This window comes from Protomyctophum parallelum (assembly GCF_964188405.1).
Source record: "Protomyctophum parallelum genome assembly, chromosome: 19".
Lineage (NCBI taxonomy): Eukaryota > Metazoa > Chordata > Actinopteri > Myctophiformes > Myctophidae > Protomyctophum > Protomyctophum parallelum.
Window position 1 is genome coordinate 23,300,461 of NC_139717.1, and position 144,179 is coordinate 23,444,639.

Sequence of the window (144,179 nt, forward strand, 5' to 3'; positions counted from 1 at the left end):
AATCTGTCGCACAAACAGTTTAGAAGATAGAGCTATATTTGAAGTAGCTGTCTGGTGCTGTCATTTCCGGGTATTTCGCCAAGAACAGTTGAGATATTCTCTGCTAAATGAAGTGCATACATATCTTAGCCAGGTCCTGGAGTAAGTGGAGTGAAGCCAGTACTGCATGGGGTTATGTGTTTACTACCAAGGTTTTTTAACAGATGCACGGATGTTGGAGTTAAGTGTACTCAGGGGTGGAGCCAAATGTTGATCAAAAATGATAATTTTTTCGTTTAAAAATTGTGTCCATCCATGATTTTATGTCCAGTAGGCAGTCAAGTAGTGGTTGGAATGAATTATTGGAATTTGGTATGAGGGGTAGATATAATTGGATATCATCAGCATAGCAGTGAAAAGATATGTTGTGGTTAGACAGGATAGGACCAAGGGGCAGCATATATAGTAGGAAAAGGAGGGGGACCAGTATAGAGCCTTGGAGCACCCCACATGTGATAGGGGCAGGGGGAGAGGAAAATTTACCTAATTGAACTGAGAAACTCAGGTAGGATTTGAACCATGTTAAGGCCATACCATTGATGCCGACAAGGTGCTCAAGTCTTAACAAGTGGATCTACAGTGTCGAAAGCAGCTGATAAGTCTAAGAGCACCAGGACTGCAGGTTTCCCCGAAGCCGATGTGTCACTGTATGGAAATACAGTTCCAGGCAGCTGTTAGCCCTGTGGCGTGGAGTGTTATGAGGATGTTAAGTTCAGTGATGGCTCTGGGGTAAAAGCTTATTTTGAGCCTGAGAGTACGGGTCTTTAACCCATTATGACCCAAGGCCAATTCTACACAAATGTCTTCTAAACAGTTGAACTGAACAACTGAAAAACCTATGTTGTATATACCAGTGGTGCTCAAATCATGTCAGACAAGGACCACCGAAATGATATACTTGGACCCCCATCTCAAAATATTTTGTTCCAAGGATCCCCAGAAACAATGATTTGAGTTAAAAAATGTTCGCTTTAAAAATATATTCAAAGATTTGCACACATCTTTACGATTTAAAACTATAGCAGATCTCCATGCCCATAACGCGGCACAAAGACTACCGTATATGAGCTTGTATGTCTGCTATATTTGAATAGCCATGATTAAAGACTACTTTATGTGAAGTGATCACAATCTAAAATATCACATCAGACAGCTTTTCCTGGTTCTTTTACGGGTTACGGCCCAGGAGCGTCTTTCAGATGGCAAGAGAAAAGAGCTGATGACAGGGGTCAGACGCAGGGTGAGACGCTAGGTGAGACGCAGGGGTGAGACGCATGCTTCAGAACGCTGCTGGGTGTGTGGAGGCAGTGTGATCTGAAGTGTCTTCCACTGGGGACGGACGGCCAGAGTCTAATTATTTTCTTGGCTGTGTTCATGACTTTCTGAGAGCTCTTCTGTCTGCTGCGGAATATAGTTTAACCCATTTTGGGCAGAACCCCTTTTGGTGTTATGTTATACTTTAGCTATTGAAAAATAGCAGATCTACAATGAGCTTGTAGGTCGACTGACGACTGACATTGAGAGTCATTTTCAAACAGACATTTCTTTAATCTGATCTCAGGTCAAAATGGGTTAATACAGTAAGCTTATGTCAGTACACACTTTATCAGAATCAGAATTTGTCTTTATTGTCACATCACAGTTTTACAAGTAAAACAAAGTGTGTGAAATTTGTTTTTGTGCATAGTTCCCATCGTGTTATTTTTCCAAGGAAATAAACGCACGCACACGCGCACACACGCGCGCACACACACGCACACACACACACACACACGCACATGCACACGCACACACACACGGCAACCCCCCCCCCCCCCCCCCCCGTCACGTTGCCATATGTTAGCTTTTGCTGAACTGACGCCACTGTTAACCGTTAAATTACAAATCTCAAATATGTCTGGGAAGATCATGGGGATCATGTCCACCCCCCGATCACTCCCCAGGCCATCTTTGAACAAGCAGTAATAAGACAAGCTCAGAATATCCTATCTGACCCCTTGCATTGAACCAAATGGTATGACGAGCTGCTGCCATCTGGCAGGAGATATATTGAACTCCACGGTCGCTGTGAGTATAATAGACTTAACCCATTTTTGGCAGGAATAACCCCTTTTGGTGTTAGCATTATGTTATGCTTTAGCTATTGAAAAATAGCAGATCTACAAGCTCATAGCGCGCCACCGAGCATACTACGAGCTTGTAGGTCTGCTATTTAAAAAAAATCGAAGAACGACTGACATAGAAACATAGATGTAATTTTTTGAATCTGATCTCAGGTCAAAATGGGTTAATCACTAATTTGTTCCACTGTCAAAATGCTTAATCAGAGATTGCTAAATGACAGCAACCATAACTGACTAACTTTTATTTTATTTGTGTGTATATATATACAGCTATGACTCTGTCTCCAAGACACATTCATCCTAAGGGAGACAAATAGAGACAACCTTGAACCTAGAACAACAGACTAACAGACGGGTAGACATGTCGAACAACAGTCTAACAGACAGGTAGACAGGTAGAACAACAGACAGGTAGACAGGTAGAACAACAGACAGGTAGACATGTAGAACAACAGACTAACAGACAGGTAGACAGGTAGAACAACAGACAGGTAGACATGTAGAACAACAGACTAACAGACAGGTAGACATGTCGAACAACAGTCTAACAGACAGGTAGACAGGTAGAACAACAGACAGGTAGACAGGTAGAACAACAGACAGGTAGACATGTAGAACAGCAGTCTAACAGACAGGTAGACAGGTAGAACAACAGACTAACAGACAGGTAGACATGTAGAACAACAGACTAACAGACAGGTAGACATGTAGAACAACAGACTAACAGACAGGTAGACATGTAGAACAACAGACTAACAGACCGGTAGACATGTAGAACAACAGACTAACAGACAGGTAGACATGTAGAACAACAGACTAACAGACAGGTAGACATGTAGAACAACAGACTAACAGACGAGTAGACAGGTAGAACAACAGACAGGTAGACATGTAGAACAACAGACTAACATACAGGTAGACATGTAGAACAACAGACTAACAGACAGGTAGACAGGTAGAACAACAGACTAACAGACGGGTAGACATGTAGAACAACAGACTAACAGACAGGTAGAACAACAGACTAACAGACAGGTAGACAGGTAGAACAACAGACTAACAGACAGGTAGACATGTAGAACAACAGACTAACAGACGGGTAGACATGTAGAACAGACTAACAGACAGGTAGACATGTAGAACAACAGACTAACAGACAGGTAGACATGTAGAACAGACTAACAGACAGGTAGACAGGTAGAACAACAGACTAACAGACGGGTAGACATGTAGAACAACAGACTAACAGACAGGTAGACATGTAGAACAACAGACAGGTAGACAGCTAGAACAACAACAACAATTGCATGCCCTACTTCGTCATACTACACACAAAAGTATAGCAATAGTCTATTTTTGGTATTTTTCAATTTTTACAGTTAACAGGAAGAGTAACAGTTTTGGATAGGGTTTCCACCCGTCAGCCAAAGATGCTCAACAATGCTCGAAAATGACAAAGACATAACAACGGTCATGGAAGGTGTCCGGGAAACCAGTCAAATTACGATTTGACATATCTGGCATATCTGGACCACCCAAGAGACTCTGCTGGTAGAATCCAATAGAATAACAAGAACAAAACCGAATGAAAGAGGTGAGTTCAAGATGATCAACAGAGTGGCTGATGAGATCAGAAGAGGTGCATGATTCACACAGCGTGACACTTGGCCTGACTCTCTCAGAACTCTGATATATGTCCATGGTAATAAAACTACCGTCCACATACAGAACTGTACATTGACACGAGCAACGCACAAGTGCAGGCATGTACAAAAGAACATTTACGAACACACACGACACAACACAACACAACACAACACAACACAACACAACACAACACAACACAACACAACACAACGCAACACAACACAACGCAACGCAACACAGAGCCACCGAGAGTGTGCCAAAGTACATCTATAATAAATTCATGTTTAACTTTGAATGCAATTTCTATGAAACAAAAAACTAACTGACACAAATATAATCATACTTCGACCACAACCCACCCACCCTCCGTCTGTCTCTCTCTCTCTGTCTTTCATCCATATACCCTTTTAGAGCGAAGGTCATGCGGTGAACTTCTGTCTGATATCCAGGCTTGGTTCTCCCACATGCTATTTTAGTTTCCACTGTGTGTGTGCGTGCATGCGTGTGTGTGCGTGCATGCGTGTGTGTGCGTGAGCGCGCACTTTCCTGAGGCTGTACATGACACGCGGCAACTTCGACAAACGAGCAAACACACACATATGTGCACACACTCATATCCCACATGCACTCTGCACACTCATGGACATCTTCATACACGTGCATTCACGCACGCACGCACGCACGCACACACGTACAAAGCCAACCACTCGGCTATTTGAGGAACCAGGAGTGACTCACTCTCTCCACTAGAGTAGAAAAACAAGCAAAACCCAACAAATAGTCTGTGTAAACAGTAAACACACTATTTGAGCAGACACTTAAATAAATTAAATATTTCAGTATGGTCACAATTTCACAAATAGTGTATAATGTATAATGCATGTATAAGATTTGCTTGCTAGACAGTTATCACATAATCATGCAACTATACTTCCTATACATCTACTGTTCATTATTAACACTACAGCACAAAGGAGGATGGTGTAAAAGTGTGTGTGTGTGTGTGTGTGTGTGTGTGTGTGTGTGTGTGTGTGTGTACACATAAGTGCGCATGCGTGTGTACACATAAGTGCGCATGCGTGCGTGTGCGACTGTGCGTGCGTGCTCCTAACTAAGAGTCCGTATCCATTTGAGGAACAAAAACGCAATGGCGCTGAATGAATCCGGACCCACCTTACACCTCATATACTGTACAAGCATGCCCACACGCACTGTGGTTAATGAGAAGCTCAGGTCTATTTTAGGAGTCTCTGTGTCTGATCTGGCCTCAGGATTCTCCTATTAACAAGTAAACAACCTCCCTATAACACATCCGCACTGTACTCAACACAGATACAGACTGGTGGAGAGAGAGAGAGAGAGAGAGAGAGGGAGAGAGAGAGAGAGAGAGAGAGAGAGAGAGAGAGAGAGAGAGAGAGAGAGAGGAGAGAGAGAGAGGACGGGGGGGGGGGTGGTGAATAAACTGAGAGTGGGGATACAATATAAGAAGAATATGTCATTATAATAATATCAATATCAAAATGTTAATGTCACCTTTTTAAAGGTAAATGCTCAGTTAATTACTGCCTGTGGTCGGATGATAAACTATATATAAGCTACGCGTAAAAAAAGGGTTGATGCGGGCTGAAGATTAATATTCAGATTATAATATTCAGTGCCTTCATGCGCGTCTTTAGCGCTGAGCCCTGCAGGGGATGTTGTTGTGTGTGAACGGGGTGTGACAGACAGACAGACGGGGACAACTTCATCTGTAAAGGACTGTTTGTGAAGCAAAGGTCAAGGACAACCTGATAGTCTAGGGAGATAAGAAAAGAAAAGAAAGAAAGCGAGATAGAAAGGGAGGGGGATAGAGAGAGAGGGAGATACATCGACGAGTGGTGGTCTATAGGAAAAGGTGCTGAGCTGAGAAAGGGTTGAGACATGAGATCGTCCCTCAGAACAACAGATTACAACTCAAATCTGTAATCATGAGTAACTAACTATCAGCACTATTTAGTATTTATCACCGGTGTCATTTCTCACTTCACTTGCTGTTGTTCTGTCCCCTGTACCATGTCTTTCTTTTATCTGTATTGTATTGTGTTTTTGTATGGACGTAGTGTTGGGTGCTTGCACATTATGCGTACTGTACATGGCATCAACGCATGGTGTTGTGTGCAGGCACACTACACTTTGTCTTTCTTTTATCTGTATTGTATTGTGTTTTTGTATGGACGTAGTGTTGTGTGCAGGCACACTACACTTTGTCTTTCTTTTATCTGTATTGTATTGTGTTTTTGTATGGACGTAGTGTTGTGTGCAGGCACAGTACACTTTGTCTTTCTTTTATCTGTATTGTATTGTGTTTTTGTATGGACGTAGTGTTGTGTGCAGGCACACTACACTTTGTCTTTCTTTTATCTGTATTGTATTGTGTTTTTGTATGGACGTAGTGTTGTGTGCAGGCACACTACACTTTGTCTTTCTTTTATCTGTATTGTATTGTGTTTTTGTATGGACGTAGTGTTGTGTGCAGGCACACTACACTTTGTCCTTTTTATCATTCATTTTTTTAAGAGCCTGCCCAGGGACTACAGATGAAATTTAGCTTCGGCTAACTCTGGCCCATTTACATTGATGTGAAAACTGACATGTTGATTAATGAGCTTTGTCCCTGTCAAATAAATGAATAGAAAGGATCGGAGGTAAATTAAGAGAACGGTATAGGAGAGGGGAGGACGACGAGGCAGAAGGGACAGCATAAGGTGCAGTGAGAGGGGACAATGACAGAGCAAGGAGAGAGAGAGAGAGGGTCAAAGAAGGCATTGGAGGGCGCCCGCCCGCTGGCCAAGTGGTCCAGGCGCATCATGCCACATATATAGGCTCTGGCCTGACAGCGCGTTGCGTGTTCGAGTCCCGTTCATGACGACCTTTTGCTGCATGTCTCTCCCCCTCTTTCCTGTTCATCTTCACTTGATACTATATCAATAAAGGCAGAAAATAAATAAGAATAAAGGCATTGGAAAAGAGGAAGAACGAGGAGAGCAACATAAGCAGAGAAATTAAGGACGGACAGAGAGAATAATAGAGAAAGAGTAGCGTGCATCCCGCCCTGCAGGTTAATGCAGTATTGTTGAAGGTCAACACAGCATCAAGGAGGGCAATCTCCAGTATAATTAGCACTCCGACTGAGTGCACAGCATCCATGCCATACCCATCCACAGCATGCAACACACACACACACACACACACACACACACACACACACACACACACACACACACACACACACACACACACACACACACACACACACGAGATCTCAACTTCCGTGTCTAACAAATCCACATGATTTATTTTAGATGCACTTGATGCAGACCACATACTGTACCGTACACACATGCAAACACGACTAATTAACATACTTTGTGGTCAAGCAACATTAACATAATTATGTGAACAAGTTACCAACATAAAATAAACTAGGTTCTACAGTATATAAAAAAAAGAATCACACCTGTGTGAAGTGAGGGGTACGTGCTCTTATCACCGTACATCATCATGACCTAAAATAGACACTCTGGGCCCTATCTTGCGCCTCCCCTCACCCCTTATCCCTAAACTTATTTGCCTTTTTTTCTTTTTTTTGCTATTTGAAAACATTTTAAAATAGTTAAAACTAGCCAATGCTCTCCTAACTGGGGGGAGATGTTCATTCCACAGCTTGGGATCGAGGAGGGAGAAGAAACTATAGGATCCAATAGTTGGTACATTGCCAGAGTGTTAGAGGGGGAGGGGCTGAAATCCCCTTAAGAGGGCACTTTTGGCAGATATAGCAGATCTACGATGCGGCGCGTTGAGAGCTTGTAGACCGGCTATTTTCGGGGCGCGCTCTTTAGCTAGTGGAGATGCGGTGTAACAACATAGATTTCTAAACAAATTACTTCAACGCAAAAATGCTGAATGTGTTCAGGAGACTTTCTCCTGAATGCTGCCTTCCGGAATGGCATGGAAAGGAGTGGCATTTTCATTTCTTTCACCACTGTAAATGCTGCATTCGTGGTCTGGAGAGGGCAGTTGTTTTACAGACGGGTAAAAGGGCAGGGGCTGAAGCCCCCTTTGATGTCTATGTGTGCACGTCCCTGCCTTGGAGCATTGCCAGGGTACGATATAGTTTATTATTAAAATGCACTTTTTGGAACGATTTGGAAATCAGGCAGCGACAAACACTACAGGATAATCTTGTAGGATTATCTTAAACGTGCATACACTACAAGCTTCTTAAACAATGAGGCATCACACGCTATATAGGATTCCATTAAAGGTATAGCCTGATGTAGCCAAAACACTCTTGGTGCGATCGACAACAACAACAGGAGGTATGATTCATTCTAACGCGACTACTGCATAGCGATGGGCCGCATAATCTTTTCTTAGAATTGGACGGAATGATTTAGATCAAGAGTTATTCACGTTTTAAGATTTTCGATCTCGTCGGCTAAAATGGGGGGTGAACATTTTCGATGAAGTCCCACCGGAAAATAACATTGAATGTTGCGCAACAGACGCTCCCAGCCTGTGGAGCGATGCGAGCGGTTTTGATATCAATAATGTCCGTCCTTTTGATCAATCTCAATGGCTATAGAACAAATGGCTATAGAACAAATGGCTATAGCACAAATGGCTATAGCACAAATGGCTATAGAACAAATGGCTATAGAACAAATGGCTATAGAACAAATGGCTATAGCACAAATGGCTATAGAACAAATGGCTATGGCACAAATGGCTATGGCACAAATGGCTATTGCACAAATGGCTATAGCACAAATGGCTATTGCACAAATGGCTATAGCACAAATGGCTATTGCACAAATGGCTATTGCACAAATGGCTATAGCACAAATGGCTATTGCACAAATGGCTATTGCACAAATGGCTATTGCACAAATGGCTATAGCACAAATGGCTATAGAACAAATGGCTATAGCACAAATGGCTATAGAACAAATGGCTATAGCACAAATGGCTATTGCACAAATGGCTATAGCACAAATGGCTATAGAACAAATGGCTATAGCACAAATGGCTATTGCACAAATGGCTATTGCACAAATGGCTATTGCACAAATGGCTATTGCACAAATGGCTATTGCACAAATGGCTATAGCACAAATGGCTATAGAACAAATGGCTATAGCACAAATGGCTATAGAACAAATGGCTATAGCACAAATGGCTATTGCACAAATGGCTATAGCACAAATGGCTATAGAACAAATGGCTATAGCACAAATGGCTATTGCACAAATGGCTATAGCACAAATGGCTATTGCACAAATGGCTATTGCACAAATGGCTATTGCACAAATGGCTATTGCACAAATGGCTATAGCACAAATGGCTATAGCACAAATGGCTATAGAACAAATGTCTATAGAACAAATGGCTATAGAACAAATGGCTATATAGAACAAATGGCTATAGAACAAATGGCTATAGCACAAATGGCTATAGAACAAATGGCTATTGCACAAATGGCTATAGCACAAATGGCTATTGCACAAATGGCTATTGCACAAATGGCTATAGCACAAATGGCTATTGCACAAATGGCTATAGCACAAATGGCTATAGAACAAATGGCTATAGCACAAATGGCTATAGAACAAATGGCTATTGCACAAATGGCTATTGCACAAATGGCTATAGAACAAATGGCTATAGCACAAATGGCTATAGAACAAATGGCTATTGCACAAATGGCTATTGCACAAATGGCTATAGCACAAATGGCTATAGCACAAATGGCTATTGCACAAATGGCTATAGCACAAATGGCTATTGCACAAATGGCTATTGCACAAATGGCTATAGAACAAATGGCTATAGAACAAATGGCTATAGAACAAATGGCTATAGAACAAATGGCTATAGAACAAATGGCTATAGAACAAATGGCTATAGAACAAATGGCTATAGAACAAATGGCTATAGCACAAATGGCTATTGCACAAATGGCTATAGCACAAATGGCTATAGAACAAATGGCTATAGCACAAATGGCTATTGCACAAATGGCTATAGCACAAATGGCTATAGAACAAATGGCTATAGCACAGCACTTTTATATAGCACTTTTATATAGCACATTTATATAGCACATTTATATAGCGTACTGCACTTATCGCACTTGTATATACTTCTAGCACTTCTAGCACATTTATATAGCACTTTTATACTTTTATATAGCACTTTTATACTTTTATATAGCACTTTTATATAGCACTGGTGAGGTAAGAACCTTCGTGGAGGACTCTCTTAAACTGGACAATCTGGTCGAGTCATTTAAGGCTCTACTCGAGGATGCAACACTGTTTTTTTTAGCCCCAATGTATTAGCATTATGATGTTCTTTTATTATTGCTCATCTATATTTTACCTCATGTAAAATTGTGTTATTTGTTGTTGTTCTTTGTTATGTGTGTGATAGTACTCCTGGCAAAAGAGAGTTTGCTCTCCATGGTCTTCCCTGATTAAATAAAGGTCAAAGTGGTTCATTCAGAATATATTTTGTATGTTTTGGTCCCAAGAGTCCTTACATTTCCTAATGTATAGTCAAACATGTTTATGATATGAAGAAAAGTGAAAGTCATGCAAAAAAAGAAAAGAAGTACAGTACTCAAGTAAATGTACTTATAGTTAGTATATCTACCAGTGGAAGGGGGGGGGGTACATCATGAGCACTGCTCTCCAGCTAGCGACATGCGTTGTGTCACCACATATCCTCGTTAACATAGAAACACCTTCCCAGGCATGTGTCCCCTTGCTTCATGTCATGGGAGCCACTATGAGTAACGCTTCTTTTTCTTTATGCCAATTGTTGTCCTTATGCCGTTGTCCTTATTAAGTTGTACTGCAATTGCAGTAACCATTCTGACCTGAGATCAGATTCTAAAAAAAGCAGACCTACAAGCTCGTAGCGTGCCACTTGGTGGCGCGCTATGAGCTTGTAGATCTGCTATTTTTCAATAGCTAAAGCATAACATAATGCTAACACCAAAAGGGGTTCCCGCCCAAAATGGGTTAAGTTGTACTGCAATTGCAGTATCTTATACTATTTCAATTAGGGATGTCCCGATACACTTTTTTTGTTTCCGATCCGATCCCGATACCACCATTTCTTAGCCGATACCAAATACTGATACCAAAGAATAATATTTATAATAATACAAAAAGAAAACATATCTTATTTTGAAGTCCACTGACCGCGAATGATGTTTATAGCTGTATATCTCGTGTTGTGTTCATAGCAGACTCCTCACTCAACTGTGCACTTGCAGTTTGGGAAACTCCAAAGCAAACTCCACATGCCTCAACATTATATTTACCTGCCATAGTGTCAACCCCTTACCCCTGTGTCGGATCTGTGGTTAGACTAGCATGTTTGCCGATACCGATATGACAAATATGGGCCGATCCGATACTTTTACGATACCGATACAGTATCGGGACATCTCTAATTTCAATGTTATTATAATATTTTGGTCTCCTCCTAGGCAGTGTTTTGATTACATTTTCTGGTGTGCAGCTTATTATTAATTTTGTCTGCACTACTCCTCATCGTCCCTATTCTAAATGGGTTCTAAAGAGTTGGCCTTAGTGCCAGTATATATAATTAATTGAGTCCTCTGCTTGATAGCCCTGCCTGCTAATACAGCCCTATCCTTTCAGATGCAGTGGGTGTGTCAAGCTTAATTTATTTCATTGCAAAATGGCTTGTTCCTTGTTGACCTGCAGCCCATATGCTGTTGTATATAACACTATATAACACGCCGTGATGATTTGTACTCATACCTGACGAAGACCCGGAAGGGTTGAAACGTGGTTATCCAAATAAAAGTTTCCTGGGAGCTGATATACGGTGTGCGTTCAACCCTTCTTTATCGTCGTTCGCTTATGTCTTGCCCTGATACATACATACATACATACATATAATAATATAGGTCGAGATATACAGTACTAGTGTGCACTGTGACATATGAGATTACGTTTGTGTTATGTGCATATCGATAGTGGAAAGCTTTGAACAATTTGGAATCTTTTGGGGATCAAATTGTATGACGCTAAATAATTCCTTGCGGAGATCTGCACTGCACCTTTCTGCCTGCTTGTGCGGTTCAAAAATCATAAAAAAAGGATGTGGAACGAGATTATCTTGTTGAACAAAACATGTTAATACCATAAGCCTTTGTTCGCTACAGGGCTTATTTTCTTACAGTAATTTATACAAAACGCAATGCAAACCCTCTGTTGAAATCCAGTTGGTAGGAGCCCATGGGGACCCTCCACATGGGAGACCCTCCACAGACACACGAGGAAATCACTTGACTTTATTTAAACTTTGCGTTATATTTAATTTTAATCATGTTATGATAGACATGGCTACCCCTTCTGGCATCAGTCCCATGTGTTCAGCTTCAGGAAGAACCAGAGAGAGAGAGAGCGAGAGCGAGAGAGAGAGAGAGAGAGCGAGAGCGAGAGCGAGAGCGAGAGTGAGAGCGAGAGCGAGAGAGAGAGAGAGAGAGAGAGAGAGAGAGAGAGAGAGAGAGAGAGAGACTCCAGGAAGTGAGAGAGAGTGGGTAGAAAAAGGGTAAATTATGGAAATAACAATGTGGTCAGACAGAGACAGATAGCTGGAAACCCGAGAAAGACAAGGTGGGTGGTGGTGGAGACAGAGACAGACAGAGACAGACAGAAAGACAAGGTGGGTGGTGGTGGAGACACAGGGAGACAGAGACAGACAGAGACAGACAGAAAGACAAGGTGGGTGGTGGTGGAGACACAGGGAGACAGACAGACAGAAAGACAAGGTGGGTGGTGGTGGAGACAGAGACAGACAGAGACAGACAGAAAGACAAGGTGGGTGGTGGTGGAGACACAGGGAGACAGAGACAGACAGAGACAGACAGAAAGACAAGGTGGGTGGTGGTGGAGACACAGGGAGACAGAGACAGACAGAAATACAAGGTGGGTGGTGGTGGAGACACAGGGAGACAGAGACAGACAGCGACAGACAGACAGAAAGACAAGGTGGGTGGTGGTGACACAGGGAGACAGAGACAGACAGACAGATACAGACAGAGACAGACAGACAGAGACAGACAGAAAGACAAGGTGGGTGGTGGTGGAGACAGAGACAGACAGAAAGACAAGGTGGGTGGTGGTGGAGACAGAGAGACAGAAAGACAAGGTGGGTGGTGGTGGAGACAGAGACAGACAGAGACAGACAGAAAGACAAGGTGGGTGGTGGTGGAGACAGAGAGAGACAGAGACAGACAGAAAGACAAGGTGGGTGGTGGTGGAGACAGAGACAGACAGAAAGACAAGGTGGGTGGTGATGGAGACAGAGACAGACAGAAAGACAAGGTGGGTGGTGGTGGAGACAGAGACAGAGACAGACAGAAAGACAAGGTGGGTGGTGGTGGAGACAGAGACAGAGACAGACAGAAAGACAAGGTGGGTGGTGGTGGAGACAGAGACAGAGACAGACAGAAAGACAAGGTGGGTGGTGGTGGAGACAGAGACAGACAAGGTGGGTGGTGGTGGAGACAGAGACAGACAGAGACAGACAGAAAGACAAGGTGGGTGGTGGTGGAGACAGAGACAGACAAGGTGGGTGGTGGTGGAGACAGAGACAGAGACAGACAGAAAGACAAGGTGGGTGGTGGTGGAGACAGAGACAGACAGAAAGACAAGGTGGGAGGTGATGGAGACAGAGACAGAGACAGACAGAAAGACAAGGTGGGTGGTGGTGGAGACAGAGACAGAGACAGACAAGGTGGGTGGTGGTGGAGACAGAGACAGAGACAGACAAGGTGGGTGGTGGTGGAGACAGAGACAGAGACAGACAGAAAGACAAGGTGGGTGGTGATGGAGACAGAGACAGAGACAGACAGAAAGACAAGGTGGGTGGTGGTGGAGATTACAGTGAGATGGAGGACGACCAAATAAGGGGGAACAGAAGGGCAAAGGGTGAAGATCTCTCTCTCTCTTTCTGGCAGTCTGCTGGGTAATGTGGTCTGACAGGATGGCCATCTGAAGCACCCAGGATGCTGACAGGCTGCCCATCCACCCTGGCAGGAGGCTACACACACACTTGTCAGGCCCCATAATGCTTAGCTGCTTCTTTATTCTCACTCCCCCACTCCCCCCCCCCCTCCTTAAGTCTGTCCTCGTCTCCGTCTCTCTGCTCCTCCCTCTCGATATCTCTCTGTATCTCTCTCTCGCTCACTCGCACACGCATGCACGCACGCGGCACACACACACACACACACACACACACACACACACACACACACACACACACACACACACACACACACACACACACACACACACACACACACACACACACACACACACACACACACACACACACACACACACACACACACACACAATCTCTCTCTCTCTCTCTCCTTTTTGTGCCTGTCTGCAGAGGGGATGAAGGGATCACAAGTTGTGTGTGTGTGTGCGTGTGTGCGTGTGGGCGGGGGCGAAAGTCACAGTGAAAGCAAAAAAAAAGAAGAAAATAGGGGATGAAAAGAAGCGTGACGATAAGGGAACAAGGGATGGACCCGCGTTCCCGGGAAAGCTCTCTGATTGCATTAGACTTGAGAGGCGTTCCGTTCGGGGGACAAAGTATAGCTGAGTCAGTGGGAGAAAAAGAGAAGACTCGGAGGAAGATAAGAAGAAGACTCTGCGCGTTATTAACTCTGGGGTCTTGTGCGGAGCCTCGTGTTGGATTGGAGTTTGTCTTCGGGTGCCAAACGCCAGAAGAAAGGGCTGGCTCCGAGCCATTGTTTGTTTGGGAGAACTACAGTATATGGCACGGAAACAAGCATCCAGAGAGCTATAGTGTTACTTTCTTTCCGTCAATCACATTAACCAATTTAGACCCGAGGACGATTCTATACAAATGCCTTCTAAATCCTTGACAGTTGCATGGGGAAAAACCCATGTTTCTATGTCAGTCGTTCTCAAAAATGTTCATGTCAAGGACCAGAAGCAAAGATGAGTTAAAAATGTTCGCTGTGAAAGAATATATATTCCAAATTTGCGCCCATATTTTCACGATTTTTCCAAAATAGCAGACCTACAAGCAGCAAGCTTGTAGAATGCTTAAAACACCAAAAGGGGTTCCCGTTCAGAATTGGTTAAATCCATCCATGGCTGTGGTGTTCAGTGTTCACCATTCGGGGGGTTAGTAGGCTGCTGTTGTTGATGTGTGGGCTCATTATAGTTGGAAGAGTGTTCACGGTTGCAGCCACTAGGGACGGGCAGACCAGATAGCAGCCTAGATCCAATAAGCAATCTAGGCCTATAGGGTAGTTAAAAATAAGTTTAGGTTTGTTAGTTAGTTAGTTAGTTGGTTGGTTAACCACATGGAATAGATGGCCTATACCCTATAGCATAGACTACTGTACAAGCTCACAATGTGGCACTACCCCATACCCCACAGTAGTTGCTCCCTTCAATGAAGTCAACAATCAATTATCGATCAACAAATAATATAATAAATAATAACAAACAAATAAATAATGTCAAACTAAACTCATTCTCTGCTAATTTAAACTATGTTTGTTAACTTCAGTCTCAGTGGCAGGGTGAACTGACACACACACACACACACACACACACACACACACACACACACACACACACACACACACACACACACACACACACACACACACACACACACACACACACACACCAAAGTGTTCGGCCTGGCAGAGATAAAATATACTATACTGTAGATAGAAACATGCGTGATTGGTGTCACGTACGTTGCAAAATAAACATCCAAGTTGTCTGTTTTTAAAATAGTTCAACTTTATTTCATAAACAATGAGCTCTAAATTCACTTCGGGTGGTCACGTACACAGTAAGGGTATAAAACGGGTTCATTTGAATAAGATAGATCAGAAAAGTGTTGGGCATTCATGTCTGGTCCTTGAGTAACTCTTACTGTCTGCAGCTGATGAGAAATACTGGAAAGATGAGTAACTCTTACTGTCTGCAGCGGATGAGAAATACTGGAAAGATGAGTAACTCTTACTGTCTGCAGCGGATGAGAAATACTGAAAAGATGAGTAACTCTTACTGTCTGCAGCGGATGAGAAATACTGGAAAGATGGCGACAACACTGTAGTCACAATAACAAGCCTAGATTAAAAAAAATCAATAACAATGTGCAAAGCCCAACACACACCGGGTGCGCAGCGACGCGGCACAGGCGTTGCCGCGCGGCAACGCCTGGAAAATAGAACAGTGGCGTATCGGAGCGTCAGGCGAGGTGTGAACGCGCGTCGAACGCCGCCGGTGTGGGATAGGTTCATTGAAAATAACGGAGGCGGCTGTTTTTGACGTGCGGCGTTCGCAGACGGTGTGTGTTGGGCTTAAGAAGGTTTACACGCACATGCGTGAGCGCGAGCGTGCACACTCACGCGCGCTCTCTCACCCACACCCACACACACAGAGAGAGAGAGAGAGAGAGAGAGAATGGGGGTGCTCAGACACTCAGCATTAATCATACGATTTTGTAATAATTTCTTCACTGTCGGGTAGAAACCTTGTAGGCCTATATCCAAAAACATTACTTTTCAGGAAATGTAAAGAAAACACCTTGTGACCTTTTGTAGATCTGCATATTTCACCATGTTAAAACAACTTGTGACCTTGTAGATCTGCATATTTCACTATGTTAAAACACCTGGTGACCTTGTAGATCTGCATATTTCACTATGTTAAAACACCTTGTGACCTTGTAGATCTGCATATTTCACTATGTTAAAACACCTTGTGACCTTGTAGATCTGCATATTTCACTATGTTAAAACAAATAAATACAAATGGAATAAAAACAAATAATTATGGAGATACAAGGTTTATGTCCGACAGCAATAATTTGTTGCTGGTAATGCATGTTGAAAAAATATATTAAAATAAATAATAACAATAATAATAATAATAATAATAATAGCCTAATTAATAATAAGCCTAATAATAAAATAACAATGAGGTTAGAACAGAGAAAAGCTTTGCAATAACTCATGTCTTTCAATAGTGAATACATTATATTTTTAATACCAAAGTTAATGACACATTTTGGTCCGCTGCAGAAACAGAATTTGAAAGCAAGAGCCTTGATACGTATACATTGGAAGACCATCACCCGTTTTGGCTAACACTAACGGTAGAGAAGAACATCACCCGTTTTGGCTAACACTAACGGTAGAGAAGTATCTTTAACATAGCCGGGATATTGCAAATATGTGTGCAAGATCATAGATACTATTTGTGCAAATAATTTGTGCTCTGTTCTACTATAAAAAGCCTCGACAAGTTTTCAGGTTTTTTTTCTCTTTTTTACGTACTATAATTTTGTATCATTAGAAAAAGTTATTTTCACTATAGAACAACACCAGGACAAACACGAGTATGTTCAAAGTCATCTGATGTTTAGAATGCTGCTTCCATATTAGAACATGGTTGTTAAAAATGCCTGTTCCGTTATTAAGAATACACCAAAAAGCACACGTCACAAAAGCCATTCACATACATGTTTTATGTAAAGAAAACACAGAGGGCCGTGGGTTCGTCCGTGTCCGTCCAAATTTAAAAATACAGAAAACATTCACTGACCCCCCCCCCCCCCCCCCGCCTGTTTTCTGTACAATGTGATCTGGTCATCCATCCACCCATCATCCATCCATCCATGCATCCATCCACCAGTGGTGGAAGATGTACTCAATTGTTTTACTTGAGTGAAAGTACCAACACTGCAATTTAGAACTACTTCGTTACAAGTACAAGTACGGAATTGAAAATGTACTTGAAAATGTCCCAATTTCACAAGTTGTACTGTGTACAAAATCTTTTGAAAATAGCAAGCTACAAGCTCACAATGCGTCGCGATGCGAAGCATTATCGCCAAAATGTATAGGGTTGAAATGGTTAATGTATGTTTTCTAATCAAAATCTAGTAACTATAGTAACTAAAGTTTTCAAATAATTGTAGTGGAGTAAAGTAGAAATTTTGTCTCTGAGATGTAGTGGAGTAGAAGTAAAAGTACTGGAAATTGGAAATACTCAAGTAAAGTACAAATTAGCTAAAAATATTGTACTTAAGTACAGTACTTAAGTAAAAGTACTTAGTTACTTTCCACCACTGCCATCCATTCATCCATCCAACATGTCCCTGTTTTCTGGCTCACCAGTGAAGCTACGTTTGGTGAGACCTCCATGGAGGAATGGCTGAGAAACTGGTCCTGTCCGCATTGGGGCTGTGTCGGGTCGGGCCGGGCCGGGCTTGGCCGGGCCAGGCCGGGGCTGGACTGTGCTGTGCTTTGTTACCATGCTTTTTTCTGTGCCTGAGACGAACGCTGTGCAAATGCTACTGGTGCTAGCCACACCCATATAGGGCTAATCCATACTTCAGCGGAAAATAAACTAAGTGTCGCGCACTGACTGCACCGCTCGTCACATGCGACACATTTTTTTGGTGTTTTAACTAACCATTATGTTATACTTTAGCTATTGAAAAATAGCAGATCTACAAGCTCATAGTGCGCCACCGAGTGGCGCGCTGCGAGCTTGTAGGTCTGCTATTTTTGAATCGTAAAATTGCGGCACAAATCTTTGAATATATATTCTTTCAGAGCAAACGTTTTTCTTATATCGATGTCAGGCCTAAATGTGTCACTATGGTTGAGTGGTGCACCGTGCCGCGCCTTTTCACTGAAGCATACATTAGGCTTTAGGTGAGGCGTATACAGTACCAGCATCACTACTGTACAACTGTTACTGTATGCACTGCCGTGAATCCAGAAAACGGATGGAGGCTGTCAGATATACAGTATGTGTGCGCATGTGGGTGTGTGTGTGTGTGTGTGTGTGTGTGTGTGTGTGTGTGTGTGTGATACAAACATTGGCCAGGCAGTGATTGACTTGATTCTGTGGTCATACGACCATGTTGCAGTCGGACTGTAAACAGCGGTAGTTTTAGTGTTTAGTCTTTATGTACATTTTTTGGGGGACAGTGAAAAAATGGGTCATACCGGCTGGGGTGAGAGGTTCATGTTTTGAAACACACGTCCATGAAATGGGGAGCGGGCGCGGGGGAAGGGGGGGGGGGGGGGGGGGGGGTGTCACAGAACAGACGCTGTGCCCGTCAAAGGGTCCGAAACAATGCTCGGTTTGGTTTGGCTTCACAGCAAAAAATAATTGTTCTTGATGACTGTTTGTGTTGCGCAACACCCAACCTCCAAACGTCCAGAACACAGGCGACGACAGTCTGTGGTACAGTGTGTGTCCAGAGGTTTAATTGTCTCTCTGGTTTTGGCTGACAGTTCAGCTGTTATGAGGTAACCAAGGAGAAGGAGTAGATCATACTGGAAGAAGGAGAAGGAGAAGAAAAAGACAGAAACAGGAACTCAGTCAACAGTTGAAAAACAGATAGTGACAGAGACAACACATTTGAACGTACGTAGCATCTAGAGTTTTCCATTTGTGTGTGCGTGCGTGCTGCGTGAGTGCGTGCGTGCGTGCGAGAGACAGACAGAGAGAGAGACAGAGAGAGAGAGGATTGGGTGGCATTAGCATAGTGTTCAAATATTTGATTGGTCCATGGTTAGTTTGTCGTTGTTTCTGTCTGACTTCATGGAATCTCTTGAATTGACAGTTTGAACTTCAACAGAGAACTTTGTTCATAACTTCATAAACAGGCCTTTTCATTTGCAAAAGGAGAACGATATTTGCTTTGTGAAGAGCTACCTATTAAATAAACAGTGTGGGGGGAATTAGTAACAACATTGACTCTATTGAGTCCAGTCATTTTAACTATTTATTTTTCTTTCTTACTGAGACCTGTTAAATGCAAATGGATGTAAAATTGCATTTATGGTTGCTAAAGGAAAATCTAAAATACATTTTCTTCAATGTTTTTCTAATTAAAATGAATTAAAAAATGAAGGTTTGCTTGGCTTTTCATATAATTGTGGGTTTTTACTATATGACAATAAATACAGAATAAAATAAATAAGAAATCATGCCTGGCATGTGTATGTTGTTTTTCAGAAAAGTCATTAACAGCCAGCATACAGGCCTGCAGAGGCCATTGTCCCTACTGTGGGAAAGCAGTGATCGAATGCAAAATAATTATCGTAAAGCCACCATGTAATGCAATGGATGCGCGTGGAAAAAGCCATGCAACACGTCTCTGTAGATTCCTGCAAGAAAACCCATTAACGGTAAAATACCATAATAGCCTATTCCACAAATTCAGAAAATAAAGCTAGCAATCGAGAGTGAGAGTGAGAGTGAGAGTGAGAGTGAGAGAGAGAGAGAGAGAGAGAGAGAGAGAGAGAGAGAGAGAGAAAAATAAAGCTAGCAATCGAGAGTGAGAGTGAGAGTGAGAGTGAGAGAGAGAGAGAGAGAGAGAGAGATTCGAATTAGAATTGCGATTCCCGTTATGAACGATTCAAAATCGATTTATAATTTCCAAAAATCAATATTTTCACTGCATGGTGTCTGTGATATGAAATCTAAGCTCATCCTAATCTCAGTAAACATCATGTCTTCAGTCATTTTCAAGTTACTGTAGTATAGTCACTTCAGTTGGCCGGAGCAGATTGTGATGAAATCCTATGTATTGAATCGAGAATCATTTTGAATAGAGGATAGTTTTAAATCTGGAAAAAAAAAGACTTTTGAATTTTCAAAAAATCGTTTTTGGATTGAAAATCGAGTTGAATCGAAAAAAATCTATTCTGAAACGAATCGTGACCCCAAGAATCGGAATCGAATCGAATTGTGGGACACCCAAAGATTCACAGCCCTAATAGATAGATAGATAGAACATACTGTAAAATAAGAAAGAGAAGAGAGTGTATTAACAAAGTGATGATCCTCCCTCGGGGACTAATCTCCCTAACATCCATCCAGCGTCCTCAGGGTTAGATGCATCATTATTGCATCTTTCAGTAACCCTTTAAATAACAGCACGTTCATTTCACACTACATAAAAAGACATTAGTTAAGTATATGCAAAATTATGAGCTTATTACGGGAACTGTAAGAACAGCGAAGAGGGAAGAAGACGAGCCAATGTTTTCACATTATTATTGCAACGTTGGATCGCCGTAATAAGCAGTCAAGGTCAGTTGAACGATAACGCTGCAGCAGCATAAAGAACGTATACAGCATGGCTGCCATAAAGTGATGCTATGCTATACAGTTCAGAGCAGTGGCCCCAAGGCACACCAATGGGCAAATCAAAATGTCAAGGCACGCCTGTATTCATAGCAAAAAAAAACGGCCAATCTACAAGCTGTCTCTCATGGTTTAGGAACTCTGTTTAAGATAATTCTGTTCTGACGTGTCACATGCCAACCATGCAGGGCATGTGAAAGGTGCTGGGTATATTTGACTCTGTTGACAATACATTTCACACATTTTACGTCTTAAGTGGCAGTGTGTCGAATTTGAAGTTGGCGCAGCTAGGGCGAACGGTTCTCGAGTTACATGACTTACAGATTACAGAATACAGATGTATACCGAGATGTGGCGCATTTATAGGTAGAGATAGATGAGACAGATGTCATACTTTTGCTTGATTGGTCTGTACTGTCCCTCATGGTTCCATTTACCTGGTTTTCAAATAGGGACGAGGTTTCCAATGAGCTAATAAGTGAGATATGTTATTCAGCAGCTCCGACTTAAGTTGTCACATTTACTGAAAGTTGTTTTCGAAATAAATCCTGCCATGTTCAGGAAAACAAATACCGTCTCTAAAGTCCCTCCAAGTTAGTGGTTTACATGTAATAATGTCTGATAACTGGGGTGGAGCTGTCATTTCTCAGCCACTTTAAATTGCACCCTGCATGCCCGGCCATAAATGTTCCGCGCTGATCCCGGTTGTTGTGTGACAGACGCTGCTCGTTTCCTGATCCATTAAGCTTTAAGTGTCTGGCTAATGAGCCGAGGCTAACCTTGCCCGCCATTGTTAATTGGGAGGGCGAGGCTGCAGGACCCAGGTCTTTGATTTCCCATCAGCTGAAAGGTTTTAGTACTTAATTGGTGCTAAACGACCGAGTGGGATATTGTGTGTGTGTGTGTGTGTGTGTGTGTGTGTGTGTGTGTGTGTGTGTGTGTGTGTGTGTGTGTGTGTGCGTGTGCGCGTGTACCTTGTGGGGGATATGGGACAGGTTTTTCATGCCACGGAAGAACATGATACGACGAAAGGTGAGAATAATAACGAGAGCAATAGATTATAGCGTCATCCATTACAGTTCACTGTAAGGCTGCTTGCTGAGAAAAGGTGCAGTGCTATCTTTAACCTGAAGCGTTAACCCATTTAGGCCCTGAAAAAACGTTAGCTCTGAAAGAATATATATTTGAAGATTTGTGCCGCATTTTTAGGTCTTTTCAAAAATAGCAGACCTACAAGCTCGTAGCGCGCCACTCGGTGGCGTGCTATGAGCTTGTAGATCTGCTATTTTTCAATAGCTAAATTATAACATAATGTTTAAAACACCAAAAGGGGTTCCCGTGTAGAATGTGTTAATTGGACCGTCTGAGTCAGTGTGGTCGTGTGGTGTCACTGTCACACTGTGTCACAGTCAAGAAATGGAGGCAGAACATGGTTCAGAGCAATTAGCATCACTTTAGGTCAATCACTTCAGCTTCACCTAATTTCTTTCAGTCTGTGCGATAAGGTATAGATCACAAATATAAAAAAAGCTGAGAGGGACAGAAGGGAAAAAAAGTTCACGTCAAAATACATCACAATGACACATGAGGGTTCAGGGGGAAAAGGGGAAAAGGGAAATAGAGAAGAGGTCAGAGGATTCGAGGTCACGTGCTGAGGGAAACTTCTCAGGCAGGGCTTCACGATCCTCATCGTCTATAGCTGTGAAAGGAGAGAAACCCCTAAAGCCTGATTTATAAGTATGTGAGCATTGTGTCTCCCACTGAGCAAGGCTACAATCTCCTTGTATATCGGCTATTTTCAGTGAGCAACGTTGGTGCACGACTATACGTTTAAATGACATGCAAGAGCAGTGGTGGGAAAAAGTACTCAAATGTTGTACTTAAGTATAGGAGTAGCAATACTGCCATGTAGAAATACTCAAGTAAAAGTCCTGTAATCAAAATTTACTTTAGTAAAAGTACAAACGTATTGCCATCAAAATATATTATGTACAAGAGTAAAAGTACTCATTATACAGAATGTCCCTTTTCAAGTTTTCAAATGTATAAAAACCTTTTGGAAATAGCAGATCTACATCTACAAGCGATGTGACGCATTGTGAGCTGTCCGAAATGTAAATATAGGACTGAAATGGTTAATGCAAGTGACTATTAACTAAAGTTTACAAATAATTGTAGTGAAGTAAAAGTACAATAAGTGCATGCCTCTGAGATGTAGATGTCAAAATTGTATTTAGTACAGCAATTGAGTACATGTACTTAAGTTACTTTCCAACACTGTATAAGATTAAGAGCTCACCTGGGGTTTAGGGTCATTATAAATCTCTGTATTTATCAGACCTGGGCAAGATATTTTAATCTAAAGCAGTGTTGAACATGGTAGAATGTTGTGTTGTGCAGTTTATGTAGGGAAGATTTAAATCCAAATATTGTCCATCATCTTTATCTGTTGCTTCTGTGGTCTGAGATCAAACAACAAGTAGGGATTCCATTCACTCATATTGTACATTTAAACAGGCCTCACAATTACAGGCCTCACTAGCAATTATTGCTAGATTATTATTATTTTGCCTATTAAACTGTAATGTGTATAGTGGTGGTATAAGCACATTATGAGCAGTATTATTTATGCACTATAACATTACCATCCCATAGGCTAATATGCAACTTAATGGACCGTGATATAGCAATCGTAAAGCAAATTGTCAGCAAACACAAATGCAGAAGATCAAGAGGGGGACGGGCAACCTCGACGAGTGAAAATATTTGAACCCATATTTAAATTGATCTTTCTGCCCAGGTCTGTTGGCAGCCTCCTTGGTTTCCCTGCCATGGGCAGATGGACTAAATGAAGAGTTATAGAGCAATTCCACCAGATCATCTGCGCAAGATGAGCTCGGCTGAGCAGCCAAAGGGATTCTAAATTGCCCATCAACCCAAGTGTGAAGGAGACACAGAAAATCACTGGCGTGGAGTTTTGTGTGTTTTCTCGCACACATACAGTATGTGACATAGCATAGCTGTGTGTGTGTGTACAGTATATGCAGCCATGTGTGTGCAAGCCATATTATACACTAATCTAGACGTGCAATGGTGTTTCTGATACAGGCACAACATGTCTTAGGGTTAAGAGTCGAGGTGCTTGCTTGATGCTGGGGAAGCATTTGGTTTGGGGAAATAGTGCCAAGTGGGAGACATAACACATTAGGAAAGTCCATGGGTCAGGCTTTTAGACAGTTCATTTCCAACTCAACAATTCAAATAAGTAAATATAAATTAATTTCAGCATGTTATTTATTATTAATTTGATATATGATATAATTTAACCCATTTTGGGCGGGAACCCCTTTTGGTGTTAGCATTATGTTGTGCTTTAGCTACAGTATTGAAAAATAGCAGACCTACAAGCTCATAGAGCTTGTAGGTCTGCTATTTTTGACATGACATAGAAACATAGCTTTTTTTTGTAGACATTTTTTTAATCTGATCTCAGGTCAAAATGGGTTAAGTCACAATAGCTTGTATTATACAGTTGTGCTGTTACAAGATACAGTATATGTCTTATCATATGGTTAACGTTTTGAGGTTCTTCTGAAGAAACTACAACCGCTGAATTGATGCATGTGAAAATGAACCGACTGTCCACCCTGCAGTACTACAGACATGTATAACTCACTGCTGCTGCTGTTGCTGGCGTATGAAACAACACATCCACTCCCAAATATACCTGCTGCAGCACAGGAATGAGATGGGATGGAGAAGCAAGATGATCAAGATAAAAAATAAAACTTAAGCAGCAACACTGAACAAAGCCATTGTTTGCTTCTTTAAAATGGTAAATGATGGTAAACGTGAGGTTGGTAACTCCATTATGACAAGAGAGTAATCATGTTTACGAGTGTTGTATTAACATACTGACAAATTGAGCACAAACAGTATTACCTATACTGTACTATATTACCTATACCTATACTATAATACGTTATCTATTAATAGCCTACTCATCCATTTAACAAAATGTAAACTTCTCTGTGCTTTGAGCTAGCCTTGGTTTCCCTTAAAGGACAACTTTAGTTTTTTTCAACCAAGGTTCATGTTTTAGGTTGTTATTAGAGAAACTAAAAGGTGAGTGTTAATTTTCTTTCATTTGCTGCTTTCTTTTGTTTTGGGTATTTTAGCAGTTTTTGACAGGGGGGCGAGGGCATTCGAGCATGGGGCTAAATATGTATTTCTTTACAAAATATTATGGCGATTATTTTTTTATTATTTACTATATTCCTAATAAACCCCAAGACATTACATCTGACAACATTAGATAACAGGATCTATTGAATGTGACAAACATATTGAGCCTATATATACACACAGTATAAGCCTTCCCCCAGTAGGTAGATCACATTCAGTAGATCCTGTGATCTTCTGTGGCCAGATGTAATTTCCTGGGGTTTATTAGGACTATAGTAAATAATACAAAAATAAATCACCATAAATTGTTGTAAAAAAATACATATTTAGCCCCATGCTCGAATGCCCCCGCCCCCCTGTCAAAAACAGCTAAAATCCCTAAAACGAAAGAAAGCAACAAATGAAAGAAAACTAGAAAAAGTGCCCTTCTGGGCACAGGTCTCCACCAGGATAGGAATGTAGGACATTGCAGCTTGCCTTCATCTGGTGGTTGGATAAAAGGGCAACAAAAGTAAATAATATAACATCTCTCCCCCCATGCCTTCGGCCTGGTGGAGACAAAAATCCCAGGCAAAGGTTCTTCCTTGGCCTCTAGGGAGTTGGCATACAAAGTTATCCACAGATCCGTGCAGTTAGAGGTAAAAATACTTTTCGGCCAGTTATAGCGCCACCTTGAGGCTGAGTTGAAATTGTTCATGTGGCATTTCTTCCTCGGCCTAGTGGGAATGTGCGTGCACAATTTCACGGAAATCACGCGATGTGTTCATGATTTGCAGCATTTTGTTTGAAACTGAGCACTCCTGTGAACTTTGGAAGCCAATCTTAACCAATCAGGATGGAGTCTGAGAAATCTGAAAGACCCGTTTCGTTGAATGGCTCTAGAGAGACTGTGTACCAATTTGTGCAATGTTTGGACAAAATCTGTAGGTGTACTGTGCAAAAAACGTGTTTTGCACAAAGCGGCCTCCTGGTTTCCGTTCTGGAAAATTTGGGGCAGAGGTTCATCGTTGGCATCCAGGGAGTGTGTGTGCAAAATTTGGCATCGACCGGGTTAACGGTGCACAAAGCGGCCTCCTGGTGGCGCTATAACAGGCCGTTCTGGAAATTTTGGGGCAGAGGTTCATCGTTGGCATCCAGGGAGTGTGTGTGCAAAATTTGGCATCGACCGGGTTAACGGTGCCGGAGATTAGCTGCTCACGGACACACACACGGACGGACGGACGGAGTGCAAAACATACTCTCCCCCCATGCCTTCGGCCTGGTGGAGACAATTAACACTCACCTTTTAGTTTCTCTAATAACAACCTAAAACATGAACCTTGGTTGAAAAAAACTAAAGTTGTCCTTTAAGGCAGAAGCAAGATGTGTAGCATGACGGCAGTCAAATTTTAGCTTGTGTCCTCGCGACTCACGTGGTATCCATATACAGTATGGTTATAGGGCTCTAACTGGCTGTGCTACACCAACCGTGCTCCTGTCACTCCACTATTAACACTTTTGAAATGTACGCTGTTATAATAAAAGTATAGAGTTTAAAAACAACACTAGATCAAATTATTTGGATGGATATACCTTTGACAGTGAACATTCGGAACAGAATAATGACACCATAATTCATGATGTTGTTTTTCTACCTGTGTGGTATTGCTGTGATAAACATATTAACCAGACACATCAGAAGTTGGACAACACATGGAGCTACCCACAACTAGAGAAGGATCCTACAGATACTTATGTGCTAATATTATGTTATATCACAGCATTATCACACACATACAATGTGCTAATATTATGTTATATCACAGCATTATCACACACATACAAGCACAACTCCATGTTAAAGTTCCAATCCTTTTGGGTTGTTGGGATTCATTAACTATATATATAAAGAAAAGAAAACTACAAGATGAAAAAAGTCTATTCAATAAAGAAACATCATTTGAACTATCAGTGCCAGATTTTGCCATTTCGGAATGCTACATTTTACTCGCAAAGTAAGTAATCAAAAAGACAAAGAATCACGTGAAAATGTGCTTTCTGAAAGTGTAGCCTACACATATTTTTAGTTCAGTTCAATGCCAATGGCCAACTAGCCACAACAGTCCCTATATTGGCACAACATCATATGCAGCATAACGGGCCAAAGACTGTTGGGGCCATGTGGGCGGCCATTATGGCTCACGGCAGATTTCCGTGAAGAACAACGCTATAGACTCTCTCGATTTCATATAGCTCAAAAGGGCAAAAATATAAGGATTGTACCTTTAAGGTGTTTCCACTGATTAGACCTATTAGAGGGATATGTCCAGGTTCCACACACTGTAGCATTCATACAACACACATGGGACAAGAATCCATAATGATTAATAACATGGTTATTACACTTCAGTCTGTTCTCACGCCTCACTGCATTTGTTTTGCTGCTTTGGCCAGTGACTTTGTCATCCACACGCTGACACCATTATGGCAACATTTGGGTTCTATAAACTGACACCAAAAGAATGAGGACCATTCACCGATGGAATGAGGACCATGTGGAGGTTCCAGGTTGTCAATTTGGACTGTAACCTCCTAAACATAGCCCTTATCTTAAACCTACACCAAACCTTTACTCTAACCTTAACTAAGTGCAACTATAGGTAAGTAGTCGCACTCGCAGTGGCTTATTGTCAGTATGAGAGACTTTTGCCCCCTTTCATCATAGGAAAGGACCGCAATGGAAAGAGGCCACTGGCCTTTTGATAATGGCGTGGCAATGTAGGCCTATGTATTGTTTTACATATGTTTATTATCAATAAAGAGGTCAAAGTCAAGGTTAGTTACCCAAGCTGTAGCCTGGGGTCCACCTATGCTTTCTATGGCATAGGCAGCTCCAGGCAGGATCCGCCCGGAGAAACTAAACACAATCAGCAGAGAGTGATCGACGTTTGCTCTACTCTATGCCGAATTGAAGTGGACTCGGCCCCAGACTTTTTTTCCCCCTCCCTGGAAATAGAAACGTGTGTTTCCGAGGCTACCCAAGCTGTGCTTCACATACACTGAGTGGGCGGTGTCCGTGAATGAACCCAGAACCTTGCGATGGCAAACACTCTGAGGCACCTGGACTAACGTGAACTTAGAACTGTCTGCCTAAACTTTAAAAAACTGCAAATAAGAGTCCAAATGGTTCTATTGCCAATTGGTCCGCATTCCTTTGACGTCAACATAGTATGCCGAAGTCTGGCCTCAGCATCAGAATGCAGATGGCAAAGACAACCTGCCATAGCAGCAAAACAAAAGGCATAGAGAGATGAGAGAACATTGCAAGCACACATGGGGAGCTTTGGAGAATATTAAGTAGCAAGGCACATTGTTCAACAATACACAAGTTATATACATCATTTAAAGTTTTGCCAGTGGTACTATCTATTGTGTTAACATAATTATTTCCCTTTGATTACAGATACCCCCTGACAAATTCAGCAGGAGTCACTATGTACTGTAGGTTATGGTAGATTAGTCAATCATAATTAAGTAGAGTCTACATAATCATCATGAAGAATTTTATGAAGAAACACTGGGGTTTAATAGCTCAGCTAAAACTATGCCTTTGTGACATTTAATCTATTAAAATAGAATCCGACCAAGTACAACAGTGCTGTTTCCTACAGAGTAATAATCAACGCATGTCTAAAGACATGGACAAGGTTTTCATGTTAGGGTTTAATGCAGTTCATTTTGGAGACACTTCTTATCCTCCATCTCCGTTGAGCAGTTTTCAACATCTCATGCACACTTTGCCATTTACTCACTGTGCATATAAGCTCCAGTTGTCACACTGTAAGAGAAAGCGTGACTGATGCTATAGCCTACAGTTTGGAAAGATGCATGTGATTTTGAAAAATAAAACTCACATTTGTACTGCACTGACACACGCTTTAACGCTGGAACCAATTTCTCCAAAACAAGAGCATTGACATGGAACAGCTTCCCAATTATCCTATTGGTACTGCAGAGTAATGCAGCAAGATATGTCATTATTCTAATCACATATCTATCCAAAAGTATCTATATCTTTGTTTCCAATGCAGCATTCAAATTGGAATTAGATTCTATATAAACCATTTTGGGTGGGAACACCTTTTGGTGTTCGCATCATGTTATGCTTTAGCTATTGCAAAATAGCAGATCTACAAGCTCATAGCGCACCACCGAGTGGCGCGCTACGAGCTTGTAGGTCTGCAATTTTTGCCATAGAAACATAGCTTTTTCAGAAAACTGTCGTACTGATGTAGAAGACATTTTTAGAATCTGATCTCAGGTCAAAATGGGATAACATCAACCCCCGCCCCGCCCCCACACCGGCGAAAGGCTCACCAGTAGAGATAGTAGACGAAGGAGAGAACGAAGAAGCACAGTTTGCACCAGGCCTCCTTCAGGCAGAACTTGAGCGTGTCTCCGTTCATTACCGACGCCGGGTCGTAGAGGAGCTCCTTGGTGTCCGTGGGGCTATGGAAGTACCTGCCACAGGGGGCAAAGACCACACCACGGGTAGTTGACCCGTTCCACACCCAGGGACAGGGACAAACCACGGACAGATGGACAGACGGAGGAAGGGAACGCGGAGTTGGGAGATACAGTTGGGAGATGATTGGAAGGAGATAAGATGGGGAAAAGATGGCACGATGAGTTATGTTATGATGAGTCAATATGCAGCAGAACCTGCAGGGCCCAACATTTTGTTCTCACATCGTACCCCCGGCCGATTGAGTATGGGCGACAGCTTGTGGGAGACTTGGGGATAGTTTCCCCAAGGAAAAGTCTCATCTTGCAAGTGGCCTGTCCCTTTGTTGAGTCCACTTAAATGTCCAGCAAGTTGAAAGAAGTGGGCCTTAGTGATTGGATGGATATTCAAATAAACTTTTACCCAGGTCTGTTATACGATCACACATGATCAGGGTTTTTTGTTACATTACATTTTGTTATATATATATTATTTACCTTTCTGCCAATTCCCGGTTCCCCTTGTACTAGTGTAGTCCCTTGTTGCTTCTGACAGCTACTGTGTTTTTAGGAAGGGTATATAGACAAGCTAATGCATATGAAGTCGTGAGACATTTCAACCAGGACTAGACACACCATTCTTCAGCATTATGTTATGCTTAAACTATTGAAAAATAGCAGATCTACAAGCTCATAGCGCGCCACCGAGTGGCGCGCTACGAGCTTGTAGGTCTGCTATTTTTTTTTAATCGAAGAACGACTGACATAGAAACATAGCTTTTTCAGAAAACTGTCAGGATGTAGAAGACATTTTTAGAATCTGATCTCAGGTCAAAATGGGTTAATTTGGACTAGTGTAGCGACAGAGATCAACGTCCCCACACTTAAACGAGGCCAATTGTGTTCTTTGGAGTGCACATGCACAATACCTAGTATGGTGGAGGGCAATAACTAATCAAATTTCGATTCATTATTAAATACATATTTTGTAAGTAGGATTTGTCTATTTTCTTGTGTACAAAATACAAATGCTGTGACTGAACTGAAACTGAAGGAACAGCATTATAAGACTTTAAGACTTTAACTTTAATTAATTGACCACAAACATGGATAGAAATGAATTTGACACCTTGTAATAGATGAATTATGTACAAGTAGAGAGAAACATTCATAATGGACTGGGTGTGTAAAAAATGGCGAGTCGTTAGACCTTCACATCCTGTCCCACAGCACGTGATTCCAAACATGCCAAAGCGATGCTTGGGCACAGCGGTGCGTTGTCGGACAGGTCCATGGCCTCAAACAAGGACGTCGACATCTTTATTCACCTGGCCTATTATTCAGGATTGACTTATGCATGTACAGGTACATTGGACTGGTCACAATGACTGCAAGATGGCTGTACATTTTGCTGTTTGTAACTGGCAATGTGGACCCACTTGTTCAAGACAGGCGTGGTCAATATAGATGGCTCATGCAGGTAGAGTATGACATATTCTCTCATGTAATGTATGAATGCACTTTCATGTATTTTGAGTGATAAGAGGGGTTTGAGTCACAGCATACAGTATCAGATTCCCATGTACAGTATGTCCATACCAGAGCCATCTGATAGAAGAGTTGGGATATTGAGGGGGGCAGAAAACAGCCCGGTCACGTGGTTGGATGTACTCGCGCGGTGAGCCCATAGACTCCAATGCATTCCGTAAACGTCCGGTTGTCCCCATTCAATAGAAGTATATGTAGGAGAGCCAACCATTGGACTGAAGCCCCATGAAGTGAGCGGAGTTTGCTTAACTCAGTCTTACTCTATGGCTCTGGTCCATACATACGTGTAACAGATACAGTTCATGCTGAAATGGCTCAAAATAACATACACAGTTTGATAATACAACCAAGTATAACGATAGTAGCTGATACTGATCACTGCAAGACGATGGGTTCAACAAGAACCACACATCAGAATCTGTCTGATCATGTGACATGATTAACACACACACACACACACACACACACACACACACACACACACACACACACACACACACACACACACACACACACACACACACACACACACACACACACACACACACACACACACACACACACACACAAACGCGCGCACGCTTCGGCTCATGCAGGCTTCAAGGGTTATTTTACTCGGTTAACTCTCAACATGAAAACGAAATAACCCCCGCCATATGTAGATCATCATTATTTTTTTTTTAAAGATATTTTTTTGCGGCTTACGCCTTTTATTGATTTTTTTTAAGGGACAGATAGTAGGCTGACAGGAAACGGGAGAGAGATGGGGGGATGACATGCGGTAAAGGCCGTGTCGGGTTCGGGAGTCGAACCCGCGGCACACCGCGACTGGATCACCAGTCCGGTGCCCAGACCGTTACGCTACGGCCTGGGCCGTAGATCATCATTATTGGGAGCTTATAGGCTAATAACGCTACAGGACATGGTTATTGATAGACGTAATCCATCAAGGTTTGTTATCGTACCAGTGTAATTTCACACAATGGTAAATTTCATGGTAGCGGGGCGATACTAGTCTGTTGATGGAGTATCAATGGAACCTAACGTGAATAATCCCTGAACCTACATCGTTATGGATGTGACAGTTTTAAGTTCACGAGTACAAACAACGCTTAGAAACTTCTATAAAAAGCTCTAAAAAGTTTGATTTAATTGTTTTTGCCATGTGACCCTTGAATAACCTTTAATTTCTTTCTAAAATAATGAAGGCTTCGTTCAGTTTTGCCACTTTGTTGGGCTAGTTGGAAAATCCTTTCTTTTAGAATTCCCAAAGCTATGCTGTGCCATTGTTATCCGTCGTATGCCGTGCAGGGAGGCTTCATATGTGCAAATCCATGTTCACAGAATGCACACACACACACACACACACTGACACACATGCACGCGCATGTGTAGACATTGCAGGCTCTTTTTTGAAGAAAAGCCTTATACACATTGCTGAGCACAAGCATGTACAGCCAGGCATACGGAGGGTAAGGCTCTCTGTTCCGCCTATAAGCCCAGCAATCTCTCTGTTTATTCAGCTCCTTATCGCTCCCTTGCTCTCTCCTCCAAGTAACCTTGTAAATATTAGATGTCTCTCTCCCTTCACTGTCTCTCTCTCTCTCTTTCTCACTCTTCTCATCTCTCCGCTGTGCCTGGAGCAGCAACCGTTAGCCGGTGGGCATCTGGCACAATCTACAATTAATCAGACAGCAAGATGTTTTCCTCCTCCTCCTCCTCTCTCCTTCGCCCCTCTCCTAACCCCTTCCATATTCCTCTCAGCTTGACCTCCCCCCAAACCTGGTCTCCTCTCTTCTCCATTTCCTCCCCTTGTTCTACTCGTTCCCTCTCACCTCTCCTCCTTTCCTGAACACTCTGGTCTTCTTGCTCATCTCCCCCGTCTCTCCTCTCCTCCGTCCTCCTCTTCTCCTCTTATACCCCATCATCTCTTTTGTCTTCTCTATTGCCCCTCCTCTATCTGTGGCACAGTGCTTCAACCATCTGAGCTGCAGGATACTCAACTTCAATATACTGTCACGTACTGACCAGATGCCCCATATACCGGCCACCGAATGGTGATCGTGGGTTAATTGACCTAGACAACGACACACTGGACTGGCTTGCTGCAACGGAGATGAAGGTCTAATGACATACGACAGAAGAATATATTGTCAATAGGAATGGGACTCGAGGGACATCATATTTTAAAAAATAATTGTGAAAAGGGGATCCTTAACAATGTTTTACATTAAAATTAAACAGTTATCTCCAGAGAAGGGGTATGATGGCACTGGCAAAAACCATAATGATTAAATTTGCTGCAAATCTATTTCCCTTTTAGTCACATTCAGCGTACCATTGGAATTGCATTAGGGAACGTACACGTTGATGCATAGCCTATGTACACGTTGTCCTAGCGCAACATATGGTGATGTATTGTCAGGAGGTAATTGCAACAACCACCGCTCTTGTGAAAAATGAAAACGGGACGGCCAAATATGGATCCGATGGTAATTCCGACGGAGCATTAGTCCTATACATACGGGAACAACGGTCGGACTAGCGCTCGAACAGGCGCTGCTCCCGTGCTTGGGGTTATGGTTGGGTTTGAGGTGGGTTGTCGGACCAATAATAGTGTCAGGAACTAAAGCTTGTACCCGGCCCAAATAACCGAAACTTTACGCGATTCTGCCAATAATCATATTCTTTGAGACACACATCCGAGTTTTTGCAGGGTCACACAGGGGATCACGTGACGCTGATCCCCTTCCCCTATTCGCTCATACAAGGACATGACGTATGTGTAGGCAGAAGAATACACATGCGCACAAGCATGTGCACACACACACACACACACACACGCACGCACGCACGCAGGCACACACACACACACACACACACACACACACACACACACACACACACACACACACACACACACACTACGTATTGTAGTTTGTAGGGTAGTTACCTCCATGTGTTGTAGAACAGCAGTGGGATGTTGAGGCCTACAGTGAGCCACTCCTGAGCACACAGGAACATGATGCAGAACAGACCATGGATGGAATACTCTGGCAACACCAACTGAGAACAGAGCAGAAGAAAGGTTGAGGGAGGGAGGAGAGAGAGAGAGAGAGAGAGAGAGAGAGAGAGAGAGAGAGAGAGAGAGAGAGAGAGAGAGAGAGAGAGAGAGAGAGAGAGAGAGAGAGAGAGAGAGAGAGAGAGAGAGAGAGAGAGAGAGAGAGAGAGAGAGAGAGAGAGAGAGAGGGGGGGGGGGAACAGGAGGAGAAGGGAATGGAGGAAGAGAAGGGAATGGAGGAAGGGAAGAGAAAGAGGGAAATAGTGAAGGAGAGAGACAGAGAGAAGTGGAGGAGAGCAGACAGGTTGGAAAAAATAACTGATTATTCAGATCAGCAAACTATAAAATTATCATATCAAGAAGCAGATAAAAGAAATGTATATTGATGACAAGCTCATGGACATCAGCAATGGACCCTTTTCACTCTCGACATTTTGCACGTGACAGATGGGAAACAGCTTAAAAGGACATTTCACTTCCAAACATGTCTGAAAGTGAAATATCCCTTTAATAACATTCACTGTGGGTGTGTTTCGTACAGTATATGTGTTACTGTGTGCCAGGGCCACAGCATGAACAACTCCAGCTAACATCATGCTGGCACCAGTGGGAGTTAAAAGTCACTGTTTTCCCAAGTATCAAGTTAACAGGTCCTGCTTAACACACAGGCTTACGGGGCTGCATCCCTCGGCGCGAGGCTCCAAGGGGCACACATACTCAACCTCCCGGCAGCAGCAATTAACTAAACTCTCCCCCTACATCCTATAATATGCCTTGTTGCCGTGTGTCGTGTGGGATCCCAGACTGGATCCCGTGAGCAGTGAATACAGTTAACTGCTGCCTGAAGGTCTGTTCGGTCAGTCCTTTATCGTTTTATTTTCTCCATTTTCTCCACCACCATCACAGTGACACACGGAATTCAAATTAATAAGGCCTAATTATATCAGTATACTGGTTTGCTCATGGTGTGGAGGTGGTGGCTCAGGGGGTAGAGTGGCTGGATGGTAACCGCAAGGTTGCCAGTTCGAACCTGGGCTCCCCCAGAGTTCGTGTCGAAGTGTCCTTGAGCAAGACACTGAACCCCTAATTGCTCCTGATGTGCTTGGTTGGTGCCTTGCATGGTTTCCACCGCCATCGATGTGTGAATGTGTGTACTGTGAATGGGTGAATGTATAATGCACAATCTATGTAAATAATAAATATAAATGCTATATAAATATAAATGTAAATAAAATGTACCATTTCAGCAGCTAAATCAGTATTATGCATCAATTACGAAAAGATCGTCCAGTCAAGAGAGGATGATACACAAAACATACAGTATCAGCATTTAGACCCGAGGACGATTCTACAAAATGTCTGCTAAATCCTGACAGTTCTCTGAAAAACCCATGTTTCTATATCAGTGGTTCTCAAACATTTTCATGTCAAGAACCCCTAGGAATTATATGTAAATTGGCTGCCGACCCCCATCTGAAAATATGTAGTTCCAGGGAAGCAAAGATTTGAGTTAAAAGCGTTCGCTCTGAAAGAATAAATATTTAATGATTTGCGGCACATTTTCACTATTTTTCATTAGCTAAAGTATAACATAATGCTTAAAACACCAAAAGGGGTTCACCGCCCTGAATGGGAGGCATCGGCGCTCTAATGACGCGGTTGAACACTGCATTCTTGAACCTTTTGGAGCCGTTTCATACAGTACACATTCACAATGAGTTGCTCTTGACCTCTGAAGGTCAAGGGGCACATATACTCGACCTCCCGGCAGCAGCAATTAACTAAACTCTCCCCCTCCCTACATCCTATATGCCTTGTTGCCGTGCGGGACACAGTATAGCTTTAATGTAACAGTACAGCAGCTTTAATGTTTTTATTACATTGTAAAATAGGCCTAGACTGTGTCTGTCTGGTGAGTACTAAAATATATAGGGTGCTGTCCATGGTGCTGTCCATGGTGCTGACACTGTCTTTACTGTCTTGTTTCCAACTTCCAAGGTGGTGTGTGTGTGCGCCATGGGCAGTCAGCCAGATATTTCGTGAAGCCTCATTTGAAATCGGTAGTTCATATAATGGCCTGTTGTGGCGCTGGACTGGACCCAAAAAGCCCCATAGCTCCATAGAGGCCCATGTATTTTGGCCCAACTTCACCTAGACTGTATTACCTTAATAAACATGGTCATGAATACTTTCTGCTTCCAGTCACTAGTTTAAAGTCTCATTTCTAATGTCATAATATTCTTTTTGGAAAATTATGGTCCCATTTATTAAAAAAATGACCATAAAGTCGCGCATGTTCTGAGGGGCGTGGCTACCGTTACAGTCTATGATCGGGATTCCACTCCCACTCGAGTCAAAATAAAAACCAACGGAGAAGAAGGGGGGAAGTCCCGCCTCGTTGTCTGGGCCAGCCAATGGCCAGCTGGGCTAAAACGGATCTAGAAAGATGGCGACTTACAGTGCATTAGAATGCAAGGGATTTCAGGCTTCATTTTACGTTCATGTTAGACCCGGGGAACGCTTTGTCCATATTTTTTACAGTCTATGGTGTGCGCGCGCACGCACACACGCACGCATGCATGCACGCACAGACGCACGCACGCACGCACTCAACTACTATCAGCTCACTCTGTTGTTCCCTATAGCTCCTTTACTCTCTTCATGTGCCAAAGCAAACATTGCTAACAGCAAAATACAATTGACGTAATTAAAACAAACTATAACTACTATAGCAGAACTAGCCTTGTATACGGTTGCTAATTAAAATGTAGAACACATCAAAAGATGAGCATGTACAGTATCAGTTGTACAGTATCTATCCAATATGAGGAGGAGCAAATTGGCCTCCATGCACATGCCCCACGGGCACATATCCTATAGCCTGGAGGGACGGTGGGTCAGTAGGTTATAAACTCACAAAAAATAACAAAGGTGTCGTTGACGGATATATTCAGGGATTGAGTCCCATGGCTTGCTGACAGCACAAGAAATATGATGCTGATGGCATAGTCTGTCAGATTAGCTGTGGGCAGATACACACACACACACACACACACACACACACACACACACACACACACACACACACACACACACACACACACACACACACACACACACACACACACACACACACACACACACACACACACACACACACACACACACACACACACACACACACACACAGGCAGCAGCAGATCCAGCAGTGCTGTTGTAATCATAAAGGGACATCGCTTCACATGATGCATTGTAGGAAATGGACGTTGTATTCCTCTACAGATATATGTCCTCCTTTTCCTCTCTCCTTGCATGCAGGTTTCCATGGATCTTGCCATGTTGCATCTCAGTGGTTACGACTGAGACACAAGGAAGATTAAGTGAAGAAAATGAGGACGTAATTTAGGAGACACCGTACTGTATGTAAGGAGCGGCATGAAGACACAAACCGACATCACAAAACAGCAGTCGGGCACAGCAACCGGTCATGCTGCTGTTGCCGATTGTATCAGTACATAGTCTCAAGTAGGCCTAAGGGCCGATTCATACTCCTATTTTACCGCTGCAGTGCCGAAATGATTTCGGCTCATCAGAAATCTTCAGTAGCACCGAAGAGCCGACTTTAGCCGAACAGACTTTTAATCGGCTCTAAAATAGGAGTATGTATTGCGCATAAGGAATCATACTGTAGGTGTTCAAATCCAAGTCGAGTTGCAATTATTTTAAGATGATGAAGTTGAGCCTGAAGTTGGCAAATTAAATACTGATGTAGTAGAACTCAGGTCAAAGTCACAGTGACTTGAGTCCACACCTCTACCTAGTCCACACAAACTGTGACTGCCATAATTATGATTTTTGTCATTCATTTGTTTTACTATTTTCTTATTTGGTTATTTTGGTAAAAATGTTCCCCAAAGTGTGTTTGCCGTATTTATCCGGTAGAAGTTATTGCAGCTTCCGTCTGTGTGCTGAGCGGACGAGAGTTTGTTTGTTTGTTACTTGGAGCGTATCACAAGTTAAAGTCTTCATTGTTTATGTTCATTATGGGTTCCAACCACTTCATTCCCTTTTGATACTACATGCAGCCAGTGAGATGAATACTAGTTTTACGTGCATTTTATGTTCATTATCTTTATGTGCTTTATTGTTCCGAGTCTGATCACTGTTTGTTGTGTGTGTTTTGACAGTTTTGACGTTGGTTTATTTAAAAGAAGGCAAGAAATAAAGCCTGCACCAGTACCACAGAACAACTGACATCACTGGGAGTGACACAAACAAACAAACAAACAAACGGAATAAAGGAAAATAATTGGCAATTCATTGCAAAGCGAAACCAAGGAAGCCAGCAGTCAAGCTGACATGTTACGATACTGTAGTTTATATAACCATTGGATGATTGCATGATTAGTAGATGAGCCCTGGGGATTTGTGCAATTAAGAAATTAAAATTATACCACCTATCAAAGGAGCAAATTCACACATTTGGTAACATGATGTGCCTGATACACTGTAGAGGTGCTAGCTCCTAAAAGCAGACTTCACGCCCACATTACAGTCTCAGAAACACAGAGAAAAGCCTATAGGGGCCGTTTCCCTCTGCTGCTCTGTTATTAGACGGGTTACATAATAATGTGCGAGTCCTGATGACTTAATTTGCAATTTTTGCGTCCTTTGGAGTCAAAGTTGGAATTGAGTTGCAGCGCGCCAGTTCACTTGTTTCTTGCTAAATACCAGACATACTGTGTATCAAGTTGGGGAAAACGAAATGACATAGCCAGGCCTTTTAAATCTGTCAACAGACGATTATAATGGAATTGCATCTTCCCAGGGTTTCTGAGGCAAAAGATAATATACAGCAACTGAATATACATGCAGCATAAGCAGGGCAAAGTATAAAGGGAACTAGAAAAAGTGCCCTTCTGGGCACAGGTCTGCACCAGGAGGATAGGAGTGTGTTTGATGTTTGGCAAAATGTTTAGGAGTAATATAAACGTAACATATAAAATAAAATATTTATTATTCTTTTGGAACAATTTTGTTCATTTTGTTGAGGAAATGCAGAGCCAGATTTGCCTGGCTAATAAGCCAGACCGAATCAGCCGTTGGCAAAAAAAATCCCTTCTGAAATGATGGCTCCAATAATGGTACGTTAGCCAGGCTGATCCACCTCGATCTGCTGGTCTTGTTGGTGAATAAATATGATATAAATAAATTTAAAAAAGCCTAATGAGATTAGTCATATAAAGAAATGAGAAGCCACACAAAATAGGGCCCACTGGGTTTTAATTAAAAAAAAATATTTTGCTCCAATATGTATAGACAAAAATAATTCAGTTCTCTGTCTCTCAGGAAAAAGATCTCAGGTTGGGGCTCTTTTGTGAGACGTGATTGTCACAAAAATTAGCTTATAAAGATTGATTTGCACGATTCAAGAGTGAACTGAAATGCATCTCAGCTGTTAAGACTGTGTGCTAAATAATCATATCTCACTACCTGTCAACATTGTATATTGCTGTACCACTTGCTACTCAATGACTACAATAAGAGTTTAAAGAAATCTCTGACCTAACAGATCCATTTCCTCAGTAATAATCATGGGACTAAATTAATTGGTACGAATAATTGATCCAGTAGTGATGCGTTTCCTATAAAAGTTTTTACACTGCAGTTGCCAAGCACACGTGTTTCATCCAATCATAATGCACGACTGAAGCCAATTAGTGTATGAAACACAATGCCACACAGAATTGTTGTGATATGGCATTACATAATTAATGACTGCTTCCTTATCACTCTTCACTCAAACATGACAACCATCAGCATTAACATAACAGTGAGTGTAGCCTGCATTTATGTGAGTGTAGCCTGCATTAAATCAGCAGTAAATATGCCTAGTGTAATGCATTCCAAGTGGCAACATGCCTCCACCCAGATTGCGTGGAGCTTAGCTTCAGAATGAGAAACACACAGAGATGGCAGAGCTCGAGTCCCATCAGTCATTACCATAATGAATTTAGACCAGCCCTCCCAAACACGGTTATATCTCCAGGCGAGAGTCCATATAGGAATCACCTGTTTCAATATAGTCTTTCAATGCTCCTTTCTTCTTGACACCTCATCAGACAAACAAGCTAAGTGTGTTTGCTCATTGGTCTCCAAAAGCAATAGAAACATTTGGAAGCTGTTTAAAGGAACTTTGAAGGAACAGGAATTTGGCAAATCTCTCTCTCTCCATCTATTTCTATCTCATTCTCCCTCTGAACAATATTTACTTCATATCTCCATCCCTGTCACGTGACATTCACGTGACAGGGATGGAGATCCAGTAAGACGCCCTCAGGCGTCTTACTGGATGAATAAAATGGACTTGGCCATGGGACGGGAGGCAGGGTACTGTACAGAGCATGTTGAGATGGGACGGGAGGCAGGGTACTGTACAGAGCATGTTGAGACAGGAGGCAGGGTCCTGTACAGAGCATGTTGAGAGCGTGTAGATCTGCTCGTACTTTAGACATTGTGATTTTTGTATAGTTTTCTATTTCGGTAAATGTTGTTGCGACCGAAGTTTAGTTTTCATACTGTGCATAAATGTTCCATTTCCCATTGTATTCCCTGCTTCAATTGCGTTGCAATTAATTGTCCCTCGAGGGAAAATAGCCAACATAATGTGTCGATCTTATTGTAGATCATCTATTTTCACTAGGATTATGTACAGTATAAGCCCTATGGGTTTTATATACTTTAGCTGAAGTGGCTAAATGTATAAAGAAACATTTTAATATGTGTTGAAAATCTAAGTGAATCACATCACTGTCACATCAAACACAAGCATGACTTCTATTTGAGTTGCTGACCCTTCATAATGTATATGCTATTAGCTAACTCTACTGTATTCATGAAGCATACTGTACACCTGTCACGGTTAATGTATAATTTTAAAGGTCTATACTGTGTGTGCTGAAATTGCATGGTCCCTAAGCTTTCTTACGCAGCTGAACGGTATAATGCACCTTTAGAGAGGCAGCATTTTGGATACATTATTTACATGCAGCCTACTTGCCTCTTAATACCAGAAAAACACTTTCCCGATGAAGAGCACTTCAACAGCAGGAGACAAGGAAAACAGCTGCTCGGACAAAAACTATAAATATAACCAGTGGCTTAGACATAAACACAATATGGCATGTGCACATCACACACGCACACACACACACACACACACACACACACACACACACACACACACACACACACGCACACACAGTACATGTACACACATGTATGCAAAGTTGCAAATTGTATGCATGAATGTGCACAGATTACAACACACATGGAATGTACAGGCTGGCACACAGGTGTGCGTGTGCGTGTACTGTGTGTGTGTGTGTGTGTGTGTGTGTGTGTGTGTGTGTGTGTGTGTGTGTGTGTGTGTGTGTGTGTGTGTGTGTGTGTGTGTGTGTGTGCGCGCGCATGCCTTAAATCCACTACATTCAAAGCGGCCCACCGTGCACAGAAAACAGCCTCATTAAAAAACAAATAGTCACACTAAGCTTTACCACCTCCCCTATCCATCAAATCCCCATTGTACAACATTTAAAACCATTCAAACCAAAGCACAATGCACAACATTATCTTCCACGTGCAAAACAACATGCTTGCAATGCAAAGGACATAAACCGTCATGCAAATGCAGCCGACTTTCAGTATAGTGAACATGTAATGCACGCTTCCCTGTCAGTAGACACGACTATGAACTTAACCCATTTTGGCCTGAGGAAATTTAAAGAATGTCATTTTAAAATGTATTTTTTTCTGAAAAACCTCATGTTTCTATATCAGTGGTTCTCAATATTCCAAAAATTATATGTAATTGGCCGCCGACCCCCATCTGAAAATATGTTGTTCCAGGGACCCCCCAGAAGCAAAGATTTGAGTTAAAAACTGAAACTCTGAAGGAATATATATTCAAATATTTGAGGCACATTTTCACGATAAAAAATAGCAGACCTACAAGTCGAGTGCCACGCTATGAGCTTGTAGATCTGCTATTCTTCAACAGCTAAAGCATAACATAATGCTAACACTAAAGGGGGTTCCCGCCCAGAATGGGTTAAGATGTAGGCCTATGTGACACCAGACAACTGGTGTAAATGCATGTACAAACACAAAATACATGCTGGTGTACTTGATGAGGCGAACCAAATAAACTATTCATACATTATGCCACTGCATGCTGTGTCATTGTTCAGTATGGCTGGTTTGTAATCTCACAGCACAGTGTGAACACACATGAGTGAATATTTAGGTAAATTCCTGGCAGACTGCCTGGCTCACTTCCAGATACTATGCAGATCTTTTTGTTTCATGAATATGATCAAATTAAAGCCTCACTGTGTAACTTTCTTTATGAATAAAATGCAATTTTGTCCAATCCCTGGTTCTCTCCCTGGTCTTCTATTGAGGCATTTGGATTGTTCATGTCTCACCGAGACCCAGGATCTGACATGAACTTTGACCCCGATGGTCAAGATTCAATATATCCCCTGCACTGCCCTCAGGCTCTATTGGCTCAATGTTAAAAATGTCAGCACTAGTGCAGGACACTGGGCTCAAATCCGGGGCAGAAGAGTAAAGTTATAGCTTCAATATAAATTAGTTATCATGTTGTCCAGAATGTCAAGAGGATATACTGTCTAGCACAAGTAAGACGCGCAAACGCGGGAAGCGAACGCAGCTCGTAAATTGCAATAACAACAATTAGAATAAATTACGTACTTTTCTTTTCTTTTTAAGTTTTCTACTGTGTGTGTGTGGTTGTGTGTGTGTGTGTGTGTGTATGTGTGTGTGTGTGTGTGTGTGTGTGTGTGTGTGTGTGTGTGTGTGTGTGTGTGTGTGTGTGTGTGTGTGTGTGTGTGTGTGCGCGCGTGTGTGTGTGTGTGTGCTACAGCTGCACCCTCTGGTGGCGGGCGGGTGGTGTCACAGCGGGACAGACAGACACACACACATACATGATCTGCAGGGTCTCATAGTTAGTGCTCATCGCGTTCGCAAAAAACCAAGTACATTTAGTAAGTGTATCATATGGTCTGTGCAGAAGCCTGCTGTGCTGCACGTTCACACGCAATCAGAATATGTGTCCTTTTGAATGTGTTGCTTAACGCCTGAAATAAAATTTGACCCACCAAAAAACTAACAATAAATGCAAACCGAAAAACGCAGTCAGATGACTAAACAAATCTGTGTACCATCATGCCAAAAGCGCATTTTGGCAAATTCCACAGGATTTGCTTTGGATGTAATAGTCTGTAGTGCACACGCACGCACGCACACGAAGAAGAACAAAAATTGGCAAATAGGAATGCAAATCAAAAAGTTATTGTTAAACTGAACAGGGCTCTGCTGGTGACCTTTCACTTAAGTTACAATACTGTACTTCTCTCTACATCTGGAATGTTCATACGTAAGTACAGTCTGGTGTTCTCACATGTGCAGGGTGGTGTGTATATTAACTGAATTTCCATACAAATGGATAGCAAACATATTTCTCCCCTTAATTGCAAATTGTCTCAGCACAACTCCTGCATCTTTGTGTATGTCTGTGTGGTGTGCAAGCATGCATATATTCATGTGCTCGTACTTGTGTGTAGTGTGTGCGTGCATGCGTGCGTGCGTGCGTGCGTGCATGCGTGCGTGCGTGCGTGTGCGACTGTGCGTGTGCATTGTGAGAGGGGCCCATCTGGGAGGTGCTCGGCTGGGACCGGAGATCTGTTTCTGGGGCTGGCGTGCCCCGAGGCCTCCCTTACACCCATCTGATCCATATTGATGCATCCATTCATGTGGGAACTCATTTCTTGCCTTACAGAGCTATTACCGCTGTCCCATGGCACACTGTTCCAGTCACTACTGGACAATCTACATCCCTCTCCACAGCTGCAGCCAGTATACTGCACACTCTGTTATTATATGCTGCCTGAATGCACACATTCTATCCATGTGTGCTGAAAGAAATGTTGCATCTTTCCATTTTGCAGATGGTGAGTTTTGCCACGCGATGGTTGTCTTCGGTCCCCCCCAAAAAAATACATATCTCGTAAACTTCTGGCTGAAATTCCATGGAATATTATATACTGTATTAAGACCACACACCTGTTCATCTCTAGTGCCACCCTATAGGCCAAATATTTCCACCTGCACTGTACAGTATACGATATCTCAAAATCGAATTGACGGATTGCCGTGAAGCTTGTGTGCATTCAAATGGCCTTGACCTATATGTACTGTAGCGCTGTGGATATATTATTTCCGCTGGAGGAGGAGGACACTTTTTATTACTCGTGATGTTGCAACTATACCCAGGTGGCCCCGACAGGAAGAACAAGCTGTTTCAAATGAATGTGTTGTTTGTTCCACCTCCGCCCTACACACGGAAAGAACAACGTGTACAACGAGCACAAAATATGACATTTCTTTCCTTTATACGTTTACCGGTATACTTCTTTTTCATCCCGATTCTATTTCTACCACACTGGAGATTTCTATTTAAGCATCCTTGAACTGAACTCTGGAAGGAACTATACAAAAACAAAACAAAAAACTTAACAATGAATTAGTATTATAATTAATAATCTCAGCTGGACCACATGGGAAAGAACAGTATACAAACTGAACACTAATCACTATATGCATTTCTAGCACCATGTTAGATTCACTCCTGCAGTGTATTGGTTATTTGAACTGCTCAAAGTATTCTGCATTTTTGCTCCACTGTTCCAAACTCCACAGACACATATTGAACCAGTTCATATAATACTGTGGACGACCTGTGTCACAATACCCCCCACCCCCACTACACTTATTCCAAATACAGTACAGTACAGTACAGTACAGTACAGTACAGTACAGTACAGTACAGTACAGTACAGTACAGTACAGTACAGTACAGTACAGTACAGTACAGTACAGTACAGTACAGTACAAACTCTAAAAGATTGCACTCACAGTACAGTCAGGAACACTCATATATTTAACCATTTTTGCAACAAATGTTATACAGTAGTTACAGTATACTTGCCGCTGATATGGCTCCACTCCATTATGACCTCAGGCATCATTGATACCCGAGGCCGAATCTGAAAACGCCTTCTAGGGACTGACCTAAGGTTTCTGAAAACCTTCAAACTCATTTTTTCATTTTTATAGTTATGTTGCTACATGTACTGTACAAGGGATCAGTGGACCGCTTCCGTGAGTATACTGTATACCAGGGGTCGGCAACCTCTTTGACTTGAAGTGTCGTGTTTTTATTTCATTGATAGTTAGTGTGCCATGTCAACATTATGTTGAATTCTGACTCCGCCATCCCAACAGATGTTGATTGTCCATAAATATAACGTTTCTTTCTTCTTCCTGACTATTTTCTTTCACATCAGGACATTATAATGATCATTATTAATAACCCACCTAGTATCTCCCAGACTCCCTTCCCCAGTCACAGTTCAGTTTGAATGAATGTAGAATTGTGCAGGATTTGCATGCATTTGAGAGAGCTTAATTTAATGTTCTTTTAAAAAGAAAAATCCTCTCTCGCACACTTATGCCAGTGTGCCTGTGATCACCCTTCACTGTGCCAATGTTGGTACCCGTGCCTAAGGTTGCCTATCCCTGCTGTATACTGTGCTTGGTAGGTATACGTGGCTAATTAATTAGTGAGTTAGTAACACATATTCAATCAAGCAGGCTGACAGCTGATTACAGCTGAGGCATGTGACTATATACACTGTATTCAGTGAGTACACACACACACACACACACACACGCACGCATGCGCGCGCACGCACGCGCACATGCACACGCACAGCATCAAAGTTTCATTTCCATAACCTAACAGCAACTAACACCTTCAGCTTTCATCTCTTTTCTTGCCAACCTGAAGTGAAGACCCTACAGTTTGAAACTCTCAGTTAAATGAATACTCCAGATCTGTCATGAATGTATGTGTTTATACCACTGGATGCTGGTTAGATGAGCTAGCCATGCATTCGCAGAGAAATTGTCCCTCCAGGCAATATGGGAAGATCCTACTTTCTATGATTTGCAGGACTTGAAGTGTGAGTATATTTCACTTTCATTTGAAAACACATTCTGAAAAGAAAAATTATGTATGAGCACACTCAGCACAGTGTGCGACTAAAGATTACAACCTACCATCGTCTTTTCAATCCAAAGTAAAAGTGTAATAAACTGAACAGTATGGAGTATAAAGTATAAAGTATAAACCTTGACACATGGATTTAAAAGGATGCCGTCAAAGCATGTTAAGAGTGATCATTACGCATTACGTCGGGAGCGACGGGTGATTTCCACATGTCGGACCTTCGGTGTGTCGGATCTGTGTGTGCATTCCTAACCACCACTGCCGAATAGAATAAAATGTAAATTAACTTACACAAAAATACTTTAACTGCACTAGCAGCCTCCCACCCAGAAAGCCAAGCTACAGTATAGCCCTTTTCTTTTCTGAGATCTCTCTCACGTAACAAACAGAATCCAGCACAATGCACTCTCCCTTCCTTCCCTGACTGGTTCATTTGTGTCCTTTCTTAATCCATTCTGACCTGAGATCAGATTCTAAAAATGTCTGTTTGAAAATGACAGTTTTCTGAAAAAGCTATGTTTCTATGTCAGTCGTTCTTCGATTTTTCAAAAATAGCAGACCTACAAGCTCGTAGCGCGCCACTCCACCAAAAGGGGTTCCCGCCTAAAATGGATTAATCTGGATGTAGCTGGGATGCCCGTTTTAGCTGCAGCAAATCTTCTCCACTGCCGGGAGATCAAAAAAAGCCTAGCTCACCAATTACTGTCTCTCTCTCCACTTCAGAACAGGCTACTGTAATTAAGCGCCGCAAAAAAATAATTATACTTATTTTACGCCTGTTAAAAAGACAGTTATTCCGCTGAGACCGATGGCATAATCATCTGTTATTAGGGGGAACAAGTAACTCTTCTATGATTCAGTAAAATATGCAATATCATTTTTATGAGACTGATTTATTTTTGTGTCTTTGATTCCAGACAACTGGGGACTGGTGAGAATACCACAGGAGTTCTGACCTGAGATCTGTGTTTATGAATGGGCTGGTCAGTGTGATGAGAATACCACAGGGGTGCTGACCTGAGATCTGTGTTTATGAATGGGCTGGTCAGTGTGATGAGAATACCACAGGGGTGCTGACCTGAGATCTGTGTGCATGAATGCAGCAGTTGACCAAGTGTCAAGTCCCATCATCCACTCTCCAGTAAGGTCAAGTGAGTCCACAAACAAAGCAAACCAGAAACATTGTATGATTTTAAAGTGAGTCTGTCTCTCTTTTCTCTCCCTGAAGAGAAAGAGTGTACACAGTATACTGTAGCTGTCAATCACCACAGCGTGCTCAAAAGGGTTTTGGGCTGCGCTGCGACATCAAAGCATCTCATTCAGCTTCTTCATCTCTCATTCAGCTTAAATATACGCCGAGCAGCTTCAAACAACATCCAGAGTTCTACTAAAACATATACGTATTCTCTCACAGAGGGGCAGGGCCTGCTCTGAAATAAAGTCTTCCTCACTAAAACATATACGTATTCTCTCACAGAGGGGCAGGGCCTGCTCTGAAATAAAGTCTTCCTCACTAAAACATATACGTACTCTCTCAGAGGGCCAAAGCATTTCCGGGACCCCCGGGAAATGCTTTGGCCATGTCTCGCGACCCCCGCCCCGCCCCTCTCCCCACCACCAATACAAACTGACTGCAAAAAAAACCTTAATAATAGAGAAAATATATCATAAATTAATATTGAAAACAGATATAATCTAATCATTAAGGGATGTTTATGCATGCACCACGTAATATGTACCCGAGGGTTCGCGACCCAGGGGTTGAGACCACTGGTGGTATGGTGTTCGGCATGAACAGCTCCAGGCCCCACGTGTCAGTGTAAAAAGGTCACATTTTAGAGGCATCACAAAATGAGCAATATTACCTTCAGCCAGGAAGGCCATGGAGATTATGAGAAACTGGGGCAGACCTAATATTGTCTCTGTCGGGTGGGAAACCCTGTATGTCCAAAACGGTTCCTATTTTCTCTTTTACCTTTTTTTTCTCCACCCTGTTTTGTGAAAATAGCCAATCTACAAGCTCTGTGCATTGCACAAAGAAGGGTATTTATTTATGGAATAAAATATATAATCAATAATCATATCCATTGAAATATGGAGATACAAGGTTTCCGCCCGGCGACAGCAACGATATGGAAGACTGAATACATGAATGAATAATTAAAGGGGTGGTCTGAGGAGACTCTGTTTGACTGTTAATGGGTATTGTATATCAGAGGTTCTCAAAGTGTGGTCCGGGGATATAATTGCAATATAATATAGCAAGTGTTCTGAACCTTGACTGTGACTTCCAGAAATATTCATGGACTGCCCATCATGAGAAGTATTTGCATACGCAAACGTTAATCCCCCCCCTTGTGTCAATACCATCCTCTAAACTAAAGACAGCCTTGTCTGTGACTATACTGTAGAACATTAGAAAAGGGTTAGTTTAAAGTATCTTTTGAGTGATTGATTAATTGATGATTGAATCATAAATTAAATCACTCAAAACACACACTTTAAAGACCGGCTAGTGAAATACAGGCATTATAATTTGAAGTTTCACTGAAAGCTATGTGTTTTTAACCAATCAGAACGACGCATCCCTCCAGGGTATGGGACGTTGCTCAGCTGCATGCGTGTGCACGACGTGTGCGTTGATTTTGTTTGTTGACAGAGACGGGCAGCGAAGCTCGTGGCTTATTTCTAACCTATAATGTTTTCAGATACATATTTTAGCGCGCTGATTAAGTTTAAAACGATCTGGATGTAATCTTGAATGAGATTAAAAACGGAGTAGGTCTGTAAACAGAAGCAGCTGTGTTTGGACGAATGTGCAGTCATGGGAATAAAACAGGTGAATGAAATCAAGCTTCATTTGTATTCATGCAGGACTCGACACGTCCTGCACGATATAAAAATACACAAAAATGGAAATTTTCCCATTGTTTTGGCATCCATTGTCAAGTATGCGAAAAACAAAGATATGTGAAAAACGTAATTTCACTAGGTCTTTAATCAGATTGTGCTTAATAAATGTTCAGCGTTTAAGTTCAGCAATTGTGTAGCTCTAAATCATGAAATTGTATTTTATCAGATGCCTCCAGCTCTCTCTCGCTCACACGCACTTCACTCTCTTCCACCTCACTATGTTCTCAATCTGTCTGCCCTCATCTCCTCTTTTTTTTCTCCACTTCACTCCTTCCCCCACGTACAGTGCAAAAGATGTGCATGTACAGTACAATCATGTGCTCTTCCTCCATGATACCTGATAAACACATACTGTAATTCTAACCGATCTCTGTTTCTCTATTGCTCTGACACCACTTCTCACCCCTCCTCTCTCAAATTGTCCTTCTCTCTCAGACTCCTCTCCCTCCGTCCTACATGGTCTCTCCCTGTACACCCCCCCCCCCCCCCCTGCACATGGACTCTCAGATACAGAGACAAGCTAATGAGTCCCTCCTCCATCCTCTTCCTCTCATGGATTCCATCCAAGGTCTGCCTCTCCACACTGCTTCATTAGTATACCCTTCATTACGTTGACATCAGCCTGCAGGTCGGAGAGAAACAAAGTGGGTATAGTATACGTGCCCATGCCTGTGTCCAGAGAAACAAAGTGGGTATAGTATACGTGCCCATGCCTGTGTCCAGAGAAACAAAGTGGGTATAGTATACGTGCCCATGCCTGTGTCCAGAGAAACAAAGTGGGTATAGTATACGTGCCCATGCCTGTGTCCAGAGAAACAAAGTGGGTATAGTATACGTGCCCATGCCTGTGTCCAGAGAAACAAAGTGGGTATAGTATACGTGCCCATGCCTGTGTCCAGAGAAACAAAGTGGGTATAGTATACGTGCCCATGCCTGTGTCCAGAGAAACAAAGTGGGTATAGTATACGTGCCCATGCCTGTGTCCAGAGAAACAAAGTGGGTATAGTATACGTGCCCATGCCTGTGTCCAGAGAAACAAAGTGGGTATAGTATACGTGCCCATGCCTGTGAGGACGAGGACGCAATTAGCTGCATGGCGAACTATGGGAAATTCTGACTTCATTGTTAAAAGTACATCTCTGTAAAGAGGAGAGCTAATGGACAGTCCTTTAGGCATGCATATCACAGCTCTCACAGCCAAGTAGTAGCCAACACCTGTAGACTGATCAGACTTCTGTCTAATTGGCAGATGAAAATTCCCTTTCAAATCAGAAAGAATCACACTTGTGTGAAGTAAGGGGCGCCTAGTGTATTCACATCGGCCACATGGCATCTTCCTACGTTGGCTGGTCGCATGCACGTGTACGGTCTCCATCCTGATCATGGTTTCCCCATGACTACATCATCACCTTATTGCACAGCTGTCACAAAGTATAGGCTGATCTATCCTGGATCCAGGAGTATTTTGATATTAGATTAGATATACCATGACTAACTCAAATGATGCACACACAGACAGACACACACACACACACACACACACACACACACAAGCATGCATTTTACAAAACGTACGCACAATTCTATCACACATATAACGGTGCATCTAGGCTGACTGTCAGCAGTGAAGGTGAGAAGAACGAGGCCAGAGTGTGTCTATAACAGCCAGAGGAATTAACGTAGTCGGGAAGTTGTATAGAGTATAGAAAGAGGTTAAACAGTGGAGGTAAGAACATAATGCATGCCGTTGCCGTAGCACTGCAGTGGTTCTCAAACATTTTAATTTCAAGGACCCCCATAACTCTGAGAGTTGCAGACATGGACAAGATTCCCTGGGGATTTTTACTTTTACTGTGTGTGTGTACTCTCTAAAACTACAGGTATTCCCCTAGTTTTTACCTTAAATAAACCATTACTTAACACTAACAGCCTTGCAGAGCGGCAGGGTAGGATGGCCTCAGAATAAGAATAGATGATGTTTCTAATTATAGAGTGTAGAGAGTGGCAGAGTTCTTTTTATCATGCTTAGACAGTTAGCCTCCTTGAAAGGTACAACAGCAATCCGCAGGTACCGTAAGGACAACGAATCAATCAAATACACGCTTGTGGGTGCGTGGGAGGGAAAAGTGTATTCCTTTCAAAGCAATAACACGCACACTGTTTTTATTGTGCGAATAACTAAAACACTTGCGCACACACAGTGTATGTGTGTGTGTGTTTGTCGACTATTCAACTAGTCGACTAGTAAATCCACTATAGTCAACCTTGTTGGTACTCCCCCTCCCCCCCCCCCCCCGATTGTGTAGGCCTCAAGATCAGGTAGATTATAGTCACCAATGTACACAGTTTTTAAATGTACAAATATTTATTTCCATAATAGATACAGTAGTTCAACAACTAGTCGACAAGTAAACTGGGCAACTAGTCAACTAGTAAAAATGACTAGAAGTGAATGCCCTAGTTAACGTGTGAAAACTTGAGAGAATGTGACCTTCGGAAGACGGAGAGAGCAAATGAGGGTAAAAAGGGGAGCGATCAGAGTGAGAGGAGGAGAGGAGAGATGAGAATCTTAACTAGAACATCAAAAGTACTGCTCCTCCTTTGAAGTAAAGTAAAAGTACTGCTCCTCCTTTGAAGTAAAGTAAAAGTACTGCTCCTCCTTTGAAGTAAAGTAAAAGTACTGCTCCTCCTTTGAAGTAAAGTAAAAGTACTGCTCCTCCTTTGAAGAACAAGTCAGTGTCACGACGACCGCGTGGGACCAATATCACAGTCCCTCAGTCCCACACACGCCTCGCTGTGATTGGCTGAAAGTCAGGCTGGCCTTAACTTGACATTCACACCAAGGAGGTGAGGAGCAAGGTATATAGCGAGTGTGAGAGAGAGAGAGAGAGAGAGAGAGAGAGAGAGAGAGAGAGAGAGACAGAGAGACAGAGAGTGACAGAGAGAGAGTCACAGACAGACAGACAGACAGACAGACAGACAGACAGACAGACAGACAGACAGACAGACAGACAGACAGACAGACAGACAGACAGACAGACAGACAGACAGACAGACAGACAGACAGACAGACAGACAGACAGACAGACAGAACACAAGAGGAGATAGACCTGATTAATTGCTAGAAAAAGTCAAAACAAAGTGGCCATTATTCACCGGACCTATACAGTGAGTGAGATAGAGAGGAGAATGACTTCAGACACTCTATAATGAAAAGGGAGGGACCCAAATCTTCACTGCAGCGCGGCTGAGAATATTAATGATATAAAGAAGATTGCCAGGAGGGCTTTGGGCACTGTGCTTGTGTTCAAGTTGATGCTTCCGTAGATCATTCTCCACGTGTGAGGAATGGCAGCTCAAAGATATAAAGATGAAAAACGTGTATTCAAGCCAATTGTGTCAGAGCCAATGAACTCACGCTGCCAGGTCAATTTGATTGACCCGTCAGCCTGGCAGAGCAGATTGGGGAATAGCTCAGGAATAGTTCATAATGGCTTAGTTTAATATAGGCCCCCGGGCCAAACGACAAACATCCTGGTGGGGCAGTACATTTGCATCCATCCTAATATAATAATATAATATATGTTACATTAAAATTGGCTTAACCCATTTAGACCTGTGGCCGATTGTAAAAACGCTAAACCCTGACCTACGTTTTCTGAAAAAAACATATTTTCTTTCTTTTGCAAGACCCGGTCCTAAAATGAAAAGGGAGCTCTGGGGGGGTTCGGACCTTCTCCGAGGCCATAGCCGGTCCAGGAATCCTACAGTCACCTTCCATGGTCCTGTAGAATGAACCAGCCACCCTGAACACACCCCACTTGTGCTGACTACACCAACGACTAAAGCGCTAAGACTTGACACGATTCACTGACTAAAAAAATGATAAGACTGAAACCCTTTACTGACTGGGCAGGTTGACTGGGTGTTTGTCACTGCAACTCTCAAGTGTTTGCTTTCTGGTTCCTCAGTCCATGATTATTTGTTTTAATGTGTTTTAAATGTCACAACATGATGCGGTTTCGATTGGACTGGACTGACACGACGGTGGCAGAGGTCACGGGGTCGAGGGTCAGGGGTTCAGCCTTACGGTGCAGTGATTGAACCGTCAAAATGAAGGTAGAAGCAGGATGCGGCCAGTGACGTAACGCCTTTAAAACCCATTTTGGGCGGGAACCCCTTTTGGTGTTAGCATTATGTTATAATTTAGCTATTGAAAAATAGCAGATCTACAAGCTCATAGCGCGCCACCGAGTGGCGCGCTACGAGCTTGTAGGTCTGATATTTTTGAAAAATCGAAGAACGACTGAACGACGAACATAGCTTTTTCAGAGAACTGTCAGGATGTAGAAGACATTTTTAGAATCTGATCTCAGGTCAGAATGGGTTAATTGTACTTACAGTAGCAACAGCTAAAATGACTTTAATATCGAATGTTGTTTTAGAGCAGTGGAACCTTTTCATGTCAAGGACATCCAATATTTTAAAGGAACTTTACAGATAAACAAGCCCAAAGCCCAAAACCTGTAGCTTGAACAGATCTACAGGCAATTATTGTATTAAAGTTAAACCTGACTTCCCTGCAGAGATACCCTGTTACATACATTTTCCAGAATGGACAACATTTTTCTATTTTGAATACAGAATGAGAACATATTGACATCAGTTTATATCGGTTATCTGCCATAACAGCAATTAATTATATCGGATATCAGCCGAAATGTCTCAACGGTACATCCCATACAGTATACACAAAAGAGAGTATGACCTAAGTGATTAACCAAACATCCTCACAGTCACGTATTCAGCATGCACGTGTGCGCGTGTGCGTGCGTGCGTGTGTGTGTGTGTGTGTGCATGCGTGCGTGCATGCTGTTTTGCCCCGGGCAGGGGTGGGACTCTTATTCCCGTCAGAGTTTGTATTCTAGGAAACTTCGAGTCAGAGCTCTGCGCTGCTCTAGTTGTCATGCAGTACACAGGGTCGTTGCCACCTGAAGGTGAATGGATGGATGGATGGATGGATGGATGAGGTGCACTGGGACACTCCTGCTACACAGCTACTGAAGGTGAACACAACCTTAAACCTGGGAAAGGACAGGGAACGTGTGGCTGTGACGGTGAATGGATGGATGTTATAACATGGGGGATGGGGGATAGATGGATGGAAATACAGCTGTGGAAGAAAGTCCAAGTGCAAGCTAAGAGAGAAGGAATGCCAGCACTCATTGAATGTCCTTTTTCACATGTTTAGTTTATTTACCTCCGACGAGCCAACGTACGCGTTTCAGCCAGATGGGCCTTCCTCAGCGTCGACAGCCTCTTTTAATTGAGTATCTTTGAGCCTTATATTTGCACCTACAAGAATTCACCCTTCTAAATTGGAAGTGTTGTGGGTTTTATGCTTCGGCAGTCTGTGTTTCTCTCAAGATAAGAGAGTACGGTTGTGCCGTTTGTGAAGCAAGCTTGTAAATATCTGGAAAGCCCTTAGTTGTATTGTAAATAAGATAAGAGACCCTACGGCATGTGCCGTTTGTAAATAAGTTATAAGTGTGCTGTTTGTAGAACAAGCTTTTAAAAAAAGTCCTACCTTGATCTCCTCCTCCCCCCCTTCTCTTTTTAGCTTTTTTTTGTTTTCTTGGAAAAATAACACGATGGGAACTAATTTCACTTACATTTTTACTTGTAAGACTGTGAAGTGCCAATAACACAATTTTGGCTTTGGACGTGTACACGTCTTTTATATCAAAACCATGGAGTGCCTTGGACGTGTATAGGCGTCTTTAGCTTTTCAGAACACAAACAGTAAAAAGCTGTTTAATGTGTGCTTATTTTAATTTAATTTAATTAGCTTTGTTGGTGCAACGCACAGGGCCTGACCTGGTGAGAGCAGGAGTGGACCTGGTGAGATGTAGGAGGGGCCCGGACAGGTGTCAACCCACAGAGCCTAGTCCTTCCATGTGCCAGAATGGTACCTCCCAGTCCCGGCAGAGTAGTTCAGGAGGAACGGATTGTGTGGCCCTGGTTTTTCCCTAATGGGACTTATCGAGGGTAGCTACTGGGACGTAAGTCGGGACTTGATCACTCCCGGCTGGGTCACCTGAGTGAGGGGTATGATGTTGCGAGACCCGAAACCCCGATGACCTTGGGATACATCACTGAGGATACGTCCCTGCAGGTGCATCCATTTATGTATGTATGTATTTTGTTATATGATGGGGGAAATCGGGATAATCTGATAGCTTCAGAAGAAGACATTGCACATTGCAAGAGACATTTGGCTAATTTGTAAGACCTGTTGTGTTTGTATTGCGTTTAGGTATACTGTGCCAAAATGCAGTTTTCTATGCATTTCAGGGGTACTGTGAGGTTTTTTTCTCCTTCTGCAATGTACTCCTTGTTGATTCGCGCATGCACACTGCCGTTCACTTCCTTGTTTGCGGCTCAAAAAGAAGGGTTCATAACCTATAGGGAACTCTCCATGGTTCTGACCAGATGGGCAATGTTCCGTCTTCATTTCTGAATTCAGCATGCCTCTCGTTTGGAATATTAACCCTTCTAGAGAGACTTTTGCGTGACCAGCGCGAGGTAAGAATGGAAGATAATGCGGTTTTGTTGGGGAACGGAAAAGAACCTCTGGCACATTCTAAGTGTTAAACAGAGTCCTCAATTTCCGAAGAGGCCGCAATGCCCCCGGTTGGCAGTGAAAGCTGAACTGGCGCACCCCCTAGCAGGGCAGACAGCGAAAGCACTCCAACGGACCACTTCTGGAAAGGCACTAGGAGGTGATGGGTTTATGATTTTATTTGACTGATATGAAGCGCTCTTTTCTGCTTTTTGAATATTGTTTGAACATTTTGTTAAATAATAAATAATAATAAATAAATGAGGCTTCCACAAACACGTCTCTGACTCTTGTTGTTGTTCAGTTAGCACAATATACTGTATATACACATGCGCACGCACGCGCGCACACACACACACACACACACACACACACACACACACACACACACACACACACACACACACACACACACACACACACACACACACACACACACACACACACACACACACACACACACACACACACACACACACACACACACACACACACACACACACACACACACACACACACAGTTTCAAGGCCAACTCTCACAATTGGCAGCACCCGACCTCGCCCCGTATAAAAAGCCGAAATAAGGCAAATGTGTGAAAAATGCATGACAGCATTAGAGCATCTCTCTCTCTCTCTATCTCTCTCTCCCCCCCCCCCCCCATATGGCCATTAAAAACAGTCATGTAATTTTCAGAGCACCTACAACCCCATTCCTGCTTCTATGCAGAGCACAAAGAACATTATTAATATTAATTCCTAGAACAGTGCGGCTGCCAGATGCCCTTCATCACCATGCTCTTTCTCTCTCTCTCTCTCTCTCTCCCCCTTCCTTCACCTTTATCTCCACCTCGCTCACTCGCCCATTTCTCCCTCTCTCTCCTCTTAGCGTATAGCCCCCCCCCCCCCCCCTCCACCTAACCCCTCTCCGCTCTCTTTTTCCTTCCCGCTTAATTCACTCACACTCTTCCAACGCTTCTCTTCCCATCTTTATCTGACCCATCCCATCCTTTCCCTCCACCACATCCTCCTTTCCCTCCACCACATCCTTCTCCCCCCCCTCATGTCTCTCCACCACTAATTGTGTTTCTATCCAACTCCATCGCCCTCTTCTGCTCTCTTCTCCCTCATCCATCTCACCTCTCCCTCTCCCCCTCTCTCCCTCTCCCTCTCCCTCTCCCTCTCCCTCTCCCTCTCCCTCTCCCTCTCCCTCCCCCCACACACACACACACACACACACACACACACACACACACACACACACACACACACACACACACACACACACACACACACACACACACACACACACACACACACACACACACACACACACACACACACACACACACACACACACACACACACACACACACACACACACACACACTCTCCTGGTAACAGTATGTGGGATCAAGGAAGCACAGTGCTGTTTGCATATTAAGCCCTGATTATTCTGACTGCTAGAGGAGTCTGCAATTTCACGCCATACCTGGGCGAAAGATCTGTTAAAAAACACACACAAACACACACACACACCAAACACACACACACACACACACACACACGCACGCACGCACGCACGCACGCACGCACGCACGCACGCGCACACACGCACGCACGCGCACCTACACCAGTGTTCTTATCACTATACTGTAAGCATTTACAGCATTTCCTGTCAGATTGCGGCATCATCCCTTAAATAGTTTGATGTGTGTTAATTTCATCAGTATATGTGCCTATAATGTGTGTACAGTATTTGTGTACATTCAATTGTGTGTGTGGGTGTGTGCGCACGCACGCACACGCATGCGTGCAGGTGTGTGGTGTTCAGATCAAACTGCTCAGTTTATGACCACACATCTCAGACCTCAGAATAAAACATAATTTGCGTTCATGTGTTCATTCCCAAATAATAATGTTCAATGATCATTGCATTTCTAATGTCATAAAAACAAAACAACCACATAAGCACAGATGATTGCATTCTTAAAAGTTTGTTTTGCTAAATTATTAGTTGACCATTGTGAGCCCTGAGACTTCCATTCCAGACATAATTCTTTCTAGCCCATTCTGTACGGGAACCTCTTTGGTTTTTTTAAGCATTAAAAAATATAGCTATTGAAAAATAGCAGATCTACAAGCTCATAGAACGGCACCAAAATGTGGCGCAAATCTTTGAATATATATTCTTTCAGAGCGAACGTTTTTAACTCAAATCTTTGTTTCTGTGGGGTTCCTGGAACTACATATTTTGAGATTGGGGTCATGATTTAGATTTTACTTTTTAAAATTTCGATGTCAGGTCTAAATGGGTTAGGTATAGGCTTTACCTCTTGCATTTTTCAAGCTGCGGTTATGGTTATTACTTTCCGACACACCAGGCTCACCCAGGTGCCAGAGTTTAGCAGCGAGTGCCTCGCTCCCAATTACTTTCTGTGAAGCACCGAAGAGGGCGCGGCAGGATCAAGGGCGCAGGGCACAGAGGAAGAATCTTTAAAGTCCCCACGGGAATTAAACATCAGAAGTTGGAGAGCACAGCAGCATTGCTCTGAGTGCTTGTCAGGACAATATCTCACTTAAATGATAAACTGACAATGCAAGACTTTTAACTGAATAATTTTGAATTAAGAAAAGGTTTGAGCACCACTGATTTCAGAATGCATTTGTAGATCCTTGCTTCATTTACTCGGATGTCAAATTCCAAACTATATGAAAGATAATTAACTGTATTAGTGTTTGGAGGCACATGTGGCAGGGAATTAGCCTCGTGTAGCGATACTAATATCAATGCGTGGATATTAGTATTAGCCTCCGTAGCAGTGAAAACCTATACTTTATCGGCCCAAAAAACAGTCCAACAGTTATTGTAGGCTTCAACTACAGTGAGTTAGTTTTACACTTTAGGTTAACAGGTCATGTTAACCATATCGGGTAGGAAAAAAGCAAAACAAAACGGGAAAGCAGTCAGCTCTGAGCCTTCCAATCCAGATGACGCCAGCAGTGGCTCACCGAAAGCGGGGCAGCAAAACGGAGACGCGGCGATTTCGATCTCGGGATTACAAGCTGAGTTGCAGAAAAGGCAGTGATCATGTCTAAGATTCAAGCTTCCTATATAACTGTCAACTGGATGCAGTCAGTGTGCAAAAAGCTGGAAAATCACTGACATGGAGATTTGCCTGTCTGATCACAGCGGCAGGTTGGATCGCTTAGAAATGATTGTCGAGGAAAACAAGATTTGAGCAGTTGGCAAAGACGGAAAAACAGATAGACAGACAGACAGACAAAGAGACAAAGAAGTGTGCGTGCGTGCGTGTACGTGTGCAAATGTGCGTGCATAGCTGTGTATAAAGCAGGGAGAAGGAGTACGGGAAAAGGTTTGCTGCATAGTTTCAGTATGTACCACCGCTGCTGTGTATATCTATTACACCTCGAGCACACTGTAACAACTACAACCAACCCATTTAATTAAACGGTTGTTCTCGACCAATTTAGTTTCAAGAGTGAATGTTTTCCTTAATGACCCCCCCCCCCCCCTAGTATATGACATAATATGCTACACTATCCATGCCGAGAGTGAATGACAGGCACAGACAATCATGAATCAGGCAGTGAGGTGCATTGTGGAGCAGAACCTCCTCACAGTGCAATCAATAGGACGTAGGCAGATAAAAAGAGAAACGGCTTCATATTGATGAAACTGTCTGGAGTCTGGAAGAAGGGGTCACTAATGCTAAGAAATAATTATTACAACATAAAATGACTACATGGTCAGCCCAGGTGGTGATAATGTGTTGTGCTTCTCAGGGAAGAAGTCAGTCATTAAAACACTTTTAGTGCCGGAAGTGCTTCAAAATAGGAGCTCTGGGGTGCCGGAGTTGTCTGATCGCTTTTACTCTGAAAACCATGAACCGGAAACAATTTCCTAAAAAAGTTGACTTTACAAAGTTGACCTTACATCCCGATCATTTTAATTTATACGATATATGATCCAAAAAGCGTTCATATTTTGCGGGAGAGACGGATGAGGAGCAGAAATTAAGCGCTAGCATATCGATCCATTCATCACCACGGAGAGCGCCCTGGATTAGGAGATACGAGTCATTCTTTCCGCCGCGCTAACATGTGAGTCAACGGCAAGCTAATAATTGCCCAGAGCGTTAGCATACGGCAAGCGAAAAGCAAACGGACAAAAAATAAAAAAAGGAAAAATTCTGAATATTCTTATCTCGCCCCGTATCATTGAGGATGCGCTAGGACGTCCACCGACGTCCAAGGCTCCTCTCGGTTCGAATCCTTAAGACGGCCTGAGGCGTCGTATGTAAAAATTGTGTTAACACAACTCAAATAATACACACTTACTTACTGCTATTCACAATATGGAAAGGGGAAATAAAAACCCAGCTCGTTTAGTGGTTTATGACTAACCCTGTTCTCTTTTATTTCTTAAGTTATCTTTTCTACATCTTTTTAGCAAAAGGCCGATGCACACCTCAGAAGGCTAGTGACAGGTGCGTAGGGCAATAAAGCATACTTAAAAAGGTTATCCTTGAAAATCAAAGGGTCCCACACACTGTCAGAAACTTGCCAAAAAGGTTGCCCTTTATTGCGTCAACGTTTCGGTCGATTAGACCTTCATCAGGACAGACAAAAGAAATGTTGTCCTGATGAAGGTCTAATCGACCGAAACGTTGACGTAATAAAGAGCAACATTTTTGGCAAGTTTCTGACAGTGTGCGGGACCCTATTTGATTTTCAAGGATAACCTTTTTAAGTATCTTTTCTACATCTCCCATCTACCAGAACTGTGGATCTCATGAGGGTTCCCGACTGTGCATCGCATGATTTTTTTTCTTTTTTTTTTTTTTGCGGCTTACGCCTTTTATTGATTTTTTAAGGGACAGATAGTAGGCTGACAGGAAACGGGAGAGAGATGGGGGGATGACATGCGGTAAAGGCCGTGTCGGGTTCGGGAGTCGAACCCGCGGCACACCGCGACTGGATCACCAGTCCGGTGCCCAGACCGTTACGCTACGGCCTGGGCTGCATCGCATGATTAACTAGTCACCCACACACTCCAGGATAGCCCTTATTATAATCTCCCCAGCAACAGTTTTTATCAGCCAATTTCTTAAATTAGCTTTTGAGTGTGTTCTGGCCCACCATTGATTTGCTTAGAGCAAAGAACTGTAGTGCCAAACAAAACTTTATGTGATTGTTGTAAATTCGAAAAAAGTCGATTGATGCATGGTCAGAACTTCGATTGAGGATTCAACTGAGAAAATCTAAGTTGAGACTCGAGACTCTCTGGGGAATTAGAATGAATGCTGTAGCATACCCACGGTTTCCCAGAATTCTACAAAACAAAACGTAAACTTTTTGAAAGATTAAAAAAATCTTTCAAAGTGTTGGTGTTGGTGACTATGCAGATACTGTAAGTCAGTATGGGGCTACCACCAGGTCATGAAATGTTTGTTTGCTATTCTCTATCGAACAATCGGCAGTTCTGGAAGACTGCATTTAACACAGTTACAGAAGTGTGTGGTTCTTGGTTCTATTTTCTGTGTGCCAGGGTTTAGGTCTCTAATGGGCTATGAACCATCCCACTCAGACCTGAAATTAGATTTTATGCCTAGAAAGCAGCCAGGAAATCTATTAATTCCTAAACAAAATAAAAAGCTTTTTATTCGTTATACCCAGCCTATATACAGTAAACTCATGTTGTCTGTGTATTGAGGGAGGCGTGAGTGTTGCTCCTTCACTTTCCACACGCTGATTTGCTGGGCTGAGGGATAAAACGGGAACACCCTAAACTCCAGACCACCACTGCCCCAAGTGAAGCACTAAAGCGTCTCTCACTCGTCCCCTCGATTCCCCTGGTTCACGGAAGTATACTTTCTCCATGGAGAATAACATGGGGTCATCTTAAAATCGGTTCATATAAGCGTTGTGGTCCAAAAATAAACAAGCTGTCTCTGCGTTATTGTCAGGGAGGTGTCTCTGTATCGTTTGCGACAGTCAGTCATATATGAGTGTTCAGTAGCAGTAACAATAGCGTTTTCTCTCAGCCTGTTGATTCTTCATATCCATATGAGTGAAGCGGCCTTGATGATTATACAGTTATTATATGAGGCGATCTAAAATCCCCCTATGGGGATTACAATGCAAATAAAAAGTACATGAACCCGTGGATTTGTGCCCTCTACAGATATTGACGCCGAATACTTCGGTGCTCTATATCAGTGGTTCCCAAAGTGGGGTCCGGGGACCCCCAGGGGTCCTTGAGGGAGTTCCAGGGGTCCCCAGCTAAATTATAGTTTGGAACCAAATGGACCCTTATGGGTCTGTAACTCTGAGAGTTAAATTAACATTGATTTTACAATATAAATTGGAGTCCCAGAGATAGAAATGCCATTAAATGGGGGTCCGTAGACTACCGGTAATGCATGTCAAATTAAAGTGGTTGAGAATCACTGCTAGAGCCGTAAAACTCTTCTCTTATGGGGGTCCGCGGGATAATTAGTGTCAATTTGGGGGTAAGTTTGGGAACCACTGCTCTATATCATTTTAAATTTAGTTCAAAAATAGCTGATTTACAAGCCCACAACAACATTGTGAGCTGGCATATTATGTGCCATTTTAGAAAAACGTTAACACGCCCAAAATAGGGACGCGTGGTTGAAAGCGGTTAGGGCCGCCGTCTTCGTACCCACACGGCACCCTGCTGAGATTGAATTCTATCAACCTTTTCTTCTGCTACTGTATGCTACTATGCTTCACTCATGCCGTCGTCTCAATTTCACTACCATCTCAATAGCACTGAAGGCTAAATCGAGTTGAACACACTTTTCAAAAAAAGTAGACGTTTTTGCATGAACGCTTGCCTTGCTCTTCAGTATAAACAAAATCTTCAACAGTAAAAATAAGCTGCAGATAAGCAATTTGTTCTCGCACTTGGAGCAGAATCTTTATGTGAACCATGAACCATCCTATTGGATATCACAACATATCCCATAAAATTACAGCTGTTCTTGGTCCACAGAGCAGTTCAGAACCCCTTGCAGGATGCCTTCTGGGCAGTGGGCACCAACATACTGGCTGAGAAACACCACTGTTAGATTATCTCCGATAGCAGCTGGCATTTCCTTATCATATGCAGCATTTTGTAAGCAACAGTTTGCAAGCTCCTTCTGTCGCTGCAGTGATGAAAGTACATTGTGGAATGTCCACATATGGAATTGTGTGCATCTGTTGATATGACGACAGATGCCAAGAGTTGTCCATTGAAGCGTGGTTCCATATGTTGAACACTTTAATGAATGTTTATCCATAACCAGATGAATGTTTTGGAGTCTTAGGTTTGAGAATATCCACACAACTTTTCATAGTTAGGTTCAGAGTTAAAAGAGAAAGTGAAGAAGCAGTTCACAGTGCACACCAACGAGAATCCACCAGTCAAACCAAACTACAACCAGAGAAGAACCATGGGGTCTCTGTAGAATAGGTTGTTGTTGTTCATTATGCACAGGCAAAATCACTTACAGCAGAATGTATAATGTGAACACCCATGTCAATACCTTCTAAATATACCTGCAACTTTGGGAAATACGTCAGAATAACCAGTATTTGCCCAGCACCCCCAGCCTGGATGTTAACGCTATGTGAACGAATCCCGAAGATCCTACTATACGCTACGTCTCTGCGTGTCTGCGTGCATGCGTGTACGGTTGTAATGCACATAACTCAAGAACCGTTTGCCCCACAGACTTCACATTCGACACACTCGTTCCACACTCCCGCAGGGACTGTGGAACGGGTATCGAGTCGGTCGGACCCACTGTTCTCCAGAACCACCACACGGCACCCTGCTGAGATTGGATTCTATCAATCTGAATCCTTTTCTTCTGCTACTGTATGCTTCACTCATGCCGTCGTCGTCGTCTCAATTTCACTACCATCTCAATAGCACAGCAAAAGGCTCTGCTCAGGCTCTGCCAGTGGGCCTAATCAGCCTAATCAGCCCCTCACCTGTGCTATTCCCAGCCTCTGCCTCAGCCAATTGAACCCCACACCTGGAAATTGATTACTTAACCACTACACTTTTCACAGTCAGTTTGCACTCTTCGGGCTCAGGCAGACAGACAGACAGATACAGAGATCTCCATATACAGTATGGGCACAAAGGGACACAGACAGATAGTTAAAACGGGTGCTATGACAAGTTGACAACAGGTATTGGAACGTGAATGGGTGAGGTCACATATGGGCTAGCCTGAAAGAGACCCCCCACACACACACACACACACACACACACACACACACACACACACACACACACACACACACACACACACACACACACACACACACACACACACACACACACACACACACACACACACACACACGTCTGTCTGCTTGCTTGCCTGCCTGCCTGCCTGCCTGCCTGCCGGGTACCCCAATATTACAGCAAAATTAAAGCAAAATACCGCAAATGTTTTCGCACCCGGGAAACCCAGGAGGGCCTGAAATGTTGTCTATCCCAGGGGCCCCTGGGAGGGTAAATCCGACCCTGCACAGTCACACACCCACACACACATGCCCACACACACACACACACACACACCCCCACACACGCACACACCCACACACCCACCCCCAGATCCACACACAGACACACACACACACACACACACACACACACACACACACACACACACACACATCAAGCAGAAGTGGAGAGCAAAGCAGGGAGTACAGCTCGGCGCCACAACACTCAATTTGTGATTCTCTTCTCATCTCATTCCAACTGCAGCAGAAGAGAGAGAGAGAGAGAGGAGAGGCGAGGAAGAACAGGAGCTAGACGAGATCAGAGGGGATGAACAACAGGGAAAGAAATGGAGGGTGAAATGAGGCTGTGAGAGATGAATGCACACTCAAATCCACAATGTCCATTTCAAATGGACCAGTGAGTGTCCAGTACAACATACTGTACTGTGAATTGTATTGCGATATAAGGGAAAGAAGAACGAGAGAAACATTTACAAAACTAGAAAAAGTGCCCCTCGGGGCACAGGTCTCCACCAGGAGGATAGGTGACTTAACAGTATATTCAAAATGCTTAGTAATGTTATGAAGATGAACGCATGTTGTGTTTTCAATAAATGGCTGGCATACATTATACTATACATGATAGATCCGGTTTGATTACACTATAAAGATCCTGTGTACCGATATTTTGATAAAATCTGAAGGACTAAAAAGTGCTGCACATAAGCCATCCTCCTGGTGGCGCTGTAAAAGGCAGAGTTGAAAAATGCAGGCCATCATCAGTGCCCATACCCTATAGGTGGGGTTGGAAAAAGGGCCTTTCTGTGTGGAGTTTGCATGTTCTCCACGTGTCCCCTAGGGTAGGTACCCTCACAAAAACAAGCAGTAATCCTGGTCTCTAAACTGCTCCCCCTGGCCAGCCAGGACGCCTGATGGAGAGGAAAGGAACTGGTTCGAATAACGTGTTCCTTCCACGCGCTACATCCAACATGCATGGGAAACTCCCCCCTGCAGTGACATCAACTATGTGGGGGCTGGGGGGCTTGGGCCCTCGTGAACAATTTGTAGACATTGAGACATTGAGAGCGTTTACACATGAAGGATATTCCAACTGGAAAAAGCTGTATATCGGAGGGGCTAGCGCCCCGCAAAAACAGGAATTGGCACCGTGAGGCTGATTTGAGAATATATCAGTGGCATTTCGTCCCCGGCCTAATGGGAATGTGCATGTATAATATCACGGAAATCGCACACTGTGTTCATGATTTGTGGCATTCTGTTCGAAACTGACCAATCCAATTCCAAGCTTGGAAGCCAATCTTAGCCAATCGGTATAGGAATATGGGAAATGGGACAGATCCGTGTTGATCACATGACTATAGAGATAGTATACCGATGTGTGTGATGTATGGATAGAAGGTGTATGCAATGAAATGAAAAGTGTATAGCAAAAATCTGCCTCATGGTGGTGCTATAATTCTAAAGAATTTGCATGGGGGCATCCAGTGTGTGAGTGTGCAAAGTTTGGCATCGGCAGAGAGAGAGAGAGAGAGAGAGAGAGAGAGAGAGAGAGAGAGGGGGGGGGGGGGGGGGGAGTGAGAGAAAGCGTATGTTGGAAAGAGGAGACAGTGAAAGGGCCGCAACCAAATACATTTTCGGGCCAGTACACCAATTTCATCCAATCAGGAGAGAGAAGTCATAAATGATACAGGATAATCAAGTGAAATTGGATGTTCTCTCTCTTTCTCTCCGCTCTGCTTCCAAGTAAAGGAGGGCAGCAGAGGAGAGGAGGGCAGCAGAGGAGAGGGCAGCAGAGGAGAGGAGGGTAGCAGAGAAGAGGAGGGCAGCAGAGGAGACACATTAGGACAGAAGGAGAGAGTGAAGAGAGAGGAAGAGAAACAGATCCAATAACCAAAAATAGAGGGTGCAAGAAGGAAGCTAATGAGTACACTCAGAGGTTTGGTTGCTGTGGCAATGTGCAGGCTTGTCGCTTCAAGCCGCACGCACGCATGCATGCACGCACGCACGCACGCACACACGCACGCACGCCTAAGGCAACAAATACAAGCGTATACTGTAGACCCAATAGGCAAAGCGTCACTAAGTGTGATCTCTGCCAGTTGGAAGGAGATGAAGTAGCGTTTGGAAGAGTGAGGAGAGCTAGGAGAGCTGCTAAAAATACTACTGAAAACACAGCCGGAACCCCCGGACAAGCATCCATGCTGGAGCGGAGCGCCATGGAGATCAGTTGGTTATCAGCCCTATTTTACGTAGGGAGGAACTCCTTATATGGTCAGCACACTCTAGTAGGGAGGATTATCACAACAAAACAAAAAAAGAAGTGATATTTGAATTAAGTGAAATCACTGAATACACCTTTAATTCTGGTCTTGTCATTGTCAACACTCAGGGATGTGACATGAAAGAAAAGAATGCACAGATGCAAGTACTGCTATGCAATATCCGTTGAGACATTGTATTGGGGAAATGGATTGAAAAAGAGTCACGCTGCAATGTAACTAAGACTCAAAGAACAAATAAACATTTCAACAAGTCCTTAGCAGGTCATATAAACTATATGGTTCCTATGGTTTCCTGGCTTGGGGAAGAGGGCTGTTGATAATAATATCAGTGAGGATTGATTCAAACTCACTTCTAGTTGGACAACTTGAATATTTCATGGGTAGAACTGGAACTAATGGACTGAAAATGTGGGCTTAATGCAAAGAGACAACCCAGCACCAGGAAACCTATGTTTTTATTCTATGTTATTTCTCAAACGTGGTCTCTGAGTCCTACTGTATACCCAGTGTCAATATTGTTCTCAAAATGAAGGGGCAGAGTCATGTTCATTAATCAGACTTGTACCTTTGTCAGTGGGATATTGTGGTGACACACAGGACATTGAGACTCAGCTGCACGGACGCTTGCATGGAACTTGCATGGAAGACACTGATGTAAGGTTTACAGTTGACCACCCTCAGACTAGAGGTCATGAACACTGACCCTGGAAGGTCCTGCCTGTGGCACAACAAGGTGGTGACACTTCTGCAGTGATCTACATTCTACACTGTATATGTTGTGCAGCAGGTGAACATTACAATGGCTGTGCGTGCGTGTGCTGCGGGCGTGCATGTGTCACGCTGCACATGCCCTCCTCAGGGGTCTAATGAGGACCACAGAGCAGGTGTTGACAACACTACACACACACACAGCTTTGACTTTTAGAGGGTGAAGCAGACGTCACATTGAGAAGGCCTTGTCTCCTCCTTGTTCATACCTCCATAATACGCATGCTCCCACACGCACGCACTCACACACACACACACGCACATGCATGCACGCACGCACAGCACCTCTCAATCTCTGTCCCATCATGAGTTCAACATAAAGAGAGAAGACTGATAGCATCATTAGAGTTCAAAGTTAAAAACACAAACTATGTTGGCCTGCAGGTCTCACACCTCAGCAGTAGCAAAAACCCTGCTCACTGGCTTGAACTGCTGGCAATTTACTGGTGTATATAATTAATGCATGAGACAAAATGAATGCATGCATGATTTTGCCTCAATGACGATTTTGGTGAGGGCAATATCACACCAGGCTACCTATATAGTCATATACCTGCATTGATATTGCGGCACATATTTGTGAAAGTACAACACACAAAAACAATCCACCCCTTTCGGCCGCTCTGGCCTGGTGGAGATCATGAATGGACACATTTAAAATGGCTGCACGTTAACATTTGTATATGTAACTAATGCCGTGTAAGCATCTAGCACATTCATTGTGGTACTTGTTAAAACAAAAGCAATAATAACACTTACATAAGATTATACCCCCAATGTTACACACAGTGCTAACTTATCCATTGTATAACTACGAAACTTCCGCAGGAGAATGGCAACACTTTTTTTTGTTGCTTTTTTTAATGTTCTGTTTATTCTTTTTTTACAAATTGAGAAATAAAAACAGAGTGACAAATACAAAAAAAAAACTAAAACACACAATAACAAAACACAAACTCCAAATCAAGAACATCAAAGAACATTCAAAACACAAAACAATAAAAACAATATATTAAATATATATATAAAAAATAAAAATAAAACTCCAATATAGTCAATATACATAGCATAACAAACATCATCCAGACAAGACAGGTTGGCCAGTCAGGCGACAGTTATTCAGGTTCAATCGGGGAACAAGTTTAAGACAATGGCAACACTTAACGGACACCTTTGTTTCTCCCAAAGCCGAGAACCTACAAGCCTGTATCCGCATCGCTTTGTGAGCTTATATGTCGGCTATTCTTGGCACGCGACACTGTGGTAAGAATGGGGCTTAACCAATTTTGACCTCGGAACGATTCCACAAATGTCTTATAAATCCTGACAGTTTCTATGTCAGTCGTTCTCAAACAATTTCATGTCAAGGACCCCCAAGATTATAATGCAATTGGCCGCCAACCCCCATCTTAAAATATGTTGTTCCAGGGAGCCCACAGAAGCAACGACTTGAGTTAAAAACGTTCCCTCTGAAAGAATATATATTCAAAGATTTGCGCCACATTTTCACGATTTTTCAAAAATAGCAGATCTACAAGCTCTTGTAGATCTGCTATTTTTTTTCAATAGCTAAAGCATAACCTAATGCTTAAGCAGGAAGTGTTTGTGGTTTGTCACATACCTTCCTCAGCAGGTTGCAGATCCTTTCGATGTTCCTCAGCCTCTCTCTCTGCAGGGGGGGAACAAACAACACACGTTGTTAGTTTCTCTAAGAATCCACAGAACTATTTGACTAGTGTCAATGTTGCTGATGGTTTCACGTGCGCACACACATGCACCATTTGGTATATGTTTGTGCTCACTCTGCCTGCACACACGAACAAACTACCTCCCACCCCCCCCCCCCCCCCCCACACACACACACACACACACACACACACACACAGATAAAAGTAGTCCCTAGACAACTGGGGAAACCAAATGTTGCAGACTGCGTTTAGCAGTATCAGCAATGCCACTTATCTGAGGTAAAGGCATCAGCAGATTCTGATGCCACGTTTGATGTGGGTTTTCATTGATGTTAAAATAATGATTCCTGTGCATACAGAGCTGACAGGCAGCCCGGAGTAGGAGCTGGAAACTGTGTCTAGAAGGAAAACAAGAAATGGATCCGATCATGAGAAACCTCTTATGTCCATATTCATACTTTTTGTGTGTGTGTGTGTGTGGGGGGGGGGGGGGGGGGGGGGGGGGGGGGTTTCTCTTGTAAATTAACGCCAAAGTACTTGATCATACTACAGCGTCACACAAAAGCATCAACAGTAGCTGGAAACACTGTGCTGTGCGAAGCTTTTGAATTTGAATCCTGTAAACTAAAGTAACAGTTTTGGACAAATGAGGCAGAGACAGAGACGATATGAACCCCACCCTCCCTATTCTGGAAATAATGTGAATCAGCGAATCAGCGAATCAGCTGCACGGGGAAAGGCAGAAAGGACGGATGGAGAGGAGTCGTCAATGGCCTATACTCCACTGGGAGTGACAGGCCTAAGTAAGTACAGTAGTACTTATAGTAAGTAGTAGTAAGTATAACACGTTGCCATTGAGTGCATGCCTTTTGTCCGACGGGGCATAGGTCCGATCCATTGGTCCCATCGACTACCTACCCCAAACCCTCACCCTAACCATAACCGCGAGCACGGGGCAGCACACCTAAACCTAACCCTGAGTCGGACCAATGGTCCGTCGGACCAAAGTATGCCTCCCGTTGCCATTATTGGATCACATAGAGTGGTTCTCAAAGTGGGGTCCCCCACAGGGGTCCTTGAGGAGGTTTCAGGGAGTCCCCTGCATGCTAAATTAGTTAATATAGCATTAAAAGCAGTTTAACAACTGCAAAAATAGCCTACTTTGGCTATTTGAAAATAGCCAATCTACAAGCTTACAATGTGTCGTGAAGAAAATAATGTGAACAAATTGGAATATTAGATAACAACACAAATCTTGTATGGGGGAGGGGGGAGGGGCCCTGGCACAAAGTATTTCCAGATACGGATTCTACGGCTATGTTAACTTGGGGGTTCATGACCAGGAAAACTGTGAGAACCACATGCTGTGTACTTTGTAAATAAATTGACTGCACTGAATTTGTGCCATCAGTCAGTCAAAACTAAACTCCAAACTGTTGTTGATAAAGCGCAAGCTAGCTTTTCCAGCGCTATACCGACAAGCAGAAACCCAAATTCTCACACAATAAATAAATGAACAGTAGTCTCCGGTGCTTTTAACATCCTCATTAAATATTAACCAACGCTCTACACAGTAGTGCAATCTGGACAGGACTCGTTACACCCTTCATTCCTCGGGGGTCCAATCAATAAACTTTAGATGCTTATGAATCATTCAACAATGTCAGAGGTCAACTTGATAGTGCTGGTGGCCGTGAACATTGAACACTGCATTTATGCCTTTATTTTCTGTGCACTGTCCATAAACAGTCTGCATGCCCCCCCAGGGCTCAACATTGATTCATTTATTTTCTTTTTTTTATCATTCAACTCATGCTCACATAATTAGCATTTATTTATTCATTTATATATATTTTCTTCCTTCTGTGAAGCCAAAGAGACGACAGCCGCTAATAACCACCACACTGATAAGGAGAAAGGAAGGAAGTAAAGAGAAAAAGAATAACCACCCATAACCACACTGATAAGGAGAAAGGAGAAGCAGGGAAGCAATTAAAGAGAAAAGTAATGTATTGGAGGAATGTGATAAAATAGTAGCGTGACATACAGGGAGTGCAGTGCCCGGTGTCGAGTTGGTCGGACACACGGTTGTCCAGAACCGCCCCAAAAAGGCCTCTGCGCGGGCTGTGGACAGGGCCCCTGCCCAGTGTCCATATATGGAGCTGGCCTGTTTTCATTCATTCTGACGTGTGCATAGACTCCATGGGCATGCCTGACAAAGAACATACATGGGCATAAAAGAGACACAGGCATAATAGCTGTGTGGGGCATCCATTTCCAACTTGCATCATTCCAAATAGGCCAGTGCCCAACGGGCACCGCCGTAGAGGCGTCAACGGGCACAGCTCTAGTTCTTACAAGTGCCAAGAAGAAAGGCAGTATAGTGTACCATCGAGCATCAAACAGAAGAAAGGCAGTATAGTATACCATCGAGCATCAAACAGAAGAAAGGCAGTATAGTGTACCATCGAGCATCAAACAGAAGAAAGGCAGTATAGTGTACCATCGAGCATCAAACAGCCAACAATCTCAGAAGCAGCAGAAAGATAAGGCATACGCATACAGTAAAGCAACGGAGGAGTCGGAAGGACCCAGATGGAAACAAGATATAAGCTTTCTCTGTTTTTAAATCCTCTTAGCAGGATTGTATTGAACTTTTCTGCAAACTGTTAATAAAGTATTCAATCAATCTGTTTATAACACTAATTACAGTTGTAAGTAGTCTATGGTTTATAATAATAAACAACACATTATAAAGTAGCCTAGGTCGCAGTTAACTATGGAATCACACCCCGACCACCATCACGTGTCATCATCAGGGATGGAACACGTGACAAACTAGAGTCCTTAACAGGCCCAAAAATTAAGATCCCATGCCAAAGCGCCAGCGCTCGCCCAGCAGTCTGCTGTCACCCAGGCGGATGCGTGCTTCTCGCCCTCAGGCATCTCTTACTGGTAATGACTATAATCTGCCAGCGTGTGCTTTTGTGTGCTTTTGCGTGTGTGCGTCAGCGTGTGCCATGCACACACCTGTGGAGGGCTCTTCACATGACAACATATGCTCATATAAACAATCTCAAACCCTCGTGCACCCTGCCTCCGTAGGATGGACTCATGCTCAGTGTGGGATGTATTCTTGCCTTTAGAGAATGCTATTAGAAAGCAGTCTTGCCCCTGTAGTTTTAGGCAGCGTGACAACGTGGAGCCGACAAACAGCAGTGTCGCTTGGCTGCTGCTTCCCGCTCCATATTTAGCCCATTTTGGGCGAGAACCCATTTTTCATGTTGTGCTTTAGCTATTGAAAAATAGCAGATCTACAAGCTCATAGCGCGCCACCGAGCGGCGCGCTACGAGCTTGTAGGTCTGCTATTTTTGAAAAATCGAAGAGCGACTGACATAGAAGACATTTTTTGATCTGATCTCAGGTCAGAATGAAAACTGTCAGGATGTAGAAGACATTTTTAGAATCTGATCTCAGGTCAAAATGGGTTAGAAGCACGACTAAATGCCAGGCAGAGAGGCGAGCTAAGATAGATGCCATGCATCATCCATCATGGGGAGAGAAATTATTCACCGTATCATATTGAATTACCCAGATCATACTGCATAACAACACATGAGTGTTGGACCTTTTCTACTGGCTGAAGATAAACACTATTACTCACATTAGGCGTACACAATCTCAGCAGCTAGCTACAAGAAAATGGGACCTGCCAAAGTTTATCACATCACATTGTCATGTACAATACTGAAGTATAGATCATAGGTTGGGGGAGCCCCAGGGTTCACTGGGGGGGGAGTTTCAAGGCCCAAAAAACATTACAACGTGTTGCAAAATGCCACGGCGACACGTTGTGATTTTGTAGATGGGCTGATTTCCAAAGATTTTGACAAAATGTTATCAAATCCTCTCTTAAGGGGGTAGCCAGAAACACATGTTTGGGGATCCTTGACATGAGAATGTCTGAGAACCACTGTGGCAGACTACATTGCCAATTGCCATTAGGCCATTCACACTGAGCACTATAGCCTATAACTATAACTGCAGCCAGCCAGTGATGTTGTTGAGCTGCCTGCACCTCTCAGTTCACACAGGTGTGACTTTTCATATTGCCTGGCCCCGTCTTATAGCTGCTTGCAGCTTTTTCTTATTTGTTTCTATCACATTATGCTGCTGTAACGCATCAATTTCCCCTTAGGGATTATAAAGTATATATCTCATCTCATTGCTGATTGGCAGTATATGTGAATGTCTTCCCAGCACCTCATATACTGTACAACACTGAGCTTCTCTTCTTCCCTGCATGGGATGTCTTATTGCCGCCTGCAGGATTTCTATCATCAACACCCTGGTGACTCCTGCTCAGACTGCCAAGGACCTGGAGCAGTGGCGTAACGAGCCAGCAGTGGGCCCCGACACGGGGTGGTCATCACCGTAGACACCTGTTCTTACACCTCCCTTAAAAACATTTGTTCTGGAAAAATATATTCCAAATTTGAGGCACATTTTCACGATTTTTCAAAAATAGCAGACTCGTAGCGCGCCACTCGGTGGCGCGCTATGAGCTTGTAGATCTGCTATTTTTCAATAGCTAAAGCATAACATAATGCTAACACCAACATGGGTTCCCGCCCAAAATGGGTTAATGTTCACGTCTTCCCACTTCTGTACTCCCTTCACTGGCTTCTGCATGCATGGTGCTCACCTCCCATTCAAAAGACTGAGGACGACCTAAATGACATAAAGTGTAGCACTCCCCACTAACCGCAAAGTATGAAGCACCTCCAAACCCCTTCCCGCACCCTTAGATTGTCAAAGACAGGAGATCTGTGTCCCTCCCTCCCTTCCCTATAATGACACCCTGACCCTGCACAAGCTCGTATACACCCCCCCCCCCCCCCCCCCCCCCCAGACTCACCCCTATCTTCCAACGCAGTTTGAAAACTCAGCTCTTCAGAATTCACTTCATACCCTGGGCACTTATGTCCTACTAACTATATAGGCCTACAGTATGTCTGCACTTCTTGCCCATCATGTTATTTACAGTATAGTCGACACTGTAGAATTATGCAGTTTGCTTGTTTAGAGATTAGCATGATACATTAGAGACAGAGGTTTTAGGGCATCCTCCTGGCAGAGGTTTGCGCTTAACTGAGCACACCTTTCATGTCCATTCATATGCTTGTTTTGATGCAGAGTCTTGAGGCTGTGTTGCCAAATCTCTCTCATACACTACAAACGAACGTCACAGGGAGTCCCGTGATGGGACTTCACCACATTTCAACAGCAACAGCAGCAAGTGAAAGCAATGAATGAAAAACACACGTCATATTCCTCCTTTTGTTCCCCACCCCCCCGTCTCTCTACCTCTCTCCTGCTTCGAACTCCCCTCGGCCACTGACATATCTAAACTCATCCGGACATCCAAGCCATCCACCTGCCAACTTGACCCCCGGCCTGCCATCCTCCCTGGTTATAGCCTCCCTCCCCTCTCTGCTGCCCCTGATAACTGCCATCATTCACTCCTCCCTCACCTCTGGTTCTGTCCCTCCATCTCTCAAAGCTGCTGCAGTCACACCTTTATTAGAGAAACCTGGTCTAGACCCCAACATCTTCAATAACCTACGCCCCATCTCCAACCTGCCATTCCTTGCAAAAATTCTGGAAAAAACAGTTGCTTCACAGATCCAAGCTCACCTCACCAACAATAACCTCTATGAACAGTTCCAGTCCGGTTTTCGCCCCCGTCACAGCACAGAAACAGCCCTCCTCACCAATGACCTCCTGATTGCTGCTGACTCTGGACTAATATCAATCCTCATCCTCCTGGATCTGAGCGCAGCTTTTGACACCATTTCACACTCCACCCTCCTCGAGCGACTAGCATCAATTGGTATATCCGAAACACCCCTAGACTGGTTTCACTCATACCTCTCTGGCCGTACTCAGTTCATTCAGCTCAAATCATTCACTTCCCATCCCTCCCCCATCTCCTCCGGTGTCCCCCAGGGCTCTGTACTTGGCCCTATCCTATTTATCATTTATCTCCTCCCCCTTGGACAGATTTTCCGCAAATACAACATCCTTTTCCACTGCTACGCGGACGACACCCAGCTCTACGTCTCCTCCAAACCCTCTTCCACCTTCCCACCCTCCTCCCTCTGTACCTGTTTGCAGGAAATCAAGTCCTGGTTCACCTCCAATTTCCTCAAACTCAACAGTGATAAAACCGAAGTAGTCCTCATTGGTTCCAAATCCACACTCACCAAGCAACCCAGTTTCACTCTCACCATTGACAACTCCTCGGTTTCCCCCTCCCCTCAGGTAAAGAGTCTGGGTGTCGTCCTCGACAGTACCCTATCATTCCACACCCACATCAACACCACCATCCGATCCGCCTACTTCCACCTCAGAAACATCAACCGCCTCCGCCCCTCCCTAACTCCCCACAGTGCCGCTATCCTGGTTCACTCTCTTGTCACTTCCCGCCTGGACTACTGTAATCCTCTTCTCTTTGGTCTCCCCCACAAACTCCTCCATAAACTCCAACTGGTCCAGAACGCTGCTGCCCGTATTGTCACCAGAACCCCTGTCATCAGTCACATCACCCCTGTTTTACACCAACTCCACTGGCTCCCCATCAAATATCGACTTCAAGATCCTCCTCCACACATTCAAGGCCATCCATAACCTCGCCCCCCCCATACCTGTCTGACCTTGTCCACGTCAATATCCCCACCCGGTCTCTCAGGTCTGCCTCCTCCTCCCTCACCCTGAAAGTCCTCCCAGCCCGTCTCTCCACCATGGGCTCAAGAGCCTTCAGCCGCTCTGCCCCTCACCTCTGGAACTCCCTCCCCCCTGACATCAGAAACATGGACTCTATCACCATATTTCAAACTCACCTCAAAACCCACCTGTTTAGGCAGGCCTATGACTATGATGTGTGACTTTCTGCTGCAAGCTGTGCCCTAGTTTAATTATTTATTTTTCTGCTTTTAACTGTGTTCTTGTACTGCTTTTAATCTGTACGGCGACCTTGAGTGCCCTGAAAGGCGCCTTACGATTACGATTACGATTACGATTAATGAAAGATTATGTAGAATAAAAATGGAAGTGAAAATTGCTTATTTGCTTATTTAGCTATTTTTGTATATGCCACCATTGTAGAACGAAGTAGAATGGGTTAAGTGGTTAATCAGGCTAATCAATTTAGTTGATTATTTAAAGATTCGTTGATTTGAGAAAACAAAACTTGCTTATGGAGTATTCGGTTCTGATTCAGCCATTGGTGCTACCGTAAATGTTTTTGATATAATAGAGGGTATGCAGTATGAACGTGACATCATCATCAAACCCGGAAGTTATGCAGGAATACCTACTGAGTGGCAAAAAACGACTTTCTGGCCTTGACAACCCATGCATCCAAACAGAAAAGTCCTATCTGATTGCATTAAACAACGTTAAACAATGTTAAACTCACTTTGCATGTTGCTTTGCCACTCGATGTGCCATTCACTTTAAGCATGCGCATACCCAATTTTCGGTTAATTGCCCAGTCCTACAGTAAAGTCAATTTCATTGACGGTCATCGACTGGATCATGAGGAAAAACAACCATGGTCAGCAAGACAACTTGCACATGCAGTCCAAGCTAACACGAAGAGGCAGCATAGACCGGGGCCGGGCTCAAGATCAATGTGAAGACAGAAGCTACGAGAACAAACAACAACAACAAACGGGAACTCCCACTCCAACAACAGGGAGAGAACAAGAAAGAAACCGCTTCACATATCTAGGGAGCAAGCTTGGCAATGAAGGTGGATCAGACGATGCACATCAAAAGCATGGCATCAACAGGGCCAAACATGCTTTTAATACACTGCCGAGCCCACGGCACTGTCCCTCCGAAACCAGATCAGAATATGCAACAGTAAAGGTCTAGACCACAGAAAGTCCACTGAATGTTCAAAGTTCAGGTTTTTTGGGTGTAAGTGAGGTCATACAACCTAAAAGAAAAACGAAAAATATAATGAAATGAAAATGTATGTCATGAAACCTTTAAAACAACTTTGTATGTTACCTACTGTTACCTTAAACTTTTCTCTTCCTCTAAATAAAAACACCTTGGATGCCCGAGGCTATAAGTTCTAATGCATCGCATTCCGGCTTTAAATATACATATTCCACTGGCATTACCAGAGGGAGGTGTGTGTGTGTGTGTGTGTGTGTGTGTGTGTGTGTGTGTGCGCGTGTGTGCGTGCGTGCGTGCGTGCGTGCGTGTCCAAAACTGCCAACTCAAAATTTCTCATTAGGAGGCAATTAGGCTGAAGCTCTTTTGATATGCAACTCAGTGGCATCTGCTTGACAAGCAAAAGCCCGGTGCAACGCTGTAAACAAGAGTCAAATCAGTCAAAGGACTACGTGTGTGTGCGCGTGCGTGTGTGCGCGTGCGTGTGTGCGCGCGTGCGTGCTTGCATGCAAATTTGCATTTATGCACATCGGTTGCTTGCCGTTATACAGTACATGTTTGTTGCGTTTGTGCACGTTTTGTTGTGTTTGTACACATGTGTGATTTACCGTTACTTAATTAGCTAGTCTGGCCAATTAAGAACAAATTGAAAACAACAGGAAGTGCACCGGCGGTTTATGCTTGACTGGTGGGGGAGCCCCAGAGACACGCATGGACAGGAGGGAGTGAAGGTCCATGGGGGAGACGGTTAATGATGCTTCTCTTTACCGTTACCACGTTACCACTTTAAGTAAAGAAAGTTCTGGGAAGCATCATTTATTTACTAATGATGCTTCTCTTAACATTTATTTGTAGCTAATGGGCTGCTGCTGTACAACAGGGTACAAAACAAAAATGCCATCAAACGCACTTCAAAGCCAATTAATCACATGAATAACACACTCTCACTGTCAAGTACATGCTATAGTGACGTGACGACATGGGACAACATCTGATCAAACGGAAAACATTTGCCGTGACGAGTCAAATAGACATAGACATCAAAGGGGGCTACAGCCCCTGCCCTTATACCCGTCTGTAAAACAACTGCCCTCTCCAGACCACGAATGCAAGCATTTTATGTCACTCCTTTCCATGCCATGCCGGAAGGCATTCCAAAGTCACCTGAACTTGGAACTCACCATTTTGCGTTGAACACATTTTGTTTCGAAATCTATGTAATTACACCGCATCTCTGTCACGGTGAGACATGTGATGGACCAAATGCAGAACCAAGAGCAGGCAGGCAGGCAGATAAAGTAGAATGATGATTTATTCACAACTAGACAGGACATACAAGGGCAGGACACTGTGACAACAAACTATAATCTGACAAGGGAACACTGAACACTGGGAGGTATAAATAGACACAAAGACTAACTAGACACAGGTGCAACATAACTACAATCAACACATGATTGGCTGACACTAAACAGGTTACAGGACACAGGTGAAATACAATGCAGACTGGTGAGACAATTAAGGCAGGTATCAACAAATGGAGCAGACAAGAAACACTAGGAACACAACTACACAATAAGAGTACACCACAGACAGATATCGTGACAATCTCCAGTAGATACAGAGTGCTGGGTTGCGCCCCGAAAAGAGATGATCTAGCGGTGAGAGCTTGTAGATCTGCTATTTTTGTTCAAAAGTGCCCTCTTACGAGATTTCAGCTCCTGCCTCTCCGTAACACTCTCTGCATGTTCTCGCCCACATAGGAAGTGTAGAAGTGTTGTTCTCAGACCCAAGGAGAATAAAGGGTGACCACGGAGGTGTGGTCACCCTTTATCTCATGGTGTGCCATCTCATGCTGCCTTGAGCCATGAGAGGCACTGCAGAGTGAGTCTCATGCTGCCTTGAGCCATGAGATGCACTGCAAAGTGAGTCTCATGCTGCCTTGAGCCATGAGAGGCACTGCAGAGTGAGTCTCATGCTGCCTTGAGCCATGAGAGGCACTGCAGAGTGAGTCTCATGCTGCCTTGAGCCATGAGAGGCACTGCAGAGTGAGTCTCATGCTGCCTTGAGCCATGAGAGGCACTGCAGAGTGAGGCGCAGGCCAGCGAGTCACTATAGGCCAGGGGTGGGCAACTGGCGGCCCCAACCTTCACTTAATGCGGCCCCAACCTTCACGTAATGCGGCCCCAACCTTCACTTAATGCGGCCCCAACCTAAACTTAATGCGGCCCCAACCTTCACTTAATGCGGCCCCAACCTAAACTTAATGTGGCCCCAACCTTCACTGAATGCGGCCCCAACCTTCACTTAATGCGGCCTCAACCTTCACTTAATGCAGCCCGCATGTTGATATGACAGAATACTGATATAGTATTTATTTAAGCTGTTACAATTCCAAACCCGCTTTAATTACGTCATGACTACTGACTAGTAATAAATGACTAGTATTAATGACTATAGTATTATAATGTTAGTCTTTTTGTGTCCAATGTAGTTATGTTAACAGTTCATAAAGTTAACATAACTATAACTAAATGCATTTGAAATTCAATATAAAAGGTTACTTTTCAGGATTCCAATTCAAAAATAGCAAACACATATTCAGGTTTTCAATTGATATATGTGACCGCTCCCAGTATTTTCAACCACAAGTCGGCTATAATGAAACGATAATGTGCAAAAATAGCCGATCTACAAGCTCTATTTTTGCTACGACCGTAATATTTACCCTCTGGAGTGAGTGTGGAAATATTGTGGCCCTCTCCATCGTCAAAGTTGCCCAACCCTGCACTAGGCCTGTACGCTGCGAAGACCACTTCAGCCGACTCAGCAGCGTCCGAGTTCCATCGCAATAGGGACAGAAAGGTAAATCATCAGGCGTCCAGGCGTTTGACCAACATGGTTTGGTCAACATCTGCCCCAAGCCATCAACCGTTTGCCATCACGGGTATATGAGATAAGGTTGACCTTTATTCTTTATTCGGATCCCCATTAGCTTCCACTGCCATGGTCGCTAGTCTTCCTGGGGTCCACTCCACACAGAACATCATAAAGGAAAGGAAAGGTACTATGTTTGTTTACCCAGGGTAACTAAGCTCAAGAACTTGTTTACAGCCAGGCCCTGCTCATAGAACATTTCATGGTAGAGGTTCAATGCCTTGTCCAAGGGCACTTCAGCGGTGGTAATTTTAACATGCCGGTCCGGGGATACGAACTAGCGACCTTCCGATATCAAGACCGCTCCGTAAACCGTTCGGCCACCGCTACCATAACATAAAAACAACATACAATACCATATACGGCACATAGTACATACAAACTACAACTGACACTGGTCTGTCTAAATCTAAGTTAAATTACATTAGAATGCCAAAGATATATAGATAATGTAGGTTAAATATCATAAACAAAAGCAATATCATATACTAAAGCACATCAGTCCAATGGTGTGACCTCTCCCAATAATGTTTTTTTAAGTGATTTTTGAAAAGAGTATTTACTTTTGATTTGTTTTATGTTAACAGATAATGAGTTCTACTGTTGGGTGGCTCTATAAATAACAGTTTTTTTTAAAGTGTTTCTGTATTTTGTTTTGGAAGTTGCAAATACCCTGAGCTTACCTGCCTAGTTTGATACAGTATCTATGTTTTAGACCTGAACTAAATAATTTACCTGAACCTTGCGTCGATAATATTCTGGCACATTTGGCTCGGCTGTTTTCGGCAAACTCATTTGTAGAGTGGGGGGAAAAGTATAGGGAGCCTAGTAAAGACTCTACATAGATTAAATAATAATCAAAATGATATCCTCGACGATTTGAAGAGGAAAGGAAACTTGTATGCACAATTTGCATCAGGCATACATAGCTACATTACTAAATGACATAAAAATGCATCTTATGACCATTAGCTAAGGAATCAAAAATCACAATGTCTATAAATCATAATAGTCTACTGTAGATCACGTTGCAGGACCACAAGGTGTAGACCAAGTCACAGATCAGCATTTGCATGGTGTTCCTTAATGTGCCCCGGGCATATATTTAATAGACCAATTTAAATGACTGCGACTGAGTGCATAATGTCCATTCCTTAGTGGCTATAACAGATTTTAAAATGAGACTCATTAGATATTTGAGAACCTTGAGTTCTTCCCCCCGGATGCCTCTGTGTTGTCGCTGTGTTCTGGTTCTGATGTAACATGGCATGAGGCACATGATATTATCATCATGGCTCCCAGGCACTTCTATGACTTCTATGCATGTTTATTTGAGAGAGAGAGAGAGAGAGAGAGAGAGAGAGAGAGAGAGAGATAAGAGAGAGTGTAGTCATTGTCCATTTGAACGTACATGTGTCTGTGCATGAGTATGAATCGGCAATGGTTCGTCTCTCCCTCTCCCTCTCTCCCTCCATATTTTAACTTTTTTTTGTCATACAGTGTGACACAAAAGTAGCAAAAAATAATCCTGCTAAGTCACACAACACAACTAAAGCTAGACGCTAACAGAGTCTAGTGTTTTTTTGTTTTGTTTGCTTTTATGTTTATTGGTTTATTTGTATCGGGGTGTACTGTACGAAACACATTAATGTCAAGCAAATAGGAAAGTACCATATTTAGTTACTAGTCCCTGGGCATGTGTACAGAAGCTTTAAAACAGTGCAAAACCTACCATTTCCACTACAAATGGATAACTATTGGCATCCACATGCCTCATTAGAACAAATACAACACAGATCAAAATAACACATAGGCCATAGTTATAAAACAAGTTAAACATTAAATTAAATGTCTAATTGATGCTGACAAAACTGGACACTGTTATTTCTAACTTCATGGGAGAAAATATGGAAATCTGGGGAGGTTTTGTGATCGACAAGGAGCTTGTTAAATTCTTTAATGGCTTTAAAAGAAAAGGCAGATTGTGCAAATAAGGCTGTCTTGTTTCTGAAGCTGCAGTGCTGTCTCTCCTTGAAGCAGACCTTGAAGCTCCTCTGACAGAGCAGCATTGCGGATTAAATATCGGTGCCGTCAGGTAGAACATTCCTTCTTTTATTATTATTTTATAAAATTGCCAATCTACAAGATGAAAATGTGACATGTTTTGAGCTTGTAGATCGATCTGCTATTTTCCCTCACACTTTTGTGTGATGAAAAAAAAAACATAAAAAAGTTGAAATATGGAGATTTCTGTCCGACAGGTTTTATGCACAAATGGACATCCGAATACAATATTTTCAAAGCTTAACATTTAATTTTTGATTTTTTTTTTTTATCCGATTTTTTCTTTTTTGGGCGGTTGGCCTCTCCTTCTGCATGCGCGCTGCCGTTCACTTCCTTTACGGCTCAGAAAGAATGCCTCGTATCTCCTAATCCATGGAGGGAGCTCTCCATGGTTTTGACCAGATGGGCAGACTTCATTTCTGACTTCAACAAGCCTCTCGTTTGGAATATTAACGCTTCTAGAGAGACTTTATTTGTGACATCTTGAGGTAAAGACGGAACCTTTATGCCTCCCGGTTTTTGTACGGCACCCCAAGCTCCTATTTTGAAATAAATCCCGGGGCTTTGCAGACAGACAGACAGCTCTAATACTTTGCGATATATCTTCTTGTGAAAATATAGGGTTCATGTGGTGTGGTTTATATTTATGTACAGTAGCTAACATGCTTGAAAATCTTATGATCATCTGATCATATTAGGTTCAATGCAACACACACACACACACACACACACACACACACACACACACACACACACACACACACACACACACACACACACACACACACACACACACACACACACACACACACACACACACACACACACACACACACAGTTGAGCTCCTATTTGGCATGGGTTCTCTACAGGGATGTCGATTCATGTTGTCCTCAGTTAGCTCTCTGCCGCCCACTGCTCGACCTCAACCGTCCCTCTGAGTTCGCCCCACTGCCTGCCAGTGTCACTACCCACTGCCTGCCACAGTGTCACTCACTACTGCAATTCTCCTCAACCGCTGCAGCCACATTAACTCCATCTACAGAGGACTTGTTTTTGATCAAGCGGTTTGTTTTTTAATAGATACATATGAGTTGATTAGCTGGGTTAGACATTGTAATCTACAGTGATGTCACTCATCTAGTATGTGCTAACTGCTAATAGGGGAAGGGAATTGACTGGAGGAGCAAACAAAAGGTGCTTCTTCCGTGGATTTGGTTCCATTTTGTAGCACAGCAGCTTGAAAAATGAATATGTGGACAACCCTGTCTTCATTTTTCATGAAGATGGTGTTTCATGAAAGTCCCGACACTACCATAGGACTACTTAACCATAATTTTGTGGACAGAAAAATCTACCACTGTATACCAGGGGTGTTCAACTAGATTAGACAGCCAGGCTACAACTGTTAACCGACATTAACATAATTATAAATCTGTATTGTTTAGTGTGACAACTGGAGGCAGCCGCACACAGTCGCCACGCAACTGCTTCATGACTGTTGCAGAATGTTGTATTACAAAAGCTAAACAAAAGGGAAATAAACATCATTGACCTTTGACCCCGTTCATTCACCCCTAAGAAATTTGATCAAAGGTTTTGCCATTCATGTTGTTGGATTCACTTAAGCTCAGCAATATAAGACGCACACTGTAGGTTGTTTCTCAACCTATGTACCGCGGCACTTTACTGTGCCTTTGAAATCTCCAGGTGTGCCTCGAGATTTTGACCAAAAGTAACACTAGCCCTCCCCCGAAAGCGATAGATAGGCGTCCTATTGTTGCGTCGTTGTTGTTGTCACACATCTAAATAGACATGCGAAAACAACATGACGACGGAACAATAGACTCTTCACTCTTAACGACCATCGGCCATAGAAATGTTAATCGCCTGGCAACTTTACTGTATAAATGGGGCACAGCACAGACATTTCGCTCCCTCCAGAAAGACACCACCAGAACCCGACAGCAGCACACACAGCGCCGCCGAGTCACCTCCACCACCTGACGACGGCACAGCAACAACAGCAACAACGGCGGCTACCAACGCAACGCCTACAAAGAAAGCCCCTGCCAGACTGTACCGTGATGATTACATGAAGTTTGGCTTCACGTTTACTGGGGATAAAACGTACCCGATTCCGCTGTGTATAGTTTGTGGATTCAAGCTTGCAAACAGCGCATGGTTCCGAGTAAACTGAAGCGCCACCTTCATACCAATCATGATGAACTCGCTACGAAGGACAAACACTTTTTCGTGAGCTTGAAAGAAAAAAAGGAGAAAGACACAACGAAGCAGGCAAGTCTCTTGATACTTGAAAGAATATCCAGCCATCACAGCCAGCGCAATGGCAGTGCTGCTCCCCTTTTCCACAACCTACCTGTGAGCTTAGCTTTTCAAGCCTGACTTGAAAATGAAGAGCTCCGTGTCTGTTTGTCCAGCATCCAGCCAGGATAAAAACTCTTTGTTCAGGAAAACAAGCTCAAGGTTCACACTAAGACAGAACTTGTCAAAAATATTTACTTTTCTTTTTATCAATTGTTTTTTACGATTTTCTTTGTACAAAAGTGCTCAAGTTTAAGACCATTGTATTGTGGCAAAAGATTTTTGTTCTTGTTTTTACAACTCCTTTTTTTATTTAGAAGTATTACTTTGCATTGACAATATATACACACACCATATATCTAGGTGTGCCCCGAGATTTTTAGGCTATGAAAAGTGTGCCCCGGGACAAAAAAGGTTGAGAGACACTGCTGTAGATGCATATATAGATGCATATAGCTGTGCAAGAAAGAAAGAAAGAAATTCCACTGTTACATTCTTAGTTTACGCATGTTTCATGATAACTATGTTTTATGTATTGCCATGCTTTTTGTTAGAAAGAAAGAAAGAAAGAAAGAAATTCCACTGTTACATTCTTAGTTTACGCATGTTTCATGATAACTACGTTTTATGTATTGCCATGCTTTTTGTTAGAAAGAAAGAAAGAAAGAAAGAAATTCCACTGTTACATTCTTAGTTTACGCATGTTTCATGATAACTACGTTTTATGTATTGCCATGCGTTTTGTTGGAAAGAAAGAAAGAAAGAAAGAAAGAAAGAAAGAAAGAAAGAAAGAAAGAAAGAAAGAAAGAAAGAAAGAAAGAAAGAAAGAAAGAAAGAAAGAAAGAAAGAAAGAAAGAAAGAAAGAATGCATTTCTGGTCATTTCCTTTCAACCTGGATACAATCCTGGGTCAATTAAGAAGTAATAAGAAAGAATAGTGAGGAAAGGAATGCAAGCAATGGAGAGATAATGGAGAATGATGAAAATAATGAGATAATAATGTGACAGAACCTTATGTACCCATCTCCCCATTGAATTATTTGATACATTCTGGATCGCATAATGATATGCAAATATATAACAAGATATGAAAGTGCCGCAGAGTGGTGAAATCTGGTCTTATACACGATGTCTTCAAAGTCTTAAGAAATCCTCTCTCAGCAATCAACGCTCTCTCTCCATCAGGCTTTTGTTCTTGTTCTGCCCTTCTTAACTGTGCAACTTTTTTCTCCCTTGTTATACTGTAGCAGTTCCTAAATATGTTAAGCAGTTTCACAGTTGCTAAATACAGTGAAGAGCCGCGACATACTGAATCCAACATGGGTTTGAATAAGTCAAAGTCACATACTCCACCAAACCTAATCGAAAAATGTATTCAGGTCTTCCCATTTATTAACGACGGGGTGCAATAGAGCACCGAAGTCCTGACGTCAATGTCAGTAGAGGGCGTCAGTCCACAGGTTTGTGTACTTTTTATTTGCATTGTAATCTCCATAGGGGGATTTTAGATCGCCGCATATAAGAACTGTGTTTGAAAAATAAACTGATCACCCCGGCCTTTTCACTCATATGGATATGAAGCATCGACTGAAGGTGGAAATGTACAAATATACCCAAAGAGTAACAAAATAAGCCAACCCTCCCCTGGTTGGCGGAGGGTGTGTAGAGCCCAGGATCACATTAGATAATTGACACAGGGGTGAAAAATAGGTTACAAAATCGTGTGAAAGTGACGTCAGACTTCGGTGCTCTATGGCTTTTGGAGAATTTTATTTTTGAAGTTTCAGTCTAAAAGGGAAGGCTGTATGCTTCTGAACCAATCAGAGTGTTGCATCCCTTCAGGCTATGGGTCGTAGCTTTGCAGCGCTTGGAGTTGTTTGTTTACAAAACTTATTACAAGTCAGATACAGAGCATGCAGCTACTACGTGGCTTATTTCTAACCTATAATGTTTTCAGATACATATTTTAGTGTGCTGATTAAGTTTAAAATGAGTAATACACTGTCTGGTTGTCATCTTGAATGAGATTAATAACGGAGTAATTCTGTAATCAACATCAGCTGTGTTTTGGAGGAATGCGCAGCATGGGAATGAAATCAAGATTCATTTTTATTCATGCAGGACTCGACGTCATCACGTACTGTATCAACGGAAACGTTCAAAGGAAGAAATTAAATTTGGATTTCTATGGACTTTTTATATAAAAAAAACAAAAATTGAAATGTTCCCATTGTTTTGGCATCAATTGTTAGGTATGTACTATGCCCATATGATGACCACGGCTATGCTCTAAAAATGTGAAAAACTTATTTTCACTACGTCTTTAAGGACAATAATTAGTGACCAGAACCATGAACACATATGTTTACATTGTATCCCAAGGCTTTATAGGAAAGCTGGGTGTGTTAGATCAAATGAATATCAAATATCTAAATATTGGCCTGGGCCATGGCTCAGTGGTCCAGGCACCTTGGCTGGTAATCCAGTCTGGCAGTGTGCCGCGGGTTCGACTCCCAATCCTGACGGCCTTTACTGCATGTCTTCCCCCATCTCTCTCCCCATTTCCTGTCAGCCTACTGTCTGTCCCTCCATAAAATATATAAAATAAAGGTGAAAGCCACAAAGAAAACATATATAACACATATATATATATATATATATATATATATATATATAAATATTAAATGAATGAAAATGTATTAAAGAAGTTCCCCCCTTATGCCCTATTTTATACTACAGCTATTCGAAAATAGCCGATGTACGGACAGTCCACAACACGTCGTTAAGTGGTGCGTTGTGAGCTTGCAGATCTGTAGCCTGGCCCAGCCAGCATGCTTTCTGGTCTAGAGGGGTGGGTCGCATGGAGCAAGCGCTGGAGAATATTGATCCAACGATCGTCCACCCCCTGACGAGGAAACCCCGTGCAGCTGGGCTTTAACATTGAGCGCTCAGTTGCACTTCCACATTTGACCACCAAAATGTGTGTGTGTGTGTGTGTGTGTGGGGGGGGGGGGGGGGGGGGGGGGGGTGGGATGTCGCTCCAGTTCAGTCTCTATCCTTTTATTACTCTATGTGTAGAACAACAGAGAAAACCTAGGAAATGTATCTCGTTCCCCCAAGCTTTCATTTTTTTGAGCGGATGTGGACGAAACTGAAAGCCTGCGTACCGAGGCTATAGCAGATCTGCTATTTTCAAACCAATTAAAGTGGTTAAACCGATACACTATAGCAGCAATAATATTCATATGATGTGCCTGCATGTGGGTGATGAAACGGGAAGAAACTGCAAAGGCAAAATAGTGAATTAAACGGATCTGACTGATGGGCAAAATACTATGCATTGTAAAATGCATAATACTGGGTGATTCAAGGAGGGTGATTCAAGGAGACTCGCAAATTGTCGAAACACTTCACGTTTCACAATAAAGTGCCAAGTGCCTCATTCATTTAATACCAATACCACTTTTTTATTTCGGTATAGAAATATAAATGTTACCAATCAATTTATGTCACTCACTCAGTATTTACCTTATATCTAATGTGTGGAGTACAATGTACACGTTGCTCCATGCTAGCCTAATTTGCCTATTGACTATTTAAGACAGCGTTCAGCCCAGGAAGCTAGGCTTTATGTGGTTAATGAATCCATGATTCTCACACTTACTGCAGCCTAAAGACCCGAATAAACAGATAGACGATAGTCTTTGAAAAGAAGTAATAAGCTATTGTGAGCACAATTTATTGGGGCCTTTTATTTATGAAACGGTAATAGGCCTATACAAGTTAATTTAAAATTCTACACCCTCTTCAAACAAGCAGATTAAGACCGCTCTTAGTCAGTATGTGAATACAAACCGTGTGAAACTAACTGTATGGCTTTGATATTGGTCGGGCTCCTATTTAATTTATGTTTGGATTCCAGCGTTTGTCCTTTTAAGATGAAGCCTCATGAATAGTTGATGCTTTGGCCTTTCGTTAGCACGCAGGAGGCCGGTTGTCAGTCAGGAATTAAGCAGAGGCAGGCGCACAATACCAGCATGATGCCAGCTGCTAAATTTAATATTAATGTCGACATAGAGAGAAGTTGGGAGAGAGATAGAGAGACCAAAGAACACAGATAAACTACAAACATACCGAAAAAACATACACACACACACACACACACACACACACACTTGCACACACATTGTGCATTACATTCACCCATTCACACACACACTGATGCCGGAGGAAACCCTGCAAGGCACCAACCTGCACATCGGGAGCAATTAGGGGTTCAGAGTCTTGCTCAAGGACACTTCGACAATAACTCTGGGGGAGCTGGGAACCTTGTGGTTCCCATCCGGTCACTCTACCCTTGAGCCACCGCCACACCAGGGGAGGGAGCGAGAGAGGGAGCAAGTGAGTGAAACATTTGAGAGAACTAGAAATAAACCAATATGTGCTCCACAGAGCACATATCTCTGCCAAGCTGGGTGACCTATACCCATGCTGGATAAGTCGTGAGTTGGAGCTAAGACCTGTATTTGACGCTCATCACATCACACCCGAGATCATGTGTACCTAATTTGGTGAAAGAAGCATGTCTCTGCAGAAAACAGTGACGTTTGTGGGACCCCCTCAGTGTGGGGCCCCTCAGTGTGGGGACCCTCAGTGAAATAGATTTTGGCCACGAGTCTGCATTGTTTAGAGACGTCTTTCATTGGCACCATCGCAGAAATGCTTTCTCAGGCTGGTGGGGACATCGTCGGGTGTCTGCTCTACTGATAGTGTACTTTGAGAATACTCGTCGTGATTCAGCACTATAATAAAGTTGAGTTGAATTGAATTAGTTTAATTGAGAGACTGGTACAGTGGTTTTGCGAGAATAGCTCAGAATTCACACACAGCCAGACATGCAGACATGCTGCCACAGTGCACACAGACAGGGGCAAAAACATAATCTCTGTCCCCGGGCCAGAAAGAAAGATTGACATGGCAAGAGAGGAAAATAAAGTAAAATGTAAATTAAAGCAATTGGCAGACACAAGCCACAGCCAGAGAGGAAGAGCGTGGAAAGGAGATGGAGAAGTTCATTCAAGTTAGTATAAGAAGAGAAAGGGTGAGAGAGAAATAGACAGTCTTGTGGCATAGTGTTGCTATGAGTTATACCTCTGGTAAAATGATCAAAGTCTTCTTCAAAGCATACGTACACACACACGCACAATGGGAAGCACACGCACACACAACACATGCTAACCTATGCAGTATACAGTAGATGTAGAGTACAGTGCTGTACAGTAGCTTGGAGCAAGGAGAGAAAACCTACCGCATGAAGTGGATTTCCCTGATCAATCGGTACTTTAAAGTCAGCCTGGAGCTCATCAAAAGCTGTTATCTGTGTGTGAGAGAGAGCAAGAGAGAGAGAGAGAGAGAGGAGATGATGAGAAAAAGAGTGTCTGAGCAGAGCACCATCATTTCAAACTGCAGTCACAATGCTTTTTATAACATTCATTATGATTTTAAAAAGCAACAATCAATATCGGTATATTGTTTTGTTCCAATATCACACTAGAAATATCCAATTTCTCAAATCCGTCATTTCAACCTTTATTTTCAATATTATAACATGAAAACCATGCAAAATAAATAAATAAACATCATTATGTATCATTTCAGTTGGTGTTTACATCTGACGGAGTTGACAAGTTGAACTGATTTAGGTTCTAGACCACCTAGGACCTTGATTCTGGTGACTAATCCCACATTTTCAAGGATGAGGAATACAGTGGTACTATTTAGATTTGCCCTGTGACTATGGCAGCCATTTTTCAAAATGGCCACCACCTGCTGTTATTTTACAATAACTCAAGTTCTACACCACCTAGGATCTTGATTCTGGTGACTAATCATACATTTTCAAGGATGAGGAATACAGTGAATATTATCAGAATAATGTAAAATCTGTGAATACATTTCTTACCAAGAATTTTCTTCACCAATGTGTTTGTAAAGGTGTCTACTAACATATCCCACATTGGTTTCTATTGAACCACCCTAGGGGCATTTTTGACAGCTGCTGAAAGTTGGGTACCATCAACTAAAGGCTAAATGTTCTAAATTTAAGTATTCCACTGATTCTGAATCCATTCCAAGCATTAGTTTTGCACGAAAAACACTCTGTTGGCTAAAGACGGCCATAGCCATCATCACAGATGTGATGAGGTCAGCACATTTGGGCACATTTGGTCGGTTACTATACTTTGATCCGACGGAGCATTGATCCGATCGACAGCCTACCTCAAACCCTCACCCTAACCCTAACCTCCCCCGGGGCAGACACCTAAACCTAACCCAAACCCTCTCCCGACCCCCAGCGCATGGGGAGGCATACTATGATCCGACGGAGCAATGCTCCGTCGGATCATAGTATGCCTCCCCATTTGGTCAAGTGGCTATGGCCAAACTAGGGGGTCTATGGCCAAACTAGGGGTCAAACTCTTGGGCTAAATTCGGCCATATCCACTTGCCCAAATGTGCTGACCTCATTTTGTGATGACGGCTATGGCCGTTTTCAGCCCAAGGAGTAAAGCATAATGAACATTTTGCCTTTTATAGGTTGTTGATGGTACCCCAACTTTCAGCAGCTGTCAAAAGTTCCCCTAGGGTGGTAATATAAAGCAATGTGGGATATGTTAGTAGAAACCCTTCCAAACACATTGGTGAAGAAAATTCTTGATAATGAATTTATTGCAGATTTTATTAATATCCCCTGACTAAATAACTCATGTTCTAGACCACCTAGACCCGACTTCACCAACAGAGACCCGAGTGACACCTAAACAACAAGTTTGGACAGCCCCGCCAATTATTGTTATGGAAAATAGCAAGTGTCTACCCTAGGCCCAGAGGGAGACACAGAACTTAGATGCGGCTCCTCAACAAGCTGCCACCAGAGATGAGAGCTGAATTCCGCCACACAATGCTCTGCGGCCCAGGAGCAACCAACACCCTGTTGGAGTTCTCTGAGTGGTTGAAGCACGAGTCCTAGCCATATAGCCTGTGCAAAGGCAAACACCTTGAAGTCCTGCTTGAGGTGAACAGTGAGCAGTGAATAATAATAATAATAATAAACTTTATTTGTATAGCACTTTTCATACATAAAATGCAGCTCAAAGTGCTCATAGTGAGCGAAAAACTGAAGACAGAAGATGTGCAGACACTGAAGGCATCAGTGTCTTTCTCTGTGTCCCCAGCATGTCAACCAAAGCAATGTTACCAAATCAAAGAAGCCTTCACCTCAAGTCACCTGGGGCTGGGTGCGCAATCGTATCCTGTATCTAGCCTCACAACTAAATACAGACACTTGGCCAGACTGCCGTTTGAAAGTGTCAAACCCCTCATCCTGATTGAGTTAGACCACCCCACCTAATCACACCAACCGAACAAGTGAGGTTGGGGCCTCCAGGTGGGCCAGCAGCCATCTGCACAAGACTGGGCTGGACCCTGCAGGAAAGCAATCTCCAGCCAAGACAATGTAAGTTTACTATAACAGAGCCCCAGAACACAGAGCTCATGAGAAGGATGGAGAAACACTGGCAGGGGGCCACCAAGATACAACACCCCAGAGACCCAGAGTGTGCGACCGCTGGCAGTAAGGAGATCAACTGCTGCAGCAACGATGTCATGAAAGGCAAGTCTCCTCCATAAAAACCCTGAACCTAATCGGGGTGTCAAGAGACCAAAGTTTCTCCCCCACAGTTCCCTGCAGTGGCCAGTGAAGTCAAACTGTGCATCTGTACCTGAAAGGGACAAGTCAAAGGCCAGAAAGCCCACCTCCTTTTAATGTCCTGTCAGCAGCAACTCAACCTGCACCTGCAATAAGTCCTGACCCCTCCCAGAGAAAGTTCATCCTTGGAAATGTAATGATTAGTCGCCAGAATCAAGATCCTTGGTGGTCTAAAACTTGAGTTATTGGTAAAATAACAGCAGGTTGGTGGTCATTTTGAAAAACAATGGCTGCCATGGTCAAAGGACAAATCTAAATAGTACCACTGTATTCCTCATCTTTTAAAATGTATGATTAGTCGCCAGAATCAAGATCCTAGGTGGTCTAAAACCTTAAAAATAACAGCAGGTGCCGGCCATTTTGAAAAACAATGGCTGCCATGGTCACAGGACAAATCTAAATAGTACCAATGTACCCCACATCCTTGAAAATGTATGATTAGTCACCAGAATCAAGATCCTAGGTGGTGTAGAACTTGAGTTATTGTAAAATAACATCAGGTGGTGGCCATTTTGGAAAATGGCTGCCATGGTCACCACGAGACAAATCTGTGATGGCCCTATAACCAAAAATGTTCCTTAAGGCATGCTCTAACTGTGTGCCAAATTAGAATACTTCCCAATATTCAAAAACTACAATTTTATTGTTTTAGGAACACTTTTGTCAACTCCGTCAGATACTGTACACACAAAACCTGACGGAGTTGACGTCTGACGGAGTTGACAAAATGGCATTTGTTTTCATCTTAACCCTCTGTAGTACAATGTAGCCATTTAGTTTTTTCTACAGTTGTTAGCTAAACCTAACCCTAAACTAAAATACTAAACATTATTTTGGAATTCTTAACAAAGATCATAATAATGTCCTGACAGAGTTGACATGTAAAAGCTGTGACCACATTGATATCAACATTGTTTGTTTAAAATATCAAACAATTGAATGCTTGTCAGAACAGGTGCTCCACTGTTGCAACAAATATAAACAGGACTTGGAAAAGGAGTCTTCAGGCTAAATCTGTCAACAATATTTTCTGATTAATTTAAGACTTTTAAAAAACCTGACGGAGTTGACGTGGGACACACATTTGATATGAGATATTTATTGGAAAATTAAATAGAAATAAATAGAATTAACTGTGTATATTGTTTGCTATGTTGTTGACAATCTACTTTCATTAAGGGTGCGTTCGGAAATGCGCCCTGAACGCACTGGTGTGCTCTCTTGTTGTTCGTTTATTTAGTGCACTCAGTGCGTTGTCGTTCGAAAATCTAGTGTGCTGCGCACCGGGTGTGCCGAGTGCCCGCACTGAGCGACCCTACCCTGAAGCTGGGGTTGTCCGGTGTGAATGCGTCACAGCTGTGGTCGTTCGTAAATAAGGCACACTGAACGCACTCTGTGACGTCACCGCCCACCACACTCAACAAACTGGCCACATTCCCGGTGCGCATTTCCGAACGCACCCTTAGTATGTATATTTATGTGATTGTGACAGTATTAGACACTTTTTTGGCTGTTTGAAATTGTGACCACTTGCTTACATACTTACATATAACTTTGCAAGTGCTTTTATTTTCATGAATTAATTTACAATATTTTTAACATAAATAAGGCTCTTATGTGTGGGACATGTTTTTTCCACTTTTGTCCCTCATCTCAAGAATGAGTGACCTACTAGGTCTGGCTATTTCGGCCAAATCGACCGACGCCCCCCTTTCGCCCCCACTCGTCTAAAGATCTTCCGCTACTTGATCTTGGTGGCCGCACCGAAATTGCTCAGAGTCAGACGAAATACGACATTAGAGTTATATATTGTCATTTTTATATAGAGGAGGAAACATTATAGGCTACGTGTAATTAATATATATTTGATTGATTGTGCCAAAGAATCGCATCGGGTCAAACCGACCATGCAAATGAAAAAGTTTGCATGTTGTTTTCAATTGGTCCTAGAATGTCTTTGTCCTCAGGTTTCCCGCTCTGATCACCGCCCATTAGCGTGCTTGTGTGTTTGTAAACACAGGATTATTCTACATGGCTATAGCATGGAGGAGCATTTGGGTTATACTTTACAGAAAATAAACAAAACCACGTAGCTACTCGCTCAAATATGCTTCCCAGCCTGGAGAATAGACTTTCACCAACACACAACAGGCTAGAAGCTAGCTAGCTTTGTTAGCTAGCTGTCTGTGTGTTGTGTGTTCTTTTTTTCCCTCCACCCCTCTTTTCTTTAAATCATAACTCGCTCATGTTTTGCTCATTTAAAAAAATTCAAAATACCATGTAAACTACGAAATTTGGGCTTTCATTTGGTATATAGCTCGGTTGTGTAGGCCCCCTCTACGAAATGGTATCAAGTGAAAAGGAAATGTCGGGAAATCGGTTTATAGTGTAAAAGATTGGATATACAGTACGTCGTTCAAATACGGCCGTTAGCACTGTTAATTCAACATCCGGTGAGGGGAGGATACAGATCGTGTATGTATTGTGTATGGAAATCAGCGCATACAGTGGGTGGGCTTTAGACCGGATGTAAGCCTTGCACACTAAATAGAAACCAGGCATGTCACATTCTAACTTCATTTCAGTTTAACAAACTATAATTATAGTAACGTGTGAGCACACGTTATTGTATAACAGCCAGAGCCAGGCACATTGCTCAGAGTCAGACGAAATACGACATTAGAGTTATATATTGTCATTTTTATATAGAGGGGGAAACATTATAGGCTACGCGTGTGTTATCGAACACAATGCACAATGTACTGTAGGATGTAGCATTTATTCATATTATACACAAGTAATTTAATTGAAAACAGCCTTTGACTAAGAAAGGAAAGAGGTCGCAATATATTGTTTCCGTTTCGGGAGAAATAAAGTCATTGCATGACAGCGCTTTGTGAGCTGGCAGATGAGCCATTTTCAGGGGGCCACCATGATCAAGTAGACTGGGGGAGAAAGGGGGACGTCGGTCGATTTGGCCAAAATAGCCAGACTGAGTAGGAGTGAATTTTGTTCAGACATGCTAGTGTTAAATGACACAAAAAATAAATGCAAAATTAATACATTTGTTCTTTTTTTTTTTTAACAAACGATAGCCTATGTTTCTTTGCTGTGCCTCTGAGCACATTACCACAATATGAAGCAAATGATGCCCCAGGGGGTGATGTGACTGGATCACCCCGTCTTTCCAGTTGGCTCTATATTTTGTCCATGCTAAAACACCTTATCCCTAAACTAATCTACTTTGCCTTTTTTTTTTTTACTATTTTGAAAATAGCCGATCGACATGTGAGCTTGTATATTTTAACTATATTCAAAAATGTTTTTCAAAATAGTAAAAAAAAAAGGCAAAGAAAGTTTAGCATGGATCTACAAGCTCACAACGTGTCGATGTAGATCGGCTAGTTGAACTATTCAAAAGCTTTTTTTCAAAATAGTAAAACAAGGACGTGTGGACTTGCGCCCCCATTTATTTTCTCCAAAATGATACAAATGGTTGGTATTCAACCCTTGCTTTGAGTTGCTTAGTGGATTGTGTCCTAGTGTGGGTAGTATGTTAGGCCGGATGGCACTGACTGATGAAAACTGGAAAAACACTGGAAAATGATTGAAAATGACGGCCAGAGAGTCCTTGCTACAGAGACGAGGTGGTTGCTGTATTCACCTTTTACACACATACATCCAAGGGTAAAAATGAAACAAAGTATTTACAGCATGAACTGGAAAGATTGGCCTCGGTCTCACACCACACCTCCACAGTCCAGGACTGTGGAGGTGTGGTGTGAGACCGAGGCCACGTCGGTCACGAGCGACTCGTTCATAAGAGCCGATTCATTGCCGTGTGCGTGAATCGCAACGCTCACGTCTTGCAATGAGTCGGTTCACGGTCACGCCCCCCCCCCACCCCCCAGCACGCACGCACACACACACACACACACACACACACACACACACACACACACACACACACACACACACACACACACACACACACACACACAGTACACACACACACACACAACGGATATCGTCGATCGGGAGCTCAGCTGAGCTGACACGTTTCTTCTGGGAAACTGAATGAATAGCTAGCCTACTACAACAGTATGAATAGGCTATGACTGCAAATATGCAACATAAATAATAGTCATCCAACATTTAGTAGTTTGTTAGTAGTAAGCCTACTAGTGCAAAAAATAAAACCACAAATTTTTATACAAATGGAAGTGTACACTACACTACTTGCTTTCCCCTTTTTACCTCCTTTATGATGATGAGTTCCTGTTTTTTGGCTGGCTATATATATATAAGTCTATATTTGTATGTCTCTAAATGTTATGATGAATTGAACAAGTTGGACGCTCTTGTAAACAAGTATAATGCTTTATTGATCGTCCACTCACAGTTGTACAGTTTTTTTGTATTGAGTTGTGCTACAGACAGTACAGTCAGTCAGTCACAGTGCTCGCTGCAGGGACTCCGGAATTGCCACTGAACCGTGAACCGTGAACCGATTCAGTGAATCGGATCATTGCCGTGGGCGTGAACCGAATCGCTCACACACTGAAATGATCCGTTTGGCACATCACTGTGACTGAGTCCTACCTAGACTGATACCTGGCAGTGGCAGCTCTCCCTACTTATAGGCTAAGCCCCTCCCACTGGACCATACCAAATCTGGATCCACAATTACACCCGTTCATTTCACCATGTCCGGAGACAATACATTTCTCAATACACATTTAGTGTCACGCATTACTCATCAAAAATATCCACATAATAATTAGTATTCACTTTCCTATGTTACACAAATCCAAAGTTGGCATGTTCCCCACCACACCCAGTTGGTATAGTTGCTCCCTCCAATGGAGTCAACAATCAGTCAATCAACACACAACATATAAAGTCAAACAAATATATTTCTCTGCAACAAATAATTCAAACCCTGTTTGTGAACTTCCACAGATTGGATGATTGCACTCTCCCACAGCAATAAGGACAAATCTAAAATAAAACAGTAGCGGGTGCACAGAATATCCAAATGCAGCCGCAACAGGTTGGCACCTAGCTCCTCCTCATGCTGGTCACCAACCTAGACACATTTTGCTGTGGGTTGGCATCCCATTCCTCAACCAGGATTTGTTGCAAGTCAGCCTTTTATTGGTCACTCTAAAGGCTCATTCATAGTCTGGATTTCCGGTGGTGAGGTGACCACCGGAGCTGAAATAACGTTGAGCGGTGATGAGTAAAAACAGAGAGAAGGGCTGGAGCGGTGGCGGTGGTTTGCTCTTCAACACGGCTCGTGATGTCATGTTGTAGTTTGGTGGTCTCCAAACTATGTATGAGCCTTAACACGTACAGCACGTCCAAGCTGATCCCACAAGTGTTCAATTGGGTTGACGTCTGGACTCACAGCAGGCCATTCCATCCTCTCCACTCCCAGATTCTGGAGGTACTCTGTGATGATCCTGGCTCTGTGTGGGAGAGTGTTGGCTCCAGAATCTCATCCGGATATCTCACTGCATTGAGATTGGCTTCAATGATGACAGCTAGGTTATGTCTTGTCTGTGAGAGAGATACCACCCCTGGCATGCCAAGTGTTGTGGCTGAGTAAGGATCTTCCACAAGCTCCATATAATTAATAAAGTGTAAAAATGGCCAATGTGTGTTGTTTTTTCCTTATTAATGTGGGAGAGTGCAATCATCCAAATTCCACTAAGCAACTCAAAGCAAGGATTGAATACCAACCATTTGCCATTTTGGCAATTTTTGGGGGTTTTCATGTGTTTATGAGGTGACAGTACTTCATTAGACCCCTTGCTATGTGCAATGATGTAAGTAAGTAAGTAAGTAAGTACATTTTATTTATAAAGCAAACAATTGACACAGTAAAAACAAATAGAAGCACAGAAAACACAGAACAAATACAGTTGTTACAATATAAATGAGCAGAACAAAAACAAAACAAGGCAGAACAAAGACATATGGCTATAAATGACTCAGGTCAAAGGTACATGGGAGAAATGTTTACAGGATAAATTAGTCTTTAGGAGTCTCTTAAAACAGTCAACTGATTCAGCATTTTTCAATGCCAGAGGCAAGGCATTCCATAGGGTAGGAGCTACCACAGCAAAAGCCCGCTCACCCGTAGTTTTCAACTTGGACGCAGGTATTTCTAGCAGACCTTTGAGGACCTGAGAGATCTGACATTGGTTTTAGGAGGCAGTGGGTCGATGATATACAGCGGGCCAGCCCATGTAGAGCTTTAAAAGTAATTAAAAGTATTTTAAAATAAATTCTGGCTTTAATAGGGAGCCAGTGTATGTATGTATTCCCTTTGTATTTAAGGTTTCTTCCTGGAGGCTGAAACGTTGACAGTCAAACATGTCCAATGAAAAAAACTGAATATCATCCCCTCCCCCTTTATCATACAACTACAGCTGTGGGCTTGAGTTCAGGTGGATCAACACCCATCACCACCCACCAGGCAAACCAGGTATAATTAATGAACTGGTGGGCGTATCCACATAAAAACGACATTTTAACAAATACTGTACCTTTTATTTACTATACGTTTATTTCTGCCATGAAAGGTTTAGAAATCATGTATCTTAGCTTTATTATCTTAGCTTACGCATGTTTCATTAAAACTACTTTTTATGTATGCAATGTATTGCAATGCTTTTTTGTTCTTGCTTAATGTAAATCGCTCTGGATTAAGAGCGTCTGTTAAATGCCTGCTAAATGCTTACATTGCATAAGCCTAATTCACATTCTTGAGGTTGACCAATTTGCACCATGTGTCAAATATTCAGTTAGAGATCTAATATGACCTTTCATGGTCTTGTTAGTGATTTGAGGATGATATACAGTGTATTGACTTATTGCAGATGGACATACTGTACGGACATTCAGCCTCATTAGCATTGTTTTGCGGCTGAACTAATAAGTATCGTGTCAACCCGTTTTTCAATTCAACCTACTTGGAGAAGGTCATGTGATATATGCGCTATGTTAACCTTTAGAACAGTGTTTTTCAAAGTGGGGACGGGGAGCCCCAGGGGTCCTTGAGGCGGCTCCAGTTATCCTCAGCAAAATGAACCGTTTTAAACTATTATTACAAATAGCAGAACGAGACGATCTGCATTACATGACATTTTCACAATCTTTAAAAATGTTTGCCTAGGACATGCATAAAACAGGGACGCCATGTTCAAAGTGGCTCATTTTACTATAATTTCACCGGCTAGACGTACGGTATTTCAATCAGAGATGGTACTGTACAGTGAGCCTCCCCCTGGCCAGCCGGGGCGCCTGATGGAGGGGAAAGGAACTGGTTGGAATAACGTGTTCCTTCCACGCGCTATACGTCCAACCAGGGAAAACTCTCCCCTGTCAGGTGAAAAGGAGCAACTTGGACACTCATGCATGAAGGAAGCGTGAGTTCAAGTCCGTTGCTCTCCCCAGGTTGGCGGAGGGTGTGTATAGACCCCAGGATCACATTAGATAATTGACACAGGGGTGAAAAATGGGCTACAAAATCGTGGAATAAAAATTATGAAGTAAAAAAAAAGAGAAGGTACTGTAGGCTATAGAGCATCGCAATCCCAATTTGTCACGACAAGAGTTGGCTTTGTCCGCAGCGTAAACGTCTTTAAATAAATACTTTCTGAAAAGTCTATGAGGAAAATGAACGGGGATTTATTTTCCGGGTCGGGACTGCAACGCTCTACATAGGAATGACTATTCAAACCGTAGGTTCATCTATCTCTCCTATACAGTATATATATAATGTAGCAACTGAGGTTTCGGGGGTCCTTGGCGACCGCCATGTGGCAGCAGAAGAGCAAGATGTGAAAATAGCAGGGGACGTGCCCACGTGTGTGTATTCATATGCATACTGTACAGATGCCACATGCTGTGCATGGAAAATGGATTACTACCTTGTGCGCGCAAGCACGTGTGTGTGTGTGTACCGGTATGTGTGTGTGCGCGTGTGCATGTGTCACATATGTCACACTCAAAAAGGAAATTGGATTACTACGTTTGTGTATGCACGCGCATACACGTAGCGCGTATACAGTACCCCTCCAACTAAATCAGATTTACTGCACAGTTTATACATGTGTGTGTGGCACATAAAATAAATAAACTATATCACCGCTATTAAGATGAGACAGCGAGAGAGATCCAGAAAGAGGCAACGAGAGAGAGAGAGATAATGCAAGCGATGACATGTGTGTTAGTGTATGTGCATGTATGTGTGTGTGTGTGTGTGTGTTATGGGAGAGGGGGGAATTAACATCAGAGACATGGTGGAGGGTTATTTCCCCAGGCTCGCCTACACACTGACAGGCAGGCGCTCCGTGTTATTTCCCAGTGGAAAGATCCTGGCTCATTGCTCGCACTGTTACAGCGTGTTGGCAGTCTTTGGACCGCTGCTCATGGGCAGACATGAGACACTGAGACACACACACACACCCACACACACACCCACACACACACACACACACACACACACACACACACACACACACACACACACACACACACACACACACACACACACACACACACACACACACACACACACACACACACTGTCATGGTTGCATAAACCCCATAGCAAACACTACGCATGCACAGTATGCAAGCATGCATCGCAAGTGAGCATACACACACTGCTTGCATGGATGCATAGATGCATACATACAGTACATCGGTGCACAGATTTTAGTGTGCACGTGCATTGTCCATGTACCTACTGAAGGTCTGTATAATTATGCAGTGCATATGCGCACAAAGGTATCACACACACACACACACACACACACACACACACACACACACACATGCGCACAAAGGTATCACACACACACACACACTTTGTAAACACCAAAGCTAGTGTGACGTATTGCACATCACGAGGGGGTTAACACACAGCATAATATGCTGGGTACATACATATATATTATATGTAAATCATGTAGTATGCCACACGAGACAAACTCTACAGGGGGGTTATTTACTGTTGACCGACATTTTCTGTATAGGGCTTAAAGCAAAAATCCACCCTAAAACTGAATTCTTACTCCGGGATTTCTGTTATTTTTCTTTCTTTTCTATTTTTTTAAAACGGCATTCCTTTTAAAGCTAGCGATCCGACATCTGCAATTGCATGGAATAGACAGTGGCTTTGCAAATAGAATACATTTGTGTGCAATGGCTTTGTGTCCGTCTGGCCCGAAGCGCGTTCTGTTTTGAGGTGGACGTTTGGTTTAGTGGCTTTGAAGTCCAGGTTGGCTGGCAGAGACGGCAAACTGGCACCTTCTGCTACGCCTGGCACACTGTTTGTGGATAAACAGTCTTTCAACACAGACTCTGTAGTTGCTGGTCGACTTGAAAGGGGCGTGTGCGTGTGCGTGTGTGTGTGCGCATACACACATTGTTGTCAACCAATGTACTTCTCAAGCACGAGAAAAAGCCGACATTGCCGTCAAACTGAAACGTTGCTGCGTGAGCAAGACAAAATATGTATGCATGTATTTTTTAACGTATGCATGCATACAGTACATATACAAGACGTTTAGCACTGCATGTCTGTGCTGTGCATCTGTCAGTTGAAACTACTGTATGGCACCTTCTAATCTACAACATGCTTCCCAACATGCAACCTTTCCATGTTGCAGCTACAGCGCTCAAAGGCATTCACATGGAGATATAATTGCATTAAAAACAACAGCAATCTGGGGAACATCGATTCCAATGTAAAAGTCCACTTAAATTATTCAGCGTCTCGCCTCAATTATTCATTGGGGTTTTAAAACACTCGAAGTGGGTTAATCTTCCACTCACCCGTTTCCCCGACAACCTCGGACTACTAATTTGGAACACAATTGAAGATTGTTGTCACCAGCGCCACGTAATATGCATTCAGGCAATTGAGAACTGAAAGGCTCTAGATTGATATTTATGCATTGCTGTCCCCGGCTCCAGATCTTAACAAACGGGGAGAAGTCTTTAGCCTGCGCTATAACACAGGCAGAGCTGGATCAATCAAGGATAGCAGGCGGTCCGTCCTCGTCCGAGAAAGTCTTTGTTCATCTGTGGCAGGTCATGTTTAGTAATGTGAAGTGGGTCAATTAACGCTTGCTAAAATTGCCATGCTAGCTGGCACGAAGCAGGCTTCTGACACATGGCTGACTGCAGGGACTGGTGATGTAATAGAAGGGAATACCCTGTTTGGGGATTAATGCTGAATTTTGGAAAGCAGTACAGTGAGCCAGGCAAGCACTGGCAGCGAGACCAGCCTCAGGCTAACTGAGATGGGGTGCAACACGGAGGAGGGGGGGGGGGGGGGGGGGGGGGGTTGGAGTTATGAAATAGAATGATAATGTTATTCGTACATTGTGACACATTTACACATTTTCTCCATGCTCTATAATTTGTGAAACAGCACTGACTGTGTTTAATTTCCTCGTGATAGTTTTTGAAACCCAACCCCCGCTACTTTTGAAACATGAAACCAGCTAACCTCCCTCGAGCAGACTTGGTGGAGGTCATTGGCTACAGATGTGTGCAGGGGGGTTGGTCTGTGTTTTCACCTGAAGCACTAAACACATTCTGTTTAGGCCTGTATCTCCACACAGCACCTTGGTGGACGGCAAAACGAATGGAGAAGGGCATTTCCCTGTTGTTCAGAAATACCCCTGGCATATTGGTTAGCCCATTTTGGACTGAGGTCGATTTAAAAATAAGGCTTCTGAATCCTACATTTCTTCTGAAAAACCCATGTTTCTATGTTAATGGTGCTCAACCTTTTTCATGTCAAGGACCCCCAGAATTATCTCTATTGGGCCACAGACCCCCATCTCAAAATATGTAGTTCCAGGGACCCCCCAGAAGCCAATATTTGTGTTAAAAATGTTCGCTCTGAAATATATATTCAATGATTTGTGCCACATTTTAACGATTTTTCGAAAATAGCAGACCTACAAGCTCGTAGCGCGCCACTCAAGGGCACGCTATGAGCTTGTAGATCTGCTATTTTTCAATAGCTAAAGCAAAAAAGGGGTTCCCGCCCAAAATGGATTAACTAGACTGAGCAAAAAAGGAAATCTCTTCTGTCCACAGGAAATTAAGGAAACACTTAAGACATCATCAAGAGAAAAGGCCTCATAAGTGCATTAGAAGCACATAATGCATCTGTAATCACAACTAGTTCATTGTAATTACATTCTAAAAAAAACAGAAAATAAACAATAACATTTATGTCAATATGCATCATTGCCTCAAATGCTGCTGTGCATTTTCTGTGCTGTCAATAGTGATTGTTGTCCAGCATGCATCAATTCTGCCCATTCAGTCCGTTTTCCCGTGGGGGTTTCTCCGAGGCCCCTTACATGCAATAAATATCAATGGAAGTCAATGGAGGATATGGAAGTCCCTTCGGAAATCGCATATGGCATTTCTTATTATTTTACACTTACTACAATAAATGAAGCTGCTTGCTCACTCAATTGCTGAGAGAATTATGTTCAAAATAACTAACCGGTCGCAATAAATCAGAAACCGACAAATTGTGCAAAAAGGAAAATGTAGAGTGGATGGAGATAATGACGGGGTAGAGAAGGGGGACGGGGGCCAAACGGGGGTCACTATTATATACCTGTACAGTATGTGTGTTGTTCGGTAGAACAATAGAAACAGTGGAGTCAGGATGATGGATGGGGTGCTAGTGGGGGTTAATGAACTCGCGGTTCGATTGCTGAGCTAACTCAACTAAACCTCACATCACTGCCATTAACCTGCAGCGCATGACGCTAGAAAGCCTTGCCGTTTCCTTACAAATCACTGGGTTTCTCTGAGAAATGTCACGGCATTTCTTCTCACACCTGATCCCTTTATACTCTGAAGGCTATCAAAACAAGCTTTACAGTTTCTGGAAATTATATATCGAGAGTGAGCACGTTTAATAAAGCTTGTTGGGAAACTTTAACCCTAATTAATGTCGCTTCAACACAGCCTGCTCTACAGAGATTACTCATGCCGAAACTGTAGAATTTTACGCTGCCGTTTGTAGAGCTGTGCCTATAGCCTACTAGGAATTTGTCAACAAACCAAACCCAAATCCATATTGATCCATTTTCCAGCCTGTTCTGTATCATTGACAGTTTCACAGTCTATTCTGTAGCTCCTCAATAGAGATGAAGAAATACCAGGTTGTGATCCTATATAGCCTTATGAATAAGTTAATGATAATATGCCTCATTACAACCATGGTGAGGGTAATTACCCTGCACTTATTGTCTTATGGAAGGTTTGCATCAGTCCTGTCTGAGGCCCCCTCCTATGTCATTAAAGCAACTCTCTTGTCATCACATCCCACATCTGTTCCTGATAATGATGACTAACTATCACATTTCTGGCACAGGGGGGTGAGGTGTGCATCTCTGCTTGTTTGCTGAAATACTGTATATAACGAGTTCTATATATATATCCAGTTGTATAGTTAGTAGGTCTACATCAGCCACCTCAAGCTCAACCTTGTCGACACGCTAAAGGCCTATTCATAATTTCATAGTCTGGATTTTCGGTGGTGAGGTGACCACCGGAGCTGAAATAACGTTGAGCGGTGGCGAGTAAAAACAGAGAAAAGGGCTGGGGCGGTGGCGGTGGTTTGCTCTTCACCGCGGCTCATGACGTCATGTTGTAGTTCAGTGGTCACCTAACCACCGAAAATCCAGACTATGTATGAGCCTTTAGCCTCCTTGGCAAACCCTATACACCTCACCAAAACTCCTACAGGACTGCAACTACTATAGTGCTTGTCAGAAAAGATCTGCCATATACAGAAGGCCCATGATGCATGCTCAACCTGATCTTAAACAGACCTGGATTCTCCTCACAGAGGGGACTTGCCCAAACTCTATCATATCCTTTGCTTGGAGCTGGTGCAGCTTGTTCCTGTCTAGTCTCCAGGGGGGACCCTCCCCTATATCTCATCTAGAATACAATACATGTGCATTCACTCCACTGCCTCTGTGTAGCCCATTTGTCTCAGATTCAACTCCCTAGTGCTGGCACACCACACTAGCTGTACCCCATAGCTACAGGCCATATACTCCACTGCTCCCTGGTCTATGCCCTGTAGGGCACTTATTGCCTGGCTCTTTCTTCCCTGGGGCAACTTGGCCTTGACACCACAGCGTCGCTATTATTCTCCCTCCTGGCTCGACCAGTGGGTGAATAATCATCCCATCTCTGAGAGGAGAGCAACATAATTCAATTTTTCACCTACAGTATCTATAGCATACAACTGTATTAGCACTGTAAATAGTCAAATAATTGTGATAGAGACCCTGATGAAGACAGTCGATACACATTGGTCATTTAGTTTGCCTTTGGTCAAAGAATACATTCATGCATTTTCTGCTGGTTCTCTTCTCAATGTGGGGTCCGGGGAGATGCGTTGTGTGCTTTTTCAAAAACGTATTGACAACATCAGAAAATATGTTGACCAAACTTCTCTTATGGGCACAATTGGCACAAAATCATTTCATACATCATACATATCAATTTGGTTGTCCTTGACATGAATCACTCGTCTTAAGAGTTATTATTATTATTTCATAATAAGGAAACACTTATACCACTGGGGTATTAACCCATTCTGACCTGAGATCAGATTCATACGAGGTTTCCGCTGGACACACACTGGTCTGATTAACCCATTCTGACCTGAGATCAGATTTAAAAAATGTCAGTCGTTCTTCGATTTTTCAAAAATAGCAGACCTACAAGCTCGTATCGCGCCACTCGGTGGCGCGATATGAGCTTGTAGATCTGCTATTTTTCAATAGCTAAAGCATAACATGATGCCGACACCAAAATGGGTGCCCGGTCAGAATGGGTTAAAAGAAGATGTCCTTGACTTTGTTTTGTATTAATCTACCTGTTTCACTGTCGTGTGAGCCATTAGAACCATGCTAAAAATATTATTTATTATATTATTATAATTATATTATATATTATTATATTATTATTAATACTTCCTTAAAATATATAATTTTACAGTTACGCTGAGTTTCGCTGAAAACTTTCCTTCTCGTACACGGATATTGAGGAGGCAAGTAGTGTAGCCGTTAGTGAGGAGACAGTGTCAAGGATGAGAGTATACCGTGAGAGTTCAGCATGAGAAATTATTCACATGGCACCTCTGCTAAACCTGTGACTGTCCCGAAGATGTCAAAATCTCAGCGTGGGAGCAGACACACTGAGGAGGAGGCACAAACAGGGGAGGAATGAGAACTGGAATGCTAGCTAATGCTGCCTAATTAAAACAAACCAATGTGCATCAAGTTGTGTTAGCTTTTAGGTAAGGTAAACCAGACCTTCCTCCAAGGTGGATATGCTGGATAGTCTGACGCGAGGTTACTCCGTGGTGGGAGATAATACAAGTACGGATACATAATAAAAGAGAATGACAGTTTGGCACGCACGACAGAATGCAGCCTTGTAACTTTTATTTTTGTAGAAGAGGCAAACTAATAATTGTTAAAGCCGTTTGCTTTGATTGAATAATTGATTAAACACGTACAGTACGCCGTCATTTGGGTGTGTTCTAAATAATGTGTTTGTGTTGATTGTCGTTAAATTAAGACTTACAGTAGGACTTTACTGTGTACTTCTGCACAGTAATAAAAGTGAACAAAATATAACGCAGTTGGAGGGTGAAGGAAAGTAAAAAAAACTTCCAACTCTCACAAGAGAGTTGCTGCCTGCCTGTTTGCTCGTGTCGCCCACACACAGAACACTGTGATCCGAAACAACAGCCAAGTCAACCATAATGGGACTCCCAACTGGGTCGACTAAATGATGTCAACTTGACATTATGCCCTCTGCTATGCTTGGGGGGAACCTCTACATCATATCTACGCCACAGGGCTTTCACATACATCACCGGTGCGCCGGAACGGGCACTTGGCTCGCTCCCCTGGCTTAATGATGCTTTGAACACATTAGTGGCTGTGGTTTCGCAGGGAAGGGAATCTCTCAACCACAACCTGGGTCTGGTCATGCACCGTCTGGTCATGCGCCACTCGGTGGCGCGCTATGAGCTTGTAGATCTGCTATTTTTCAATAGCTAAAGCATAACATAATAACACCAAAAGGGGTTCCCGCCAAAAATGGGTTAATTAAAAAGGCCCCTTAATCGGTTATGCGAGCTCTCCCAGGAGTGGTGGCATCTCACTCCATGAGGTGAGCAGCTTGATTCCAGAATTAGAATCGGCGTCACGTCGCAGATTTTAGATTTTAAGTAAAAAGAGTGGGTGAAATTTGTTTTTGTGGATAGTTCCGATTGTATTGTTATTTATTTATTATTTTTTTCGTAGAAAAGAAAGTGAAGAAGGGGGGGGGGGGGGGGGGGGGAGTAGATCAAGAAAAAGAAACAAATCAAAAATCTAATATGTCAAAAATGTACCCATTACACATTTACATTTACACATACACCTGAGGCTGAGATAAGGTACTATAAAGGTGCATGAGCATGGCAGCAGGTGTGTATACTATATAATAGCCTATACTTGTGAACGCTATAAGGTCCTTCCCTATAGTCATTCCGTCCACTAAAGAGCATGATGTTGTCTTGCAATGATATTATCCCACAAATGACTGTAGATCAAACCTCGTTTCCCATGAATAAATAGTGACCAATAGTGACCAATAATATATAGTGACCTTATATGGCTTGTAATCACGTGCAGTCATGTGTGAAAGGTATAGGCCTACTAGCCCTCTGAATGACACTATACACAGCAGGGGACATGCACACATAAGACATCAAAGGGGACTTCAGCCCCTGCCCTTTTACCTGTCTGTAGAACAACCCTCTCCACGAATGAATGCATCATTTACTACATGGTGGAAGAAATGCAAATGCCACTCCTTTCCATGCCATGCTGGAAGGCAGCGTTCAGGAGAATGAACTTGGAATACAGAATTTTGCGTTGAACAAATTTGTTCAAATCTCCACTAGCTAAAGAGTGCTGGGTTGCTCCCTGAGAATAGCTGATCTACAAGCTCTCAACGCGTCGCAGCGTGACGCGTTGTGAGCTTGTAGATCTGCTATTCTTATACAAAAGTGCCCTCTTACGGGATTTCAGCCCCTGCCCCTCTAACACACTCTGCATGTATGTCCCTGCTACACAGTAGAGGTGAACAATGTAATGTCAAGTGGCTGGTTTATTTCTTCTTCTTTTTTTAAGACGTTCTTGAATCAGTAGATTTTGAGTTATATCTAACCACTTAAATCCCACATGGTTGACCGGAATCCCTCAGCGCTCTATAGTAGTGTTTTCTGTTATTGTGGGAAAGGCTTTTGCTGAAAATAGCAGGTCAACAAGCTCACAAATGCAACGTGTTGCGAGCTTGTCGATCTGCCATTTTCAGCAAAAGCTTCTACGATAAGGATGCTGGGTTTAAGTGGTTAAGATACTTATACTTCAAAATAATACAAATATATTCTATAGAACATCCTGAACAAGAACAGAATTGGACAATCATGAAATGATTCAAATGAATAATCGTAACACAGGGTCCCCTGTGTGAAAAGCCAGCAATATCTTAACCACTAAGGCAAAGGGATATCCCCATGACTCGGGGGAGATATTAGACTTAAGGCCATCTAGGCTGAGGTTGTCTTGTGAGCCACTCTGCTACTACTATTTTCTATATCACAGTTCAGCATTCTAACAGCAAACTAAATGGAACTGTTCTCTGTTAATATTCACTCAATGAGGTACAATATGAATATGAATTTATGAGTATTCAGAAGTGTCGTTTACGCCTGTGCTTCGTGGCCGTGATAGGTCACTGACTTTACCTCTGCGTTTCCTTTCTGTGATGTGTGGACAGATTACAGAGCGCCCACACAACCTGCCCAGCACGGGGGAAAAAATACTGTCAGCAGCTAAAAGATACATTGCTGTCTGCGTTTGTTCAAAATGTACCTTTTGTTTGTGTGTTTCACGCAGATCGCACTGCGTCATAGACATGTGGCGTTAGACATGAGTGCAAGCTTTTAGTTTGTTGTATTTGGGAATAATTACCAGATTTATTTATTTTTTTGGAAAATATCAATTATGACTATGGTGACAGACTCGAGCCGGGCACTGTTGACTGTAGACTTCTGGGTGCTTCAATCAAAGTCAAAGTCATACGATTTGTCACACACGTTACCGCAGTGAAATTCCGGTAACGTGGAGTGGTGAGCCGCAGGCAAGGAGCGGTGAGCTGCAGCGTGCGCCGCGCTCGGGAATCATTTGATTAGTAGATTTGACCCCCAATCCAAGCCTTTGATGCTGAGTGTCAAGCAGGGAGGCACTGGGTCCCATTTTTACAGTCTTTGGTATGACCCGGCCGGGGATCGAACCCCGACCTCCCAGTTTCAGGGCGGACACTCTAACCACAAGGCCACTGAGCTGGTAATCGCCACTGAGCAAGCCCCCGGTGAGGCTCTCCAGCGTTGAAGCACTCGGACTGCAGGCAGACCTGTGGATTTATGATGAGGAAACCCCGTGCAGCTGGGCTTTAACCCATTTTGGGCGGGAAACCCTTTTGGTGTTAGCATTATGTTATGCTTTAGCTATTGAAAAATAGCAGATCTAGAAGCTCAGAACGTCTGACATAGAAACATAGCTTTTTCAGAAAACTGTCAGGATGTAGAAGACATTTTTAGAATCTGATCTCAGGTCAAAATGGGTAACATTGAGCGTTCGGTTGCACTTCCGCATTTGATGGTGGTCAAATACGGAAGCAGAGCGTTCTTCCGGGTGCTTCAAAACGCCACTAAGCAACATCCATAGCGGGGGGAAGGGGGGGGGGGCTATCGCTCCGGTTCAGTCTATCCTTTTATTACTCTATGACCCTGTAGTTTATAAATAACTCTATGGCTCACATGGGTTACGAAAACACCCAAGGCGTGTCTTTTAAGAGCCACAGTTATCATGTTCAATATATTGAACATAATAACTGCTATACTGTATATATAGTTTATGAGCAGCAAAATCAGTTATGTGACGTCTCTGCAAGGGCTTGCATAGTCTTTACCCCATGCTGCTGGCCTGGTTCCCGATCGGTTGGAGCTGAATTGATCAAGCCAAATATACCCTACAATCAATCAACAATGATTGGCTGTTGAACAAACTAATCATCACAAATGTCAAATTGCCGGCTGATATAAAAGTGAAACAATCACATTTGAAAGGCACGCCCTTATTTTGGAAAGATATGCCCCCCTTTTAAACGAATAATTGTAAGACCACGGTCCCCACAGTGAAAAAAGGGGAAAGCTCTATTCTCGTAGCATTAATGTCTATTGTGTTTGTTCAGTAAAGCCCAAACCACACCAATGGGTTGCCATGCAACTCCTTGCAACCAAACGGTTGTGAGTAGACGCGTGCTGAAACCGTTTGGGACTTAACAGGGAACTCCGCTGAATCTCTCCATTTCTTTAATAAATAAAAAATAAAAATTTCCGCTAGGCCACCAATTTCATCAAAGTGAGAACCTATCTGTCAGCTTCAATTTTATAATGTCCTTGTTCCAGTTTTGTCAGCTCATTATTTTTGTTTCATCATTTCCAATTTGACTTGTTTATCCTGTATCCTGTAGAGCTCTCTGCTGATTTGATGAAATTTCTATGCCGACCTAAAGATTTATTTTCTGTTTTTAAGAGCTAGAGAGACTTCAGTTACTGAACACACACTCTAGTCTATAGCAATGACTGCTATCTGAATATAGAGCTATTTAACACATAATTGTTTTGCTTCTCCAGCTGACAATTCAGTTGACATTAGGAACTCATAGACGTTTCAATTCTGTTCATAAAATAATTCTCTTCGGCTGGACTCGTCAAATCAATTCACACATGCAAATCTGCATTAAAACACAACAATAAGGTAACCTTAGCTTGACAAAATGTAATCTAACCCTAACAGAATCATTACAGTGTTGGATTAGCTACATTATAAATGATCATACTTATGCCATTACCATTTACAGTGGAAGCAAGTTTCAGCTGCAATTTTAAAGAAATAACATCATGACAAGATACCTGTGCAAATGTATCTGCTCAGCCCATTGTACACAAATATACGCATCGTCACATGTGTGTGAGCGCGCGCGTACACACACACACACACACACACACACACACACACACACACACACACACACACACACACTTGACAGTACGTTACAGTTTCATGTGACACAATATTTATCTTGCCATGCATGCATGCTGCCTAGTTGCCTTCAATTATCTTAAATCTGACTTGTATTATGGCTACACAAAGCGGTCTGTTCACGTGTGTCATAAAGATGAATGGTTTAAATTCTTTGATTGTATTAACCTGTGAATATTCTGACATCCTAGACTTCCCAGCATGCCTCAGGGCACATCTGTGTCTGTAATCTTTCTATTGTTGTGTCATTTGCCATGGGAATGCGTTGTGAGGTTTTATATGTCATCTGTGATTAATGTCTTTGGTTTACGTTCATTTAACCACGTGCATGTGTGTGTGTGTGTGGTGTGTGTGTGTGTGTGTGTGTGTGTGTGTGTGTGTGTGTGTGTGTGTGTGTGTGTGTGTGTGTGTGTGTGTTTGTGTGTTTATTTTGGGAAATACAATGACTGTTTTGGGTAGTTGCAGAGAATTAAAAAAAAAAAATCACACTTATGTGATCATACATCATACATCACATTCCGTGCTCAGCCAATCAAATCATCACGAATGTCATTCCGGCCAATCACTTTTGGTGTCTTCACTTTTCAGCCCTCACTTTTATCCTCAATATGTATACTTTGCTCAGCCAATCTAATCATCACTATGGGGTGATCAGCCAATCATCAGCCAATGTTTGTGTACACACAAACCCTCAAAGCTGGGCATAGGAGGGGGGCTATGACTCCGTGAGCTAAACACTTCACACATTGAGTGCCATGGATGGAGATCTCAGTCTTTTAATGTTTTTACTTTTTTTATATTGATTAAGGTTTATATCAGGGATATTAAGCTTCGAATCGGCAAAGCACAGCTGGCATTTAGGATCTTGCGGCCGATCTGGCTATCTGTCCTGCTGTATGGCTCTGAAACATCCAAAAAGCAAGCAAGCTACAGGTTCAAATGCCTGCGTTACATCATCAAGCTATTGTGGCCCCTCAAAAACAAAAAATGAGTTATGGAGGATCACAAAACAGGACAGTACACTGTAGCCATTACCATCAAAAGGAGAACGTAGAACTGGACAGGCCACACCCTTAGAAAGGACACAGATAGCACCATGAGACAGGCCCTGGACTACAGCCCACAAGAGGATTTTTCCTTTATTAAATAAAGGACAAAGACGGGATCGGCAGGTTCTTAGCTTAATAATGAAACACGCACATTTAATAACTGACAAATAAATCTGCAAACACAATTTCACTTGCTTCTGTCCCTATACCAAAATAATAAACATACAAATCAACAGTTAATCCCACAATCCCCTTTCAACCCAACCAAGTCCCAACGTCTGTTACCCCTCAAATCAAATCACCACTTCAATTGTAAACAATAAACAAAACATTTGCGTCACGCGAGGCAGGCGCTTTGAATCGTGAACAGTCCCACGACCGCCGTCCTCTTAGCACGCTCCCGTGAAAGTATAGTTCCTTTTGTACAAACGCAATGTTCGGGGTACCCCTTAAACTGTAATCCACCGGCAATCCAACACAACTCATACGTGATGCGTTCCTAGTCGACCGACGGCTCACTCACTCATCCAGCGCTGTTGTCACCGTCACCTCAGTGTCCCGACACGGCCACTTACTCCGCGCTTGGCTGAGCTTGACATCTCGTAAATTCAGGCTGCAGGTTACCGGTAGTTGATGCAACCTTGCCACCAACTACAGACCCTGGCGCCCTTGAGATCTCTTCCTTCCACCCGTTCACTAGTACACAGGTCGTTCATCTCCCTTCCCCGCTGCACCACACCCTCTATTTGTCAAGTAGTGTGTGGCAGCAATCACTCAGTCCCCCTGCCAATCAGACCCATTACCTCCCACATGAATCGGAAGTGCTCACATTGACTTCAAAGTCACTTCATAGGATTTTGCATGCACTGACATCACTCGTGCATAATAACATGCATTGGAAAAGCAGACAATTATCATATAATAGGGGAAGAGGAAACAGGCCCTGAACTACAACCCACAGGGGAAGAGGAAACAGGCCCTGAAACAGATAACGAGACAGGCCCTGGACTACAACCAACAGGGGAAGAGGAAACAGGCCCTGAAACAGATAACGAGACAGGCCCTGGACTACAACCAACAGGGGAAGAGGAAACAGGCCCTGAAACAGATAACGAGACAGGCCCTGGACTACAACCAACAGGGGAAGAGGAAACACATAACAACGAGACAGGCCCTGGACTACAACCAACAGGGGAAGAGGAAACACATAACAACGAGACAGGCCCTGGACTACAACCAACAGGACTTAAAGTCTCTCTGATTATCTCAGATTCTAATCAAAACAACCTTTATTTACGGCCGATTACGGCCACGTCACTGATCGCTGTTATAATTACAAAATGTAATCCAAGAAACGACTCATTCAGGGACACACTGGAGGGCCGGCTGTAGGACAATAGCTCCAGAGAGGGGGGTGTACGCTTGCGTGCGTGATGCAGTGGTCAATGGGTGAGTGCTTATGTGAATGGCCTGGCATCTGCAGGGGTCAATAGGTCGTAAGGGGTCGATGGGTCCTACTCTAAACGGACACACATACGGACAGACTGACACAGGGACACACAGCCATTTAAAGGAGCGATGTGCACCGCTCAAAATCCTCAGTGTCAATTCAACTCTTACACTTTCAGAGTAAAACTAACACTGGGGATTTGTGCAGTGGAACCTGTGATGGCCAGCTAGGAAAAAAAGAAGTGATTAATGGTAATGTCTGTTCCAAAGATAGCCCCTTGTGTCCTTCCCTTTATCCCTCATTCGTCGGACAAAGTCAAGTCATCTGTGGGAAATGTCTGTGGGAATAAGAGCTATGGGACAAGCTCGAGAGAGAGCCATATTTTATAGAGTTAAAAACAAGCAGGTGAGTGTTTTATCTGTGGAATTCAGGAAATGAGACACACCAGACAGCAGATAAGGCAGGCAGACATGTGTTAATGGTCTGAACACTGTGATTAATTGATTCCACCCATTCAGTGACATAATTCTGTCTATATGTATGGGTATAATATTTCATTAATCAGTCATTCACGCTCCAGCCAGGTGACATGAGGGGTAATACGTAAAAAGGAAGCATAACTCATTGCTCATGCCTCATTGTCTCATGTGTGTCCGTTTGACACCTTCTGCCTTGTCAAGCCTCAGTTATAGTTGGTGACAAAGAGCTCATCTACAACTAAGCTCACAACGCTTGTAGATCTGCAGATTATAAGTGCGCAACATAGGCACACAAAGTTACGTATATCAACTTCAGACTCATTTGCTCACAGAAGCATGGTCTCTCATATTTATTATACCTCCATTTTACGCAGGTAGATTTTCCCAGCGCCCACGCTCTTTTTATCCACACCCCAGCCAGGGAAGGAAAAGTTGCCATTTTTGATCAATGTGGTGACTCACTGCATCAAGTGGACTCGAATATTTGCCATCAGATGTCATTTCTCAGAGGCTCCAAATAAATTTATTTATTTTAAATAATAGAACAAAAAGAGGACTCATTTGAAGACCTGCCTGCCAGGTTTGGCCATGCAGCATCGAGGCACCCCTGAGGCACGTTCACGTGGCCCTTCAACGTATATCCCCACCTGACAGTCTCTGAGCCTCCTTCTAATTATGTTCATTTGCAACGAGGAGGCTTATCATGCTGCATGTCTATATGTGTCTCCGTGTGAAACAGAACCACTGGAGGATGCAGCTCCACTCTTTCTGCCATCTTAAGCAGTATGCAAAATAAAGCCCGCCGCAGATTATTGCTGAAGCTTCAGAATATACTGTGTTGCATTGTGATTCGCTGTGAGTTCTCCCAAATGTGCATCAGAGATATGGAAGAGGCTAATGTTGGCCTATTTGTTCATCAGTCTGTCTGTCTTATCCATCCTTTACCTATTGTGTCAGAGTAATGGAATTCTAAACAGTGCCACCATGCATGTAGGGCTATAGGTATTGGCAGGTGTGCTGATGCATGCATGACCCAAATGCCACAAGAAAAAGATAAAGAAAAAGAAATCTCCAAGGGCTTTAAGAGGGTCAGGGGCTATAGCTGACATATATAGCAGCCAAGTATGGAGCCCTGGGGCACTCCAGTCAACAAAGTCTATGGTTTAAGAAAGTGACTTAAAAAAAAGAAAAATGGGAGGGGAGAAAGTGTCATTAAACACTTTATATTGGTCTATTTATTATACTTCCTGTGCATAAATCATTCATTGCGATATACAGATCATTCAAAATCTCTATAGTTCACTGTTGATTTGTCTTTTGTACTCTTTTCATGCATGCCAACATTATTATCATGACCGTATAGTCACCATACTCTGCCTCCTTAGTCTGTTCATAGTACCATCTCTAGTCTGAACAGACATATACAGGCAGCCCCATTAGCTGACAGACTTGGAGCCCAGGATCAGTCATGTTCAAGTCTGTTGTTGCCATGCAAAAGGCAGGCCCAGGGCAATAGGCTGGAAGACCTGACCCAAATCTGTCTTTACATAAGGCCCTTTACCATGACGGAGAGGAGAGAGGAGACAGACACATGCTGCAGAGAATGAGGCAGGCAGGCTGCAAATAATTAGATTATTTCAATATCATAATGCCAGCCAGTCATATGGGTGATCTGGTCTGACTGCTGTGCTGAGCAGAGGGCTTGATGAAAGGGCGAGGGAGCAGCGAGATGAAACAGGGAGGGGGGATATAGAAGAGAATCAGCACTACCAGTGCCATTTCCTAATTGGTCTGGAAGGAAGAGTCTTTTAATTCATGTATAGTCTGCATGGCAGCACGCATGCATGTGCACATTATATTGAGCTTGAGCACTGTCTGAAGTAGAACGATATAGAAAGAAAAAATAATGTAAATATTAATAAACAGAATCAAATACAACTCTCCTCATTTCAGCTCAAGATACAGGTGCGCACCTGCAGTAATTTAAAGTCTTAATAGGCTATCCAAATACCAAAGGGCCTGCAATATCTGTCTGAGGAACAAACGGGTTGTTAAAAGACGGCCCAGATGGGCAATGCAATGCTGAAAGGTAGGCTATCTGGGTGTATACAGACAGGTATAGTCTACTACGCACAGTTACGCGCGTAGGCTACAACACCATATAGCACGTCCATTATTACACAACTGGTCCTGTTCAAACTCAAATAATCAGATTAATCGTGCATTCCAAGCTACTTACGTGCCATATCGCAAAGAAGATCAGGGAAGCGCAGAGAACCAACGACAGCATGTAGCAGAAGGCAGCGAAAGTGAACATAATTGAAGGGGCGAAACGATAGATATTATTTCCAAAGAAGGACGACTACGAGTCCAAATTAATCACATCTAAAACAATGTTGTAAATAAAGTTCTCATGGTGCCACGTCGAGTCAAGGCGGTGACAGCACCATCAATTTGTCCCCTGAGTGTTCGCAACAATTTGTTGCAGAGAGAGAGAGTCTCCAGGCGAGCTGCGCGCGTCCACGATGCTCTTCACTTTGAAGTCGATGCGTGTTTACGCTGAGATTGTGACTGGGGGGGGGGAAACAGTCCAGTTGGCCCAGTAGACTTGAGTTGACAGGACTATAAATGTCCTCCAACGATTACCAATTTAAATCACAGACCAGACGCACACAAATCACACCGAGGACTGGTGGAAATTGAAACCAAGGTTATGCTCAAAACCATCCGGAGAGATGTGAATTTCAGCTGTCAGCGGCGTGGGTAATCCATTCGGCTACGGGAACAGAACGCAACACTGCTGCACGCATGCAACGCGCAATGATGCTGCTACGACATGAGCGCCTCGCCACTTCTCCCACTTGAGCTGGCACAAAGCGTAAAGAGGCTGTTTTATTTCCCCCGACACACCTATCGGCTCCAGCGCAGGGAAGGCGCTTTTAACAGGTGGATTTAAAAGACGTGCGCGCAAAGCCGAGAGGCGCAGCTTCGCTCGAAGTCGAAACATTAAGAAACACACATTCTATACGGGCTATATGTTCCCCACTGATTGATATTTTACATATTTAGCCTATACTAACTCGTCAGTAGGCCTATGCTAATTGCTTATATTTTAAAAGATTGGATTAACTCGTGAACGCAATTAAGGATGCAAAAAGATAAATCCGCAGCAGCCGCGTAGCCACAAAGCCAAAGAATGCATGACACACAAATGAAAAGACACCAAGAAGCAAAAGCCAATATAGCCTAAGGGGGAGAGGGGGAAAACATGTAGAAAAACGACTATCAATGATCTAAAAAAGATGAAATCCTTCACTATCTAGGCAACAGAAGGAAAGAGAGTGATCTATTGGCGCCGCCAAGTGTTTGGATCACGGCATAGCCTGCCCTACAGCAGTGGTAACGTTACACAGAAATTGGTATCTCTATCCTGTAGTGTAACCAATTAATTCCATGATTTGCAAATTCACAGTCAGTCAAAACTTAAGAATCCTCGGACATTAATATTTCACTGCATATGAGATGCCAAAACACTTGATAAGATGTAGACTGATTCATTGGATTAAACTAAATTACATCATAGTAGTACGTCACCCTAGCTGTCGAGTCACATTATTCGTTAGGTCATCAATTCCGGAGTGACCGTATAGGCTATGTTGACTCTCCCCTCAACGTCACGTGGAAGTTCGTTTTAGCAACGGACTGATATGCACCCTGTTGCCAAGTAGGATAAGCTTAGCTGACTTTTGGCTGGTGTCATTTGCTTTATTTTCATATTTCCAATTAACCAAATAACTATATATTAAAGACATGCATACTTCACATAATGTAGGCTATGCATTACAAGAATATAGACCTCATATTCGATACATCAAACCCAACCTGACGGAGTAAGTATAGCAAACGTTTTCCTATAGGATGATATGAATGGGCACTGGAACTTTTTCACAACCACATATAGGCATAATAATAGCCTATAGGCCTACAGGCTCAGCTAAATCTGTGCATGAATAATAGTGGTGTTAATGTATACAGTATGTATAATAATAATAATCTTTATTGACCCGAAGGATATTCGTCTTCACAGTCTGTTCAAACACCCACATCAAAAACAACACAGAGCACTCTCTCTAGGTCGTCCTTAGACGAACCCTCCATCGTTGCTTCCAGTCATCCCGGTTCTCCATACATCTGGCCAGTTCGTTAAGGTGCTTTGCACTCCTGCGTCGTTCTTGAGTACATCCACATACCGGTATGTTAATGTGGGACTTCCTCGTGACCGGTGCCCGTGTGTTGGTTCCCACAGCACTAGTTTACTGGCTGGCAGCTCTTGGTGTCTTTGGCAGTGTCCTGCTAGTCTCATTCTCCTGGCTGCTATTTTCTGGCTCAACCTTGGCATTCCATCATACAGATTTGTGTTGGTAACATGTGTACTCAATTTACAATTTACAATTTAGGCATTTATCAGACGCTCTTAATCCAGAGCGATTTACATTAAGCAAGAACAAAAAAGCATGGGAATACATCACATAAAAACATTTATCAAGAAACATGCGTAAGCTAAGAAAGTAACAGTGGAATATCTATATAATGAAGCTATACATATAAACTATACATCTATACTACTAAGCTATACATACATATGTACTATGACGTGCTATGACTACATACAATGCAATTATAGTGCTGTCTACATAACATGCTGTATCTGTATCAAATGCTATCTAAGTCTACAGAAATGCTATCTAAGGGGGTGGGGTAAGTGCTATGGGCCATGATGGAGTCTGAAAAGGTGGGTTTTCAGACTACGGCGGAAGATTGGGAGTGATGCTGCAGTTCTGACTGCAATGGGAAGTGCATTCCACAGTTTTGGAGCCAGAAGGGAGAAGAGTTTGGGACGTGTGGAGCGTTGTCCCGGCGTTTTTAGTGAGGGTACTTCCAGCTTCCCTGCGTTGGCTGATCTGAGTGCGCGGGAGGGTTTGTAGGGTTCGATCATACTTGCAAGATACTCTTATGGTTGAGTGCTGCATGCAGCATTCTGGTGTAGCACCCATCGAGAGACTTCTGCAGGGTTGGCTTCAGGGTCCAGCATTCACTGCCGTATAGGAGAACAGACTCTACCATTGCATAGCACAAAACACCAAGACAATACAAAAACGTGAGGTCCCCACAGTATACAGAACCATCCTATAGGCGGGGCAGTTTGTTTAATGCCGCGATGGCTGAGGGAACAAATCTCCTACTAAAACGGACTACTAAAACTGTAAGGCTTTTTTGGTGAAACCTGACTAACGATCGCTCATGAAATGTAGACGACATCGTCATCACCTAGTCATACTGACGGCCTAGCCTGATTGGCTGCCACACACGCTGCCTGCCTAAGCCAATGGGAGTGTAGTATGATTGCCTGCCTCCAAGCTATGCCACACGCACGGCAAAAGGGCTGATTTCTGCAACGCAGCAAGCAAGCTTTACCACCGCAGCCTCGAAGCGACAACATCTGCACAACAAAACACAGTCATTGAACCACGCACAGAACGTGGGAAACGAACACAAACAACGGCCGCGAGGTTGTGACACAGAAACATACACGTTACTAGAATAATAATCATTATGAGGGGGGGAGAACACAACGGAGACAGAGCTTCTTTCACCTGACAAATATCACTATGTGATAATTTCTTGGTTTTTAATCCTTTTAGCACCATTGTATAATCGTACCAGTCAGTCTACTATTTGCAAACTACATTCAAGTATTCAATCAAATCAAAAACATTTTTCAACTTTTACATGTGTCTTAAGTCTTAACCATGCACCTACTAAAGCAGTTACAGTATGTTGGTCAGACAGACAGAGCAAGGTACAGATACAGACAGTGATGAAGGAGAGAGGATGGATGATGGAGGAACAGAGATAGGATAATTAAATAAATGAAGCTAGACAGTGCAGTCTCCACAGCAACGGTGTCGGTGAACTCTCATGACACCTGCTCATATGCTGGGGTATCTTAGGAATGGCCTCGGACATTGAGAGGAAAATGTGTTTAAACACAGTGGTGGACAGTAGCTCATTACATTTACTTGAGTACTGTACTTTTTTGATTACCGGTACCCTATCTGTGCTTTACTTGAGTATATGTATTTTTGGATTCTCTCCCCATCGCAACCTTATTCTTTTTGTCATGACGCACACTTTGACCATAGGTGAGAGTAGGAACCAAGATTGCTCGGTAGAAAGCTTTGCCTTCTGGCTCAGCTCTCTTTTCGGTACAGCGACTGCATACCGCCCCTGCTGCTCCGATTCTCTGGCTGATCTCCTCCCAATCTCCATCACCCCTGAGATACTTAAACTCCTTCACTTGGGGTTAATGTCTCATTCACTACTTGGACTGCAAAATTTTGCAAAATAGGATGTTGTACTTAAAAGCAAGTACTCCAGTATACTTTAACTTTATTGTGGAGAGCCATCCATGTTGACTCTAGCCTGACCGTTGACCACTCAGGTGTGACCTTGACTGGCGGTCCCGTCGCCGCTGGCTGGCCTCTCCATGCTACAGTGACGCCCCCTTCCCTCACATCAAAGACGCCAAGTTCCCACAAGACAGGCGTCTACTGAGGGCTTTCCCACGTGAGTACAGTAGCAGCACCACAGGGAAAGCTCATTTACATTGTCTTTCTGCATATAGTCGCTGTCTGTCGCATATAGTATATTGTATATAGTATAATGTCTGTGCAGAAACTTTGCGTCTCCAATTTTCTTTTTTTCCCCATGTTTATTGATGAATTAAAACCGTTATTAAATATAACAATTGGCAAAAATAGTTGAGCTCAAACCGAATTGTTATCTATGAGAGCTTGTAGATCTTCTAGCTTTATGCAAGTTTTTCAAAAATACTTTCAATTCGAACATTTTCACCTATTATGGCAGTGCCCAAAATAGGAAAGCGTGTTGAATGTGGCCAAGTCTAGTCTGTCTGTGGGTCTTATACAGTACAACCTAACATACCTAAACCTAAACTGATGTAAGTGAAATATCCCTAGGCTATACTGTAGAATGAATGGAAGGTATTAACAAGAGCTTGTGTTTGAATTACATTCTACCATTCAGAATGCAGGTACCCCCCTCTGAAAAGAAACCACACTGTACAGGTTTCTGCCCAACAGTGACAATATGAATCACGTGGACCCACAAACTAATTTGAGCTCAATATTCTAATGTGTATAGAATCCAATATGGTGTCTACAGAGGAGTGGACGTATCACCCTCACCTCAGCCAGCGTCGGGTCCTCATGGCCATCCGCACAGAGAGGCCTTCTTCACCTGGGCTTCATCGGCCAGCCGCCAGGCGCTCTCAGCTTCACAGCACTGCAGCCTTCACAGACAGCGGGAAAAACAGTTAAGTCCATTAAACGGAGCCCTGTCGTATTGCGAGATTCTTTTGCAACATATCCCGAGTTCTGCTTCCTCGGTCTCAGCCCCCGCCACATCATTGGAAAAAGACTAACATTAATAATAATTGAAAAAAAAATCTAAACTTAAAAACCTTGAACATTTTGTGTTAGGTTTTAACTAAGCATTATGTTAATACTTTAGCTATTGAAAAATAGCAGATCTACAAGCTCATAGCGAGCTTAATTTCTGCTATTTTTTTTTAAATCGTAAAAATGCGGCACACATCTTTGAATATATATTATTTCATAGCGAACGTTTTTTTTATTTCGACTTCAGGCCTAAATGGGTTAAAAGTATGTTGATTTATTTAATCCAAGCCAGAACACAATCGATTGATTGATCAATAAACATGCTCTGAAAATGCACACAGCTGCCCACCTCTATGACCATTATTAACACGGCAGTGTAATGGATACTGTGTTAAGTGGTCAGATGGGTGGGCCACAAACACGTTTGAAATTGTTGACCCGGAAAAGATTTGGAACCCGTCTTCCTCCGTTTCCGCTGACAGTCTCTCTTTTAGACCATCATCATGCAGTGATTGGAACCAGACCATACATCTCCCCCGAGTACAGTCCAGCCTTCTACAAGTTCAACTCCTCTCTCTGTCACTATGGGTAAGCAACCTCTCAGTGTTCATTCATGGCTTCTGTAACTCTGAACGTGTGCAAATGTTAAACACGATTCAGCCAAATGAACAGTGGTGCTAAACACATTTGAGTAGAGGACAGTATTATACGAAAAGAAAGACCCCCTGTTACTTAGAGTCGTTACTTGTAGGCTACATATTTTTCTTCTTTTTCCCCCTCCGTTTCATGTGTTTTATGCAGGAAAACATGAGTAGTACAAGAAATGTGTTGAAATGAGTACCAGGTAAATATTAAGCCTACTGCTGCTGATAGAGCCGGGTCTATTGATTTTGTAGAATTTACAATGCAGTGATGGAAAAGGGCAACTGCAGTATAAGCATACGGCCAGCAGATGGAGCCATTCTCTTTTCTATTGCTGTATGGTCAACAAACTCCTCACAAAAAGTTTGTAAACTTAACATTATTTCTTGAGTTACAGCTGTGTTACAGACAGTGTAACCCTGCAAATACGTATTTGAAAACGAGACCAAAGAGTAGGGTACAAAATTATAACATACTTTATTTTAAATGCATATAAATGGGAGAATGGTTATCAAACAACAAAACACAACTCATAGCAATAAGGAAGGGAAAGGAACAGCGGTCCTTATGGTGCCGCTTGTTCCACATAGACCAGATAACTCATAGGTTTAAAACATAAGGCACCCCTCAATGGCTTCACCCAGGCAAACTCCTTTCAATGGTTACTGCATACTACATCACAACAAGACTCCTGTCTCCACATTACTCTCACATGCCTCAGCGGTCACACCCAAAACAATTGGGCAACCTTGACAGAAATATAATTTACCAGGTCAGTAGCTGCACACAAACATCCTCCTCACAGCACATCAGCTGTGTGGTGTGAGGACCCACAGATTGGTGATCTGCTACGTGCCTGTTCAGAAAGGCCTTAAATACCTGTATCACTTTACGTCTGCCTCCGTCTAGGGGCTACATAAGGACCAGGCATTCGTGGAATGAGCTACACAGCCAAATGTGTGGGTAGCGCCCCCCCAAAAATGTGCCCAAATCCCCTGCAATAGTGTTCTGTCAATTGGTAGGCCTATTTACCATTGGTTTGTGTCTAAACTGTCAGGAATTAGGAATATAGGACCCAAAAAGCAAAACATCATACGATTTGTCACACGTTATTGCAGTGAAATTTGTTCTCCACATTTAATTGACCAATCTCTTGGAGCGGTGAGCCGCAGCCAAGGAGCGGTGAGCAGCAGCTGTGCTCTCGGGAATAATATGATTAGTTGATTTATCCCCCCCAATCCAACCCATTGATGCTGAGTGCCAAGCAGGGATCAAACCCCAGTCTCCCAGTTTCAGGGCGGACACTCTAACCACAAGGCCACTGTCTGGTCATATCTTAAAGGTGTTTATTCTGGCAAGAACCGAGGGTAAATATCACACTGGGACAGGAACAAGATAACAAGGTAACAGAGTGGGGTGGGTGAGACAACACAAGTAACATGTTCAACAACAAGGGAACAGGAGATGTTAGTATTAACAAATAAGTAAACAATCAGGATAAACATAACTAAACACCAAAACCAAACAAAAAAAGAAGAAAGCAATAAAATCCCAAGAAGACACATACGAGACAGGAGTGCACCCACTGTGAGATAAACAGCTGTGAATGTTTCACATCTGAGAAATGGTAGATATTAAATTTAGGGAGGATGTTGCCCATCAGTTTGTATGAATACTAGCAGCGTGATATAAATTCAAGCTTAATCTTCATTTTATTAATGGCATGAAGTGCATACAAAGAAGAAGAAGATCAGTTAACGTAGACGATCTCCGTATGTCCAAACAATAAATATTACCGGGCAGTACACAAACCAGAACACACCAGTTTCACAGCATTCTCATACACAGAACTGGACAGATTAATCCTCACTCACTTGGGTGGAGGAGGAGAAAAAAGAAAGGAGAAAGTGGAACTGGATAGGCCACACCCTTAGAAAGGACACAGATAACACCACAAGACAGGCCCTGGACACAACCCACAGGGGAAGAGGAAACAGGGTAGGCCAAGAAACACCTGGAGACGTTCCATGCACTCTCCAGGATCTAAAGGACATTGGAATGAGCTGGCAGGAAGCAAAAGCACAGGCCCAGAAGAAAGTGAGCTCTGGTGGACGCCCTATGCCCCTCGACGGGGTAAAGAGGATTAAGTCAAGTAAGTCACTTGGCCAGGGTAGCAGCAGTATTGAAATAACTGTGTCCTTTGAAAACCACAGTTATGTGTATATTAATAAAATGTTCTGAGACAGGCTAGTATCACACTGCTGACATCGATCCAAACTGGCTTTTAGATTCTCTAGCACTAACATTAAAAGGTAACCCAATTTCCCCACAGCTGTTAATAAAGTGAATCTCGTAAAATTTTCAGGACTGCATCACATTTCAAAGCAGACACCTCCATTCCCCTCCGGGCTTCTTCCAATACTCGGTGAGTGGAGTTATAATACCGCCTTAAGTAACTGGTTCTCTCTTTGATGTGGAGGACTCCCCTGGGGGTCCCTGACAAAGCTATAGTTTGAGAACAGAGGCGACATTTCAGAAAAATCTAGGGTGTGGCAAAAAGTGACCACTTACAGTATAGAAGTTCTACAAGCTCACAATGCATCGCAATGCAACATGTTGTGAGCTTGTACATCCGATATGTAATTTTCATTTATAAGGCCTACATGCCCAAAATAAGGATGCCGTGTTGTGAAAATGGCTAATAAACGTAATTGTTGCAGACAAGAAGCACGTTTGTGTTTCCAGGTCCATGTTTGATGGACCTCAAATTATGCTCCTGTTTGAGAACCAAAGTTATACATGTATTACTGTGAAAATATGTTTTGAAACATTACCAACTAACTTCATATGTTTTATGTAGCTATATGAAGGCCGATCCCGTGTCACGAGACATGGTCAATGCATTTCCGGGGGTCCCCAGCCAAAGATGTTGAGAACCCCTGCTCTATACAAGCAGTCATCAGCCACTGGAGTAGAGTGGTGGTGTTTACGTGTCCTGCAGAAACACACGGCCTGTCGCTGTGCCTGTATTTTGGTGTTTTCGACTGTTAGTTTTGCTAGCCCAGAAACCTCCCGTCTACGTGAAAACACCAGTGACTGATGACTGCGGGTATAGGGAAGGGAAATGATGGGGAAAGAATGTATACATTGTTTTGTTACATATTAAACACAGGTAAACTAATTCAAAGGTCGGTTTTCTTGAATGACAAAACATTCTTCATAATTTACAGCCTGCCTTACATCGAGAAAAATAAGCTCCGGGAGAAACAGGAAGACATACAGGAAGTGAAGAAGCTGGAGCAATGGCAGCCTGCGGACAGTATCTTTAAAACACTGCTAGAGGGATTAGACGCAAAAGGAAGCTAGGATCTTAACCAGCGGACGGAATTTAAGTAACTGTGTGTACATTTTACTAAGTATTGTACTTAACCCATTCTGGGCGGGAACCCCTTTTGGTGTTAAACATTACGTTATGCTTTAGCCATTGAAAAATAGCAGACCTACAAGCTCATAGCACGGCACTCGGTGCCGCGCTATGAGCTTGTAGATCTGCTATTTTTTTTTAAATCGCATTTGAAATGTGGCGCAAATCTTTGAATATATATTATTTCAGAGCGAACGTTTTTAACTCAAATCTTTGCTTCTGGGAGGTCACTGGAACAACATATTTTCCGATGGGGGTCGGCGGCCAATTACATACATTTTTAGGGGTCCTTTACATGAAATAGTTTGAGAATGACATTTTTTAGAGAAGACATTTTTTAGAATCGTCCAGGTCTAAATGGGTTAAATGCAATTTTGTACTTAAATTGAGTATTTTTAGATAGTACTTTTTCTACTCCACTAAATAGTGCATAGGCTATGTTACTACACTGCAATTATTTGAAAACATTAGTTACTAGTTCAACTTTGCAGACTTACGATAATTATTACAAAACATAAAACAAATGATCAATTAAGCCCCATTTTATAATTCAGCTATTTGAAAATAATAATAATGTAAAAAACAAACAAACTATGTACCCGTTTCTGACTAGGCACTAGTCAAACCGATCCCAATTTCATCTCAGAAACAGTTGAAATGTTGATGCCAATTTCACAATTCTCCATATTGTGGTTTGCCCTGCAGTGTCTGCATCTGAAACCTCCGTCCTCGTCTCGAGTCAATGGGCACAAGCCATGGCCAGTCAGCACATCTATTTTAATGCAAATGCCTTCAGGACTGCATTGTTATTGGGTCCCATACATCATTATTCATAGATATGGCTACACTGCCTGATCTGTTTGTGAATTATGTGCCTTGCCACAGTATCTGCATATCAATTCCCACATTGTGGATTGCTGAAGCTTCGCTTGCGGAGAGAAATGTCACTATTATTTGTGGCAACCGTTGCCTGCTTTGGAACAATACCGGTGGGTACGTTGGGTAAATTGTTCCCAAGTGTAAAACTGAATAAACCTCCTGCCATTGCCACTCTCTGTCTCTCTTTGTTTATTGATTCAACCGCAACACCAGTTTTGGATTAATTTATGGTCTCAGTCATTGGCATGTCTAACCACTGAAATCTCAAGCTCACATCTTGTGAGCGTGTACGTGTAGGTATGCTATTTTCTATATTATTCCAAATTCCAATTATGTCCAAAACAAGGATCCCAGGTTGAAAGTGGTCAACAGCTGATGGAGGCCATGCATGTACTGTGTAAACAATTCAATGTATACTGTACACAAGTGTGACATACTGCTTTTTTACATTGACACTGAAATACAGCGTTACAATGGAAATGTCTTTTGTGTTTCTATGGCTGTGCTACTGCTCTGGTATGAATTAGCTTCTTTTAACAGACCATATTATAATTTGTTGATCCGGATCCCCCAGGGTCTACTCTATACTATACCTGTGCTCCCCTCTGCACAAAATCTGTTCTTGAAAAATGCTGACTTAAAAACTCACAATGTGTTAAAATTGTAAGTGTTAAAAATGACCATTTCGCTGAGTCCGTTTGCCTATTATGACATGTCCAGAACATTGTGTTGCAACTTGCATCGCGTGGCGTGCTGTGGGCTTGTAGATATTCACGCTTGAAGTTTTTTGAAAGAATTTGGCATGCATGCACATACTTCTAATCTAGACTGCTCCCCTCAGAAGTCTGTGGACGGTGGTGCCTGTGTGGTGGTGGCCAGGTATGAAATGAAGGAGAACATGGTTGTGATATTACCTTATCTAGCAGTTCCAGGCTGCAAAGTGCAAACTGAGCTCTCTAATTGCATGCAAATCGCCTAGAGCATTTTGAGGAATTAAATACAATTAAGGACCCTCTGTGCGGTTATATCCCTATTTTCTCATCGATGTGGACCTGAGTCAATATTTTAAGTATACAAGCTACTGCGTGTGTGTGTGTGTGTGTGTGTGTGTGTGTGTGTGTGTGTGTGTGTGTGTGTGTGTGTGTGTGTGTGTGTGTGTGTGTGTGTGTGTGTGTGTGTGTGTGTGTGTGTGTGTGTGTGTGTGTGTGTGTGTGTGTGTGTGTGTGTGTGTGTGTGTGTGTGTGTGTGTGTGTGTGTGTGTGTGTGTGTGTGTGTGTGTGCGCGCGCGTGTGTGTGTGCGCGCGTGTGTGCGTGTGTGCTTCTTTGGTCAGCCATGATGTTTGTCCTAATACTACTGTTGATGTAAGCAAATTAATGAAGGTGCTCTAGGCTAGGGGGAAGGGATGAGGGATTCTTTCCAGATAAAATATTTTTTTAAATATTGATTCCTACAGTATACTGTATAGGAAATTACATGCTGGGGAAATGGAAATGTAGAGGATTGCTTGGAAGTTCATTGTGTTTTTATCTACTTGATGAATGTAAATAAAACACCTGACCATAGTCTAATTTACAATTTAGGCATTTACAGTAAGCAATTTGCTTACTTACAGTAAAGCAAGAACAAAAAACATGGTAATACATCAAACATGATGTCACGCTGCGGTGGTCACCGCTCACACAACACATCTCTGTTTTTACTAACCACCGTTTCGGGGATCACCTCTTCACCAAAAACTGGACTATATACAGTAGGCCTTAAGACATCCTAAAATGCAGGATGGCAAATTAAAACATAACATAAAAGCCGGTCAGGACCTCCAGAAGGCCGCAAGCCGCTGGAGTGGGCCGACAACCCTAGACAGAAGGTGAGTGTCGGACACTTGAGAAAATAATAAGAAAGCTAAAAGTTGCATGAAATAAGCCAACATGGCAACACTGTTCCTTCACCAAACCACCTCCAATGGCGGAACAGTCTCAAAATTATTTGAGACTCAAAACAGATTCGTACTCGTACAGGCAAGATGTGTACTTGTAAAACACGATTTGAAACTTGTAGTCAGATTTGTAATTTATATATGAACATTTGTAGCTTAGCTCAAATTGCACTTTACAAGTACAAATCTGATTTACACTTACAGACTGTTACAAATTGCCTCATACAAATCTGCTTTTACAGATGCAAATCATTTTGAGTCTGTTCTGATTCCCTATCAGAGGGGCATTGTGTTCACGAAGCTGAGGGCAAACAAACAAATCTTCCTTTGACTCTTTCCTTTTTCACACACACACACACACACACACACACACACACACACACACACACACACACACACACACACACACACACACACACACACACACACACACACACACACACACACACACACACACACACACACACACACACACACACACACACACACACACACACACACACACAGAGAGAGTAAGCGGATGACCTTATGGACAATGGGACATTTAACATTCAGTACGAAGGGCTGGATGCTCAGTCAAGCATTGCAAAGCTCCTAGGATTACGTTGGTGGCACACAGGCGATGACAAATCATGGGCGCCACTTATGGAAAGCCGGCCAGCACATCAAATAATCTGAATTCTCTCCACTTGTCCACCGCCGTGGCACTCGCCCAGGCCCAGCGTAACCCTGGCCCTTTCTTTGCGCAGGACAAGCAGAAAATGCCAATAAGCACTTCAGCAAATAGTGTTGTTTTCGGCCAAAAACTGATTGATTTGAGTGGGGGAATATTTGTTTAATTATGTGATGGAACATCATTCAGACATTCACCAAATTGAGGTCCCATTGAATTGCCTTTACTGATTATGGCTGGCTAAAATTGGTGCACATAATAAGTAATACAGTTCATTTATATTATGTAAAGTGAAGTGACTAAAATAAATATCGTAGGCAGAGTTGCCTTGCTGGGAGGAAACCACCTAACTCCATTTATTTCTTGTTTTTCATAAATCAATGCCATTGAACACCTTTTATGTCCATTAATTTCACGTTATATTCACATATAGAAACTCAACCCAATTTGACCTGAGATCAGATTAAAATAATGTCTTCTAAATCCTGACAGTTTTCTGAAAAAGCTATGTTTCTATGTCAGTCGTTCTTTGATTTTTCAAAAATAGCAGACCTACAAGCTTGTAAATCTGCTAATTTTTCAATAACTAAAGCATAACATAATGCTAACACCAAAAGGGGTTCCCGCCCAAAATGGGTTAAATATGGACACTTCAGATATCTTCCGAAATCTCGCGAGTGTGTGTTGCTGGGATAGAGAAAGGCAGATAAAGTTGATTTGTCTCGCTATGAAAAAAGCCATTTTAGTATGAACACATTGGAAATATCGTGTGGCTTGTGATGATTTGGTCCAATATTTAGTTCAGTGTCGACCATGGAGCTAAAGAATGGTTCAGAAGCTGGGTACACGTTCATTGGGGAATAGACTCCAACCTGCTTCCCGTCTCCTAAAAAGGGAGGAAGGTGTGTGCCCACGTCACGCAGATACGGGAAGTAAACCGGAGATGGCATGTCTTGCTTTTCCGTCTTGGGCTATAGGCTAAATGATATCGAGAACTGCACCACTGTATGTAGACTGCTGTCATCTTGCCATTAAGTTAATTGCAGGGTGGCAACTATAGCCGCAATTTGCCATTGACAACCCATACCGGTACATCCAAACAGAAAAGTCCTATCTGATTGTATTAAACGACGTCAAACCAATATTGCAGCTGTACGAAAAGCTTGAATTATACTCTATCTGCAAAGTGTTTGTTAAAAATGCCACATTGTTTGTATTTTTCCAGTTTTTCATGTCTATGAGGTGACAGTACTTCATTAGACACCCTGGAGTCTTTTTTATGTGCAATGGTGTATAGAGCGTCGCAGTCCCACCCCCTTTCAGAACAACGAGTGGCCCAGGAAATGAATCCCAATGCATTTTTCCCATAGGCTTTTCTTAAAGTATTTATTTAAAGACGGTTACGCCGCGGACAAAGTCAACTCGGATCGTGACAAATCATGACAATGAACACAATATTTTGGGCCGATCAAATCATTAGAAAGAAGAAAATAAAGGCAGGAGACAACACTATTTGTTTTGTTTTTCTTCTTATAAATTATTTGATCGGCCCAAAACATTGTGTTCATTGTCATGATTTGTCACGATCCGAGTTAGCTTTGTCCGCAGCGTAACCGTCTTTAAATAAATACTTTAAGAAAAGCCTATGGGAAAAATGCATTGGGATTCATTTCCTGGGCCACTCGTCGTTCTGAAAGGGGGAGGGACTGCGACGCTCTATTAACTTTGTATTTAGGGTTTCTTCCTGGAGGCTGAACCTTTGACAGTCAAACGGGCCAATGAAATAAACAGTAATATAGTGACATCACATTATCAGCCCCATCCCCTAACCCCTACCCCTTTATCATACAACTACAGCTGTGGATGCGGCATCAGTTCAGGTGGATCATCACCACCCACCAGGCAAACCAGGCATACATAATGAACTGGTGGGCGTGTCCATATAAAATCATGATTTTAACAAATACTGTACACTTTTTGGAACAAGTTCTTCCTCCTTATATTATAATAATACCTAAAGATCATGTTTTAGGGTGGAAAAAACCCTAAAATCTTTAAAGATCATTTTTCTTTGCAATATGGAATTCTGAGACGTAAACCTAGCAGGGCCACAATTAAAGCAGCTGGTCCCTTATCATCTTCCTATACAGTATGCTTTTACTGGCTGACCATCTGACCACATATCCATTACTCCACCGTCCGTGCATGGTTTCAACTCCAATTTGTTTCACCATCCATTCCAGGGCCCATGTCAATATATATCACCAAGACAAATGAGGCTCACTGTATTCTGCCTTCCATTTTCTGGGGCACTTTCACAGATTTGCCTGGAGGATAGACTGTGTTTCTACAAGATGTACTCCATTCTGCTCTCCACAACGTCCAGGCCTGGCCCTAGCTGCCTTCATCTTGTTTGACCTCAGTGGAGGCACAGCTGAGACTGTGGAGGCAAGTTATGGACTGGAGCTTTGAGATTCAATGTTCTGTACTAAGATTATTTATATATCATTATACATGTATATAAGTGCCATTTCATTACCCAAAGAACTGCATGTAGATATATATTACGATTTACGAGCAAGATCATGTAATATGTAAGAACATTAACGAGATATCAAAGCTAATACTTATTTGGTTTGTTTAAAATTTGATGCCGTTTGATTGGTTACCTGGTTAAGCTGTTTAGTCTTAAGCGTTCTTTTAGCGAATGGACATAATAATTTAAAAAATCACACCCTAATATATTAAAGTCTAACTCATGTTGATTGTCTCCACCAGGCCGAAGGCCTAGGGGGAGAGTATGTTTTGCACTCCGTCCGTCCGTCCGTGTGTCCGTGTGTGTGTCCGTCCGTCCGTCCGTCCGTCCGTGTGTCCGTGAGCAGCTAATCTCGGCCACCGTTAACCCGGTCGATGCCAAATTTTGCACACACACTCCCTGGATGCCAACGATGAACCTCTGCCCCAAACTTTCCAGAACGGCCTGTTATAGCGCCACCAAGAGGCCGCTTTGTGCAAAACAAGTTTTTGCACAGTACACCTACAGATTTTGTCCAAACATCACGCAAATCCGTACACAGTCTCTCTAGAGCCATTCAACGAAACCGGTCTTTCAGATTTCCAGAACGGCCTGTTATAGCGCCACCAGGAGGCCGCTCCAGGAGGCCGCTTTGTGCAAAACAAGTTTTTGCACAGTACACCTACAGATTTTGTCCAAACATCACGCAAATTGGTACACAGTCTCTCTAGAGCCATTCAACGAAACCAGTCTTTCAGATTTCCAGAACGGCCTGTTATAGCGCCACCAGGAGGCCGCTTTGTGCAAAACAAGTTTTTGCACAGTACACCTACAGATTTTGTCCAAACATCACGCAAATTGGTACACAGTCTCTCTAGAGCCATTCAACGAAACCGGTCTTTCAGATTTCCAGAACGGCCTGTTATAGCGCCACCAGGAGGCCGCTTTGTGCAAAACAAGTTTTTGCACAGTACACCTACAGATTTTGTCCAAACATCACGCAAATTCGTACACAGTCTCTCTAGAGCCATTCAACGAAACTGGTCTTTCAGATTTCCAGAACGGCCTGTTATAGCGCCACCAGGAGGCCGCTCCAGGAGGCCGCTTTGTGCAAAACAAGTTTTTGCACAGTACACCTACAGATTTTGTCCAAACATCACGCAAATTGGTACACAGTCTCTCTAGAGCCATTCAACGAAACCGGTCTTTCAGATTTCTCACACTCCATCCTGATTGGTTAAGATTGGCTTCCAAAGTTCACAGGAGTGCTCAGTTTCAAACAAAATGCTGCAAATCATGAACACATCGCGTGATTTCCGTGAAATTGTGCACCCACATTCCCACTAGGCAGAGGACGAAATGCCACATGAACAATTTCAACTCAGCCTCAAGGTGGCGCTATAACTGGCCGAAAAGTGTTTTTACCTCTAACTGCACGGATCTGTGGATAACTTTGTATGCCAACTCCCTAGAGGCCAAGGAAAAACCTTTGCCTGGAATTCTTCACATCTGCTCATCCTGGTGGAGACCTGTGCCCAGTAGGGCACTTTTTCTAGTTAGGTGATGTAATGGTGATGTTAAACAAACGGTACAAACAAACATTAAACGCCATTAACAATAAAGAGACAATATGACGTAAATGACACATAAAATGTTCCCTTCGTTGTCAATGGTGTTTACAGTAAAACATTGAACTAAAGTCAAACATTAAACCTGTGTATAGGAGGGGCTAGCACCCCTCAAAAACGGAAAAAAATGCTGATAAAGACAAAAGGGCACAAAGCAAGGACAACCAAGGTGACACTAAAGCGCTCAATGGCAGAGCAGACAATGATACCTTATGAATGAATGGATTTGTATAAAGTAAAGATTGCCTCTCTCTTTCAATCTGTTTTTATAGTGTCAGTAAAATCCTTAACTTAAATTTATTCAGAAGAGACAGAAGAGTATGGATCGAACCAAATGGACCCTTTATGGCAGGGCTGGACTGGCCACAGGACGTACTGGGCATATTCCCGGTGGGCCGCGACTGTAGGGGGCCAATAGGCGGCAGGCCACCAGGAAAGGTCCGGGCATGCTGCCATTGCTGCCAGTGCCATCATGATAATTTCACTGTACCTGTGTCAGTGAGTGACAAATAAACCCTATACAAAGGGTTGTGTATAGTTGTCTGTTGGTTTGTATCATTTATGTTGTTCTGTAAAAGTGGTGGTATTGGGGCTTGTTTGTTTGTGTGTGCCTCAACGGAGTGGGCGGTAGAGTTTCTGCTATCTGCACGCTGGTTGTGGTGAACCGGTCTGGGCCAAATTCACGTGAAAATGACCAGGCCGATTTTTTTGTCCCAGTCCAGCCCTGCTTTATGGGTAAATCTGGGTTCCATTCGTATACACTCTTCTGAGTGAGGGTTGAGGATTTTGCAGTCCAGCGGCCTATATTTTCCTCCAGTATAAGGCATCTCTCATGTGACCCGTCATCAACCCAGCCATTCCATATGACATACGGTCCGATCCTCCCCCACGTCTTATCTGGAGAGGATATTGTGCATTGACTGACATGACGCAATGGCCGCACCATTAAAACGGTATCAATCACCTGAGCCAGATCAATACGCTCTGTGTGTACTAATCACTGCAAAATGGTAAATGAGTGCTTGATGGTGATTGCTGATTAGGCAAATATCCCTCTAGAGCTTACACTTCAGTTGATTACTGATTCTAGCCAAGGGGGCTGGCTTGACACCGACTGTATAGCAGCCAATTACAATTGCGCAAGTTAATTTGATGTCATGGATGCCCTTGCATTGGTACACCATTTTGCATTCCCACTTGTAAACATCAATTAATTGTGTCAGGATATATAATCTCTGTATTTTAGTTGCAGTGATGCCAAAGGCAGTTTATGCAGTGGTGCAGAAAATAAAGGCCACAGGTGAAGTAAGGGGGAATAGACATTCTGCCTGGCTGGGACTACACAGGCTTGCCACTAGAGGGCAGTCTTGAATCTCGTTCCTGTCATGCACCCAACTGTTACATCATAAGCGTTTTGTCCTCTCGCCGTGCTTTCTCCATGACATGTCTCCACTGGGACATCTAGCACAATGCAGACAGTTGCATCCAGCAGATAAGACGCAAAATGTGGATATGCCTATGATATGCCAATAATACTGTATACATACATCCAAATAGAAGAGAAGACCAAAGGGCACACAACAACTATTGCATTACAAAATGGCACGTCTCAGATTATGTTTAGGATGTATCAACAATTATATGACTGATGTCTAATCGAGTTGGGAAGCACCACATGACATTTTTGGGTAGACCAACAATATTGTCAGCATTAGATTGATTGTACGAGGACGAGTTTGTAATTCGGTATCCTTCTGGTGCTCCTAGAACAGTGTTTCAGGAGCACCAGAAGTGAGTACTTTATGGAGCATTTGATAAACCAATCGGCACATATATATCGTTCGCACCCACACCAATGTTTGGATATAATACTGTTGTACTGTAGGCAGGCACTCGCCCCCAAATAGCTCACGTGACACCATAGTTCGTGCTGGAAACCCACAGCGGAGACACACACTATGCTGTATTTAGTTTGTGTTGAATTGGGCTTTAACGGCTTTCTCTCTCTCCGTTTCTAGCCTGCCCATGATGTCACCTGGACTACAGCTGTTTGTGTACACACAGTGTGACAGCATTATAATAGTGAGCTTGATTAGGGCTGCAGCAGAGAGAGGATGCACTGCTGTTGTGTTGGCACGCTGCCAGAAAGAGAGAGAGCTCTGCTATAAAGTCAGCAGCAGTAGAGAGGAGGAGGAGGAGGAGGAAGAGGAGGAGGAGGAGGAGGAAGAGGAGGAGGAGGAGGAAGAGGAGGAGGATGAAGACAAAGAAGGCAACGAAGGAGGAGGAGAAGAAAAGACCATGGGGGTGTTAAAGAGGGTGTGAGAGGAATAATTGAAAGACTGAAAGGGACATTGAGGGAGAAGGAAAGAAACAGAAGAGATCACTAGGGATGACGAAAAGGGAAAAAATAGGGAGGAGAGAGCAGAAAGAAAGGGTATATATAAATTAGGAGAGCAAGTGAAAAATGCAGAGAGAGAGAGAGAGAGAGAGAGAGAGAGAGAGAGAGAGAGAGAGAGAGAGAGAGAGAGAGCCACAAGAGGAGTAGGCTACAACCCCATGTGCTTTTCTAAATGTGCCAGCAGGCAGGTCCCATCAGTGTAGGACAGTGTCTGCTCGATCAGCATTTTGCTCTATGGGACACATGGGAGAAAACTCTATTCTCAGGTTTAGAAGACAGCATGCCCAAGGGCTACAGGCTGGGCCCCTGTTGGTGAGGCTGTCCATTTGACTTCTGCTATATATTTCACACATGGCATCTTTTTGTTGCTTTTGTCCGTAATGGCGACACCCTGCTGGACCTTTTCATTCCGATGTGGATCAAACCCGGCAGGTGAGATGGGGGTAGTTTCAGGAGTTGCACTATTGATTAATATTAGGGCCTCGAATCTAGATTGTCAGGCCCTTACATGGCCTTAAAACCTCGTTAAAAGCCATAATATGAACATGCCATGTATGTTTGAGATACCGATCTCCGTCCGTCACACTCGTTTACTGCACCCATGAGGCAACCCCAACCCCTTTAACCCATTTTGACCTGAGATCAGATTCTAAAAATGTCTTCTACATCCTGACAGTTTCCTGAAAAAGCTATGTTTCTATGTCAGTCGTTCTTCGATTTTTCAAAAAAAGATTGGTGTAAATCCAGGGCCCCCTACTACTGTAAATCCAGGGCCCCCACAGGGCCCCTACTACTGTAAATCCAGGACCCCCACTACTGTAAATGCAGGACTCCCTACTACTGTAAATCCAGGGCCCCCTACTACTGTAAATCCAGGGCCCCCTACTACTGTAAATCCAGGGCCCCCTACTACTGTAAATCCAGGGCCCCCTACTACTGTAAATGCAGGACTCCCTACTACTGTAAATCCAGGGCCCCCTACTACTGTAAATCCAGGGCCCCCTACTACTGTAAATCCAGGGCCCCCTACTACTGTAAATCCAGGGCCCCCTACTACTGTAAATCCAGGGCCCCCACAGGGCCTCCTACTACTGTAAATCCAGGGCCCCCTACTACTGTAAATGTAGGGCCCCCTACTACTGTAAATCCAGGACTCCCTACTACTGTAAATCCAGGGCCCCCTACTACTGTAAATCCAGGGCCCCCTACTACTGTAAATCCAGGGCCCCCACAGGGCCTCCTACTACTGTAAATCCAGGGCCCCCTACTACTGTAAATGTAGGGCCCCCTACTACTGTAAATCCAGGGCCCCCTACTACTGTAAATCCAGGGCCCCCACAGGGCCTCCTACTACTGTAAATCCAGGACCCCCTACTACTGTAAATGCAGGGCCCCCTACTACTGTAAATCCAGGGCCCCCACAGGGCCCTCTACTACTGTAAATCCAGGGCCCCCTACTACTGTAAATGCAGGGCTCCCTACTACTGTAAATCCAGGGCCCCCTACTACTGTAAATCCAGGGCCCCCTACTACTGTAAATCCAGGGCCCCCACAGGGCCTCCTACTACTGTAAATCCAGGGCCCCCTACTACTGTAAATCCAGGGCCCCCACAGGGCCTCCTACTACTGTAAATCCAGGACCCCCTACTACTGTAAATGCAGGGCCCCCTACTACTGTAAATCCAGGGCCCCCTACTACTGTAAATCCAGGGCCCCCTACTACTGTAAATCCAGGGCCCCCACAGGGCCCTCTACTACTGTAAATCCAGGCCCCCCTACTACTGTAAATACAGGGCCCCCTACTACTGTAAATGCAGGGCTCCCTACTACTGTAAATCCAGGGCCCCCTACTACTGTAAATACAGGGCCCCCTACTACTGTAAATGCAGGGCTCCCTACTACTGTAAATCCAGGGCCCCCTACTACTGTAAATCCAGGACCCCCTACTACTGTAAATGCAGGGCTCCCTACTACTGTAAATCCAGGGCCCCCTACTACTGTAAATCCAGGGCCACCTACTACTGTAAATCCAGGGCCCTCACAGGGCCCTCTACTACTGTAAATCCAGGGCCCCCTACTACTGTAAATCCAGGGCCCCCTACTACTGTAAATACAGGGCCCCCTACTACTGTAAATCCAGGGCCCCCTACTACTGTAAATCCAGGGCCCCCTACTACTGTAAATCCAGGGCCCCCACAGGGCCCCCTACTACTGTAAATCCGGCCCTGTTGATAAAGAAGTCATCCTGCAGCAGTTCTGCCTACCATGCAGTGAGAGTCTTAAGACCTTATATTAACTTTAGCAGGCAGCCCAGTCAGCGCCCCTTACATCAGTGTGTCAAAGATGCCCCCGGTGGGGGAGAGCCCGTTTGCCAGGGGGAAAAAAGCCAGCAGAGCAGCTATACTCTATTGTTCTCTAATGTACATCCAGCAGCCCCTCTATATTGCCTTGCCTGGAGTTCACCTTGATTTAAATGCGCAGCTAATCAATAGCCACCGTTAAACCAGTAACAATAGGATTGGCAGACTGCCTTTTTTAGATGCATGCCCCGGGGACTGGCCTCATTTATTTAGGATCTCCTTTGTTGCCCGTTTTGCTATACTTTGGGTCTTGTTATACAGTAGACATTGTTCTCTCTCCCTCCTATTCTATACCTCTTTGGGTCTCTCTCTCTCTGACTACGGTAATTTGTTTGGGCTGGTATCTTTTCTGCAGATGGTGAGGCCAATCGGTACATGTTTGACTTTGACTCACCTTTTTAATTCCACTGGGTTCTAAATGCTAAAGTGCTATCAGGGGTGTTTATTCGGCTTTTGAGAAGCCAACGGCTAGCTAGAGGGCAAAAGGACGCCACTCACTCAGGACTCATTCTGCTAATGAAGACAGGAGATTACTCAGGCAAGGATACGTATACATGTACAGTAGAGACCCTGTGTGCCCATCTATGCATAGTATCAGTATGGCCTACACAGAACAAAGCAATTTATTAAGAAATCACACCCGTGTGAAGTCAGGGGCGCTAATATATTAAAGTCTAACTCTAAGTTGATTAGGTGATCAGATGATGTAATGGCAATTCATTACAACAAAGAAATCACACCCGTGTGAAGTCAGGGGCGCTAATATATTAAAGTCTAACTCATGTTGATTTAGGTGATGTAATGGTGATTCTCTTTGTTAATGGCATTTATTGTTTGTCTTAGGGGACAAGATGACTTAAATTTTCCCTTCATTGTCAATGGCGTTTTTAAGGTTCATGGTTCACTTTGTTTGTCATGTCACGTTTGCACATATAAAATCGTACTCAGGACCAGCAGTGTATATTTAAAACCTATCAATAAAACGAATAAGCATAAAATCCTGAAAACTGAGCAGCATATTAAAAATATAAAAAAACAGCTAAAGTGCATTTTACTTAAGAGTTCAGTAGCCTGACAGGCATTTAAACAAACATTGAACTAAAAACAAACATTAAACCTTTATATAGGCGGGGATAGCGCCCCTCAATAACACTTGTGTGAAGTGAGAAGCACTCTTATCATCATACATCACATTCCATGCTCAGCCAATCAAATCAATCAAACCGTGGTACATGCACAAACAAACATAGTGCACCTCAAAAATATAAACACACACACACACACACACACACACACACACACACACACACACACACACACACACACACACACACACACACACACACACACACACACACACACACACACACACACACACACACACACACACACACACACACACACACACACACACACACACACCCTTGCAGTGTACTGTGAATCACAGTCTGTGATACATGATGACTTGAATGATAAGGGCCAACTGTATAATAATAATAATAAATTTTATTTATAAGGCGCCTTTCAGGGCACTCAAGGTCGCCATACAACAAGTTAAAAACAGTTGATACAAAACAGTTAAAAGCAAAAGCAGACAAAGTATAGCTTGCAGCAGAAAACACAGATCAATCATAGGCCTGCCTAAACAGGTGGGTTTGAAATGAGGTGATTGAGTCCATGTTTCTTATACCAGGGGGGAGGGAGTTCCAGAGGTGAGGGGCAGAGCGGCTGAAAGCTCTTGACCGACGAGCTGGGAGGACTTTCCGTTTGATGGAGGAGGCAGACCGAAGAGACCGGGTGGGAATGTCGACGTGAACAAGGTCAGACAGATAAGGGTGGGTGAGGTTATGGATGGCCTTGAATGTATATAAGCCTCACAATGTATACATTCATTTGAAAGTTATTCTCGGCTCAGCAGAAGTGAACAGCACAACAGGAGCTGTGGCGTCCGGGTGACATGGAGGTAAAACCACGGAGGCCCACCACTCACAGAGGCCCAGGTTCGCTTCCTGGCAACCATGCCTACAACACAATTGGCAGTGTTCACGGGTGGGACGCTGGCAGCGTGGGGACTGTGCCCGCTGCCCGCGTCACCGTGCTATAGCGACTGGTCGGGGCGCCCGCTCAGCAGGGACGGGAACTAGGGAAGAAAAGAGTGCTGAATACGCATTGCACTCTCCATGTGAACGTTAGTCGCACGTGCACGTGTCTTATACGTCTTCAATGCCAACGATGGAGGGTCTGAATCATAAGTCGGCATGTCTGCGTTTTGCCAGAGAAAATACCAACCAAGCAAGCCTCTGATCAGATGAGAATTGCCTGGCTACTGTAAGATTGTCTGTCCACACACTGTCAGATTGTGGAGTTGGACGAAGCATGTGGTCAAACGTGACCCAAAACATATACTGTACCAGTAGATCCTTGCGGTGTCACTTTGTATGAAGTGCAGTTCCATAATGCATTATAAGGCAATTTTACACTGTGTAATTATATTCATAGCTGGCAGGGCACTGCGTCAGGCACCCAGAACTTGAGGCAAGTAAATTGACCCTATGGGAGCCAACCCAGGGCAAAGCCAGGAGGGGAAAGAAGCGTACCACCTAATGTAGACGTGCTGCTGCGCGACAGCTTGGCTGACGACACTGAAGAGTTCAAGAACCCTAATTGTGGAGGGCAGATATCCAGGAATCCCGAGTTGGTGTTGGCTAGACCCTCACTCTCGCAACAACTATATTCATAACGAGAAAAAGTGCCTGATACTTTTGTACTTTTACTCAAATACATTTTGAATACAGAGATTCTACTTGATACTTTAGGTTTCCAGCACCCAACGGATGGCTGGTTTTCAGAGACATCTCTGTTATTGTTTTGCCGGCACTGGAGCAAAGGCCACGAGGTGGCCATAATCCTTAGGCGTGTAGGGTGATCTTTGGAGCATGAAAGGTGCACGGCCAATTCCAAGGAAATCCAACCAGTAGTTGGTGAGATATCTTAGCCGTATCGGGATGGACAGACCAACCAAGCGACCACCTTTTAAAGCTTCACCCCTGGAAGGGTTATAAGGTCTAGTGGTGATGTGCTGCCATTATGCTAAACAGATATCTTTTCATTTCCATTCTTTGTCATCTGACCCCATTATCTAGTATTTCAGACATAGGCAAAGCTGGCCTGAGGCGGGGGGGGGGGAATCTCTTTAATGTATTAACTTGTGTTCCAGAAAAAAAAAATCTCTTTTCTTTTTTTCCTTCCCTTTTAATCCTTTCTCTAACCAGGTAAGACCTTAATGGCCTGCTGTGGAACAGGAAAATGACAGAGTTAGAAGTGTCCGGGGTAACAAAGGAGTTAGCACTATCAGAGCATTAAGACAAAGTGCAAAAGAAATAAAGGTGTACATTTGAATACACACAAATTGTTATCAAAGAGCTAAAAGAATATAAAACCAGTAAGACGCCCTGAGGGCGAGAAGCGACCTAGGTCGCATGCACGTATCCGCCTGGGTGAAGTCTGCAGACGGTCAGATCAACATATGGAATGGAAAGTTGTTACTCCTTATGCACTAATAACTTTGGGGTGGGCCCGTCTAGAGTTTGAATGGACAGGTATCAGTCAAAAGGGAGACATCGAAGAGGAAGTACGGGTGGGGAGGATCAACATATGGAATGTCAGAACAGGTCAGCTCCATATATGGAGATCTAAGGGTTTGAGGTCAGATGTAGAGTTGCTGGACGGCTCCATATATGCAGATCTATAGGTGATGATCCAGTCTTCTCCATGTTGTACAGTATGGCCAGAGCCAGTAAGACCGAGTTACGACCCCCCAAAAAAACCTTTTTTATTCCTGTAATTATTATTATTATTTGTAGTAGTAGTAGTAATATTGCATTGCATTGCAGCCTTTCAATCAGCCTCATCAATTATTCAGCCTCATCCTGTACGTCCACTTCTTACCACTAGTTGGCAGCAGCTAATTACTGTAGGTTCTTGTTCATATTGTCAACTTACCTTGAGATTGACCACTGAACACGTATGAGTCTTTTAGAGTAATGTTAACTAGTCTATGGACATACAAAACAGAAACATTACAAAAATCACGGCACTCCATCTTCAATAAAATAGCAGCAGCAAAGCATACTGTCTGTCCGTACATTTTATTATTTATTTTCAAATTGGCCTCAATTTGGGCCTATAACAGGGCCTTTTACAAATCGGTACACACGTTTTTGGAGGCCCTGCATGGGTAGGCAACCTGGCCTGGTGGAGACCACTTTTCTTGGCAAAAGGAGTTTTTAGCTAATTGGAACCATTTATGTCAGGATTTCAGCTTAACTTGGCAGTACTGTGGAAAGAGACGACTACTGTGGATCTGCGCCCATGTAATGCACTAATAACATCATACATGTATTAATGTAAATGTAGTACTTCAAGTTCAGCATACATGACACAATGTCAACCTTGACTACAATTCAATGCAGGAGCAGTTCATGTATTACACAAGTGGGACTGGAGATTCATTTTAGAATCTGTGCTTTTCCAAATGTATGTGTGTTCGTGCATGTGTGTGTGTGTGTGTGTGTGTGCATGTGTGTGTGTGTGTGTGTGTGTGTGTGTGTGTGTGTGTGTGTGTGTGTGTGTGCACAATAGACGATAAATGGTACCCACACAACTAAATGATACCAACCAGTTCGAAACGTAGCAATTTTCTATGAAAATAAGGGGAATGTGTAATTAGCAGGACATACCGGCTGTGTATCATTTGCGAGGAAAGTGAGTCCCAAGCGAGCCAAGTCTGCCAAAATGAGGTAGAGTGCATTCAAAGAATTTGCTTGGTGCAGTGACAACCAATTAACCTTCAAGGCAAGACTACCAACAAAGTGAAATGTAGTGTTCAGGGCCTTGTAGTAACCCAACAACCAGGGGACGTGCACACATAGACATCTGCCCTTTTACCTGTGAAACAACTGCCCTCTCCAGACCACGAATGCAGCATTTACTAATGGCGAAAGAAACGCAAATGCCTACTCCTCTCCTTTCCATGCCATGCCGGAGACTTTTCCCCGAAGTCTCCTGAACTTGAACACAGTATTTTGCGTTGAACAAATTTGTTTCGAAATCCATGTCGTTACACCGCATCTCCACTAGCTAAAGAGTGCTGGGTTGTGCCCCGAAAATAACTGATCTACAAGCTCTCAATGCGTCGCAGCGTGACGCGTTGTGAGCATGTAGATCTCTGACACTCCCTGCACGTGCCTGACAAAAACATACATTCACAGAGACTTACTCACAGAGTACTTGAATTAAGTACTCGTGGTCAAATCTCCCAGAAGCGAACACAGGTTGAGATGACCCGAGGTCATCTTTACCTCTCTGCTGCGTGACATTCAGCGATGCATCACTGATGCATCCTGTTTGACGGAGCATGAAATATGACCCTGGACAGAATGTGCATTCTTCATATTCACCACCGGTATATGCACTTCTGTAGGATGCTGAATGTGTGTTTTCTGTACCTTTATCTTGCTGCTATTTTCATGGAGAAATAGGCTATAGTTACAGTAAGAAACATCTAGCGTTACTGTATCTTTTTTAGTTATAGTTCTTCTATTTATAGTGACTCATAGGAATAGA

General features: G+C 43.1%; 1 protein-coding gene across 1 annotated transcript; it reads right to left on the reverse strand.

Annotated features, from left to right (window-relative positions):
* Window positions 1–27,540: 27,540 nt before the first annotated feature.
* Window positions 27,541–116,934, reverse strand: cnih3 (cornichon family AMPA receptor auxiliary protein 3; the record flags this gene model as incomplete). The annotated part of the gene is made up of 6 exons (XM_083789731.1): window positions 27,541–27,568; window positions 29,606–29,749; window positions 34,233–34,345; window positions 69,269–69,316; window positions 89,936–90,004; window positions 116,857–116,934. 6 exons carry the CDS (start codon window positions 116,932–116,934, stop codon window positions 27,541–27,543), a joined length of 480 nt encoding a protein of 159 aa, XP_083645857.1.
* Window positions 116,935–144,179: the final 27,245 nt, after the last annotated feature.